The sequence below is a fragment of the Vulpes lagopus genome, chromosome 1, assembly GCF_018345385.1.
Source record: "Vulpes lagopus strain Blue_001 chromosome 1, ASM1834538v1, whole genome shotgun sequence".
Taxonomy (NCBI): domain Eukaryota; kingdom Metazoa; phylum Chordata; class Mammalia; order Carnivora; family Canidae; genus Vulpes; species Vulpes lagopus.
The window spans coordinates 55,745,631-55,889,809 of record NC_054824.1 but is presented as its reverse complement, the minus strand read 5'-3'; the positions used below and the strand labels follow the sequence as shown (position 1 = coordinate 55,889,809).

General features: G+C 36.6%; 4 protein-coding genes across 15 annotated transcripts; 2 read left to right on the top strand and 2 right to left on the bottom strand.

Moving 5' to 3' along the window:
* Positions 1 to 4,968: 4,968 nt before the first annotated feature.
* Positions 4,969 to 5,392, bottom strand: LOC121496096 (cytochrome b-c1 complex subunit 8). The gene has a single exon (XM_041764347.1). The coding sequence runs from the start codon at positions 5,303 to 5,305 to the stop codon at positions 5,057 to 5,059; it is 249 nt and encodes an 82-aa protein (XP_041620281.1). The 5' UTR covers positions 5,306 to 5,392; the 3' UTR covers positions 4,969 to 5,056.
* A 70,810-nt stretch (positions 5,393 to 76,202) lies between these two features.
* On the bottom strand, positions 76,203 to 108,107 carry MMUT (methylmalonyl-CoA mutase). 3 transcript variants are annotated; one of them, XM_041762784.1, is made up of 13 exons: positions 107,951 to 108,107; positions 105,554 to 105,980; positions 103,914 to 104,281; positions 100,090 to 100,247; positions 98,593 to 98,764; positions 97,354 to 97,602; positions 94,491 to 94,602; positions 93,343 to 93,458; positions 90,699 to 90,814; positions 87,398 to 87,529; positions 85,853 to 86,000; positions 82,046 to 82,213; positions 76,203 to 76,412 (listed from the first exon to the last, which is right to left on the bottom strand). In XM_041762784.1, the coding sequence occupies exons 2-13, from the start codon at positions 105,936 to 105,938 to the stop codon at positions 76,284 to 76,286; spliced, it is 2,253 nt and encodes a 750-aa protein (XP_041618718.1). In that variant the 5' UTR covers positions 105,939 to 105,980; positions 107,951 to 108,107; the 3' UTR covers positions 76,203 to 76,283. The 3 variants fall into 3 exon arrangements, with proteins under 3 accessions (XP_041618718.1, XP_041618736.1, XP_041618727.1); XM_041762802.1 differs by having other exon boundaries at positions 108,029 to 108,101; XM_041762793.1 differs by lacking the exon at positions 107,951 to 108,107 and adding an exon at positions 107,747 to 107,940.
* Positions 106,032 to 124,452, top strand: CENPQ (centromere protein Q). 10 transcript variants are annotated; one of them, XM_041762845.1, is made up of 11 exons: positions 106,033 to 107,781; positions 108,164 to 108,271; positions 108,523 to 108,619; positions 111,531 to 111,668; positions 112,640 to 112,688; positions 114,228 to 114,354; positions 115,163 to 115,231; positions 119,195 to 119,324; positions 121,618 to 121,737; positions 121,873 to 121,950; positions 123,041 to 124,452. In XM_041762845.1, the coding sequence occupies exons 4-11, from the start codon at positions 111,567 to 111,569 to the stop codon at positions 123,170 to 123,172; spliced, it is 807 nt and encodes a 268-aa protein (XP_041618779.1). In that variant the 5' UTR covers positions 106,033 to 107,781; positions 108,164 to 108,271; positions 108,523 to 108,619; positions 111,531 to 111,566; the 3' UTR covers positions 123,173 to 124,452. The 10 variants fall into 10 exon arrangements, with proteins under 10 accessions (XP_041618821.1, XP_041618831.1, XP_041618779.1 ...); XM_041762887.1 differs by lacking the exon at positions 108,523 to 108,619 and having other exon boundaries at positions 106,032 to 107,781; positions 111,561 to 111,668; XM_041762897.1 differs by lacking the exon at positions 108,523 to 108,619 and having other exon boundaries at positions 106,032 to 107,781; positions 108,164 to 108,299; positions 111,561 to 111,668.
* A 2,066-nt stretch (positions 124,453 to 126,518) lies between these two features.
* GLYATL3 (glycine-N-acyltransferase like 3) lies at positions 126,519 to 143,967 on the top strand. The gene is made up of 6 exons (XM_041727269.1): positions 126,519 to 127,671; positions 130,769 to 130,886; positions 135,226 to 135,333; positions 136,253 to 136,379; positions 140,494 to 140,620; positions 142,401 to 143,967. Exons 2-6 carry the CDS (start codon positions 130,809 to 130,811, stop codon positions 142,813 to 142,815), a joined length of 855 nt encoding a protein of 284 aa, XP_041583203.1. The 5' UTR covers positions 126,519 to 127,671; positions 130,769 to 130,808; the 3' UTR covers positions 142,816 to 143,967.
* The last annotated feature ends 212 nt before the right edge of the window (positions 143,968 to 144,179 follow it).

Here is a 144,179-nt window from a genome sequence, read left to right as displayed (position 1 = left end):
TGGTTACCATAATAGACAGGTCTGAATAATAACTGGCTGGTATGGTTATCACAGGGAATTTGTGACCTCAGCAAGCCCATAGTCTATGAGCCTACATCAGCCTGGGTCACACTGAGAGGAAAAGAGCCAGAGTTTAAAAGGACTCTGGAGCTGCAGGGTTGCTCTCTACCTCAAAAGGTCAAATTGGAACAGGTTCTGTCTCACAATGAGACTGTAAGTACAGTAGGCCTAGTGTTCTTAAGCCCACATGAGCCCTTATGGTGCTGGGACACAGAAAATAAGCCACAGTTTGCTTGTTTTTGTTTTGTCATTCATTCATTCATTCATTCATTCATTCATTCATTTATGGATGTATTTATAACACTTTTCTAATTTGTCTTGCCTTGTTTTATTTTCTTGTTTTGCTCTTTACCTTCTTTTTTTCTGTTTTTTTTTCCTTCTTTACTTTGTTTCTTTTTAAAGTTTTTGAATTGTTATTATTTTCTTCTTTCTGAAAAGAGCTATGGTTTAAAAGAGTAATGAGCATATATAGCAACAGCTCCAACCAGCCAGCAAAAGTCACCAAGCACATACAGTTTGCATAGGAGACACCATACACAAGACCACTCCTTCATGTTTAAGAGAAGTAGCCATTCTACCTAAACCATAAAACAAACACAGAGAGCCAAGAAAAATGAGGAGACAGAGGAATATACTTCAGGAGAAAAAAACAAGAAAAAATTCATAATAAAGAATATAAAGTAAAGATTGCAAAGATACTCATTGAACTGGAGAAATGATGGAAGACCTCAATGAGACCTTCACTAAAGAGATAGAATATATTAAGAAGAACCAATCAGAGTTGAAGAATATAATAACTGAAATAAGAAACAAACGAGGGAATAGTAGAGTAGAGGATGTAGAAGAACATATTAATGATCTGGAAGACATGGTAACAGAAAGAAAGTACACAAGCTGAACAGTGAAAAGAGAAAATAATTTTTAAAAATGAGTATATAAAACTCAACACCCCCAAAATAAATAATCCAATTAACAAACGGGTAGAACACATGAATAGACATTTTTTCCAAAGAAAACATGTAGATGACCAACAGACACATGAAAAGATGCTCAACATCACTCATCATCAGGGAAATATAAATCAGAACTAAAATGAGATATCACCTCACACCTGTCAGAATGGCTAAAATTCACAACACAGGAAACAACAGATGTTGGCGAGGATGGGGAAAAAAGAGTACCCTTTTACACTGTTGGCAGGTATGCAAACTGGTACAGCCACTCTGGGAAACAGTGTGGAAGTTCCTCAAAAAAGTTAAAAATAGAGCTATCTTATCCTAGCAATTGCACTACTAGGTATTTACCCAAAGGGAACAAAAACACTGATTCAAAGGGATACACATACCCCAATGTTTTTGGCAGCATTATCTGCAATAGGCAAATTATGGAAAGAGCTCAAATGTCCAAAAACTGATGAATAGATAAAGAAGATGTGGTATATAGAGAAACTAGGATATTAACCATAAAGAATGAAAATCTCACCATTTGCAGTGATGTGGATGGAGCTAGAGAGTATTATGCTAAACAAAGTAAGTCAGTTAGTTAAAGACAAATACTATATGATTTAATTCATATTCAGAATTTAAGAAACAAAACAAATGAACTTTAATGAGTGGGGGAAGAGAAAGAAACCAAGAAACAAACTCTTAACTATAGAGAACAAACTGATGGTTACTAGAGGAGAGTGGGGTGGCAGGATGAGTTAAATTGGTGAAGGCACTTTTGATGAGCACTTAGTGTTGTATGTTAGTGATGAATCACTAAATTCTACACCTGAAACTGATATTACATTGTGCATTAACTAGCTGGAACTTTTTAAAAAGATTTTATTTATTTATTTGAGAGAGAGAGTTAGAGAGAAAGCACAAATGGGGGAGGAGGGGCTGAGGGAGAGGAAGAAGCAGGATCCCCACCAAGCAGGGAGCCCAACAGGACTGGATCCCAGGACTCTGGGATGACCTGAGCTGAAAACAGATAGATACTTGACTGACTGAACCAGCCACGTGCCCCAACAATCTGGAATTTATTTATTTTATTTTTTTAACCTGGAATTTAAATAAAAACTTGGAAAAAGAAAAAAATGAGGCTAGATTAAGAAATCTCTTTGACAGCATTAAATAAACAAGCATTCACATTATAAGGGTCCCAGAAGAGAAAGAAAAATTTAGAAAACATATTTGAAGAAATAATGATTGAAAACCTCCTTAACCTAGGAGAGGAAATTGACCCTCATGTCCAAGAAACAGAATTCTAAACAAGATGAACTCAAAGAGGTCCACACCATGGCACATAATAATTAAAATTTCAATGGTTAAAGATAAAAAGAGAATCCCACAAGCAGTAAGAGAGAAACAAAAAGTCACCTACAATGAAAAACCTATATGGTTATCAGCTGATTTTTCAGCAGAAACATTATAAGGCAAAAGAGAATGACAAGATATATTCAAAGTTCTGAAAGGGAAAAAAAACCCTATAATCAAGAATATACTACTTAGCAAGGTTATCATTCAGATTGGAAGATGAGATAAATTATTTCCAAGGCAAACAAAAGATAAGATAAAGGAGTTTATCATCACTAGACCAGCCATGTGACAAATGTTATAGGGACTTCTTTAGGTGGAAAGGAAATAGCTATAATTAAAACCAAGAAAATTATAAATAAAAAGATGTAAAATATGACAAGATAATCATAAAATGTGGGAAACAGAGAGAAAAAGGAAAATCTTTTTTTTATTTTCTGTTTTTTTTTTTCCTTTTTCCTGAATAGGTTTGAACTTAAGTGACCATCAAACTAATATGGACTGATATTTACTTTAGAATGTTATAGATAATGTCACAGTAATCACAATCCCAAAACCTAGGATATATACACAAAAAAGAAAAAAGTCAAACATGATACTAAAAGCTCATCAATTACAAAGAAAGGGAGAAAGAGAAAAAGGAAGAAACAAAAAAAGAACTATACAAACAATAAGAAGATAAATTTTAAAATGGCAGTAAATACATACTTATCAATAATTACTTTAAGTGTATGTGGCTTAAATAAATACTCCAATCAGAAGACATAGGGTAGCAGAAAGGATAGGAAACCGAGACCCATATATATGCTGCCTACAAGACATTCACCTCAGAACTAAAGACACATACAGATTGAAAATGAAAGGATGGAAAAACACTCATCATGTAAATGGAAGGGGAAAAAAAATGAAGTAACAATACTTATATCAGACAAAATAGACTTTAAAACAAAGACTGTAGCAAGGGACAAAGAAGGACATCAATAATGATAAAGAGATCAATCCAACAAGAGGATGTAAGAATTGTAAATATCTCTGCGTGCAGCACCAAAGCACCTAAATACATAAAGCAAATATTAACAGACATAAAGAGAGAAACTGATGGTAATAAAGTGATAGTAGTAGTAGTAGTAGTCTAGGATAGTCAGGCTATCCAGGGTTTGCCAGGCGTTGAGCAGCAGGGAGCCTGACTACCCTAGGATAGTACTACTAGTAGTAGTTCGCGCCCTCCCATTGCAGCAAGGCTTGATCCATCTACACCTCGGCCCCCGGAGCGCCTGGGAAACGTGTGAATTGTCCTAGACTATCCTGAGTTGCATGACCTAAACACTGTGCTCGTATCCTATCGTCCGATACCATCCATTTGTGAGAAGTTTGCACCTCGCGACGAGATTTTACTTTTGTTAAAAAAGTTTCCTTAAAGGCGTAACCAGTTGGGAATTTTTTATAACTGGATCAGAAGGAAAAAACCAAACAAGAAACAAAAAAAGCGTTTTGAAACGTCACGTGTCCAAATTGTGATTTTTTTGAGAAGAGGTCGTTTCTGGCTGCCCAGTGGGTCCTAAGCACAAAAGGAAGGAAGGCCTCACCTTTTCAGATATTTTGTGCACCTGGCCTTCCCGGACCCGATCTCTACCTCTCATCCGCTGCACTGAGGCTTTCAGCCTTGAAGGTTTAAATCTCTCCTGTTGGCAGAGGAGGCCTCGGAGCTGAGATGTGTTAACCTGGCCTGAGACATCCCTAGGCACGTGCTTGCTCTGCTTTAGGGACAGAGGCGCAGCTCTAAACCCGGGGTATGGGAAGAGAGCAGGAAAGGACGAGAGGCTCGGGGACAGACCTTGATGACCCGGCTGGGGGCCCCACGGTTGACAGCACGGGGAGGCAGCGAGCGGCGGCCAGCCGGCTGGGTGGGAAGCGGTGCCTGGCTCGTTGCATATCCCCTCCCCGCGGACCAGCAGCGAGGCGTCCTGCCCAGTCTGCAGGTGGCTGCAGGCCCCCCTGACCCCCCATCCTCTGCCACTCAAGCGGGGGGAGCCCTGTTCTAGCTGGACCCACACACCCTAGTCTCTGAGTCTAAAACAGGATCCCTAACCTGGGCCAGGGCCTGGGAGCACGGGCACCCCTCCCGCCGGGGCACCGGGCCGCCGTGGGCCTTCTAGCAGGAGCACCCTCCACCTGGACCGGTGCTCCTCCCTCCACCTGGACTGGGTGCTCCTCCCTCCACCTGGACTGGGTGCTCCTCCCTTGCTCCTCTCAGCCTCCGAGGTGGGAGGAAGGCTCCGGGAGGCCAGGGCTCCTGCGGCGGCTGGCGGGGGGCCAGGGCGAGAACTTCTCCACTCAGGACCTTCACAGACGTCACTTTTGCCTCTTTTCAGCTCTTTGTGTTTTTTTTTAAATGCTGTTTCAAGCTGAACACACTGTTCATCAGCCCCCTCCCACCTTCCCTCTTTCCTCTCTCCGGGCTTCTCTCTCTCTCTCTCTCTCTCTCTCTCTCTGCTGATCAGTAGCTTCTCTCTCCGTAAAAAAAAAAAAAAAAAAAAAAAAAAAAGGTACTGAACACCCAGGTATCCAGGGTAGTACTATCTACTAGTAGATAGTAGTAGTTTTTTTTTTTTTTTTTTTTTTTTTTGCAGTCCATAATAAGTTTATTACTTCTTCAAGTCTTCCAGACACTGGGAACTACGATCCATATGAGTGGCTCATTTGTCATTTTCATAGGCAGCTGGATTCTTCCTCTTGGATTTCTCAAACTCCTGGGTTCCCCATGTGTAGACAAGGTAAAACGCTATGAACGGGGGCACGACGCGAAGGGCGCACGCCCGCGTACGGCGCAGCACGTTGGGGATGCCTTTGCTGAAGTAGTGCGGGAAGGCGCGCTGCTCGAAGGGCGACAAACTGTAGGTGATCACATGCCGCATCCGGGTCAGGTTCCCAAACTGGCGGCCCATGGTCGCGGCGGCGCCTCACTCCCGCACAGGGGTCACTTCGCCCTCCACCGTCGCGGGAACCGCCGGCGTCCGTCCGTCACTTCCGGGAGGCCGTGAAGTCACTTCCGGGGGATACCAGTTTCCGGCCGTCTCCGGGGGGAGGCGCCGTTGCTCCCCGTTCTGCAGAGAAGTGTTGTGCCCCGTGGCCCCGGGAGCGGGCGGGGCCGGCGCGGGACGCGGAGTACGGAGCGGGCTTTGGGGCCCGGGGGGCGCTTCCCCTCTGCCTCCTGCCCCCCTGGAAGCGGCCTTGGCCGAGGGGAACAAAGAGATGTAGTGACCTCCGGCCGCGACCTTCCGCGCTCCACTAACATCAATGGATAGATAATCCAGACAGAAAATCAATATGGAAACATGTCTTTGAATGACACATTAGACCAGAAGGGGATAACAAATGTATACAGGACATTCTACTAAAAAACAACAGAATACACATTCTTTTCAAGTGCATATGGAATTATCTCCAGACTAGATCACAGAGTAGGTCATAAAAGAAGTCCCAATAAATTTTAAAAGATTAAATTGATACCATTCATATTTTCTAATGATAACAGTATGAAACTAGAAATAAAGCACAAGGAAAAAACTGGGGAAAAAAACCCACAAACAAATGGAGAATAAATATGGTACTAAACAACAAATGGGTCAAGAAAGCAATCAAAGAGATAATAAATACATGAAGACAAGTGAAAATGAAAACACAACAGTCCAAAATCTTTGGTATATTGCAAAAGCAGTTTGAAAAGGGCTATCTCAAGAAACAAGAAAAAGATCAAATAAACAATCTAATGTTACACCTAAAGAAACTAGTAAAAGAAGAGCAAAGAAAGCCCAAGAATAGAAGAAAAGAAGTAAAAAAGATGAGACCAAAAATAAATTACATAGAAACTAAAAGAGAGAAAAAGAGAGAGAGAGAGATAGAGACTGAGAGATAATCAATGAAATGAAGAGCTAGGATTTTTGAAAAGAATAAAAAAAACCTGGCAAACCCTTACCCAGATTCATGGAGAAAAAAAGAGAAAAGACCCAAATAAATAAAATCAGAAATGAGAGAGAATAAAAGTTGAACCATAAAAATACAAAGTATTTTAAGAGAATACTATGAAACAATTTAAAAATCATATGCCAACAAGCTGAACAACCTAGAAGAAATGGATAAATTCTTAGAAACATACAATCTTATGAAACCGAACCAGGAAGAAGTAGAAAATCTGAACAGACCAATAAAAGTAACAAAATTGAATCAGAAATCAAAACTGCCAAAAGCCCAAGATGAAATGATTCACAGGGAAATTCTACCAGACTTTTAAAGAATTAATACCTATTCACCTCAAATTATTTCAAAACATAGAAAAAAAGGAAAGCTTCCAAATGCATTCTATGAGGCCAGCATTACCCTGATACCAAAATAAGACACACACACACACACACACACACACACACACACACTCCATGCCAAAATGCTTGATGAACATAGATGAAAAAATTCTCAACAAAATGTTAGCAAACCACATACAACAATACATTAAAAAATTCATTCACAATGATTAGGTGGCATTTATTCCAAGGATGCAAGGATAGTTTAAATTCACAAGCCAATCAACAACATATACCACACCAAAAAAAAAAAGGAATAAAAATTATATAATCATCTCAATAGACTAAAAAAAGCATTTGGCAAGATTCAACATCCACTTTTGATAAACATTCTCAATGAAGTGGGTCTAAAGGAAACACCTTAAAATAATAAAGGCCATATATGAAAATCTCATAGCTAACATCATATTCATTGGTGAAAAAAACCAAGCTTTCCCTCTTAGATCAGGAATTAGACAAAATATCCAGTCTTGTCACTTTTATTCAAAATGATTAGGCTAGAAGTCCTAGCCACAGCAATCAAACAAGAAAAAGAAATAAGAGGCATCCACATTAGTAAATAAGAAATTAAACTATCACTATATGCAGATGGCCTGATACTATATATTGAAAATCCTAGACTCCACCAAAAAACTACTAGAAGTAATGAACAAATTCAATAAAGTGGCAAGATATAAGATTAATACCCAGAAATTGGTAGCATTTTTATAGACTAATAACAAAGTAACTAAAAGAAAATTAAAAAAAACACATATAATTACACTAAAAAGGGACACCTAGGTGGCTCAGTGGTTGAGCACCTCCCTTCAACCCAGGGCATGGTCCTAGAGTCCTGGGATTGAGTCCCACATCGGGATCCCTGCATGGAGCCTGCTTCTCCCTCTGCCTGTGTCTCTGCCTCTCTGTGTCTCTCATGAATAAATATATAAAATCTTTTTTAAAAATTAAAAATAGTAATACTATATCATCCAATAATTCTACTACTATTTACCCAAAGAAAACAACAACACTAATTCAAAAAGATACATGCACCCCTATGTTGTTTATTGCAACATTATTTTCAATAACCAGATATGGAATTAACCTAAGTGTCCATCGATAGATAAATAGATAAAAATGTTATATATATATATATATATATATATGTAAGTATATATATACTTATATATATAATGCGATATTATGCAATCATAGGAAAGGATAAGAAGGTACCATTTGAGACAATATAGATAGATCTAGAGGATATTATGCTAAGTGAAATAAGTCAGACCGAGATAGAGAAGTATTACATGATTCTACTCATAAAAGGAATCTTAAAAAAATGAATAAACAAACAAAAAGGAAAATCAGACCTATAAATACAGAGAACAAACTGATTGTCAGATGGGAGGGAGGGTGATGAATTTGGCAAAATGGGTGAAGATAAGAGGAAAATAGGGACTTCCAGTTATGGAATAAATAAGTCACAGAAATAAAAGGTGCAGTTTAAGGAATACAGTCAATGATAATGTAATAATGCTGTAAGGGGACAGATGATTATGTTTACTTGTGTTGAACATAAAATAATTTAAAACTTGTCAAATCACTAAGTTGTACACCTGAAACTAAGATAACATTGTATGTCAACTATACTCAAATTAAGAAAATACTTTAAAAAGCAAAAAACAAAGCACAACAGCAACCACAGCCAGGGGGTAGCCTCCAGTTCAGAAAATATTCATGATGAGAGAATATACTCCCACTGAGCTTATTGATATAGCTGCCAAGTTCTAATTGAAAAGCAAGCAAAAGTATCCAGGCATGATTAATGCAGCTATGGGATAAAGGTGGTGATGCCACTTCTCTGACTGGGCAAGAAGCAGAGCAGCTCCTACATGGTGCTCAGGGATGGGGGACTGGTTAAAGTACTCATTCTCGGGCAGCCCGAGTGGCTCAGCGGTTTAGCGCCGCCTTTGGCCCAGGGCCTGATCCTGGAGACCCGGGATCGAGTTCCACATCAGGCTCCATGCAGGGATTCTCACTCTGCCTGTTTCTGCCTCTCTCTCTCTCTCTCATGAATAAATAAATAATAAACAAACCTTTAAAAAAATAAAATAAAAAATAAAGTACTCATTCCCTTATATACTGGAATATTCTAGTCTTCAAAGAGGCTTGGCCCAATGAAGGAGAACTTTCTGAACATGTGGAACCCTAAAAATCTATACAAGAAGTACCACAAATTCCTAGGAAACTGGATATGAGACAAGGAATCTAGGCTGCTGTCTTTAAAGTTTCTGACAGGCCACATTCACAGCAGAAATGAAAGCCAATGAAAGCCAAATGAAAGAGTATGCCATCCCTCTTGGTATAGGATGCTGAGATCTGTGCTGAGCGCAATGGTGGGAAGAGACACTTATGGTGTTGGGAAAACCATGGATTATATGGGAAAAACTGACAAATCCCAGGGACAGGGATAGACTATGGGAACGACCTGAGAAGGAGGAACCTGGAGAGCAAAAATGCTATCCCAATCAGCTATAAAGTGTTCAGGTAAATGTAACCTGGAAGCAAATGTAATTTGATCTCATTATTGTAGGGACTCCACCTAAACGTGTAGATTAACAACCCAAAGCTGTGTTGGTCAACCTGTGGAAAGCCGTAAAACCTGAACAACAGTTTAAATCTGCCCCCATCTGGGTCCTACTATCCTTGATGCTCCACCTTCTTCAGCAGAGGTCACAGGGATGCAGTCCTATTTGTGGTGGGTACTTCCCACACCCCAAGCACAGGATACTGTCCAATATTACCTCCAGGTGAAGGCCATTGGAGGTGATCAGACGTCTCATGTCAAGATCACTATTCACTGATCCTGCAGAAATAAAAAGGAGATAATAGCTCTGGTGGATTCTAGAGCTGAATATAACAGGGGAGGTCATCAAGATGTCACTGTTTATTGACCTGTGAGCTAGATCTTGGGCAATCCGAAGCTCTTCCTCCCTTCCACCACACTTGAAATGGACATTCTGTTTGTCTTCCCTACTCTGACAAGCTGCCTTAAAGACATAGACTTGGCACAGTAATGTGGTGTTGAGACCGTCTGGCTGATGTATGTGACTGGGCCCAGTTAAGGGCCTGGTATAAATTTTGATGATTCTGGTAAACAGGTGCTGAGGTCTAGAGACATCATGGTGAATTCCTTCATATAAATGAAAGATTCCTGAAGGGAAGGACAATACTTGCACAAGGTCTACTAGCTAAATACTGGCCATGGAATAAGAAGGTAAGTGTATTTGCCTGTCTAGACCTACACTCTGGGGCAGAGCTGGAAAAATGAGTTCAGTCTGCAGATTCCAACCCTGAGTAAGGAGGAGTAGGCACACTGATATCCTGTTTTTCACACTGAATGCAGCTACAAAACTCGGACAGAATGCATGGAGTCTGAAGAATAATAATTAGCAGTTGGATTGGAAAAGAAGCCCAGAATATGAAATATCACCAAACTGATGGTAAGTTTCTCCTTTTTGCCCTAAAGTATCACCCAACCTGGATGCAAAGCAGCCAAACACCAGTGTGCACAGAAGCAACAGAGAGAGTTTAAGAAACCATCAAGTTCAGTCTTGAAGAATGGGAATAGAGATTCCTAATACTCAGAGAAAGTGCTGAAGGGGGAATTTTCCCATTCTCTGTTCACTCATATCCCAGCCCCCAGGCAATCCCACTGCATTGGTACAAACAAGAGTGCCATGAGCAATAGCCAGGGCACATGGGTGTCTAAAGTCTGAAGAATGAGAACCTTTTTTTCTCCACTAGCAGTGATGGTCTTAAGATGATAGAGCAGGTAAGCCTCCTTGCTTTTCTCCTTTCTCTGACTTCCCAACACTTGGGCCCAGACACAGGCACAGTGACCAGAGGTGACAACACAGCAGGATAAGTAAAAGGCTCTAGGCCAAAAGGCTAAAAAGAGAAGTACCAGAGAATATTTTAGGAAAACTAAGAAATAAGGGAACTTCCTTAATCTGAGAAAGGAAATCTATGTTTAAAAAGAAAACGTATAAATAAAAATTAAAGAAAAAAAAAAGGGGGGATCCCTGGGTGGCGCAGCGGTTTGGCGCCTGCCTTTGGCCCAGGGCGCGATCCTGGAGACCCGGGATCGAATCCCACATCGGGCTCCCGGTGCATGGAGCCTGCTTCTCCCTCTGCCTGTGTCTCTGCCCCTCTCTCTCTCTCTCTGTGACTATCATAAATAAAAATTAAAAATAAAAAAAAAAAAAAAAGAAAACGTAGTTATAGCAAATGTCACAGAAAATTATAAAATGTTAAAGTGTTACATCTAAGTTTAAGAAGTCAGGTCTGTGGATATCATCACTTGCCTTTTTAAAACTTAATAGCTATGTTAGTGTTTGCCTTATTATTATTATTATTACTATATATATAGTGTGTGCATTGTATTTTGAACACTTTTATGCATATGATATATTTTAGCTTAAAAAGCCAAAAAAATACTTTAAAGCAAATAAAAAAGTGAGTATTCATTAACTGTATATAAAAAGTTCATGTTGTACCTAGGGAAATGATTTACATAGGAAATTTGAAATCAAGGTTTCTAGCCTCTACTGTCATTAACTGCAGGACTTGTATGAGTAATTTCACACTTCATAGTTTCAGTTTAGTTTTTCATAAGTTAACTGAGTTAGATTCAATATTCTTTAAGAATTTGTGACACATACTATGATTCTTTTAAACCAACTGATGATCATGCTCTAGGTTTTTATTACTTAACTTGAATATTTCCATGTGTTTATAGTTTTGCATTCTTGCCAAAAATCACAAAATAAAAATTATATGAAATTCAAACTTCAATGTCCACAAAAAATTTATTATTGAAACAGCAATGCTTGTTATTCATGCATTATTCATGGCTGCCTTTGTACTATGACAGCAGAGCTGAGTGCATGCATCAGAGACCATATGTGGTACTCATGCTACTTTTCACAGCAGGTCAGTGCACAAATCACAATAACATAATTATAACTTGACAGCTCTTATATGCCATACATATCACTATGTTAGGACTTTATTTTTTTTATTACCATTGCAAATTTATCATGTAAAAACAAAACAAAAAAAAAAAAGAAAAGCAGGCTTTGTACTTTTAAAGCACAGGTCAAGTGCACAATGTTTTAGGTCACTGAGAATTGTATTTATTATGCAATGACACTGTAGATGTGCTAAAAGATTACAATATATGTTGGCATTATCAAACTATACATTATTGATTGCAGCAGCAGAAGACATGTGTCAAGAGAAAATAAACTTCTTTGTAACTATTGGCCTTGCTGTAAGAACACTTGTTCAAAGAGTGGAAGACATTAGAAGAATCAAATAACACTTGTTCAAAGAGTGGAAGACATTAGAAGAATCAAATAGTCAATTTCTTAAGAAGGAGACATGTTGCCAATACTACTGAGTTGTTTAGGATGTCAATGTTGAGTTTAAAGTGGCTGAAAAATCAGCTTCTGTGAATAAACTGAGTTAAACCACTGCCAATGAGAATATTTTAAAAGAAGTTGAGAAAACACTAATTTAAAACAAACTGAAATGGAATCTGCTAAGATGTGTTGCAATTGATGGTAGTAAAAATATGTCTGGAGCCAAAAAAGCTTTTAGTTGGACAAATTTACAAAGCTTGTAAAAATGTAAAGTGTCAAAAAAATGTAAAGTGTTGAAATCTATGGTCATTAGTCATCAGCAAGTACTTTGCAGAACACCTTTGGATTAGTCATGTTACTGAACCAATAGGTCAACGGTAAACTTTACTCACTTTTTTCAATTTAACAATCATCAGTTCTATGAATTTTTGTCAGAAATAAAAGCTGAATATCATACAGTAATTTGATGGCCTAAAGTTTTATTGTATTTCTTTAAATTCAGGCCAAGATTAATTTGTTTTCTAAATGGGAACTAGCCTCAACCATTAATTATTATTGAACATTCAGTGGATTTGGAAATTAGCTGTTGCTATAGATTTGACCTTTTTCTTCATAAATTCAACTTAAAATTACAAGGAAAACAATATTTATATGCAAAGTTTATGCTGTAGTAAAATTGTTATAATGACACATAAAGTTTTTAGAATCACATATGTCAGGCTGTTTTATATACTTCTCATACTGTCAAAATCTAAAACAAAAAGTGAGATATCCATTTCCATACAAAGCGGCATTTGGTTTATTTTATGAGATCACAGTACAGTTGAGCAAATCAAAACCACAATAAGATATCACCTTATGCCTGTCAGGATGGCTAGAATCAAAAAGAGAAGAAATAACAAGTATTGGCAAGAACATGGATAAAAGAGTCCCTTGCACACTGTTGATGGGAATGGAAATTGGTGTCACCACTGTGGAAAACAGTATGGAGGTTGCTCAAAAAATTAAAAATAGAAATAATATATGATCCAATAATTCCACTACTATTTACCCAAAGAAAATGAAAACACTAATTCAGAAAGATAAATATATCCCTATTTACAGCATTATTTAAAATAACTAAGATATGGAAGCAATCTGTGTCCATAGATTCTGAATAAATAAAGATATCATAAACATAGACAAAGGAATATTGCTCAGTCATAAAAAAAGAATGAGATCTTTATATTTGCAACAGCATGGATACTCCTAGAGTGTATTATGCTAAATGGAATAAGTCAGATAGAGAAAGACAAATACCATATGATTTCATTTATATGTGGATCTGAAAAACAAAACAAACAAACAAAAACAGAAATAGACTCATAAATACAGAGAACAAACTGGCGATTGCCAGAAGGGAGAATGGCGGGGGGATGTGCAAAATAGGTGAAGAGGATTAAGAGGTACAAATTTCCAGTTATAAATAAATGTCATTTCAACAATTGAGATATTATGAAAATTTGTTTTCTTAATGTGTAACTACCTATCTAATATCCTTGATTTGATCTCTTGGCCTGCAAAGCCTAAAATATTTTGCTACCTGGTCTTTTATAGAAAAAAGAAAGAAAAAAAGAAAAGAAAGAAAAGAAAAGAAAAGAAAGAAAAGAAAAGAAAAGAAAAGAAAAGAAAAGAAAGAAAAGGAAAGAAAAGAAAAGAAAAGAAAAGAAAAGAAAAGAAAGAAAAGGAAAGAAAAAAGAAAAGAAAAGAAAGGAAGAAGAAAAGAGAAGAAAAGAAAAAGAAGAAGAGAAGAGAAGAAAGAGAAGAGAAGAGAAGAGAAGAGAAAAAAACAAAAAAGAAAAGAATCAATGTGAACAAAGAAAGGCCTGGTGTATGGGTTATTCAATATATTGTTATTGGGGCAGCCATCCATCAATTTTAAGGAAATAAATTCGATATCCAACTCATACCATACAGAAAAATTCCATAGAATTTGTGATACAAATGTAAAAAGTAAACTATAAAGGTATTTTAAGAAAATGTAAAATATTTGTATAACTTCTCTTTGGTTTTCTAAATGTTTGTTTTTTATAGCATCCTGTTTTTATTTCATGTTTACAACACCTTAGAACTCTGAGAATACTAAAAGTTTCTTTCTGCTAAAAAACAACAACAACAACAACAACAAAACACCTTTCACATAGCAAAGGAAGCAATCAACAAGACTAAAAGATAACCTACAGAATGGGAGAAGATATTTGCCAATGACATATCAGATAAAGTGTTAGTATCCAAAATCTACAATGAACTTATAAAACTCAACACCCAAAAAGCAAAAACTCCAATCAAGAAATGGGCAGGAGACAGGGACAGACATTTCTACACAGAAGACATACAAATGGCCAACAGACACATGAAAAAATGCTCAATATCATTTGGCATCAGGGAAATACAAATCAAAATCACAATAAGATACTATCTCACACATGTCAGAATGGTTAAAATTAACAACTCAGAACACAACAGATGTTGGTGAGTTTTCAGAGAAAGATGAACACTTTCACACTGCCTGGTGAGAATGCAAACTGGTGCAGCCACTCTGGAAAACAGCATGGAGGTTCCTCAAAAAGTTAAAAATAGAACTATCCTATCATCCAGCAACTGCACTTCTAGTTATTTATCCAAAGAATACAAATATAGTGACTGAAAGGGGCACCTGCACCCAATGTTTATAGCAGCAATGTCCACAATAGCCAAACTATGGAAAGAGCCTAGATGTCCATCAACAGATGAATGGATAAAGAAGATGTGATATATACATACAATGGAATATTATTCAGCCATCAAAAAGAATGAAATTTTGCCATTTTAATGACTTGGATGGAACTAGAAGGTATTATGTTAGGCAAAACAAGCCAGTCATAAAAAGATAATTATCATTTCATCTCTTATGTGGAATTTCAACAATACAGAGGAACACAGGAGAAGGGAAGGAAAAATTAAATAGGAGGAAAATAGAAAGGGAGGCAAACCATTAAGATACTCCTAATTGTAGGAAACAAACTGAGGGTTGCTGGAGGGGAGGTGGGTGGGGGGCTAGGGTAATTGGGTGATGGGCATGAAGGAGGGCACCTGACAGAATGAGCATTGGGTGTTATACGCAACTGATGAATCACTAAATTCTACCCTTGAAACTAGTAATAGACTATATGTTAACTAAATTGAATTTAAATTAAAAAAAATTTAAAGAGACTTCACTAGCTACTCCGTGAGGAGCATCTGTCAGTTGCTAAATATATTTATTCCTAGTATTAACTCGGAGGCTGATAAAAATAACCACAGAAAGATTTCCCAGGCACTAGGCCAACTGAGACATGGATTAGGATCCAAACTCTATTTACCTGAAAATCTTGATTTCCCCGCTCTAACTGGTAGTACTCATTAGAATTCTGAATCTGTTACTTTGGCAAAAAATGTTGTTAGAAATCGGTAAAGGTCTGGGTATATCACTTTATCCAATTCAACAGTACTTCAGTAAATGGCTGCAGATTTGTGAGAAGACAAGAGGAAAATTTGAAATATGTATATATAATGGACCCTCCTCAAGTGTACCCAGCTATTCTCCCAGTAGAGAGGTGAGAGTCTATGAACTAGCTCTCATTTTAGTTTAAGAAGAGACCATAATTCAATTCTGATTATTCAAGTTAGCTTAGAGTACTTTACTTTAAACAGGCCAAAATAGGAACTTTGTGGACTATCCCTCTTTTTCAGTCCTTGATACTGCATGATCAATTATTATCTCCAGAAGTCAGTGAAATTCAAGTCATTCTGATTCCTCAGATTATGCCCTCTTGGTATTAACCATGTCCATCTAGTCAGTAGAAGTTAAAGGTCCTTTAAATCAAGTAACTCATTTTACTGGCAGCATCTCTCACCTTTATCTGTCTTTCAAGGTCCAAGACAACCACTACAGAATTCTTCAGGGAAGATGGTGTCTTCCTAATCAATGTAATTCTAGATAATTTGGTAGAGAAAAAGTCTTCTGAGCCTTCTCTTCCTAAACATTTGGATTCCTTCCTCTACGTTATGTCAGTAATTTCTGGCATCTCAGACTTCATTAAATCTAGGCTTCCCTTTAATCTAGCTTTAGTTAAAAAATCAAGCTTCTCTCAACTGCTCAAACTAGGGCAAGGTCTCTTTTAAGACCCTTAGATTAATAAATCCAGCCTGATTTAAAATTACATTTCCCTCTTCCTGGTCTAGCACTCTCAGCATCTATTGCAACACAAACCTGCCAGATTTTAACATTTTTACAAATCTTCTCTTGTGTGAACCTTTCCTCTGAGGTTTGAATTTACAGTTGACCTTGTTCACTATAGGGATTGTTAGAAGAGGTCATCAAGTCAACAAGTCAACATGACTGGACATTGACCCTCAAACTGAATCCAGGAAATTAAGAGGCTCCTCAACTCCTCCCTTTTCCTTGGAAAATAGGCTCTGCCCACTGTCCCCACAACTGGAGCCGTTTTTAAGGACACAGTCTTGAGAAAGCAATGTGGTACTAAGATCATCTGGATGTTGATACATGACTCAGCCCTATTAGGACCTCTATGTAAAGTTTTAAGGTTCTGGTGGGCAAGTGTGGGGATTTACTTATCTTGAAGCTGCAAAGACAAGCCTTGTATGTTAAGTTCTTTGCTTATTAAACTTGCCACCTAACAATCTGGAATGACCTGACTCTTTCTTCAATCTCTCCTTGCTCTCTGTATGTGCACCAGTTTGCAAAAACAGGCATTTTGATTCTCATTATAGGAGAAGGCAATAAGGATTTGACTAGGACTGGAAATGTCAATTGGCATCTGTCTGCCTGATAACAAGCTCATGTGAGCCTAATACAAGGTCTTCAAGAAATGTAGACCAGGTGCTCAAACAGATGAGGAACAACTTTTACTGACATGGAAAGTCCTGTGAAATTTTGGAGTTTGAAGTACTCAGATGTATCTGAATCCTCTGAAATACCTCTTTCCATATCTCACTGTCCCACCTACCCAATAAATTTTAAGTTCCACAAGAGATATGTTGAGACTATAAAATTAATCTATGCTTAAATTTAGGAAATGACAGAATCAGATTCTGTCTGATTTCCTAAACCCTATGGTTATGTTTAAAGAGATTTTTTAGTGTCATCATAGAAAATCCCTGGTCTTTGATACTGCCTTGAGTGTAGAATTGAGAGCCCTGATTCTTTTTCTTTTTATTTTTTTTATTTAAATTCAGTTTGTCAACATATAGTATAACAACCCAGTGCTCATCCCATCAAGTGCCCTCCTTAGTGCCCATCACCCAGTGATTCCATCCCCCCATCCACCTCCCCTTCCACAACCCTTTGTTTCCCAGAGTTAGGAGTCACTCGTGGTTTATCTCCCTCTCTAATTTTTCCCCACTCTGTTTCCCCTTTCTCTTATAATATCTTTTACTATTTCTTATATTCCATTTATAAGTGAAACTATATGATGATTGTCTTTCTCCAATAGACTTATTTCACTCAACATAATACCTTCCAGTTCCATCCATGTGGAAGCAAATGATAGGTATTTGTCCTTTCTGATGAGAACCCTAATTCTATTGTTTCCTCTCTAGCAGAGTTTGCAGGAATTATCTCACTCCATAGGCCTCGTATATTTTATACTTCTCATAATATACTGTGGCAATAACTACTTTGCCTTTAATATTTTAATGATTGATGTCATAAATTAATATGTCATTCTCTAATGGTAAACTACTCCTGCCTGCCTCCAAATCCAACTGTGTCACACAATAAATTTCTACTTCTATTATTTGAGGTCTGTTAGGTTTTTTTTGTATATTTTTTTATTGGAGTTAGATTTGTCAACACATAGTATAACACCCAGTGCTCATCCCATCAACATCATCATTTATCATTGGACTCTTAAAAGCTCCTACTCAGTCACAGGTGCTTGCCATAGAAGGTCAGGAATTTGTCCAACATCTGCTACTGTATATGTGTGTGTGTATTAATTATCTCAAGTGCTATTTCAATTACTTACTTTCTTTTGACAATGAAATTTTACCTCTAGCAAAAAGTCTTAATTGGTAAGTTATTTTGATGCTCCCAACTAAAAGATCTATTGGATCACACAATGTATTAAATAGCTGTTCAGGGAGAGAGTAACTAAGGGGTTCATTTTATTTAATTCACCGTGTTAATTCTTAAGTGCCCAAGGATTTTATTAAGTTTTTCCTTTTTAAAAATGTTTCCAGCATCTATCCCCAAATATCAGCCTTTCTCCTCAGTTAAGTACACTGCTAGTCAATGTCAAGAAATGACTGTGAAAAAATAAAAAGCAATGTGAATTTAAATTGCTTATTAAGCATAAAGTAAATCAAAATTCAAAGCTATCTTTTTTCCTCTTTTTTCCTTTATCTCCTGCTTCATTTTCTTACCTCTACTATTCCTCCTTACTTTTAAATACCACTTTATTTAACAATAACAGCAAAACAACAATTCTAATGACTTTCTTTAAAAAAAAAACTATCAACATTGTAATCTTCTGCTAGAATGTCCATCGGGATACATCCAAAATTTTTCTACTTGATTAATAATAATAAACTAATTTTAAAATTATATTATTTCAGTTGCTACAACATTTTGCCCCTGGATTTTTTTTCCCTTTGGTAAATAATAAATCAATGAAAATCTTATTGTTGGACTTGAAAATACTATGAGCATCCATTTGACTTCTTTTTTCTTTTTTACATTTCCATATGACAGAAGTTGATGATGACAGTAAATAAATATTGAACTTCTTTTCAAGTTGTCTCCTTTCCAGAGGACTCTTTTTAAAGAAATTTAGCAATCTGGGAAGTTTGTCCTTTGTAGCTTTCCTCTTTAGGAAATTGAGCAAGGAATTAGCCATTAAAAAAATAAGTCATTCTATTGTTAATGAAACCACAGATATTTTTATAACTGAACTATAGGGTAGTTAAAATTGCCCAAATCAACCTGAGTATTATCAGATGAAAGAAAAATACATTTCATCTATTTTTAAAAATAGACGTATAATCATATATGGCAATGATGATTTCTCTGGTCCAAGGAAAAAATAATTTACATAGCATTGATCAAAAGGTGACCTTTCTAAATTAGTCAATCAGGGATCGTATTTAATACAACAATTTTCTTGGTAGTGAAATATTATTATATATTTGGCAGTACTATTATGGAGATAATTTGGCAACCTCTTCACTGAAAATGGCTCCTCTCATAAAAACTAATACCCGGAGAGATTTTTATGCATATTCTAATTCTACTTTATATGCAAAGAATTACTCTAGAGAAATATATCACTAACTCTTTAGTGTTTAAGTAGGCAGTGATATACATAAAAAAAAATCAAGCAATGGTGGACATAGTTTGGGGAAGAAAGATAAAATAACAGTGGAAACCCATTTTGTTAGAACCACCATTTGCCTACCTAATAACTATTCTCTCCTTCATTCTTACTCATGGACATTGTAGATACTGTCAATTTGCTAACTAAAATCAGCATTTTTCAGCCTCCCTTGCAGCAATGATAGCTATGAGATACATTTCTGGTCAATGAGAGATAAGCCATATTTTGGTAGGAGTTTCTAGAAATGCTTTGTATTACTGAAATAAACAGTTCCCCCACTCTTTCTTGTTCTTCCTCCTTTATGCCTAGAATATGATCCATATCTGAAGCAGCCATCATGAAACCATAAGTATGAGAGCCAACACAAAGAATGATAAGGCATAAGGCTATAGGAAGACTGAGACATGGGTTTTTTCAAGAGGCCCGGACCACTTGCCTCAATAATTTTTATATTATGCAAAAAATAATTTTTTTTTCGGCTAACGCACTGTAGGCAGATTTCTGTTACATCATGCCAAATGCAATCCCTAACTGAGAACCATCCTTAGTATAACTACTAAAAAAGTTACAACAAGCACCTCAAATGAGGACAGCTATTCATGTGGGCTTTAATCCTAGGTCTTAGGTCATATTAGTGGAATAAAAGATCATTCATAAGGAAATCATGAGCTTCTGCAATGGTTATTATTCTTCTCTGATTTTTGTGGAGAATGTTATAGAATCCATTATGTAATGAATAAATAGGATAAATTAATGTAAAATGACAATGCCTCCCAGAAGATGCCCAAGGTGCATTTGCTATAGTGCCAAAGAAATGAAGAGATGCCCTGATGCAGCATCTTAAGTGGTCATGACTTATATTTCTTCCAACCTTTTCCATAAAATGCTTCTTCAGCTGATTACATTATTCTCTCTCCATACATACGTGACAACCATCTGGATCTCAGCAGTTCTGAGAGTCAGTGCTAACCGTAATAATACAGGCACTTCTCAGAAGTCCTGGGAATGTTCATGGTAGGCAACGATAGTGAAAGGGCAACTAGCTCTACTTTCCAAATAGTCAGATGGATCTGTAGTGATCCCTATTTCTCAGCCAGATTGGAATCAGCAATTCTTACTGCACTTGCAACAACCTTATTTAAGCTTATTTAAAAACTTCTCTTGTTTATTTTGCCAACTTTGCAAAATTGATGCTTACAAACTATGTTGCAATTCATAAACAAAAGCTAATCATTTACAGGTAGACATATCTCTTTTGAACCACTAGATCAGTCTTACCCAAATCATAAGACCCATGTATCCATAGCCAGTCAAATTGCCAAATATATGTTATTTGCTAACTTGACATGAAATAATTAATGCAAATAAAGTAATAAACCTTTTAGGAAAAAAATTTGAATCATTTTAAATGAGGGAATTTTACATTGATAATTCTGAAGAAAGAAACTACTGTTTAAACAGAGGCCTGAGCAAATTCTACAGGGAACTATGTACCTGGGAACCTTCAAAGTTTTCCTAAATTGAGGTGAAGGGTGAGGCTTACTACTACATCTACTAGTCATCAAATGTGGTCTTCCCTGGAGAAGGAAATTATCTTTGCATCAGTCTGCTCCCATCGACTCAGGTAATTCTGAGAGAAGGAAGCGGCTGTGATCCATCAGCAGTCAACACTCTGAATAGTTGGAGGATTGAATGCCTTGACCTGAAGGAGGTCTGAGCAGTGCACCTCCAAAACCCTTCTTATCAGTTGAAGACTTCAGGGAGATATTCATATGAAATATAATCTCATCACATTCTGTACCCATGCTATATACCCCTCACCCAAACATCCTCACTGTCAATTTTGCAACCTTATTTTTCCCATGTCCTTGACCATTTGATCAACCTATTAGTCTCTACCCTTGAATCACTATAGATTTTTATTTCAAGCTGTCTTCCTACTTGGAGTAAATGACTGAAGGCACAACCCAAAGTGCTACCCATCTGAACGATTTCTTTCACTATTTTCAGCACCAACCGTGCTAACAGATTAATGCAGAAACTGTAAAAGCTAGACCCTACTTTTCCACAGTTAAAGGCAGAGGGAGAAGCAGTAGAAAAATAGTACAATGTGAGTCTGAATCACCTTTTTTTACTCTGCTATCTTCTGAATTTGCTCAGATCCAGTTCCATTACATTATTTCAATTTTATACTGAAATACTGTTGTGCATGTTGAGCTGTATGGTTTCTCAAACAGATAATCTCCAGTTCAATACAGACAAAATCACTTGACTATATACCAATCCAAGAGCTGCTTTTTAACTAGTTGGAGGGAATAGGAAGGAGAGAAAGGTTGGATTTACTCCAAACTTACAGGAGATGATGGTAATGATAATTGGTATCAAACAGTATGAAGAATGGTAATGATGATTGGTATCAAACAATATGAGGAATGAAAGTTTAGTCAAATGAGGCAATGTTGGATGGCAAGCATTGGGATAAGGTTACTTTGAATACAGTCTTCATGGATCTTTGACAGAAGACCATTTCTTTCTAAGAAGTCCATACTTTCAAAAAGCTACCAAGAAACAGAAGAGAAGGGAGAGGCAGCTGTAGTGATGGACAGAAAAACCACTCGACCGTGGTAATCCACAGAACACTATAATATTTACTGAGAAATGTGCTGGCCTGCTATTGGGGGCCCTACACACCGAACTTGCCAGATGCACACGACATACCAGTTTTAATTAATTGCCCAGCAATCACAAATAAATGACTGACATGAATTTGGAACACAGACCTATTAACTCTGAAGTTCACACTGCCCCTGCCATCTTACTTTCCATTCAATTTTGCTGACTTCACGGGGGGCTGAAATGCATTTCAATCATGCATTCTGTAAGAATTCTTATCATGCAGCTATTTAGGCAAACCTAGAATGTCTTAAGTCTAAGAGAGTCCTGGAGAGCTCATTAAAGTAGATATATGCTGAGTTGGAGAAAATTAAATTTTATCCTTGATTCCTCTAGCTAAGGAAAATTTCAAGGCTCATTGACATGAAAACACGAGGGTACAAGCCAGAAAAAATGTTCACTGATATCAGTAACTTGCCCAGCTGTTCTTCATATTCATGGCCTTCAGATATGTCAACATATGTCAACTATATAGTTCAGATTAGGTTTGGGAAAAGAGAGAAAATCTTCCAGGCTGAGAAACATTTGTGTATTGAAAACATTTTCTTTCCGATAAATCTACAAAACCTGTTCTACTTTTCAATGTTATGACTTCAATCAGTTCATAAATGAAAAACACTGTCATTTGAATCTTTACTAAATTATGTTTCTGTGAAACAAAAAGGATTAGAATTCTTTTTTAAAAACTTACTGGTTTCATAGAATTTTACTGTAAGGGTAATTAATTCCTAATTTTTAGCTAATATGTTGGATCTGTACAAAGCATGTAGTGTTATTGAAATGTTTTCTTCATTACTGTGCATGGAACTTAATAAAATCACAAGAAATTCTTTAAATATGTTATACATTTCTTCTATTATATTGACTGACCATGATGCATGGATGGCTGGTCCTCAGGAGTATGAAACAATTCATCACAACCTAACATGTCAGAGAGTGAGACTCCACCATCTCAATCCTAAACGAGGAAACTTCATATGTGTGTGTCTAAAAGCCTATCGAGAGACAAAGCCCACTTTATGATGATGTTATGGTGATGGTGTTGAATAAACAACCAATTGGAAAGATTGGAAGAACATTGGGGAGAATATCTTTCTACTGGAGACCCTTTATATTAGCAAGTTCAAGCTAGTGAATTCCACCTCAAACCTGTATTTACCCTGGCTGTCACAGTGTTTGATTTGAATTGAATGTCTTCATGCTCTCCACTTTGACACAATAGTGATAGCACTTAATATTGTCTTATATCCTGATACAAATGGTGTTATTACCCACTGCACTCTAAAAGCAATTGACTTTGTGTAGAAGATGATACTTCAAATTTCAAGAATTCTCTGCCAAAATTTTAAAGATTAATGAGATCTAGTTTTGGCAAATAAGGAGGAAAACAGCTACCTTTGTACATTTTAGCTAAAAGAAAGTCTTTTTGGAGAGTAATGCAATTTGGGTATAATAACTCAAATTTTAAAAATGTCTACCTTTGACTCTATAATTCTAAATCCAAGGAATTTTTTTCTAAAGAAATAAAGGTATAACTTTTATATACAAAAAGTGCTTGGTTACATTGTCCAAAGTAGCAAAATCTTAGAAACAATCTAGATGTGTATTTATAGGAGAATATAGAGATTAGGAAGTCATTATATAGTTATATCTCTCTATATATCATATATATCACATATATATGAATTTTATGCATATATACAATAAATGATATGTGTATTATGTGTACTGGCAAGGAAAGTCCTCCAGACATACTGTTAGGTGGGACACTTGGGTGGCTCAGTGGTTGAGCTTCTGCCTTCGGCTCAGGGCATGATCCCGGTATCCAGGATCCAGTCCCACATCGGGCTCCTCGCAAAGAGCCTGCTTCTCCTTCTGCCTGTATCTCTGCCTCTCTCTCTCTCTCTCTCTCTGTCTCTCATAAATAAATAAAATTATTAAATATGAAGACTCCTAATAGAACATGAAGACTCCTAACTCTGGGAAACAACTAGGGGTGGTGGAAGGGGAGGAGGGCGGGGGTGGGGGTAAATGGGTGACGGGCACTGAGGGGGGCACTTGACGGGATGAGCACTGGGTGTTATTCTGTATGTTGGCAAATTGAACACCAATAAAAAATGAATTTATTATTTAAAAAAAAAATAACTGAAAAAAAAGACATCCTATTAGGTAAAAAATGTAAGTTGCAGTTGAATGTGTATAGTATAAGCTCATTTCATAAAATGTAAAAGTAAAAAGCATGTATGCACATGTATAAAGCTTATGTATAAATTCATAAAATTCATTAATAATTACCATTGGGAAATGATTTAAACAAATTTAAATGTACATAATTCCTAAGTAGTACGAATCATTGATAATTAGAAAAATTTCATAGACCATTTGTATTATTATAATAATAAAGTCCTTGCTCCCAAAGGAGTTCTCTGTTCACATAAGGAAAATCCTTGAAAGAATACAATATTATTCATTAACAACCAGTATCTTAACATCTTCTCAGTTCATATTATTTGTTCCCTCTGCCTGAAATACTTATTGAGTGTTTACTATGCCATGTCTGCCCCCCATCAAGTTATTATCTACTAATTCTTCAGATCTCAGATCTCACTTATATGCCATCCTCTCATAAAAGACTCTCTAGCCAACCCATTCATATGTTCTCAAAGAAATCATATTCCTTTATAGTTCTTAACATGTATATAACTGTATGTTCATTTGGGAAATGATGTGTTTTATATTCATCTCTTTAACCTCTGAGGTCCATGAGGTCAAGAACAATATCTATTTTGCTCACCATTGTATATATCTAATACTAGGAACAATGCTAGGCATGAGATAAATACTCAAAAATATTTGTTGAATGAATAAATCATGAGTGAATTTATTATTTTTTTTAATAATTTAACCTTCTTTTTTTCAAATTTTTATTTATTTATGATAGTCACACAGAGAGAGAGAGAGAGAGGCAGAGACATAGGCAGAGGGAGAAGCAGGCTCCATGCACTGGGAGCCCGACGTGGGATTCGATCCTGGGTCTCCAGGATCGCGCCCTGGGGCAAAGGAGGCGCTAAACCACTGCGCCACCCAGGGATCCCTGAATTTATTATTTAATTGCTATTTTCTGAAATCTTAGTTTTTTAAAAAAGTCTGATTTTTTAAAAAGTCACATAAAATGGATGAGAAGAAAATCAGATTTGGGAAAAAAAAGATAGCTTAACAATTTCAAGAAGCTTGCAATTTCATGGGCCTTGATAAACTAATCCTTTTTTTTTTTTTTTAATTTTTTTTCTTTTTTTTTTTTTTTTATTTATGATAGTCACAGAGAGATAGAGAGAGAGGCAGAGACACAGGCAGAGGGAGAAGTAGGCTCCATGCACCGGGAGCCCGACGTGGGATTCGATCCTGGGTCTCCAGGATCGCGCCCCGGGCCAAAGGCAGGCTCCAAACCGCTGCGCCACCCAGGGATCCCGGTAAACTAATCCTTACAGATATTTAGAATTATTTCTGTGTATAGGGACTCGGCCATAATTCAATCATTCAGTTTATTTATTAATACTCGTTTGTTAGGCTTTCAGCCCTTTCAGAAAAAAATATTCAGACAGTTGTGGATTCAGTGTAGTGTTTCTTCTTTAGCTCATAATCAGCTACCTAAGAGGAAAATAAAAGTCTCTCTTTTCTTCAGCTTTTAAAACCATGCATTCCAGCTCTTATGAGCCTCATTCACATTTTCCTCTTAATGGGTTTTTCCACTAATAGCTCCACTCAATCCAAAAGGTGTTTTACTCAGCACATCTCCAATTTTATTTTCCCAATTTCATCCTTTTTACTGCTGTTTATTTCAAGATTTTATTTATCTATTTTCAAATTGGCTTTTTATTGCTGTTTTCCTGGCCTTGGGTGTATTTGAGGTTTTAAGATGGTTGTGTCATTAGGTAATAGTTAAATTCTTAGCAAGCTTTCTGTTCAATCTCAGAAAATCTTGTGCCATTTTATAATAAATATATCTCATGCCATTCAGGGCAGGTCAATGCATGAATTTCAGGTAAGGTCATTTGATTCTTTTGAGGCAGAAACCCTCCTCTTATTCACATCCATCTCCCGAGTGGAACTCATCCATATATCTGGAATGTTGAATAATTCTCTTTATTAAAGAAGGCGTGCCCCAAGAGACTTTTTTTTCACAATTTTTTTTTTTGCCCAGTGCTCTAAATTCTGTTATTTTTAATTTGTTAAAAACATGTTAAATGACAAATATTTATCTTCTATTACTTTTTAGGTAAATTACTTGGCAATAGTAATCTTTTCTTTTACAGGTTGCCAAACTGATAACAATGGTATCTCATATTTGCAAACCTCTTCATAATTTGCTTAACACTTTCACATCTCAATTGTGTCATAACTTTTCACCTCTGACTCTGGTTTGATAATTCAATCACATAAAGTAATTATATGATGAGGGACTCCTATGTTTATACATTATGCCAACTCTTGAGAGGCTAACAAGAATGAGATATTGTCTTTTCACTTCCAAACCCTGAGAAACTTGATAACTGATGCATTTGAAACAAGGAGAGACTGTTATTGAAATACAGGATACTACAACTTAGTGCAATGCAGCAAAATGATATTGATATTCAGTGCCAAAGATGATCAAAGATAGATTTATATTTGTCAAAGATTAATGGTAAAGGCTAGAGAAATGTAACTCTGACTGCCTTGTCTTTTGGCTATAGCCTCACTCTTCTTAAATTACGTTTGTGATTGCTATACTTAATTCTTGTCTAATATTCTCTTTATGCTTATACATACTCCCTAGCTAAGACCATAAGATCAGTTCTTAATATCTAACTTTAATACCTCAAACCCAACTTTCTCATTTGGCTCTTAATGTGTGTGATTACATAGTCAAGATTGCAATGCTGGTAATATTTTTTCAGGTCATAATTTTTACCAACACTTTTGTTGAGCCATTCCAAGATGCCCGGGATTCTGCTGGACCTCTAGGGTTATAGAGTTGACACTCTTAAGGAATTTAAAGTCAACTACAAGGGTTTGCAATCCAGACATACTTATTTAGAAATTATTTTCATCAACTAAGAAATATATTGGAACTTAAAAATAAATTGAGATTTTCCTGTTAAACTTTCTAACAATCTTTAGTACATAAAGGAAACAAATAATATTCCTTGTATTAGATCAAAACCTACCAAAGTACTACATTAGCCAGTTTATTAGGTATGTGATAAATAAAAAATACAAATAAAAGTATCTAATGATGACGATGAAGGAAAAATGAATTTGAAGTTATAGAAAGGTGAAAGTTTATCTGATAGAAAAGTAAAATACACCATAGATCAACCCTGAAAACAAACATTAATCAGTGCTAGCCACAACACTGTCTAAAGATTAATGTAATTGCTTCTCCAGTGGAGCAATAGGAATTCTCATTCAGTGCTGGTGGGAATGTATAACAAACTGTAATAAGCTAATATGCGTATTTTAACCCCTAGCACATTCATAAAACAAGAAACAATTAAGGAATTATAGTTAAAAAGCCAACATAGAAAAAAATAAGGAATAAAAATTTAACAACAATCCAGAACTGGAGAGTAAAAAAAGGAAAAGAAGAAAGAACAAATGTGACAAAGTGAAAACAAATAGCAAAATGCTAAACCTAAAAAATTGTCATATAAATAATTTAATTAAATTTAAAAGATCTGGGATCCCTGGGTGGCACAGCAGTTTGGCGCCTGCCTTTGGCCCAGGGTGCGATCCTGGAGACCTGGGATCGAATCCCACATCGGGCTCCTAGTGCATGGAGCCTGCTTCTTCCTCTGCCTATGTCTCTGCCTCTCTCTCTCTCTCTCTGTGACTACCATAAATAAATAAAAATTAAGAAAAAAAAATTTAAAAAAAAATTTAAAAGATCTAAATATTCCAATTAAAAGGAAGATATCATAAACTGGATAAAAAAGCAAGACCAAACCAAATTCTGTTTAAAAGGTATGTACTTTCAGTGTAAAGACAGAGATGAAATGCAAAAAATTTAAAAAATCAAAAAATATAGAAAATGTTACATCATATAAATATCAAACATCAAAATGTAGTAGCCATGGGATCCCTGGGTGGCGCAGCGGTTTGGCGCTTGCCTTTGGCCCAGGGCGCGATCCTGGAGACCTGGGATCGAATCCCACGTCGGGCTCCCGGTGCATGGAGCCTGCTTCTCCCTCTGGCTATGTCTCTGCCTGTGTCTCTGGCTCTGTCTCTCCTTCTATCTCTCAAGAATAAATAAATAAAATCTTTAAAAAAAAATAAAATAAAAAAAAACAAAATGTAGTAGCCATAGTATCAGGCTATGTAGACTTCAAGAGAAAGAATATTATCATATATAAAGAGAAATATTTCATAATAATAAAAGGTCAATTCACCAGCAACACACAGCAAGCCTAAATCAGCTATATATCTAATAATACAGGTTTAAAAATATAAAGTAATAATTACAAAACCAAAGAGAAAAATAAAAAATACACAATTATAGTTTGCAATTTTAATATTCCAGGCTTAGTAATTTATAGAACAAGTAAATATGAAATATGGAATATTAAAAAGCAAATTGTCCAAATTATTCTAGTCAACATTTATAGAACTCTACATCTAATAACTGCAGTGTGCACATTCTTCTTTTTTTTCTTAAAGATTTTATTTATTTATTCATGAGAGACACAGAGAGAGAGGTAGAGACATAGGCAGAGGGAGAAGCAGGCTCCATGCGGGGAGCCCAATGTGAGACTCGATCCCAGGACTCCAGGATCACGATCTCAGCCAAAGGCAGACGCTTAACCGCTGAGCCACCCAGGCACCCTGCACATTCTTCTCAAAAGCTGATGAAACAATCGCCAGAATGACTATTGATGTAATTTGATATTAATAATAAAAACATTAAGCAATACAATTCCAAATCACCATAAATGGCTCAAAAATCACAATGGAAATTTAAAAAATAATTACCAATAAATGATAATGAAACATATCAAACTTTGTGGGATACAGCTAAAACAGAGCTAAGAGGGAAAATGATAGAAGAAAACTAGTGTTAGAAAAGAAATATAATTTGAAACCAGCTATATAGCTATTTATTTTGAGTAGAAAAAAAAGAGAAAGATAAACACAAACTCAGTTGAAGAAAGAAAATAATAAAAGAATATAAATTTAATGAAAGAAAATAGACAAATATAGAGAAAAATTAATAGAACTAAATTTGGCTTTTGAAAAGATAAAATTTATGGTCCCTCTGCCTTAATATGTAAGAAAAAAGACAGAATGTACAAGTCTATCAATGTTACAAATGAGAGAGGAAACACTATTATATTTAGACAATAACAGTTTAAAAAGTAACAGAGAATTTTATTAAAAGCAGTAATCCAGGGCGCCTGGGTGGCTCAGTGGTTGAGCGTCTGCCTTTGGCTCAGGTCATGATTCCGGGTGTTGGGATCGAGTCCGACATCGGGCTCCCTTTGGGGAGCCTGCTTCTCCCTTTGCCTCTCTCTCTCTCTCTTTCTCTCTCTCTGTTTCATGAATAAATAAAATCTTCTAAAAAACAAAATAACTAAAATAAATAAAAGCAGTAATCCAAATTTAATAATCAGTAATGTTTATTCATTGGAAGACCTAAATTAGCTAAATTTATATAGGAAGAAATAGAAGAATGCCAACAGTCCCATATCTGTTAAAGAAATTGAATAATGTAAATAAATGCCTTCCCACAAAAATACTTCCAGCCCAGATACTTCACCAGTGAATTCTATCAAACATTTAGGGAAAAAAATTTTTTTAAACAAGTGCCTAACAGAAAGAGAGGAGAAAAAATATTTCCAAACTCATTTTTGTAAAACCAGAATAATCTTGATTCCAAAACCTGAAATGAATATTACAAGAAAAGAAAATGACCAGCACTATCCCTCATAGCAAATATTAACAGCAAAGTTTAGCAATATTTAAATCATGATCAAATAGGATTAACTCTAAGAAAGTATTGTTTTAACATTTGAAAACCAACCCATATAACACATCATAACAACAAAAAATAAAAATATTAACTTTGCCTCAAGAGATGCAAAAAAAAAGCTTTTTTTAAAAAAGAAGATTTTATGTATTTATGAGACACAGAGATAGAGAGAGAGAGAGAGAGAGAGAGAGAGAGGCAGAGAGAGAAGAAGGCTCCATGCAGGAAGCCCAATGCAGGACTCGATCCCAGGACTCCAGGATCATGCCCAAGGCAGGCGCTCAACCACTGAGCCACCCAGGCGTCCCGAAAGGCTTTTGACTATTCAAAATTAATTCAGGATTTTTAAAAGTTTGCTTTATACAGAGGTACTTTTATGAAGAATGAGAAAATTATTTACTTACTTTTTGAAATAAATCCTATAAATAATCTTATTATTACCAAAGTCCAAAGACCTCTTGCTATTATGTATATGTATCATCAGACATGCTGTTATGGGGTGAATTGTGTACTCCAAAAATTCGTATGTTGAAGTCCTAATCCCTAGTACCTCAAAACATGATGGTATTCGGAGATACGGTCTTTAAAGAGTCAGTTAAGTTAAAATGAGGTTTCAATCCAATATGGTTTATTAAAATATATATATATATATATTAGAACATATACAGAGGGAAAACCACCATTTGAACACACAGGGAGAAGACAGCTATCCATCCATAAGGCAAGAAGAGAGGCCTCAGAAGAAACCAATCTTGTTGACCCCTTGATCTTTGACTTCCAGTCTCCAGAACTGCAAGAAAGTTCATTTCTACTGTTCAACCCACCTAGTCTGGAGTACTTTGTTATGGCAGCCCCAGCATACTAACGCACATGACAAAACTGCAGGCACTACATTACATTATATTGCAGATCTCTAGCATTTATTCATCTTGCATAGCTGAAACTTTATATGTGGACTGATGAATGAAATATGGGGCTTTTGAATTTTTTTTTTTTTATTTTTAGGAAGCTTAAGCCAAAGATGTAAAGGGAAGGAAACACCACAGAATCATGATTTGCTTTTTGGATATAGAATATATCTCAACACATATAACTTATTAGGGATTCTGAATATGTAGCCCAAACTAGGAAAAGATTCTGAAGTTTGTTTATGAGTCAACACCCTTAATCTTTTGTTTTTTATTTGCATTCTTCTCTTGACAGATAGTAATATGCCTTAGCCTGTAAATAAAATACCTAGATTTCAGGGGAGAGAGGTGGGTAGACCTTGCATATTTGATCTTGCTATTTGTTATCTTCATTTATGATAAAAATAGTCCAAATTTCTTCTACAGTTAGTGGTAAGGAAGAAAAGCATTGGACAGAATCCTAGATGTTTCTCTGACAGTTGGGAATATCTAATGTGGCTCTGACTTCTGTGTGGGAATCAAAGAAGCTTCTGTGACTTTCCTTGTTTGCTATTTCTGGTCTTCAAAGGCCTTTTGAATTATGTACTATACAATAGAATATTCTCTTTGACATTGAAAGCTTTGGCCTGTCAGTCAGTATTTTCAACCAAAATATATTGAACCCTTTCTGTGTAAAGCACAGTCTGAGAAATGAAAAGTAATCAAAAGATCAGATCCAGGCTTCCAACAAAGCTCCTAATCTAAACACAGATAGGCCTAGGAAAACCCTTCATCAGTAAGATAATGGCAAGTCAAAAAGAACACCAAAAGAGAAGTTATGGAAATAGGAAGATCCTCTTCCATCTCTCACCACAGGAGAAAGAGAAAGAATAGCTGCATTTGACAATAAAAGGAAAAGTGTTGTAATGTTAAGGTCACTTAAGGAGGAAAGGACAGTTTGAAGCAACAGCTTGTCAACTACTGGAAAAGCTCTGTAAAAATAATTGAGCAAGTAAAATATTAGAAAGTAAGCTATTCAAATTTAGTATTTGAAATATCCCTATTAATCAAAGCCAGAAAGGGGAATCATCTTCCTTTAAATCCCACTACCCCCAAGTCTTTTTTTCTCTCTTCCTTCCTTCCTCCCTCCTTTCCTTCCTTCCTTCTTTCCTCCATTCCTTCCTTTCTTCTTTCCCTCCCTCCTTCCTCTCTCTCTCTCTCTCTCTCTCTCTCTCTTTCTCTCTCTCCTTCCTTCTCTCTTTCTTATTGTGGTAAGACCACTTAACATGAGATCTACCCACCTAACAAATACAGTATTCTTCACTGTAAGCACTACATGGCATTGCAGGATATCTAGAAGTTACTTATCTTGCATAGCTGAAACTTTATATCTCATTGAACAACACCCTGGGTCGTATAAATAAACCTAATGACTCAGATCTTGCTAGCATGTTTCACACTGAGCAGAACCTAAGGTGAACAGAAAGAATGGAAAAGAGAACCCTAATCCTTTGTCCCCATTGACCCCTCTGCTTTGTGCTGGACCTGCAAGAGAAGCACCCTCCAAAGCCTAGGAAAACTCCACTAAAGACCTTCACAAAGAAACTACATGCCCCTTTCTCCAGCCTGCTCTAAATGGAAATCAGAAAATGGGAATTCACTGAAAGTTAGACACATCAGATGGGAAGTTGAGGTGTCCAAAATGTATGTACTAGATAAATGATGTATCTAAATAATGTCACAAAAAAATAAAAATAATTTTCTTTTCAAGAATCTAAACTACTCACTACACCTGGGTGGCTCAGTGGTTAAGCATCTGCCTTCGGCTCCGGTAGTGATCCTGGGTTCCTGGGATCGAGTCCCACATGGGGCTCTTCGCAGGGAGCCTGCTTCTCCCTCTGCCTATGCCTCTGCCTCTCTTTCTGTGTCTCTCATGAATAAATAAATAAAATCTTAAAAAAAAAAAAAGAATATAAACCACTCTTTCTGGGCATGTTGGTAATGTCATTAATTTTCACTGTAAAAACTTTTGTCATAGACTCTGAAAAATAATATTTCAGCCCTGTTTCTGTCTGAATTAGTTCAGAAAATAAGTTAAGTGGGATCAGTTGATAAGATTTTTTAACACTGTAGATTAAAATGGGTTGCACAGCCAGCTGAGCATAGTCACAGTGGCACAGTCAGCTGATCACCCCACTCTTGGTTTCAACTCAGTGAGTGGTCTTAGGATTTCGATCTCAATGTCATGAGATTGAGCCCCAAGTTGGACTCCACACTAAGCACAGAGTCTGCTTAAGACTCTCTCCTTCTCTCTATGCCCCTCTCCACTTCTAAAATAAATAAATAAATAAATAAATAAAAATAAATAAATAAATAAATCTTTTTTAAAAACCCTGTAAAGAGGTTTCATGTCTGTCTGTTTGTTTGTTTGTTTTTCCACTGTGCTCTAAGAACTATGGTACTAAAAAGGGTGGGACCATGGGGAACGAAGAACAACCTTGTCCTTCTTTTTTTCTGGCAAGGGTCTACCAACAAGGCAGATGTTTTTTTTAAATATTTTTTTTTAATATTTTTTTTTATTTATTTATGATAGTCACACACAGAGAGAGAGAGAGAGGCAAAGACACAGGCAGAGGGAGAAGCAGGCCCCATGCACCGGGAGCCCGACGTGGGATTCGATCCCGGGTCTCCAGGATCGCGCCCTGGGCCAAAGGCAGGCGCCGAACCACTGCGCCACCCAGGGATCCCAACAAGGCAGATGTTAAAAGTGACATTTAGAGTTCTGGGAACCAAATTTTATGCTTTCAACCAAAACCTGGCAGGAATTACCTCTGTAAAGAGAACATTGAATTCCCCCTGGGATGCCTTGAAAAAGAAAACAGAAACACTTATAAAGGAGAGCATGAAATATCCAAACTGCAGTATTTTGTCTAAAAGAAAAGGGTATTTAAAAACTGTGGCTCTGGAAAGCAAATCAGAGTCCATTATTGAAAGACAAAATAAGGTCACAAAATGCAGTATTTAATGTAAGCCCCTTTATTTACAGAGTATAATATATGGATATAGATATATCTACAGAAATAAAACACACAAAAGAAAAATACCTGAAAATAAATATCACAAGATGTCAACAGTGCTTAGAGTGGAATTTTTTTCTCTCTTTTTGATTATTTTAATTTCTAAAATTCATGATATATAACTATATATAGAATTTTAAATTTTTTATAGTTTTATGTAGATAATTATGGATAGTCTGATGAACCATCATATGTTCATCGGGCTTTACTATGTATAGCTCTAGTAACAAACATACTAATCAACACTTGTCCCTCTTCTTCAGTAAATTCTGAGACACTTGAGGTCAGGGACAGGGTCAATTATACCACTGGATATCCAATTTTTTAAAAAAGAAAAGAGGTGTAGTTAACATGTAGGTACTTATCAAACTTAATTATTGTAACAACTCTGTAATCATTACGATCTTCAATTTTACAGACGAGAAATTAAAGCTTAGAGATATTAAGTTACAGAATGAACGTCCTTAAGTTGAGAAGTGCTGAGGCCAAGATTCAGGTGCACATCTGTCTGACCCCAAACTAATGTTGGTGTTAAATTTTGATGCCCAGTAAATGGAAGACAGGAAGGAAGAGCGGCAAGCCATGAAGACCTAGGAAAGGTTTAAAGTTATAATGTAAAGCAAATGAATAGAACATAAAATAAAATTCATAAGAAGCAATCATTTAAAATGAGCACAGAATATACACATCATGAGCAAGAATATTCTCCTGCACAGATATATGCACATGAGAGCTAAATTACTAGCACTTGAGATAATTGTAGTAGAGATTATTGTCATGAGAGGAAATGCTCCTAGGTGACACCGGGCCTTTCCAACTTGGTTCTCCTGTAATATCTTATTAGGGCCAGTCTCTTGATTTTTTTTTAATGGAGGCTCCAGGTGTTTTCAGGGACAGATTGTTTCTTTCCTATGACATCTTCTTTTATTTGGAAGCAATGCATTTCAGTGGTACATGAAGGAAACAGTATCAGAGGAAATTCAGTGAAAAATCTAGTGAATCATGAGAGAGAGGTCCTTTGTTGCAGTGCATTATCAAAATATCATGTATGTAAATGCAGTTTCACAGGTTTCATGGAGTTTTTTTAATAATTAAAGATTATACCATTAAGTAATATTTCTGGGGCCTTGTGCTTAACTTTTATGATGTCTTTAACTAAAAAAAAGATATACCCAGAGGTGAATCCTGAGTATACTGAGAAAGTAGGACAGACAAGCTCAGACTATCCAAAAGTAGAGATGAAGTAGTTGATTTCCTCTCTGGCACTTATATGTAGAATAAATTTGATTAAATCATTTACCAGGGACGCCTGGGTGGCTCAGTGGTTGAGTGGTTGAGTTTTAGGCTCAGGTCAGTGGTTGAGTGGTTGAGTGGTTGAGTTTTAGGCTCAGGTCATGACTCTTAACCTAGGAATAGAGTCCCGCATAGAGGTCTCCTACAGGGAGGCTGCTTCTCCTTCTGCCTAGGTCTCTGACTCTCTGTGTGTCTTGAGTAAATAAATAAAATCTTAAAAAAAAATTTACCAGTAACTCAAGAATGTGGATATCAATTAGAGAGCCCTAATAAATACTACAATTTAGAGCTACCTATTTTCTAAGTACTGAACAGGACTGTTTGCCCTGAATTTGAGGTAAGTCCTAAGGTCTAAGGTATGAAGCTTGCGATGAAAAATGGAAGAATCCAGGTTGCTTATTCTTTGAATGTTTTTCAGGTTCATCCAAAACTATTTCATCCAAATCTTGGATGATTGATCTTCTTTCCTACATCATGAGTCTTCAAGGCACAAATATTACAAGTACTACCTATAGTATTTAATACATGGAAATGTCATTATGTGCTGACTGTTAGTAAGTTTTGGTATTCCAGAGTAAAACAAATATCTTGTATTCTCATAACATGAATCCATAGAAAATAGTATATCTTTTCACCTATTTTTATTTTTTTACCTAATTTCTTATTTCTTATGTAGGTCCTCAAAGCCTTCAATCCTTACAAGTAGAATAAATATGTCTGGAAGAATCTAAGTCATCAAATTCAAAAAATTCTGCCAGATTGAAACAAGGAATGGTGATTTTTCTCCTGAGAAGTCTTTTTGGGAAAGAGTATTAGGGATTAACTATAAACAGATATTCCAGGCACTCTGGTGGGCTCAGAGTAGACAAAGAAGAATAAGTAGCTTCTGCTCCCAAAAACCTACTTTCTCTAGTAAATATAGACCTGTAAATAGACAATTATAAATTTTTTGAGATTGGTATGCTGATGGAGACATGCACATGTGTTAAATATGCACTGGGGAGGGACTCCTAACCTGGCCATAGGGGCAATTTGAGGGCTTCTTGAATATCTGCTTGAGCTCAGACCAAGCTGTGTAGGTGCTAACCAGGCAAATGGCTGGAGAGGTGATGTAGGGGAGGGAAGGGCAAGCCAGGCAAAAGTGGGAATATGAACAGAAGCAAAAAAGTGAGAAAATACAGTGGAGAAATATGAGTAGTTTGAAAATGACAGATTGTAAATTATAAAGCAGAGAATAACATGGAGTTAGGCAAGGGACAGACAAACCACAGATGAGAATATTTGCACATGGAGGAGTTTATCCTTGGGGAGTTACTGAAGGATTTAAAGTAGTCAAGTGGTATTATCAAACCCAAATTTTAAATGGATTCCTTTGATAGTCACGTGGACAATGTATGTGTAAACTAAGAGCTCTGGGTTGAGTGAGACACTTTGTGAAATAGAAAAAAAATTGATTCAAGAAGGAAAAGTCAGAGACATATTGAGAGAAACTACAGACTGTGGTGTTATGACTGTTAAGTAGAAAGTCATTTTGAAAAGTCAAGAGATTAACAGTAGCAAATGAAACAGGGCTACACAAGCAAGGCAATTATTGAAGAATGTCCAATAGAATTCTAATCAGGAAATCAGTAATGCCTTCAAGAAGAACAGTTCATTTGAGCAGGAAGGGCAGAAGCAGAGTGCCAGGGGTCACAAAGCAGATGAGTAGTGGGGACGAACTGGTTTCAGAGAGTGAATGAAGGGAAGAGAAAGGACCTCTTAGCAAAGGTATGCATGGATGCCAAGTTAGGAAAAATTGAAGATATAGAAAAGAAGTGTCTACAAAGGTAATGCCCCAGAAGAGATATGAGAAGATGAGGTTTTAAAAGGTAGAAGAATTGATGGAGCAAACCCTCAGAAATGCACCAAAGGAGCCACATGTTTATATCTTCAATGGGGAAAGAAGATTTTACCCTCAGTTTCTTAATAAAGAGGTGACATAAGTAAAAGGATTAACTTGATATCAAGACTTTAGTTTGTTTACATTATTTACTCTTTATAGAACAACATTAGACCGCCTCAAGAAAATTTTATTAACAGTTTAAAAGAACATCCAGATCATCCTCCTACCAATAACACAAGCACTCCTTCATGTGAAGGTCTGAATACGCACCTTCTCTTGGGAAATATACTCACCAAATTCTATACAAGTACATGGTCTTTATCACTAACTCTTTACAGATGCTCAAAACACCTGTGCAGTCATAGTCCATATTATGGATTTACATGCTGTTAGTAAGTCTGTGACAAAGGGTAATGCCATGTTTTCCCTTTTCAAGGGTAATACCCTAGAAAGAACAGCCTGTTCTTATTTAATTGGCATTGATTTTCTTGAAACTGACTGTTATTCTCAAGTTGTAATATTTTTAATTGCTTGAGATGAAAAAGCACTTCATTTGGTGAGTCTTATAAAAGGAGTACTCTTTCAAATTTCTTCTTTTAATTGAAGATTTTGCTACTTGTTTGTTTCTCATTCATTCTGTTTAGATCTGAACATTTTTCTCATTGTCAGAAAACTTTGATGACTGATAGCCTATTAAAAATAGGGTTGAGAGGGTAGTAGCATTATTAAAATCTGAAATTTCTCAAACCAGTAGACCAATATATCATGTTTCTTTTATTCCCCTAGCTTTAAAGAAAAAAAATCACATCCCTAGCACCATCCTATCCCTCCAGATATCTCAAACCTTCACTCTAAGATTAGTACCAAGTTTACCACAAAGGTTGCAGATTGTAAATGGATCTAAATCATATATGATGAAAAAGGCAATTTTTATTTTCAAACATTCTTTCCACAGATGTCTCACCCTCTCATTGCTCTATCTGTAGCTTATTGCTCTGGATACTGTTATATCTTTCTTAGGAAGACATGCAACTAAACTTTACTTCGGATGGCATTGGGTTCATTCTTGGGAGATCCTTAGGGAGGGTGAAGATTATTAGACTCTGAATTCTATACTCCCAAGAAGTTTAATAATAGGTAATTTCACATATTTTTCCTACCCCAAAATCACAACTTTGGGGAGATATATGGACTCATTTGAGATTTTTTTTTTCTGTGTTCTAAGGTATTGTCCTAAAGGATTTGTATATATTACTATATTCGATCCTCATAGCAGCTCTATGATCTATTTATTAGTCACGTTTTGCAGAAAACGAAACCAAGGAGGTTTAAAAATTTATTCAAGTATCTGTAACTAGTTAATGGCAAAGAAGGACCCAGGAAGTCTGAATGATCAGCTATTTAAAGGCAGAGCAAATATAAAACTCAAGTTCCTGACTTGCAGACTGGTGCCACCCAGTGGGCTCAAATAAATATCTAATCAAAGTCTCCAAAGAGCATTTCTATCATTGATTGAAACTGACATTTTCAATATTAAGAATGCTCTGTCTTTCTTCTCTGAAGACCGAATGCTCTGAAGTAGGAAAATGATCAACCAGAGAGCATGTCTGGCAAACCTGAGTGATTATGCCCCCAAATACACTATCCCAAGCTCCGTCACTGATAAATACCCATACTCACCCTGGTGACAAATATGTTTTCTTTCCTTTGTTTTCACTTCCAAAAGAGTTTCAGTAACCTCAGGGATGCTTCCATGTATAGACTAGAAGACACTTATGCCACAGCAGCTTTTGACTGTGACTTATATGATAACTTCCCTGGAGCATTGCCCCATGTTTCCTTCCTCATAGAACCAGGGCTATAGTCCCTCTGCTATTGCTACACTCATGCTTGCATTTCTTCTCAGGACCCAGCCACCTCCACAGCAATAATCTCTGACAATTGACCCCAGGCCACTTCTCTGGTTTCTTCTCTCTGCCTCAGTCTCTCTCCGTTTCTGCGTCCCCACCAGAGGGAATTTCATGGCAAACTTGAGGAGCCCTTAGTGAACAGGTTTCACCATCCACTTTTCTTCCCTTGTGGGTGTGGGTAGGAGGATGATGCACAAAGCACACGTCGGGGTTAGAGTGTTCTAGTAGAGTTTCATCAATCCTGAAAGCAGCATGTGCACACATGCCGGGCATTCTTTTCCCTTGTGGTGACTTTTATGGTGATTTTTTTTCTCATTTTCTCTGAAATTCACTCTTGTGCTATAGCTGAATTGGAGGCCCTTTCAAAGGGAGACTTCTAAATCTTTCAGGTGTAAATAACAAATAAACAAACAACTATATGTATGTGACAGCTTTAAACAAACAAAAAAGATGATGAATTTGCTCATGTCTGACATCTGACTTCAAGTACCCCAGCCTGATCTAAAATTCAAAAGACTTCTTCAGAATCTACCACATGTGCTCTTCCTCAGATTTGGCTCCATTCTAGGATTCTACTTTATGGCCCAAAAACTCCAAGTTCTTTCTCTTGTGGCTGTAGCACTTCTAAAATTCTATTCTCAATATAAGAATAATGTTATTCTCATCATTTCAAATAAGTTCCCAAGATTTACTCTAATGGTATCCTTTTGTTCTAATTGGATCCTTTAAACCACTTGTTCATCCATAACCCATTAGTATGACTGTGGAGAGGGCTATCTTGATTTGTTAGAACCACTCAGGATCTACTCTTAAAAATAGAAGTTTGAAGCCCAGCATTTTTGGGCAGAAATTGTTCTCCAAAAGAAATCTGAGATATTATCACCAAGAAGTAAGTAAGACACCACCATGGTGTCTGCTACAGAATTCCAATTGTCTTTAGGCATAATTCCACATATCAACCCCCTCAGCCCACCATCTAGTGGAATCCTAGCTTCAGCCCAGCAACCGTTCTTTTTTGCAATTCTAGTTCGAAAAATGAGATATGCATCTTGTCTCGCTGGTTGTTCCTGATATCCTATATCTGTATGATTCAGTCTGTGGTCAGTTAAATTCCTATATCTCTGATATCAACACTATTCTAGACTATCTCTATTATATGCTTATGCAAAGTTTGTAACTAGTAGTGATGAGATATCTTTCCATTTTGTAACCAACACTTTAAAATTTGTTAAAGGCATATGTATCTGGCCTGGAAAGAAATAAGGTTCAGAAGCTCATTTAACATGTGTTCCCTGGATATCACTGCCTCACTGATTAAACGAATACCAGCAGGGAGACAGGTCACTGCACTGAGAACATTTAAATAATGACTCACAGTCAATCCTCTCACTCTGTCTCCTGGCACCATAAAAATCCCTCACCCAAAGGAATGAACTGGCATGAGCAAATTACAGGGTTATTTTCCTCTGAATATTTCATCAACTGCTCATCAAAATTCTAGATCAAATCTAAGGAAGTTAATCTATTTATGAGGACAGCACATAATATCTAAACATATTTGCTCACCTCTGTCTGTGCACATTTCATTAGAGCTCACCAGCTTCAATTCATAGAGGAGATCTCACTTGAGACTAAATTAGTATGAATTGTACCTTTAAATTACCAACAAGTGCCTCCAGGTAAAATATGCATCTGAATCCAGTATCAGAGAAGCCACATGTTTCCTACTCAATTTATCAAATGGCATATCACACACCTCCTTTAATTCTATTCAGATAAATCTCAACCCCAATCAGCATTGGAGGTTGTGCCCAATTACAAGGAAGACAAATTGGTATAGTAGAAAGAAAGTAGACTTTAGCATCAGTCATACTGATGACTCATACTTAGTCTTCTGAATACCAAGTTGGTATTTTACATGCTAGAGGGGGAAAGCTTTTCAACTTCTCTATCAGTTTCCTCAGCTACAAAATAATGATAATTAAAACATAAGTCTTAAAGTGATTATGAACATTAAATAGATAATAAAGAAAGCAAGTAATAAATAAAACAGACCTAACTAATCACTCAATGAAAGTCAATTCCTTTGCAGTCCCCTCAAATGGGTACTTGCTGTCCTCAACAACAGTGATAAATCATGTTGATAGTACGTACCCTTGATATAATGTAATGAAAATGATACTTTACTTCTGCAGTATTCCTCCCAAAAACATATAACCCTAGTTTAATCTGATAAAAATATCAAATTCCAATTGAGAGACATTCTTCAAAATATCTGAGCAGTAGCCTTCAAAAGTGACAAGCTCATCAAAAACAAGGAAAATCTGGGAAATTATCAGAATCTAAAAGAACCAAAGGAGACATGACCAAGAATGTAATGTGGTATCAAGGATGGGATATCAGAAAATTTTGAAAAAGGCATTCAGTAAAAGCTAAGGAAATATGAATAAAATATAGATTTTAGCTAATAATCATCAATATTGGTTCAGGCATTGTAATGCATGGATCACAATAACAAAGAAAGGTGTTAAAAACAAAGAAAATATGAGACATCTCTGTACTATCATTTCAATTTTTCTATAAATTCATAACTGTTTTAAAATAAAAATATATATATAAAAGATATATTTAAATAAAGCACCTACAATTTTGAAACAAGGATGTTAAGCAATTCTTCTGAAGTCACCTTCTTTGTCTACCTGTTTTTTCCTTCTCCTTTCTCTTTCTTTCCTCAAATTTAATTCCTGGGGCTATTGTACCTTAGAAGCCATAAGATTAAAATGTGAGTTTCCTGATGCCCATGGAGAAGGAGCCATGAAGAAAAGGTATGCGCAGTTCAAACACAAGAAGAAGAACATCATTTAGGGAGGAATGGTTCCCAGCAAAGCTCTCAATAGTTACTATACAATGTGCTGGGTACTGTGCTAGATACTTGACATACATGATCTTGTTATATTTGTAGTCATAGCAACCATACTGATATAGATACTCATCTAAATTTGCACATTGGTTCAGTCAATCATAATCCCATGGCTCACAGGAACCAGACTGAAGTTCCACACTCCAAAGCCACACCCTTAACTACTGCACATACTGCCTCCCAAGGCCCCAGTAGGATGATCACTTTGCCTCCAGTGACTCCTACTCTCATTTTTATATACCTCTCTGACTTTAAGTGCCCAACAACACCTAATCCCTACTAAGCCATCCAGCTATGCCTCCTCTTTTATTCAGGAAGAAAAATTAGAACAAGGAAAGGAGGTAAAAGAGAAAGAAGAAAGAAAGAGAGCTAACATTTATTGAGGAGCTACTATATACCAAGACACCTAATAGGTACTTTACCCATATTCATTAATTAAGCCCTCATGATATCCTCATAAGAACATAATATCCTCATAAGAACATAATATCTATTTTTAGGCTCACTGTTCCTCAGTGATTTTACCTCACTGTTGTGAAGGGAGAAGTTCTTCCTTTTTTTTTAAGATTGATTGATTGATTGATTGATTGATTTATGATAGAGAGATAGAGAGAGAGAGAGAGAGGCAGAGACACAGGAGGAGGGAGAAGCAGGCTCCATGCCAGGAGCCGGACATGGGACTCGATCCCAGGACTCCAGGATTGTGCCCTGGGCCAAAGGCAGGTGCTAAACCACTGAGCCACCCAGGGATCCCCTTCCTTTTTTTTTTTTAATCACTTTCCACAATATTCCATATATACCACTCACTCCATCAGTACTTGCTTCTCTAGTCTTGATCATCTCCCACTTCATTTTGCCCTAATCTCTCCAACTTATACTCTATAATCAGCGAATGTGTCAAGAGAGTTTTTGTTCCTCTCTTTTTGTTTTTTTGTTCCCTCTGCTCTTCTCCTGGTCTTGGTCCAGGTAACTCCTCCTCAATATTGGAGCTTCACTTACATGTCACTTTGACAGAGAGTCCTTTCTCAACATAACAGGCTAACTGAGGCCATCTTATTACTCCTATGAAGAGCAGTTTATTTTCTTTATCTGGAGGTAACACACAAAGTGTAGCTATGTATGCAATGATGAACTCATATATTTAATTTCTATCCCCCATTTGGACTGCAAGCTCCATGAAGAAAGGGATTATGCCTATTTTTTCCACCTGTGCTTAGCACAGTGCCTAGCACATAGTATGGCTCAGTAAATATTTATTGAATAAAGTTTTTAAGTTAACAAATGGATATAAGACTACAGGAAATTTTTTCTCCTTTCTGATATCAATCTTCATTTTGTTCAAGGTATATGTCATTTTGTGCCTTACGTTAAAGTTATTTATGCACATGTGTTATTTTCTTAACTAGACTTTAACCTGTAAAGAAGAAAAGCTCTATAATTTGTCTATGTATCCTCTATCTCACATACATACATGACTGAGAAAATACTATGTGGATGGCACCAAATAATGTTGTATTAAATAAATGAGGGGGAAAAATGTTTAAAGTTAAATGGAGAAAAGCTAACTATGGTTTCACACATTTCTTTTCCCAGGAATATTTTAATTTTAAAAGAGCATTACTGAAGAGCATGCCTGAAATCCACAAAAAAAAAAATGGCTCTTAATGATGTTATTAGAATCATTAATAAAGAGTTAATGGGGTTTCACAGAGTTTAGAGGCCATTTTTTCACTTTTTTTTCAAATCTAAAACAAGGGACTTGGATTGACTCCTATTGGATTCCTCCTTTTGGCCCAAACATGAATCTGGCTCTGTTTGCAAAAACTGAAAATGACCATAAAAAGGTTTTTCACAATCTCCTACTTCCTTTTTCTTCACTTCAGGATGTGATGATGCCTATAAATCCCACCATCTGTCCCCAGAGGGTAAGTGTCTCAATCATCATCTCTCAGCTGCCCCTAGCAGCTTCCTGGTTGAGTCATGACCCTGTCCCGGTCCCCTATTCCATCTTGATGATGAAATTCTCATCTGATGTCCCTCCAGCAAGATTCAGAAGCATTTCCTATATCAAATAAACATGTATCTAATCATTTTTAAAATAATTTCCAAGAAAAAAAGGGCAGGATTTAATTTAAAATGTAAAAGTACATTTAGCTTGCATTCCTCTCTAATCAAAGAATGAGCTCATTCACTCTGAATATCACACTGGGAGACAGGCTAGTTGGTAAGTAACATCAGCCTGTCGTCAAGAGATACATGTGTTCAATTATCAGCAATGCCTTACCCTCAGTATAGTGTAAACTGAAGGTTAACCAAGGAGATCTCTTCTCAGAGATCTGGTAGTTCTGTGACCAAAATTCAAAAGAAATTCTGCCCCACACAATATGACAATGTCTTGCTGCCTCTTTAGTGCGATGGGAAGGCAGTACTGTGTTAAATCATGGACTGTAGATAATCAATTCACAAGCATGCACAGAACAGCTTGATTGATGATTTCTCACCGGGCTAGAGGGGCTTAGGATGGCACTTACCTACCTCTGGCTCCTCTTCCAAATCCCATGTCGGGGTTGCTCAGGGTCTCACACTTGCTCTACCAGTACACTTGGATGTGTGTACAGAGAAATAATTATACAGAAGCACAGGACTGAGTGGGGACCAGAGGGGACCTCTGACTTTCCCGAGGTAGGTTGTTACCATCTTCTCTTAGCAGCAGGCAATAGCTTTAAGATGAAAAGTAGAGGGAGAGCCTCTTCAGCGCTTGAAGTATATTTATTCCACCGAAAAGTAGCCCCAGGCTACCATGGGCATCTGTAATTTAGGTAGCAAACCTCTCCTCAGGCCTACACTGTTAGCCTAAAGGCACCGAAAAGCTGCACATCAAAGTGAAAATGCAAAACAATTCACCTTCTGAAACAAACAAAAAAAAAACCCCTGCCCCTTTCATGGTATTTTACACTGTATGCTTATAAGTATAAATATTAATTTATAACATAAAATAACAACTTCTAACATGTGGATGTTTATATGGAATGTTGTAATGAACATTTGTCATTTTTTGGATGGCTACTATGGAAAAAATTCATCAAAGTAGAAGTGGAGTTCTAGCTCCTGCTCCCTAAAAAAAAAAAAAAAAAAAGAGACAAAAACAAAAACAAACAAAAACAAAAAAAAAAATCAACCCTTGTCCTTCCCAGCTCTCTGGTAGACACATGAGTGTCAGGCATAGCACCAGCCGACAAACATTCCAAATGGGAATTTGAGCCTCTGAACCTTGAAAGAGTAATGCAAAATATTTCAGAGATTAGGACCTCAATAAAATCCTAGCAAATAAAATCCACAATAATAAAAGTATAAATAAATACCATAACTAAATAGTTTGACACATAAAAATAAATCAGCATAGGGGCAGCCGGGTGGCTTAGTGTTTGAGCGTCTGCCTTTGGCTCAGCTCATGATCTCTGGATCCTGGGATCAAGTTTCACATCAGACTCCCCGCAGGAACCTGCTTCTCCCTCTGCCTATGTTTCTGCCTCTCTCTGTGTCTCTCATGAATAAATAAGATCTTTTAAAAGAAATCAGTCAATATAATACACCAGAATCAGTAAAGGACAAAAGCCACATGATAATCTCAACAGATGGAGGGAGAAAAAAACAAAACAAAACAAACAAAAACAAACTACACATTTCACAAAATCCAGTACCTTTTTATGATTAAAAAAACAAACTCTCAACAAACCTGGAATAGTAGGAAACTTTCTCAAGCTGATAAATGGCATCTATGGAAAAACTAAGTTATTATCTAACTTAATGGTGAAAGACTTAATGCTTTTCCCCTAAGAACAGGAACAAAATGAGTATGTCTACTCTTGCCACTTATATTTAACATTGTATTGGAAGTTCTAGCCAAAATAGCTAGAAAGGAAAAAGGCAACCAGATTGGAAAGGAACAAGTAAAACTATCTCCAGATAACATTTCCAAATAACATGATCTTGCATACAGAAAATCCTAAGGAATCTACCCAAAATACAAATGAACTAAGAAATACATTAAGCAACCTTGCAAGGTACGAACAAGATCAATTTACAAAATCCATGTGTTTCTGCATACTAGCAATAAACAATCTGAAAATTAAATTAAGGAAACAATTCATTTACAATAGCATCATAAAAACACAGTACTTCAGAGTACATTTAACAGAAGTACAAAATATACACTCTAAAAACTACAGAAACATTGTTAAAAGCAATTAAAGAAAGAATTAGTGTTTACTCCGGGCAGCTGAGATGAAGTTTAGAGTCAAGTAAGGGCAGAGTGTCTAAGTCAAGTAAAAGTAGGCTGACTAGAAATGTTGGTGACAATAGGAACTGATGTCCTGGACACCAGTGTCCAGTGGCAGTGAAGCAAGAGATTGCTCCTATTTGCAGAATAAAATGTTGGTTGTGACATGCCTCCAAATTTTGATGCATTTTTCTGAGTCTATTTCATCAGCCCTCCCTTAAGTTCAGAGATTTATGTACTGTTCTTTCTATAAATTTCATTTAGCGAGAGCTGGTTTCTGTGTTTGTTGTTGTTGTTGTTGTTGTTGTTGTTTTTGTTTGTTTAGTTTTGTTTTGTGACCAGGAACTATGACTGTGTGAGTATTATTGCTGCTTTGCTTTTGTCCTCTTCTAATGATTTTGCTTAGGAAAGGACAAGTCTTTGTAATTCTTAGGCTGCATTTTTTAGCACTTTCTAAGTGCCATTTCTTTCCCAAGGTTTAGCTCATTTCTATAATAATCTTATAACTTAATAATAACAACCATATAAACTATATATATTATTAATCCTGCTTTTACATGTGAGAAAACTAGGTAAAATAGGTTACACAATTGTCTAAGAGAGGGTGGAGTATGGATGGAAATCCAAATCTGTTAAGCACAGATCCCAGGCCGTTTCTACTAATACTAGGTTTCTTCCTCCATTTTGTGTCCTCCAAAGCATGTTAGCTTGCTCCTCCCTAAGGAGGATGCCATTGAAGTCAAGCTGACCTCATGCTAAGCAATAGAAAAGCTCAATAATGGAGGAGTAGTTACATAAGTTACGTATATCCTGTTAATGGAATAGGGAGCAGTTGTTAACATTTATGTTTTCCAAAAGTATTTAATGGCATGACAAAGTAACATGGTATTGATTAGAAATTTTAGAATCAACACTGTTAGAAACAAATCTAATTGTGTTATATACAAACAAGTATGTGCTTATGTGTATCTTTGTCTTATATGTGTGTATACGTGTGTTCCAGAAGACATACATAAATACTATGTAAAGTATTAAAAACAGAAAGATGAGAAAGGAAAAGAGTATAAATTTTGAGGAGACACAGAAGTAGCAGGAAATAATTATAAGGAAAACAAATTTAACTAGTCTTGGGCCATGAAGGAAAAGACTGGGCTCACAGCAATCCTACCAGGTTGTACTTAACAAAGAAAATTATCTCATGCTCAAAACCATGAGAAAAAATTACACCTTTTAGTCCTGTGTCAAAGACCTATCACTTTTGAATTGAGCATGGCTACCACAGCTTTCACAAATAGCTGTGCTGTCTCATGTCTTCCTGAATGCTGACCTCTCCTGGCCACTTCTGCTACTGCAATTCTTCCAACCCAGACACAACATCAGGATAGCAGTCAACCTGTCCTTTTTTTAAATTATTATTATTATTTTTATTATTTTTTTAATTTATTCATGAGAGACACAGGGGGAGAGGCAGAGACATAAGCAGAGGGAGAAGCAGGCTCCCTGTGGGGAGCCCCACGCAGAACTTGATCCCAGGACCCTGCAATCATGACCTAAGCCAAAGGCAGATGTTCAACCACTGAGCCACCCAGGTGCCCCCAACCTGTTCTCTTCACTGTCACAGATGAGCTGAAATGACCAGAGGTGCCTGAAAGGCTACCACTACTGTGGACCCACTGCCAATAACACTAAATTTCTCTTACGTCAGCCTTTCCATTATCCAAATCCAAGTTCACAATGGTAGGAGTTCTCTCAAGTTCTCTCAAGAGTTCTCTCATCACTCAGCCCTAGGTACTGAAGATTGCTCTGTTGTGGGTACTTTTAGACTCATTGAGTTGACTTTCCTCACTTTCATCTATGTTCCCTGGTTTCACACCTTTCTGCTCACACCTGTGTCCTCTGTCCACCTAACTGAACAATTCAATAATTGTGAGTCTCCATGTTAGACAATAAAACAACTGAATTTGGCAGCAATACCAATTTTGAGAGAAGAAAGAAATCCTGGGCCCTTGGGGCACTGAAATTGCATCTATCACTTCTCGGAAAATTTCAGTGGAAGGGGTTCTGTCCTAATATCTGAAAAGAGGCTCCAGAGGTCTCCAGTTGTCATTAAAAACAGAACCTTCATTTTGGACACTTCTTATGGACCATCACTCCACTACTAAGCAATTTCACGGGTCATGAAACTGTTGTAGCCACTAATGACCAGTGGGCTCTTTTGCCAGACCGGTACAATCACTTGATAAGGGCATTTGTCAGTCATTCAAGCAATATTTCCTCGTCATGCTGAGAGTAAATCGCTGGCTAGGATAGAATTACAAAGCAAAGCTTTTAACGACGAAGGTTATCCAACTGGTAAAATGCATTTGATGCCATTTATATTATGGTTGCAGCCTGATAAACAATTTTAGATGGTTTATTTTAGGTGACATGGGTTTTCAATAATAGCTTTGGATTTCTCTAAAGGTAGTTCCTTTAGAAAGTATATTTACAATTTTGAGTGTTTCTGAGCATATTTGCAGTCAGCCTTTCTTCAGTTAAATTATTATATATCTCATTAAATTACATAAGTTTGATACACTGGCCCCAGGAATGAGAAAGAAGGGAAGGGAGAAGTAAAGAAAGACCAAGCAATGAAGCAGGTGTGGGGGCTCTTTGAGCTAAACGTTCTGAAATTTTGTGTTGCTAGTCCTCAGAGCCACAGTTGGTAGCACTGTCCTTGATCATTGTTTTCATTTTCAGTGAATCTTTGTTTCTTGCCTATAGCACGTCTGCTTTCAATTTAAGCCTCATTTATTTCAGGCCTTGGGCTTGTGGAGTCCTGCTAATAATGTGGTCAGATAATCTGAACAATCTGTCTTTGTGTTCCTGGGGTGCAATTTCTTTGCCTTTGCAAGGAGTCTAAGAACCTCAGTTCATTAGAACACCTTATTTCACAAAAACATGCAATTGAGATAAATATAATTATAATCAAACAGGGAGTATTTAAGAACCTGAACTTGGTCTTGACACTGTGAAGGATACAAAAGAAGTATGTATTAGTTAGAATGCATTGGGAACAAGGAACAGAGTATGCAGCTCAAACTGGTTTAATTAAGAATAAGAATTATTCTATCCCATAGCAGAAGTCCTGGAGGTAAGGCAGTGTAGGAGGCAAGGTTTGTGTAGTTACTCAACAATGGAATCAGACTCATGTTTCTAACCACTCTCCACTCTGCCATCCTTAGATAACTGGCTCTCATTTTTGGCTTTTCTCCTTGCCACCATAGTATATATATAGTCATCATAGCTCCCAGCAACCACAGTAAGGTAAGGCAGAAAACAAGATTTTATTTTCAAAGCTTTAAGAAAAAAAAAAAATCAAGGAATTGGGAAGCCTGGGAGGCTCAGCAATTGAGTGTCTGCCCTTGGTCTGGGGCATGATCCTGGGGTTCCAGGATCGAGTCCCACATCGGGCCTCCTGCATGGAGCCTGCTTCTCCCTCTGCCTGTGTCTCTGCCTTCTCTCTGTGTCTCTCATGAATAAATTAATAAACTCTTTTTAAAAAAATCAAGGAATTCAACATTTCCCAGAAATCACAGAGGTGACTTCCATTCAGATATTTTGGCTGAAATTGAGTCCACTACCCAAGTCCGAGCTGCCAGAAATGTGGCAGAGAGAATATTTAAGCATTTTCAACCTCTACAGCAGAATAAGAATTCTGCTGGCAAGGAAACACAAAGGAGCTTTTAGGGTGTAGAAAGCTGCTGGATGAGCAGTCAACAGAATCCACCATAAAGCCATATTAGGTAATTTTACTCTCAAAGAGCTTACAATTAACTACTACTAATAATAACATCAGTCTGTATGCTGACTGACCATTCACAAAACACTCAAATATATGACCTCACTTATCTTCTCATTACCTAGTAGAGTAAATTAAACTACTCTTTCCATATTTTTAATGAAGAAAGTGATTCTCAGTATGGAAAAAGACTAGTCATATAACACAAATTAAGCATCCTTAAACTTGGCAAATGTAGTAGTATACAGACTTAGAAATCATGGACATCAATTAGAACTGGAATGGAGACGTTAAAACTAGAGACTGAGTCAGGGAAACTAGGTGCTTCATAGTTAGATCACTACCAAAGATTAGCTCATGGTCTAGAAGAGGAAATTAGCAAACAAGAAAAATTAGCACACAATAAATGGGTAAATTCTAAGACAAGGATCAAACGTTAAGATCAGCTGAGAAGTCTAATTCCACAGTACTTACTGGACACCTACTTTCTGTGCAAATTTTAGACTATGGAGAAAATCAATTTGAATTACACTTAGTCTCTACACTGTAAGAGCAGAGTCTAATATAATACCAATTAGTAAATGCTCCAATAGCATATGATGTCAGTATTCCAGCTCAATGTCCATGAGTAGGTAGGGAAAGATGCAAGAATATCGGCATGCTTCAGAGAGGAAGCAGCATCTTTGTGTGACAATGAAGAAACAATAGAGATCAGGAGAACAGGTATGATAGGTAGAGGCAACATTATTAGTACAGAAATAATAAAAAGAATAGAGCATATGAAAGAATAGAAAAGGGAGCCTAAGAGAACAGATAAACTAGACAGGTAAAAATGATGAGTGAGAGACGTTGGGGAATGGCATCTTTGCCATTGGTGTGTGCCACCATGAACATCAGGTAACGTTCTGTGGTCACAATGTTCTGGTCACAATTAAGTGACCCAGACAAACAGGCAAGCCCTCTGGCTGAGGGAGGCAATTCCATAGAACACAATATACAAAAAAGGCAGCCAACAGGAGTGGGGCATTAACTGTACCTAACTCTGAGGTCCCTGGAAGCTGGTGCTGAGGATTTGGACTCTGCTTGGACTGCAGTCAATTCTGCCCTACAGCATTCTGTAATCCACTTAGATAGTGAATCTCTCCCCTTGCATTTACTCTCTGATTAATGCCTCTGACTAGAATTTGGGTGTCCCTTATGAAATCAAATTTCTAGCACAAGCTCAAATTATCATGAGTAAATCATCTTAATATTTTGAGAAACTTTGGACCAAATATCAGGAATACTAGACTCCCTTGTTTTTGTCAGTCTTGTTGTTTTACTGATTCTTTCCATAAGGCAGAGAATGAAAGTTGCAGAACTCCAAAAAACAAACACCTGACCAAAGTGGTTCCCAAAAAAATTCCTTTTTGCTCCCAACTCAAGGTAATATTAAATAATACTCGTATTTGGCTTGCACTGGTTTTCTGATTTTTTAGACCTCCATAAGTGAAGTATCTTGCACTTCCAAGGTCTGGGCAGTAAAGACTCCAACTGTCTTAGGAGAGGTGGGCACAGATAAAGCCATCTGAAAGAAAGCTCCAAGCATATGACCCAGCCACTGCTCACCTGCGGCAAGGCCACCTCACCCCCTCTTCTATGACCAAGATGAATGACCATGCTAGCATACTATTACAGCTTTTCCTTTCAAATTTAAAGCACTGAGAGGAGGCTTCTATTATTTAGTAGAAGAATGAATATTAATGCTGAAAAGCATTGAACCAACAATTGCAGTCCTGGAACTCAATTTCAGATAAACATTAAGATTGGTGCTCATATTGCAACAACCCAAATGCTCACCCATTGAAGAGTTGTTCCACAACTACAGTTCTGAAATGCCATGGCCAATTAACAAAAATGGAGTAGATCCATGCACACTGACAAAGGAGATAATACATTTTTATGAAAAGCAATTCATAAAACCATAGTTTAGAATTGTCCCACTTATAAAATATAAAACATACATAAGTCATACACATAAAAAACTTTTTAGCAAGTACATCTAGAGACTGGAATGAAGTAGGTTTTTCACATTTTCCACACACTTACATATTGTTTGCATTTTATAGTGTATAATCATCTGTCTTCCTGTGTGGCTTGAGAAAGGTTCTGTGTCTGTATGTAAGTGGTGGTTTTGCAAGACTGACCCAGAAGGGCCAGACCCAGGAGTCTGGCTTGTCTGAACTCAGGTGGTAGAGCCTAAACTGGCATATTAGGGAGAGGGTGTAAGGGGAACAAGGTAGAATTTCCTAGGATGAACAGAAGACACTGAGGTGAATGAATTCTTGCCCACTGCCAAGTAAAGACTGGCAATGATTTGTCCTGTGTTACATCATCAGCTGAGGGTCTCAGAGAGCTGAGGGGCTAATCATTATTTCACAACTAGAATATGAAACTTGCAGGAAGTTACTTTACCTTTCTAAGTGTCAGTTTTCCCATCTGTGTGGAAAGGGGAAAGGATCAACTATGAGTGAATGTCATCTACCTTGGTAAAGTTGAATTCTAGGGAGCTGTGCTTATTCATTTCAGCTGTGTTGTTCGATCTGACTTCGCAGTACCAATCCACAGCTTCCTGAACAAACAAATAGACTTTCTTTTCTTCTAAGGATATTCAGGGTATCCTGGGCCTTCTTCACTGTGTTTTAGTCAATTATTTATATCTTCTGGACTATACCCCTGTTGGGGGAGGTCATTGAGAAGACATGACTACCAGTTGAGCCATAAAATGAGCCCAGGCAATCAGATGCTCCTCCCTCACTCTCTTGTCCTTGGAATGTACATTTCATCCACTATTCCCATACTAGGAATCACTTCAAGGATTAATCCTTGAGAAAGTCATATGTTAGCGAGACCATCTGGATTGTGTATGTGACTGAATCCCATTAAGGTTTCTATATAAACTCTTGGATGGCAGATAGTGGAAATCTACTAGTCTTGCAGACACCCAAGATAAACCCTGGAGCTCCCAAGGCTGCTAACAAATATCCACCTTCCCCTAATTCCTGACGGACAAGACCCAATTTCATTTTGTCAATTGAATCAGTGACAAATGCTTTTTTCCCCCTCTAAACAGACAATAATTTTTAGTTTTGGATAAGATGTTTTTGGTACAAGGGCCATCTAGAGCAGGGAACAAGAGAACATGGTAAATGAGGGAGGACAGTCTCTATATACTGAGGGCAAATGGGAGGCAAATCTCAATTGAATAGTTAAGTGAAGATAGTGAAAAGCCAAGTGTCTCTGGCTCCAGCTGAAATAGCTTGGCTGAGTAGTCCTGAATGGTTCTGCAGGAAAGAGGAGGAGGATGGGAATAACATGGAGAACAGAGCAACAGTCTCTGGAAACAGAGTGGACTTTGGTGTTGCCACTGGTTTCAATGCTTGATTCCACCGCTTGACTAAAAAGCTATTTAAGCACCCTGGGCTCCATTTCTTATCTGTATTTGAGGATCATAGCACATCCTTCTCAGAGTGATCACGATCATTGAATGTAAAGTGGCCAGCAGAACAAATACCATTGGTTCTACCTCTGCTCCAGTTCTTCCTCTCAGTCTCCTTCATGTTTTTTCTCTCTAATTGAGGGCTTCATATTTACAGGATACCCACAGCCTTTTATTCAATTGTCTTTTCCTTCCACATGGGATGTTCATTATTAATGAGTGTTTATTCTCATATTATAGAAATATTTTTGGTTACTGGATCATTTGATAACTAATGCTAATTTGATAACTAACTGCTAATATCAATCAGCATAGATATTGGTCAGTATGCTATACTCTTAATCACCAAATTGCAAAAGTTGAGAGAGCCACATCCCATGGTCTCATGTAGGTCCCTTGGAGGATTGAATGAGCTAGTCAGAAGAATACTTGGCCTGCATTTCATTGGGTACATTGTTCCTGATGATCTTTAATTTCTCCTATTTAGATCAAGGGCTTACCATAACCTGGCTTTCACATCCTCAATAATCGTGAGATCAATATTGTCAGGACCTAGTTTCTATCAAAATTTTACCAAAAATATGTATCCTAACTCCTCTTTTTCATCTTTTTATTTTTCTCCTTTAAATCTGTACCACTGGGAAACTCTGAATGAATTTGCTCTAAGTAGATACTTAATAGAAATTGTGCAACTAAAAATGTAGAAAGGTGCTGGAAAATGGCAGAAAAGCTCATGGGAAGTACAGAAAGATTTTCTGTAAGCTAATGTAGAGTGAAACTAGGAGTTTCCTTTGCCCCTGGTATTCTTAATAAAATTAACTTGATCTGCTATTACAAAGAAACTTCTAGTTTTAAACAATTGGGACATGCTTACTGAATAAAGTCTCAATAATTTTTTTCCAATTTAAAATTCTTATGAGATACATCTCACTCAATGGAACTCTCATAAGAAAGGTCAAAATCAGAAATAATTTAAAACACACCCACACACAAATGAACAAAAAGGCATGTAATGACATTGTCTGTTGGGTGACGGTGTGAAGAAGACATGACTGCCAATTGACTTGAGAGTTGGAGCTGGGTAATCTGAGACTCCTCACCCCTCCTCTGTCCTTGGAATGGACATATGCTTATCTTTCCCATAGCCAGAGACATTTCAAGGACATAGCCTTGAGATTACAATGTTGTTGAGTCTATCTGGATTAAATTCATGACTGAACCCTCTTAAGGCCTCTATACAAACTTTTTTAAGATTCTGGCAAGCAGGTGTGGAGATCAACTCGTCATCCAACCACCACCAAAACAAGATTCACAGGTAAGTTCCCTTGCTTATTAAAACTACCATCTACCAATCTGAAGTGGTCTGCCTATTCTTCAGTCTCTCCCTGCCCTCCAAGTATAGAGGCCAATTTCATATTTCATCTGGGAAGCTCCTGAGATTGCAAACCAACACTATCTGACTTTCAAGAAAAGAGAACAAATCCAGATTTGTGGTCATATGAACTATGCCATGCACATGGCACTTCAAAATATATTTCGAGGACAGGTCCTCCATGTGTCATTTAGTGTCTCATGCAACAATGCTTATTGCATATAAAGCTGAAAATTGTTCCTGCGGTGTGTACAGTTGATGCAGAATAGAAGCAGCCTTCTCAGTAGCTAATAAAAGGCCATCTGGAGATAGCCTTCAACACTGATGTTACATTTCATTTTTTTTAATGCACTAGAGATTGCATGGAAAATTAGGTTTTGTGAAAGCTAGCAAAGTGGCATGTCGCCTTTCCTTGGGACTGTGTCATTTATATTTATGATATTGTTTATAAACTGACAAGGTGACTCAAATCCATTTATAGAACTTACTTTGGATGTGCTGCTGCAGATTTCTATATATCACAAATCCACACCTTGGAAACAAACTAAATATCACATCTTATGTACTAGTGTCCTCTGATATCTATATTAAGGTAAAATTGAAAATCTGATTTTTTCAGGGGTGGGGGACGGCGGGGCAAGCTAGTGGAGGAGCAGGGTCCTCACCTCACCCAGCCCCACCAACTCACTAGGTAATTTCCAAACCATCCTGAACAACTACAGTTGGACCTGAGATTTAAAGAGAGAAGCTGGAACGCTACAGAGACAAGGGTTTGCGCTTCTAACAAGGTGGGAAGGTAGAAAAATAAAAAAGAATCCAGTGGGGGAGGGGCCCCGCGAGGAGCCAGGCTAAGGGGGGCAGGGAGCCCCAGGACAGGAGAGCCCGACCCGGGAAGCGGGAACTTTAACAATCCGCATCGGACTCCTCCCGGAGGGAAAGGCTCAGCGGGGAACCTGGGCAGGACCGCAGGAGGGCGGTGGGGCCCCCAGCCTCCCGGGGTCACTAACAGAGGAGGTGCCCGGGGGGAGCACCCCACACCCCAGGGCCCAGCGCGGTAAAGGGCTGGAGCGCCCGGCGGGGCCTCGGGGAGAAGCTGGGAGTCGGGGGGCCTCCGGGCGGAGGGGGCTGCGCCCTGCTGCCTTCAGGGTCCACCGCTCCAGAAGCGATGCCCACGGCACAGGCCCCGGACCCAGGGTGCTAGGGACACAGCGGGGATCCTGCGCTCCCCACAGGACAGGCGGAGGCGGGGAGGGCCCAGGACAGCGGGGAGGTTCCTGCCCCAGGCACCCCCGAGCTGTGCAGGTCAGCATCCCCGCCCCAGAGCATCCGGACCCCTGTGGACTGGGAGCTGCAGTGGTTACTGCAGGAGCTGACTCCAGGGCTGGAGGGCTGGCCGCCGCCAGTGGGGTTGTTCCTCCTGGTGTCACCCTGTGAGGGGGAGGGGAGGGCACCAGGGGAAAAGGGCCTCATGGGGTAACCAGCTCCCACTGAGCCTGGCACCTGGCAGAGGGCAGGGCAGCTCTCCCAGGTGCACACACCTGAGAGTCAGCACAGCAGCCCCTCCCCCAGAAGACCAGCTGGAAGGAGGAAAGAAGAGCAAGTTCTGGACCCAGCAGTGCTGGAAAGCTCCAGGGGAAGTCGAGGGATTTACAGTATATAGAACTAGAGGGTACCCCTCCTTTTTTTCCCTTCCTTTTTCCAGTACAACTTGTTTTTATATCAGACTATAAATTTCCAATTTTTTTCTCTTTTCCCACCTTAACTACAATATTTTACTACCTCTTCATTTTTAACTTTCTTCCTTTTTGACTTTCGTATTTCTACAATTACAAGTCCTAGATATATTTTCCACTTCTACATTCCCTTCAACATACTCAATTTAATTTTGAGAGTATACAAGATAGGTTTTTGTTTTGTTTTGTGTTTTTTGTTTTCTCTGCCTCCTTTTGTTCTAAAATGCAGAAGTTAATATCTTCTAAAACATGACCAGCATGTACCCAGAACCAAGTGGTATACCGTGCTGGTTCATTCTGTAAGATTATATTCTCTCTTCATTCCCATTCTGTCCCCCTCTTTTATCTCATTTAGGTTTTGGTGGTCAATGTTGGGGCTTTCTACAAGTATTTCTGGTTTATACACATTTGGGACTGAGCATCTTCTAACATACAGAACTTAATACACTCAGAACCAAGAGGATTACCCTGTAGAACCTCTCAGGTAGACTACATTCTCCCTCCACTACAACTTCACCACCACCATCTCCCACTCCCCCTGCTCTTTTTTAATTTTTTTTTCCTCTTTAGTTTTGCTTCTCTTCTTCTTTTTCTCTTTTCTTTGTTTCTTCTCCTTTGAGATTCCTGGCCTTTTATTTTTTACCACTTTGTTTGTTTTTAACTTTAGTGGTCCTTTTGTTTTATTTCATTCTAATCTTAGTTTTCAATTTCTGGTCTCTGTCCTTGTCAGAATCATTTAGGGTGAAATTTACTTAGGTCATGGTTGATATTCTTGACTCAGCCCACTCATACAACCACTCTGCACTGAGCAAAAACATTAGAAGGAAGAACTCACCCAAAAGAAAGAATCAGAAACAGCACTCTCTGCCACAGAGTTACAGAATTTGGATTACAATTTGATGTCAGAAAGCCAATTCAGAAGCACAGTTAAAAAGCTATTGGTGGCTCTGGAAAAAAAGCATAAAGGATTCAAGAGACTTCATGACCGAAGAATTTAAATCTAATCAGGCCTAAATTAAAAATCAATTAAATGAGATGCAATCTAAACTGAAGGTCCTAACGACAAGGGTTAATGAGGTGGAAGAAAGAGTGAGCAACAAAGAAGACAAGTTGATGGCTAGGAAGGAAGCTGAGGAAAAAAGATAAAAACAATTAAAAGACCATGAAGAAAGGTTAAGAGAAATAAATGATAGCCTCAGACAGAAAATCTACATATAATTGGGGTTCCAAAGAGTGCCAAGAGGGACAGATGGCCAGAAACCATATTTGAACAAATCATAGGTGAGAATTTACCTAATTTGGGGAGGGAAACAGGCATTCAGATCCAGGAGATAGAGAGGTCCCCACCTAAATCAGTAAAAACCGTTCAACACCTCAACATTTAATAGTGAAACCTGCAAATCCAAAGATAAAAAGAAAATCCTTAAAGCAGCAAGAGACAAGAGATCCCTAACTTATATGGGGAGAAATATCAGATTAACAGCAGTCCTCTTCCACAGACACCTGGCAGGCCAGAAAGGGCTGGCAGGATATATTGAGGGTCCTAAATGAGAAGAACATACAGCCAAGAATACTTTATCCAGCAAGGCTCTCATTCAGAATAGAAGGAGAGATAAAGAGCTTCCAGGATAGGCAGAAACTGAAAGAATACGTAACCACCAAACAAGCTCTGCAAGAAATTTTTTTTTTAATTTTTCTTTACTTATTATAGTCACAGAGAGAGAGAGAGAGAGAGAGGCAGAGACACAGGCAGAGGGAGAAGCAGGCTCCATGCACCGGGAGCCCGATGTGGGATTTGATCCCGGGTCTCCAGGATCGCGCCCTGGGCCAAAGGCAGGCGCCAAACCGCTGTGCCACCCAGGGGTCCCCTCTGCAAGAAATATTAAGGGGGACCCTGTAAAATAAAAAGGAAGTCCAAAGAAACAATCCACAAAAACAGGGACTGTTTTATTGATAACACTAGGTATTATCATAACCTACTATTTAGGTTAGTAGGTTTTATGATAACACTAGGTATTATGATAACACTAAATTCATATATTTCAATAGTAACTCTGAATGTGAATGGGCTAAATTATCCCATTAAAAGATGCAGGGTTTCAGACTTGATAAAAAAGCAAGACCCATCTATTTGCTGTCTACAAGAAATTCATTTTAAACTTAAAGACACCTCCAACCTGAAAATGAAAGGTTGGAGAAACATATACCATTCAAATGGTCCTCAAAAGAAAGCAAGGGTAGTAATCCTCATATCATATAAATTAAAACTTATCCCAAAGACTGTAGTAAGAGATAAAAAGGGACACTATATCATACTTAAAGGGTCTATCCAACAAGAAGACCTAACAATCATGAATACTTGTGTCTCTAATGTGGGAGCTGCCAAGTATATCATTAATATCCAAAGTAAAGAGATACTTGGATCCCTGGGTAGCTCAGGGGTTTGACACCTGCCTTTGGCGCAGGGCGCGATCCTGGAGTCCCTGGATCGAGTCCCACATTGGGCTCCCGGCATGGAGCCTGCTTCTCCTTCTGCCTGTGTTTCTGCCTCTCTCTCTCTCTCTCTCTCTCTGTGTGTGTGTGTGTGTGTCTATCATAAATAAACAAATAAATCTTTAAAAAAAAAAACAAAGTAAAGAGATACTTAGATAATAATACATATTAGTAGGAGACTTCCACATGGCACTTTCTGCAAATGACATATCTTCTCAGCATAACATCACCAAAGAAACAAGTGCTTTAAATGATACACTGGACCAGATGGGTTTCACAGATATATACAGAACTTTGCATCCGAACACAAATGAATACACATTCTTCTCAAGTGCACATGGAACTTTCTCCAGAAAAGACCACATACTGGGTCACAAATCAGATCTAAACTGATACCAAAAAATTGGGATTGTCCCCTGCATATTTTCAGACCACAATGCTTTGAAACTGGAACTCAATCACAAGAAGAAATTTGGAAGAAACACAAACACCTGGAGGTTAAAGAGCATCCCACTAAAAGATGAATCGGTCAACCAGGAAATTAGAGAAGAATTAAAAAGATTCATGGAAACTAATGAAAATGAAGATACAACTGTTCAAAATCTTTGGGATACAGCAAAAGCAGTCCTAGGAGGGAAATACATTGCAATACAAGCATCCCTCAAAAAATTGGAAAAAACTCAAATACACAAGCTAACCTTGCACCTAAAAGAACTGGAGAAAGAACAGCAAATATAACCTACACCATGAAGAGAGTTAATAAAGATTTGAGAAGAACTCAATGAAAAAGGACTAGAAGAACTATAGAATGGGGGGGGGAGGGGCAAGACGGCAGAAGAGTAGGGTCTCCAAATCACCTGTCCTCAACAAATTACCTAGAAAACCTTCCAACCATCCTGAAAATCTACGAATTCGGCCTGAGATTTAAAGAGAGACCAGCTGGAACACTACAGTGAGAAGAGTTGGCGCTTCTATCAAGGTAGGAAGACGGGGAAAAAGAAATAAAGACACAAAAGGCCTCCAAGGGGGAGGGGCCCCGCGAGGAGCCCGGGCTGAGGCCGGGGCGAGTGTCCCCAGGACAGGAGAGCCCCGTCCCGGAGGACCAGGAGCTGCACCAACCTTCTCTGCGGAAAGGCCTCCCGGGGAATTGGAGCAGGATCCCCAGAAAGGCGGGGATGCCCTCGGGCTCCCTGGGACAGTAACAGAGGAACTGTGCCCCGGGAGATGCGCCGAGCTCCCTAAGGGCTGCAGCGCTCGGCGGGACCCGGAGCAGCGCGGAGGGGCTCGGGCGGCGGCTCTGTGGAGTGGGCTGTGGGGCGGGAGCGCAAATCCAACAGCGCAGGCTCCGGAGCACAGGGCGCCAGGACACAGCCCAGGATCCAGCCTCCCCCCAGGACAGGCAGAGGCCGGGAGGGCCCAGGACAGCAAGGACGCTCCTGCCTGGAGCTGAGCAGATCAGCGGCCCCGCCCGGGAGCCCCCAGGCCCTACAGACAGAGAGCCCCGGAGCTACTGCGGGGGCTGACTCCAGGGTCCCTAGAGCTGCCCCCGCCACTGTGGCTTCCTCCCGGGGCCTCACGGGGTGAACAACCGCCACTGAGCCCTGCACCAGGCAGGGGCAGAGCAGCTCCCCCAAGTGCTAACACCTGAAAATCAGCACAAAAGGCCCCTCCCCCAGAAGACCAGCGAGACGGACCAGTTCCAAGGGAAGTCAAGGGACTTAAAGTATACGGAATCGGAAGATACTCCCCCGTGTTTTTTGTTTGTTTTTGTTTTGGGCTTTTTTTTTTCTTTCTTTCTTCTTAATTTCTGATTGCTTCCCCCACCCCACCCTACCCTTTTTCTTTTTTTCTCCTTTCTTTCTTTTCTTTCTCTTTTTCTTCTCTTTCCCCCCCCCTTTTTTCTTCTTTCTCTTTTTTCTTTTTCTCTTTTCTTTCCTTCTCTCTCTTTTTCTCCTTTTCCCAATACAACTTGTTTTTGGCCACTCTGCACTGAGCAAAATGACTAGAAGGAAAACCTCACCTCAAAAAAAAGATTCAGAAACAGCCCTCTCTCCCACAGAGTTACAAAACCTAGATTACAATTCAATGTCAGAAAGCCAATTCAGAAGCACTATTATACAGCTACTGGTGGCTCTAGAAAAAACCATAAAGGACTCAAGAGACTTCATGACTGCAGAATTTAGATCCAATCAGGCAGAAATTAAAAATCAATTAAATGAGATGCAATCCAAGCTAGAAGTCCTAACGACGAGGCTTAACGAGGTGGAAGAACGAGTGAGTGACATAGAAGACAAGTTGATGGCAAAGAGGGAAACTGAGGAAAAAAGAGACAGGCAATTAAAAGACCATGAAGATAGATTAAGGGAAATAAATGACAGCCTGAGGAAGAAGAACGTACGTTTAATTGGGGTTCCCGAGGGCCCCGAAAGGGACAGAGGGCCAGAATATGTATTTGAACAAATCCTAGCTGAAAACTTTCCGAATCTGGGAAGGGAAACAGGCATTCAGATCCAGGAAATAGAGAGATCCCCCCCTAAAATCAACAAAAAACGTTCAACACCTCAACATTTAATAGTGAAGCTTGCAAATTCCAAAGATAAGGAGAAGATCCTTAAAGCAGCAAGAGAAAAAAAGTCCCTGACTTTTATGGGGAGGAATATTAGGGTAACAGCAGACCTCTCCACAGAGACCTGGCAGGCCAGAAAGGGCTGGCAGGATATCTTCAGGGTCCTAAATGAAAAGAACATGCAACCAAGAAAACTTTATCCAGCAAGGCTCTCATTCAAAATGGAAGGAGAGATAAAGAGCTTCCAAGACAGGCAGGAACTGAAACAATATGTAACCTCCAAACCAGCTTTGCAAGAAATTTTAAGGGGGACTCTTAATATTCCCCTTTAAGAAGAAGTTCAGTGGAACAATCCACAAAAACAAGGACTGAATAGATATGATGACACTAAACTCATATCTCTCAATAGTAACTCTGAACGTGAACGGGCTTAATGACCCCATCAAAAGACGCAGGGTTTCAGACTGGATAAAAAAGCAGGACCCATCTATTTGCTGTCTACAAGAGACTCATTTTAGACAGAAGGACACCTGCAACCTGAAAATAAAAGGTTGGAGAACCATTTACCATTCAAATGGTCCTCAAAAGAAAGCAGGGGTTGCCATCCTTATATCAGATAAATTAAAATTTACCCCGAAGACTATAGTGAGAGATGAAGAGGGACACTATCTCATACTCAAAGGATCTATCCAACAAGAGGACTTAACAATCCTCAATATATATGCCCCGAATGTGGGAGCTGCCAAATACTAAACCAATTAATAACCAAACTGAATAAATACTTTGATAATAATACACTTATACTTGGTGACTTCAATCTAGCTCTCTCTATACTAGATAGGTCTTCTAAGCACAACATATCCAAAGAAACGAGAGCTTTAAATGATACACTGGACCAGATGGACAGATATCTACAGAACTTTACATCCAAACTCAACTGAATACACATTCTTCTCAAGTGCACATGGAACTTTCTCCAGAATAGACCACATACTGGGTCACAAATCGGGTCTGAACCGATACCAAAAGATCGGGATAGTCCCCTGTATATTCTCAGACCATAATGCCTTGAAATTAGAACTTAATCACAACAAGAAGTTTGGAAGGTCCACAAACACGTGGAGGTTAAGGATAATCCTGCTAAAAGATGAAAAGGTCAACCAGGAAATTAAGGAAGAATTAAAAAGATTCATGGAAACTAATGAGAATGAAGATACAACCGTTCAAAATCTTTGGGATGCAGCAAAAGCAGTCCTGAGGGGGAAATATATCGCAATACAAGCATCCATTCAAAAACTGGAAAGAACTCAAATACAAAAGCTCACCTTACACATAAAGGAACTAGAGAAAAAGCAACAAATGGACCCCACGCCCAGCAAAAGAAGACAGTTAATTAAAATTCGAGCAGAACTAAATGAAATCGAGACTTAAAGAACTGTGGAACAGATCAACAGATCCAGGAGTTGGTTCTTTGAACGAATTAATAAGATAGATAAACCATTAGCCAACCTTATTAAAAAGAAGAGAGAGAAGACTCAAATTAATAAAATCATGAATGAGAAAGGAGAGATCACTACCAACACCAAGGAAATACAAACGATTTTAAAAACATATTATGAACAGCTGTACGCCAATAAATTAGGAAATCTAGAAGAAATGGACGCATTCCTGGAAAGCCACAAACTACCAAAACTGGAGCAGGAAGAAATAGAAAACCTGAACAGGCCAATAACCAGGGAGGAAATTGAAGCAGTCATCACAAACCTCCCAAGACACAAGAGTCCAGGGCCAGATGGCTTCCCAGGGGAATTCTATCAAACGTTTAAAGAAGAAATCGTACCTATTCTACTAAAGCTGTTTGGAAAGATAGAAAGAGATGGAGTACTTCCAAATTTGTTCTATGAGGCCAGCATCACCTTAATTCCAAAACCAGACAAAGACCCCACCAAAAAGGAGAATTACAGACCAATATCCCTGATGAACATGGACGCAAAAATTCTCAACAAGATACTAGCCAATAGGATCCAACAACACATTAAGAAAATTATTCACCATGACCAAGTAGGATTTATCCCTGGGACACAAGGCTGGTTCAACACTCGTAAAACCATCAATGTGATTCATCATATCAGCAAGAGAAAAACCAAGAACCATATGATCCTCTCATTAGATGCAGAGAAAGCATTTGACAAAATACAGCATCCATTCCTGATCAAAACCCTTCAGAGTGTTGGGATAGAGGGAACTTTCCTCGACATCTTAAAAGCCATCTACGAAAAGCCCACAGCAAATATCATTCTCAATGGGGAAGCACTGGGAGCCTTTCCCCTAAGATCAGGAACAAGACAGGGATGTCCACTCTCACCATTGCTGTTCAACATAGTTCTGGAAGTCCTCGCCTCAGCAATCAGACAACAAAAAGACATTAAAGGCATTCAAATTGGCAAAGAAGAAGTCAAACTCTCCCTCTTCGCCAATGACATGATACTCTACAGAGAAAACACAAAAGCCTCCACCCCAAGATTGCTAGAACTCATACAGCAATTTGGGAGCATGGCAGGATACAAAATCAATGCCCAGAAATCAATGGCATTTCTATACACTAACAGTGAGACTGAAGAAAGAGAAATTAAGGAGTCAATCCCATTTACATTTGCACCCAAAAGCATAAGATACCTAGGAATAAACCTAACCAAAGAGGTAAAAGATCTATACCCTAAAAACTATAGAACACTTCTGAAAGAAATTGAGGAAGACACAAAGAGATGGAAAAATATTCCATGCTCATGGATTGGCAGAATTAATATTGTGAAAATGTCAATGTTACCCAGGGCAATTTACACGTTTAATGCAATCCCTATCAAAATACCATGGACTTTCTTCAGAGAGTTAGAACAAAGTATTTTAAGATTTGTGTGGAACCAGAAAAGACCCCGAATAGCCAGGGGAATTTTAAAAAAGAAAACCATAGCTGGGGGCATCACAATGCCAGATTTCAGGTTGTACTACAAAGCTGTGGTCATCAAGACAGTGTGGTACTGGCACAAAAACAGACACATAGATCAGTGGAACAGAATAGAGAACCCAGAAGTGGACCCTGAAATGTATGGTCATCTAATATTCGATAAAGGAGGAAAGACTATCCATTGGAAGAAAGACAGTCTCTTCAATAAATGGTGCTGGGAAAATTGGACATCCACATGCAGAAGAATGAAACTGGACCACTCTCTTTCACCATACACAAAGATAAACTCAAAATGGATGAGAGATCTAAATGTGAGACAAGAGTCCATAAAAATCATAGAAGAGAACACAGGCAACACCCTTTTTGAACTCGGCCACAGTAACTTCTTGCAAGATACATCCACAAAGGCAAAAGAAACAAAAGCAAAAATGAACTATTGGGACTTCATCAAGATAAGAAGCTTTTGCACAGCAAAGGATACAGTCAACAAAACTAAAAGACAACCTACAGAATGGGAGACGATATTTGTAAATGACATATCAGATAAAGGGCTAGTTTCCAAAATCTATAAAGAACTTATTAAACTCAACACCAAAGAAACAAACAATCCAGTCATGAAATGGGCAAAAGACATGAAGAGAAATCTCACAGAGGAAGACATGGACATGGCCAACATGCACATGAGAAAATGCTCTGCATCACTTGCCATCAGGGAAATACAAATCAAAACCACAATGAGATACCACCTCACATCAGTGAGAATGGGGAAAATTAACACGCAGGAAACAACAAATGTTGGAGAGGATGCGGAGAAAAGGGAACCCTCTTACACTGTTGGTGGGAATGTGAACTGGTGCAGCCACTCTGGAGAACTGTGTGGAGGTTCCTCAAAGAGTTAAAAATAGACCTGCCCTACGACCCAGCAATTGCACTGTTGGGGATTTACCCCCAAGATTCAGATGCAATGAAACGTCGGGACACCTGGACCCCAATGTTTCTAGCAGCAATGGCCACAATAGCCAAACTGTGGAGGGAGCCTCGGTGTCCATTGAAAGATGAATGGATAAAGAAGATGTGGTTTATGTATACAATGGAATATTACTCAGCAATTAGAAACGACAAATACCTACCATTTGCTTCAACGTGGATGGACTGGAGGGTATTATGCTGAGTGAAATAAGTCAATCAGAGAAGGACAAACAGTGTATGTTCTCATTCATTTGGGGAATATGAATAATAGTGAAAGGGAATATAAAGGAAGGGAAAAGAAATGTTGGGAAATATCAGGAAGGGAGACGGAACATAAAGACTCCTAACTTGGGGAAATGAACTAGGGGTGGTGGAAGGGGAGGAGGGCGGGTGTTGGAGGGGAATGGGTGACAGGCACTGAGGTGGACACTTGACGGGATGAGCACTGGGTGTTTTTCTGTATGTTGGTAAATTGAACACCAATAAAAATTAATTTTAAAAAATGGAAAAAAAAAAGAACTATAGAATGGATCAACAAAACTAGGAGCTGGTTCTTTGAAAGAATAAGATAGATAAACCATTAGCCAGCCTTATTAAAAAGAAAAAAGTCTCAAATTAATAACAAAAAAAAAAAGAGTTGGAACAAATAATCTCAAGATTCCTGTGGAATCAGAAAAGACCCTGGATAGCCAGGGGAATATTGAAAAAGAAAACCAGAGTCAGGGGCATCACAATACTGGATTTCAAGTTGTACTACAAAGCTGTGATCATCAAGACAGTGTGGTACACGAATGTATCTCACTCTCATTCTCTGTGTTAGAGACAACTAGAGTTGGTGACCATGACTACTTTCTACATACTAGTGATACATTGTATCTAAAAAATAACTGTGCACTATAAGGGAGTAGGCTGTATTTTCTTTTTTATCTGTAATTTAACTGCATATAGATGATTACCCGGGATGTGTGGCACATTCTTTTCAGCTTGTTTCTACACTGTTTGTAATGTACAGTTTTGTAACCACACGACTGGAAAATAAAAAAAGAAAAAAAGAAAAGAAGGCAGGATTAGGCCAGTCAACAGACCCAATTGATAAAAATTAATAATGACCAAACAAATTCCTGCTTTCATAAATATAGTTGGACAAGATTTCCCTGAAAATTCTATGAGGATCAGTCTCTAAGATTCTAGTCTCTGATGTATAAATGCACATGTCACTGAATAGGAGAATTATACCTAACAAGTTGCCATTTCAGACAATCATAGGTCTGTCCCACAAAATAGTCTTAAGCTGTATTTCTTATTATTAGGAAGAATGTGCTTTTACATCTAAAATACCAAAACATCAATCAATAGTTTTTTGTGGCATTATGAGTTTAAACAGTCTCACTAGACCTAGACAAGACTTAGTTAATCAATCAACAACACATCTACTGCTTGAATCCATACCACGCTATTGGTTCTAGTTAATCTGATGAAAAGGAAGGGAAGCACCAGATGAAACAAATCTGATTCCACATCTGTACTTCCAAGAAAACTACTGTCAGAGCATGACCTTAATCCATTTTCTAAACTGTTTTCACGTGTTGCAGATTGTAATTATTCTTGTCGCCTGCAGTTTTTGTCATATTGTGTGATCTCTGATTAAATTATATATGCTGAGTATCCTGGTGTCTACTTTGCATACTTCTTGGAGTTTCTTTCTATGTAGGACTGTCCATTTCCACCAAAGGTATCTGCTGCCTCTGAACATATTTTTTTCTAGCTATGACAACTCTATTTTTTTACTACATAATTAAATTTTAATGTAAATTTCATAGCACCCTGATTGTTGAATGTTCCATCAATAATTTTGCATATTCTGTGAATTCTGTATATTTCATTTTGAGATCAGCATTCAAGACAGCTCTATTTCTATCTGCATATAGTTTCAAATGAGTTAAAAAGGACATCTGAAGAGAAATACTAATGTAATCATTCAACTTATTTAGCAAGGGAAATTCTAAAACATTCTTTTGACCTACATCCAAGTCAGTTTCCTAGATTTGTAGTTAGAACATCCTATGCTGGTTACACTTGACATGGAATGGGTGGTAATTTGATTCTTTGTGAAGCAAAAAGCTAAGAGATATGTGTCGGTATGAAATTTATAGTTACCCCCAAAGAATTAATGGCTCTGGGTCAATTTGGATGTCCCCAATTCTATAGATTCAGAACTATGTCTTCTTCAATTTATAGAAATCACAAAGGAAAAGTAAGGTATCTCTTTACCCCAAGGATGAACAAAAAAGAGACTTGCCAAAAAACAAAATTTATCAAATGATGTGTTAGATTGGCTTTGCTTCTAGTGTGTAAATGGAAGCACTGACTTAGGTAGAATTTAACAACTAAGAATAAATAAAGAGGAAAATAACTCTAAAAAAAAAAAAAAAGACAGTGTGGTACTGGCATAAAAACAGACACATAAAAAAAAAAAAGACACATAGATCAATGGAACAGAATAGAGAACCCAGAAATGGGCCTTCAACATTATGGTCAACTAATATTCAACAAAGCAGGAAAGAATATCCACTAGGAAAAGGACAGTCTCTTCGATAAATGGTGCTGGGAAGGAAGTGCATGTGCATGTGCAGAAGGATGAAACTAGACCATTCTCTCACACCATACACAAAGATAAACTCAAAATGGATGAAAGATCTAAATGTGAGACAAGAATCCATCAAAATCCTAGAGGAGAACACAGGTAACACCTTTTTTAACTTGGCCACAGTAACTTATTGCATGATACATCTATGAAAACAAGGAAAACAAAAGAAAAAATGAACTATTGGGACTTAAGATAAAAAGCTCTTTCACAGAAAAGAAACAGTCAACAAAACTAAAAGACAACCTACAGAATGGGAAAAAATATTTGCAAATGACATGTCAGATAAAGAGCTAGTATCCAAGATCTATAAAGAACTTATCAAACTCAACAGCAAAGAAACAAACAATTCAATGATGAAATGGGCAAAAAGACACGGACAGAAATCTCAACAAAGACATAGACATGGCCAACAAGCACATGCCCCGTATCACTTGCCATCAGGGAAATACAAATCAAAACCATAAGGAGATACCACCTCACAACAGTAAGAATGGGGAAAATTAACAAGACAGGAAACAACAAATGTTGGAGAAGATGTGGAGAAAGGGGGACCCTCTTGCACTGTTGGTGGGAATGTGAACTGGTACAGCTACTCTGGAAAACTGTGTGGAGGTTCCTACAAGAGTTAAAAATAGAGCTACCCTATGACCTAGCAATTGCACTGCTGGGGATTTACCCCAAAGATACCGATGTAGTGAAAGACTGAGACACCTGTACTCCAATGTTTATAGCAGCAATGTCCACGATAGCCAAACTGTGGAAGGAGCCTCAGTGTCCATCGAAAGATGAATGGATAAAGAAGATGTGGTCTATATATACAATGGAATATTACTCAGCCATTAGAAATGACAAATACCCACCATTTGCTACAACATGGATGGAACTAGAGGGTATTATGCTGAGTGAAGTACATCAATCAGAGAAGGACAAACATTATATGGTTTCATTAATATGGGGAACATAAAAAATAGTGAAAAGGATCATAGGGGAAAGGAGAGAAAATGAGTAGGAAAAATCAGAGAGGGTGACAAAACATGAGAGACTTCTAGCTCTGGGAAACGAACAAGGGGTAGTGGAAGGGGAGGTGGGTGTGGGGATGGGCTGACTGGGTGATGAGCACTGAGGGCGGCACTTGATGGGATGAGCACTGCCAACTATATGTTGGCAAATCAAACTCCCATAAAAAAAATATACAAAAAAAAAAAAAAGAAAATCTGATTTTTTCCCTTCTAGTCTTAACTGAGTGAAAAATTTGTCCATTATCTTATTGGATAACCCACACATTTGTTTTTTTTCTCTCTCTGTCTCCAAGGGAAATAAAATCAACACTCTTCAGTGTTTGTCTGAGACACAAGTTCATATAAAAACACTCAAGAAGAGTATGAAAGTATTAAGAAAACTGAGGCTCATTAGGACAAGTAGACAGCTTGCCCAGAATCCAATAGGTAGAAGATGCTGACCTAGCACCTAGGTAGGTCTAATGCCCAAGTACATGCTTTTGCACATCTCCATATAATTCACTGAGCCTGAGATGAGCTACTACATCTTGTGAACATGACCATAAAAGTCTGCAGAGGAAGCTTGGTAGATGGGACAGAAAGTGAAAAAGGAAAAGGCAAGTGTATTTCAGGACAACATCTTCAGAGTCATAGTAGTTATTTCTTCTCTTGGTTCACAAATGTATTGTTCAATTGGATAGCAGCTTTCATGACAGACAGAAATTCTGAATGAGTAAAATGTCATTTTTTTTATTGAGTAAATCATGGAAATCCAAATTAGCCATATCCTCAGGAAAAATATCTCACTGAGAAATTTTTACTCCAGTGAAGAGTGATTCATACCCCATAAATTTGCTAAAGAACACTTTAAGGAACTCTTAGCTGAGTTCTTAGCAAATGTAAGCCTAGAAATATTTCAAATGTCTTCTATAATAAGAGCTAGCATTTTGTAGGACAGAAAGGATATTTTGACTCGTAAGACCAAAAAAAAAAAAAAATCCTTTCTATTCCTGGTTGTCTCATAACCAAAATAAATATTCTAGTCAAAAAGCCTGGGTTTGGGGGGAAGAACTGTCTTCCCGTTTGGATAAGCCAAAATAAGAAGTGATTAACTCGTCTCACCTGAAAAGGCAGGAAACACAGTTTGTCTTAATTCTTTAGGCCTATTGTAGACACCATCTCTCTCTGAATCATTTTATTTAAATGATGCTGCCAATATCCGTATATATACCACCACATATCTGAAAGTTTTGCTTTCTCCCCCAAGCTATGGAATGATTTGCCAGTGATGCCAGATTCCTTTGTGACACATATTTAATACAATGACCCTGGGTTTGAGTGTGTGAGGTTTACAAACTGGATTGAAACTAAGGGGTCAGTAGATCATGAGCTAAACCTCATTTTTAGCGAGAAATTAAGGATTCCAAAACAAGACTATGTCCCTAATCACAGCAGCCTTGGTCAATCCTAGGCAAAAAGGGAAATGCAAAATGTCTCCTTGCCTCCTATCCCATTGGCATTTGAAAAAGCTATTATCTATTATTTGAAAAAGAGGAAAAATGCTTATAGCTCAGATAAAGAGAAAAAACATAAAATTTTGTGGCTGCTTCAGTAATATACAAATATCTTCTACTGAAATCAGTGAGCTACCTGGAGGAAGTCAATTTTTAAAAAAGATTTCACAGTAAGATGTTAATAAATGATAAAATCCATATCCTATCTGTAACCTTATCATGAATTGCATGCTTCAACCACATTGACTGTCCCCAACTCCCTGAATAAGCTCTGTTTCCACATACCTGTTTTACATACTCACACTTCTGCCCACTTAACCTCTTTCCTTGTTTCAAACTCCAGATGTTGTTACCTCTTTGAAGCTTTCATTTCTCCCACAGGAGAAAATCAACAAGTCTTCTTGTGTTCTCACAGCACTCTCTCACCTCCACAGCAGGTGGAGACCTTCTTTACAACCCTAGTCACAATCTCCTTGAGTTTATCTGCTGCAAACTGGCTACCAGCTCCTTGAGAATAAGAATTATGTCAAATGAATATATTATTTTTATTTCCAAAGGCTAGAAGTGATGCTAGCAAAAAGTATGATAATAATAATTACTATATGAGACACTTATTGGTGGTTTACTGTCTGCCTAATAGTTCAAAGCAGGTTTCATGCATTATATCATTTAATCCTTAAAACAAATATTTGATGTGGGTTCTATCATCATCCCTTTTGTAAGACTGAAAATCACAGCAGAATACATGCAGGACTATGACAGCACAAGACTTACCAAGTAATTGGCTCCCCCTGGAGTCTGGCAGTGCACAAGCTGTGCACAACTAGCAAGCTCTTTCAATGTTTTTAGAATCTAATTTAAATGTTTAATATTAGGTTTTTACCAGATAAATTTGTAATTTAAAAAAATATTTTTGGAGGTCTTGGACGCTTTAAACTAAATATGTTAGACTCATCTACCTTGTGTCCTTTTAAACTTATTATCTAAATAACCACTTATTCTGACAGAAGATTGTCACCAAATTGCTCTGATGACCATATGGGTTAATAAAATGACAAAACTAAAGGAGGCAATAGGATAGACAGTTTGAAGTTCAGTAAAAACAGTCCAGAAAACCTGAGAATGTCATTGCTGTTATTCTACTCTTCTATCCTCCCACCCCCCCAACACATACATACAAGTTCTAGATTAAGCTTTTCATTCATAGAAAGAATTAGACAGCAAAAGTGTCTTTTTGCTATGGACATATGTAATGCTTACTGGCCATGTGCAGCTCTGCTAAAACACAATAAAATTTTGTATGTTTTTATTTTCCAAAAGTAATAGCATATTAGAATTTAACAAATGGTAACCAATGAAAGTACATATTACATAAATTCATGACATTTATCTTAATTATATTTTGCCCATGATCTCAGAAGCAAAAAGGTGTTATTAAATAATCCTGAAAGAAGTTATTAAATTCTGCATTGTTCTTTTTTTAAGGGATTTCAGGGAAATTTGTATTTTGTGTTGTGTGTAAATACTCTTAGTATGCCCTGATGGCATGTTAAGTGGTAAGAGGAGGTCAGTATAACAAGGGATTTGAATGCAGAGGGAGGAAATAGGCCATGAAGAATCAGTAACTTAAAATAAGTTAATGTCAATTAGAGATATTTACTAAAGAGAATTCAATAATAATCTCATATCCAAGGTCATATTCTAGCTTCACTGCTAATGAACAAATCATTTTAGCACAAATGCAGCATAGTTCATGAACAATTATCAACATGTAGTTGTACTGACCACAAATCACAATCACAAAGGATGACATTAAGTACATCTAAGCAGATTATGAAAAAGATGTGCTTTTCCTGAAGTGATTACAGAGCCTATGGGTCTCTGGATCTCTAAGATGGACATCATTTCAAATATTTTTTCAAGGAAACAGAATAATCCTGAACTTAGAGAGACACCTACAGGTACAACAGGAAAAATAAAAGGAAGATCTGAGAAACAGAGAACAGTAGCATTATGCTTATTCAGGAAAACCAAAATGATTTTTCTTCAAAAATATTTTTGAATGTCAAGACGATTTTCATAATGTTAGGCACAAATTTTCATCTAATGACCTAAAGGATGGTTCATAATTCTTCGGAAATGGAGTCAGGGTTTGCCTATTGATAGAAATGACATTATTTGTTAACATCATCAGCATCATTTTTACTATGTCTACCAAATAGCAGTAAAAATATTTACATATTCATCACTGTGCTAAGTCTTTTTTCCTCTCATTTAAAATAAAAATATACCTGGTAAAATAAACCTATTCTGCATTAGCAGACATTTGTGTCTTACCATAAATGGTTTTATTAGATCCTCCTTTTTTTGTAAAGGAAAAGTTTTTGAGTAGTATGAAATGAATAGGCATTTAAAGATGCTAGAGGAGGGTGGTGGAGACCCCTGGCATAACCTTGTCTCTGGGTAAATAGGTTTAGAGCTGTTTAACAATGCCCTCAGCTCTCCCCTCCATTGTATTAATCCCCACTCCCTGAAATGGAAATCAGAGGAAGAAATCATCCGGTTTCTTTAACTCTTCTATTTCTAGGCAGGTTTTGTTCAGAAATGTTGCCCCTTCAAAGCTCCCCTCCATCTCCTGTACTATGATAATATTTATATAACACTGACGTTTCCATTAAGTTGTAGGGAAAGGATTTTGATGTCTTCATAGTACCCTTAAGATGTCATTCTAGGGTGCTTCCAAAGCCAGAAAAATTCTAGTATTGACAGAAAGACTACTGGAAAACAAATTCCATTATTTGTACCTTTTCCTGATTTTGACATTATGCCAGTATATCCAGTCTCAAAATCGCTGCACATCAAAAACAGCCCACAAAGGAACAACCAAAATAGGCGAGAGGATATAGCAGATTCCACACAGTGAATATTCAAGGATCAAGAGCCCCCCCTTTTTTTAAGATAAAAGAGAGATTCTATCAATTCAATCTCCCAAAATAAGATCTTACCCTCTCCATGTTTGTCATCTCTGAGCAGCACCCGAGCAGATAAGTTTCGATACTGGAAATGCCTCTAATACATTATTCTAACAGTCTTCTCTCATTGTCAGTCTTGCCCCCATCAAAAGGCATCTTCCACACCACTGGTGTGCTAAACACAAACCGTATCAGATTATTTCCAGAGAAAACCCTTTTATGATTCTGTCTTTATCTTCAGGATAAAGTCCAAATCCCTTAACTTGCCTCTGTACATAATCTGGCTCCTGTCTACCTTCCCAGTTTCCTGCCTTACCATTCACTTTTTTTCAACAATAGTAATAATACAATAAAAATACCAATAGCATTTATAAAACAAACATGTCAGAACTATCCTAAATACTTTTATTGTGGTAAAATGCATGTTTCATGACATTTACCTTATTCACTATTTTTAACTGTGCAGTTCTGCAGCTTTAAGTTCATTCACATTGCTGTACAACCATTACCATCACCCAATCTCTAGAACGTTTTTATCTTCCCCAATTGAAACTCTGTAACCATTCAATACCTTAATTTCACATTCCCTTTCCTCAGGCCCTGGCAACCACCATTCTTTCTGTCTCTATGAATTTGACTATTCTAGAAATCTCATATAAGTGAAATCATATCTGTCCTTTTGTGACTGGCTGACTTCACTTAGCATATTGTCTTCAATACTTTACCTATGTTGGGATCCCTGGGTGGCGCAGCGGTTTGGCGCCTGCCTTTGGCCCAGGGCGCGATCCTGGAGACCCGGGATCGAATCCCACATCAGGCTCCCGGTGCATGGAGCCTGCTTCTCCCTCTGCCTGTATCTCTGCCTCTCTCTCTCTGTGTGTGTGTGACTATCATAAATAATAAAAAAAAAAAAAAAAAAAAAAAAAAAAAATACTTTACCTATGTTGATGCATGTGTCAGAACTCCCTTCTTTTTTTAAGGTTGAATAGTATTTTATTTATCCATTCATCTATCAGAGGACACTTGGGTTGCTTCTACCTCTTGGCTATTGTGAATAAAGCTGCTATGAACATGGATGCACAAATATCTATAGGAGACCCCGCTTGCAGTTCTTTTGGATATATATCTAGGAGTGAAATTGAAATTACTGGGCCATTTGATAACTGTTCAATTTTTTTTTTTTTTTTTGAGGAATCATACATTTTCCCCAGCAGCAGCAGCAGCAACAGCAGCATTATACGTTCCCACCAGCAATGTACAAGGGTTCTGTGATAACTTTAGGTAATAGGTACCTAGAATAGGTAATCAACTTGAGTGGCCATGGGATGCCCTGATTACATATTATATCTGGGTGTGTCTGTTAGGGTACTTCTAGATAAGATTAGCATTTGAATCAGTGGATTTAGTAAAGTAGATTGCCCTCTCCAGTGTGTGAGCATCACTGGTTGAGGGTCTGAATGGAACAAAAGGCAGAGAGGAAAGAGGAATCCACCCGTTTTATTTCCTGCCTAACTGATCTGGGACACATCATATTATCTTTTCCGGTCCCTAAGCTGTGATTTACACTATGGGCTCTTGATTCTCAGGCCCTTAGACTTGGACTGAGTTATACCAACTAACTCTTCCAGCTATCATACTCCTTCTACATTCCCAGTTTACATCATCATTCTGAAGAAAGCCATATTAACAACTTAAGCACCTTCATTTTAGGGAATATTCATAAATATCCACTCTCCTGGGGCTTGACCATGCCCAGCAATAACAGGGTCACATGTTCATGCCCAGGAAAAAAGTAAAGTCAGATTTGAAGAAACATTCTGCCATTTCCTCCCTGTTCCAACCTTCAGGTCTGATTTAACATTCTTACTGAAGTGATTCCAGTAGAAGTTGGCTGAAGATTGTAACCATATTATATTTCTCTATATAAATACTTTTCCTTATTTTTTCCAAGATAAGTATCATTTTGTTCATACATGGATTTTATTTTCTGGTGCTCAAGTCAATACAATACTAAATCAAAGAATGGGACTAGTCAGATATTTTTTAGGTAAAGTTTAATTTTTAATGAAATACTTCAAATAAATATCATGACTTTAAAATAATATCATTGTCTAGAGTTTCTGATGATGAATTAAACATATGGAGTTTTTAAGGATATATATGTTTTTTTGATTTTTAAAGAAACTGTATACACTTAGAGCATCACAAAATTCTTACAAGTCAGGTATTTTAATGTAAAGCTTTCAGGAAAGCACATATCAAATGTTGAAATAAATTGAAGACATGGTTTTATTCTCTGATCATCATTGAAAGTCTATTTTAGAAAGAAAGTTAACACAAAAAAACAGGATGTTACATAGATTGCTGCTTCTTTTCCAAACACTTCTCAATATCATCAAGCACTTGAACGGCAGCCTTTGGAATTCGAGTCCCAGGACCAAATACATTGGAAACTCCAACTTCAAATAGAAACTCATAATCCTGTTGAAAGAATTTATTTAATTAAAGAAGAGACAATATTTTTAATTTCAAGGAAATGAAACTAGGGCAGTAATTACTGATGCCCCCAGCTTTCTCAACTGGTATACTATTCATATTTGAAGCTAAAAAATTTTTCCTTCCCTGGAAGTGCTAGTAATAACCACTTGTACCCATTTTCCAAATACCCCAGTGTTTGATATGTGGTAGGAAACATGGCCCACTGAGCAAGAAGTTCTATGCCCCAAATCATATAATTTTCTTTTGCCTTGATTTTCACTACTTGTAATTATTTGTGTTAAATTTAGTATCACATTATAGGTTTGCATTACAAGGCTATTTATTTCCTCTAAGATATTTTGTCTACAGCTAGTGAATGCTAATACTTTTGGGGGGTGTTTTAATTTTTTTTTTTTTTTTGCATATAGTTGACATACAGTGTTACATGATTTCAGGTGTACAACACAGTGATTCAAGTTTATACATTATGTTTTGCTCACCACAAGTAGAGCTACCATCTGTCCTGTTACATTGCTATCACAAGATCATTGACTATATTTCTTATGCTGTCTTTTATTTGCATGACTTTTTCATTCCTTAACTAAAAGCCTGTCTTTGCCACTCCCTTTTACACCCTCCCCTCTGGCAACCATCCGTTTGTTTTGTATTTATAGGTCTGATTCTGTTTTTTGTTTATTCCCTTATTTTTTAAAATTCCACTTATATCTGAAATCATATGGTATTTGTCTTTCTCAGTCTGACTTACTCCACTTAGCATAACATCCTCTAGGTCCATCCATGTTGTCACAAATGGCACAATCTAATCTTTTTTACGGCTGTGTAATAGTCCATGTTACACACACACACACACACACACACACACAATCTTCTTTATCATTTGGTCTACAGACTGACACTTAGGTTGCTTCCATATCTTGGCTATTATAAATGATGTTGCAATAAACAGAGAAGTGCACATATTTTTTTGAATTTGTGGGGTTTTTTTCTTTGGGTGAATAGTGGTACTTTGAATTTTGCTTCATGATGAAATTAGATTTTCTGTAAATGAAGATTAGTTCATTAAAAAAAAAAAAAAATTCTCTGTTGTTTCCGCTGCTGTTTGTCAGTTTATTTTAAACACAAAGTTTGAGTGAGAAGATTCCCAGGACACAAATACTGCTCCAGGATGTATTCGGTTTAACAATGACAGTACCTGTAGCTATAATATTAAGTTTTAAGACAGGCTGTAAATCCCTGATCCTTATCGACTAGGGTGATCATATGGTTTTGTGGTTATTATTATAGCACCCTCTTTATTTTTATGAGTCTTTCTTTTTTCTATTGATGTATAATTGACATTTAACACATTAGCTCTAGGTATACAACATAATGATTTGATATTTGTATATATATTGAAAAATGATCACCACAGTAAGTCCAGTTAACATCCATCAAAAAGTTACAAAACTTAAAAAAAAAAAAGTTACAAAACTCGTGTATCTGTGTTGAGAACTTTTAAGATTTACTCTTAGTAAGTATCAAATATATGATGCAGCACTATTAACTACAGTGTAACATTATATTCCTATGACTTATTTATTTTCATAACTGAAAGTTTGTACCTTTTGACTACCTTCATTTGTTTTGCCCATCCCCTGCCTCCTGCCTCTGGTAAGCACCAATTTGTTCCCTGTATATGAGTTTGGGTTTCTGTGAGAGTTGTTTTTAAGATTCTACATATAAGTGAGATCACATGGTATTTATTTTTCTCGGTCTGACTTATTTCACTTAGCATAATGCCCTCAAGTTCCATCCATATAGTCACAAATGGCAAAATTTCGTACTTTTTTATGACCAAATAATATTCCATTGTGTATATATACCTATCTTCTTTATCAATTCATCCATTACTGGACACTTAGGTTGTTTCCACTTCTTGGCTATTGTAACTAATACATGAACAAACATAGGGGTGCATATTATCTTTTTGAGTCAGCGATTTCATTTTCTTCAGATAAATACCCAGAAGTAGAATTGCTGGATCACATGGAGTTCTATTTTTAATTTGAGAAACCTCTGTACTGTTTTCCATAGTGGCTGCATCAGTTTAGATTCCCACCAATAGTACACAAAGGTTCCCTTTTTCCACATCATCACTAATACTTGTTATCTCTTGCCTTTTTGATAACAGCTATTCTAATAGGTGTGAAATAACAGCTCATTGTGGTTTTTTTTCATTGTGGTTTTGATGTGCATTTCCCTAATGCATCTTTTCATGTACCTGCCAGCATCTGTATATGTTCTTTGGAAAATGTCTATTCAGGTCCTCTGCCCATTTTTTAGACTTTTTCAAAGCCTTTTTAAAAGCCCTATATTTATTCTTGAAGTCACATTTAGATGATGAATTATGTGGTCATGCCAATTATCCTCCAACTACTTTTTTTCCTGTCTTTAATATTTCCTTGTAATATTCTTGTAAATACTATATCCTGGCAATGACACTTAACACATCTTACTGAACTTTTCTCCTAAGTCTGAACTTATTTTTTTTTTTAAGATTTTTTTTATTTTGCGGTGCCCGGGTAGCTAAGTTAGTTAAGTGTCTGCCTTTGGCTAGGTCATGATTCTGGAAGCCTGGGATTAAGCCCTATGTCAGGCTCCCTATTCACCCTTCTCCCTCTCCCTCTGCCCCTTCCCCTGCTCATGCTCTGTCTCTCTCCTATTCACTTTCTAATAAATAAAATCTTAAAAAAAAAAAAAAAACACCTGATTCTTTTTGTAAGTAATCTCTACACCTAACGTGGAGTTCAAACTCACAACTCTGAGATCAAGAATCACATGCTCTACCACTACCTGAGCCAGCCAGGCATCCCCTAAGTCTGAACTTCTAAAGTCAGAGAACATTTCTAATCATTTTTCTAACCTCAACATTTGACACATTAAAAACACCTCAAGCATGTCATTATTCCTGGACAGGTGCTATAGATTTAAGATTTCATAAGAAAACAATAAAATAATAAATTGGGTATGGTCAAATTGATAGGTTATCTCTTCTATCTTTCCTAATAATTCTATATATCATTTGCTCTGATCCCTCACTTACGGATTTGAAACAGAGGACTCATCTGGGAGAGGATGGAAATTTTGCAAATGGAGAAAGGGTTCTTGATCTACCTAAGCCTTGACATAAGCCTTATAAAATGTACTTTAGTGAGCAGATAAAATGTTGGAAACAAGTAACTCTAAATAAAGGATATATAGGTATTCTTTGTACTATTTTCATTTTGTATCTTACTATTAGTTTGAAATTATTTTCAAATAAAAAGTTATTTCAAAACATCGTCTACTGAGCTGGCCAGGCATATAATCATAGTGTCTACTACATAAAATAAGTAAGCATCATGGGGCTGCTAACCTTTTCGAAAATATTTGGAAACCACTGCGTTGAAGAAGGTCAGAAGTTCCAGACTGTAGTTAACACACACTGGTGAGGACAGATCATATTTATTTAATTGAGCGGCAGAATCTCTAAGCTCCACGATGGCAGTGGCAAAATCTGTTTTGATTAACCACCATATATTAGTGATTCCTAATTTGAAATCTAAATGACTTTCAGCTGAGTAATAGTGCTATTTTATATACTTACTGCAAACAAATAATGGGAAAAATGCATAGGTGGTGACTGCTACAATTATAAAGGACACTCATATTAACACACAAGTGTGTCATTACTGAAAATAATCTTTAGTCTTTAAACTCACAGGGAAAAAAATATGGAAAACATTTAGAGATGCTTTGAGTAATTAAAATATCCAGAGGGTTAATACAACTTGTGTGATATGTGTTTCTTGAAAATGTCAGCTCATTTAGATAACAAGCCTGTGTTTTTTCTCAACTCATATTTCAATTCCAATATTTTGTGCAGCGTAATTACTTTAGTTCTTAAATTTTAACATGTCTAAGAGCTTAGACAGTATAGATTCTAAAACTGCAATACAAATAAAAGTTTCCATAGACAGACAATAAAGAATAAAAGCCCTTTCAAAAGCCCATATAGTAAAGTATATTTGTGAAAATAATAAGCAAATATGTTAACAAAAGCAGTTTTCTGTTGACTATATCACCATAAGTAGTATTATGTTGCTAGAAAAAATAAATAATATAATTTGGTTGCTAGCCCCACATTATTATCAACCTCACAATTTCATACATATATTTTCTGATTTCCTAAGTAGTATATAAGTCACTATTTTATATTCTGAATGGTATAAAAGAAAAAATTGTACACTTAGATATAAGATCACATTTCAATGATAGGTTCCTACTATAGGGGAGAGGTCTTAGCATCCATCAATCTCATTTAGAGCAATCTCATATATACTTCTACTTTTTCTATTCTCAGTAGAAAAAGAAAACTTGATATAATTGAAAACTGGATTGGAAATAGAACAAATTTGTATCTTAACTAATTATTTTAAATGACAGGTAAGGTAATATGTGGAAGGTATCATCCCATCCCATCAATAAATTAACTGATATCACTGATCGTCAACTAGCATTCATTTCTCCTTTTCTAAGAGGATCCATATTTTTATTCAAGAATCCACCTCTTCTCCAATCAGGGAAAATTCAAACTTTTCAGGACTGGCTGATTCCATTTCTGGATTACGATATTTTTAGCTCTAAGAAAACTATACCCCAATCAAATTAGTTTTAATGAAGAAGATATTCTGCAAAACCATGTAACTGAAACAGCTCTGAGTTAGGGCAACATCCATGGATGGAAACATGGAAGAAATGAACAAGGTAAGCTACTCTAAACCAACAGAAGCATGTGCTGCTGACTGGTTAACCAAAGGACTCACTTCATTACCAAGACAAAGAGTGTTCCTATATCTGTGGTTGAGGGTTGATACATGCACTGGTGTGTTCATCATTCTTCTCTCTTCTAGCTGTAAGATTTTATTACTTTTATCCTGTTCCTTTTCCATCATTCTTTATTGAATATGAAGAAAGTATATATCTAGGTTACTAATTTGCAAAGAGGTAATTCCCTCATAAAAGCTTTATAATTTGTTAAATTAAATTATATATAATGAATTATAATATAGCTTGAATAGAAAACAACATCCCGATCAAATCAAATGTGGGAATTCTCTAAGCACAGAGCCCTGAACTCTACATAGCACACTACATAGCTTGCCCATGAAGCAGGCTCTGTTTTGTAGTTAGCTTTCCAATCACAGGTGCTCACTAACAGGCCCAAAGGCAGAGTAGGAAACAAGCATCTTGCCCAAGAGCATCCCTGGCTAGAGGAATGCAACTTTCTCTCCAACATATGCCTCTCACATCCATCTTTGCCCCAGTTCTTTGAGACATCTTATGTAATTGGGAAACACTTGGGAGGTTTTCCTAGAATAAAGAAAAAATAAAAAAGAAAAGAAAGAAAACAACATCCCCCACATTTTAGTAAAATTTACTTTGTAAAATCACCAGGAAATAATTTAGATCAAAATCTATATCAAATTTATCTTTAGTAAACATATACAGTAAATTAGAACTAAAGATAAACTAATATTACTCAGAATTCCCATTACAGTACTAGAAAAATACAGAATACAGGAGATGAACAATACCTGTGGTGGTATCACCCCTCCACACATGACAAGAATATCTGGCCGTCCAAGGGAGTTAAGTTCTTTGATGAGTTCAGGAACAAGGGTTTTATGACCAGCAGCGAGTGTGCTCACACCCACAGCATGAACATCTGCATCCACAGCCTGCTGGGCCACTTCACGGGGAGTCTAAAATAATCAGAAGGTCAAGAAACAAATCATCATTTATTCCAAAATGTATTTTAAGACTGTAACCTACTTAACTGGCATTCCAAGGTTTTCCTCATTAAAAATCTTGAAGTGAATATAACCTCAAATTTCATCATTCTCAAATCATAAATACCAATTCATCCAATTGATAAAATAAACACTAGTGCTGTATTTGCTTCTAGCCCTAGAATTTATCAATTAGATTTAAGTTACACCAAAATATAGTTCCCAAAAAACCTTAGATAAGAAATATAGAAAAAATATATTATCTTTCCATGTTACAATTTTTGAAAACTACATCTGTTGTCTTATCAACATTTATTGAATGGTTGAGCAGTACAAGACAACACATTATACTATCTATGAAGTAAAAGACTAAACATAAAATTCAATATGAAAAGTGAATCTTCAGTTTTAAAATAGAATGGGAAAGAGTTATGCTAGCAAGATGGCACACTAGGAAGCTCCAGGACCTTGGTCTCCCATGAAGACACTGAACAACGTATGAATCAAAATAACATGAGAACTCTAGAAACCAGTGAAGGGGCTACAACATCTTGGCAAATACACAAACAAGAAAGGAATGGTGCCAGTATGATTGTTCTTCATTATTAACTGGATTTAACCAGTATGAAATACAGAATCATAAAGGATATTTTCAAGTATTCAATTATGTACTGAGTTACCCAGAATCATATTCATTCTCTGGAATGAGTCTATACCATTTGCTTTGATCATGTGCATGTATTCAAATCACTTCATATAAAAGATACCTACAAGCTTCTCATTGTAAATATACTGTAAACTGAGAAACTTGGAAAGGAAAAGGTTATCTCAAAAATCACTGAACAATCATAAGCTCAAAAAATTATCAAAATCTGAAAATTTCCTTAATTTGGGAGTATTTTAAGGCTCATAATTTCAGTGTGAAAACAAAAGATTCTATGTTCTCAGTAATGGAGCCACATTTAAGATATCTAGGTAAATCACACAGCGTATTGGTAAAACCTTCAGTCTGTGAAAAATATAACCTATGAAATTAAAACCTTTAAGAAAATGTGCATATTCTTGGTATTAAGAAATTTAATTGTTATATGCATGATTGGTCATTCACATCATCTATGTTATAAAATTTATTAGATTAAAATTCCATTTAAGCAATTCAGTTCCATGCTTTATGCTTATACACATTAAATTGAATTTTGTGTTCAAATGTTGAAAATCTTAAAACTTCAAATTTAATTTTAATTAAATCAGACACAGAACTGTAAGAAAGTACCTTCACCCACAGATAAGTTTTCTTTTTTTTAAGGACAAAGTATTATGTTAACAAAGTTGGTAGTACTAAAAGGCAAATTATATTTTTATAGATGGCATTTAATAGGGAAATGAACCTACAGCTCTTTGAAAAATTCTTGCAAATGCCAATGGATGACAATTGTTTTTAATTACTTTTATTTTATATAAAAAAAATATTTCCCAAAAGCTACTGACTAAATATCAGGAATTATTATATTTGGTCATTATTTAAAACAAAGGAGCACCTAGGTGGCTTAGTCAGTTAAGTGTTGGAGTCTTGATTTCAGCTCAGCTCATGATCTCAGGGTCCTGGGATCAAGACCCATGTTGGGCTCCCACTGAGTGAGGCACCTGCTTGTCTCCCTCTCCCTCTGCCCTTCCCTCCTGTCTCTCTCCCCCTCCCTAAAACAAACAAATAGGCAAACAAAAAGCTAACATAAAAGGGTGGTAGAATAGAAGTAAAAAACTAGAATGGGAAAGTATTCAACTCAAAGGAAGAGTGAAAGCAATCTATTTATTTAGTCTAAAATATATTTGAGATTCTTAACAAAATCTAGCTTAAATGCATTTATGAATTTACCTACCAACACAGCTCAAGGATGTATCTCCTGAAGTTCAGGCTAACTCTTCATAGTAAAAACTTCTTCTAGACTCTCTAATAGTAGTATTTAAAAATTCAAAAGGGAAATCTCACAAATTCTACAAAGGCCCGCCCTCTTCAGGAAAGTTTACTTCTTTGCTGGTGAAAAGTCTTCACCTTAGTTGACCCATCTGCAGTGTGGAATAACAGACTTTCCTTTTCGTTGAAACTCTCTTTCTTCCTCAGTTTTTTATCTCACTCCTCACTCCATTCCCTTTCCCTTCTTTGCTGCCTCCTTTTCTTTTTCCTTTTAATGTTCAAGTTCTCATCTCATATACATTCTTAATGGGAAGTTAAATCAGTTTCCATGGCTTTAAGTACCATTTACACATTGATAAGTCTGAAAATCTTATTTATTATGGAGGCCTCTCTTTTATGCTCCAGACATGCATATAAAACTCACATGGTCATCTTCACCTTAGTGTTCTGGAAGCCAGTTCTCTTAAGCCTGCCTCCTTACCTGTAAACAGCCCTCTCTTTAAATTTTCTTCACAATCTTAGCTGACTTCTGCTAACCCTGACACTGCTTCAGTTAAGGCCTGCCTTGCTTCTCACTCAGATTACTGAACAACTTAACTGGATTCTTTGCACCTAGTCATGGCTCTTCTCAATCCACTTCAGAAAGTGATTTTCCTGGAAAGTGAGCTTTCTAAAGTATACATTTGATTGTCACTCTGACTAAACACCTTTGGGATAATGTTCAAACTTCTCAGAATGGCATATAAGGCTCTTCATCTTAATCTACATACCATCCCAAGCTCTGTATTCTAACTGTACTAAACTTCTTACAGTTTCCTGAAGACATCATGCCTTCATGGTTCTGTACCTCTGCTCAAGCCAACTCTTCTTCTTAGCATGCCCTTCCCTGCCTTGCTCTCCAGGCTTCTGAAGGGCACAGCTCACCTATAAGTTCCAGGACACTTGGACAAGTTCCTTGTTCAAACTTCAATTACAGTGATTATTATTCTGCTATGATTACTGATAAGTAAATCTCTTTCTGTTCAGAGTCTGTAACCTCCCTGAAGACAAAAATCATATCTTACTCAACTCTGAACCTAGCATTTGGTAGATGATCAATAGGTATATAGTGGATAAAGCTTTTTAATATAAAAGTTATTACAGTGTACTCAACCAAAGATATTTTGTAAAGAATGACTGTTGTATCACTCTATAGAGAATTTCAGCTTCATTTACTTCCAAAAAATTAACTTGCTGAATCAAATATTTTGTGATTAAATAAACTACTACTAGAGAATAACAAGAATAGAAATCTAATTATGAATTCCGCTCTCACTCTGATGCTTGATTTCCCTTTCAAAACACTTTCTACCAATCCATTAGCTATCTTTCCCATAAATTATTAGTCAAATCTCAATAAATGATACAATAAGACCTCTGAAAATAACCTTCAGTTTCAGAAGCCTAGTAACAATTTTAGTTACTGATACTGATTTCACAAAGTTTGAGAAACAAGTACATTAACATAAATTACATTACTTTCCTATTTCTGCCATAATTAACTGGATTATATGCATTTAAAAATAGATTGGGGAATTTTGTTGGACTCATCTTCTTTTATAACTTGAAAAATATTGTCACGGTTTATCATCTTAATATTATTTTTTCTGAATTTAAGTGATTTATGACACTCTTTTTGAAACTCCAACAATTTTCAGTACCTGAAAAAGAGGACCTATGTCCACATCAAAACCAAGATCAGCAAATCCTGTAGCAATAACTTTTGCTCCTCTGTCATGTCCATCTTGTCCCATTTTTGCCACAAGAAGACGAGGTCTGCGGCCTTCGCGTTCCATAAATTTATTAACCCTAAGAACATTTTAAAATAGAACAGCTACTAAAAAGTAGTAATAATAAAATACAATGGTTATATAGCAATTGTCCAAAGGTAAGACATAAAAACTATAATTTATTAACAGCAAATCTTTCAAGTTTATTTAAAAACACCTTTTTACATCTGTTTACTCATATTTTGTGAATATCTCTATTTCAAATTGAGAATTCCATTAAGGCCTGGATATGCTTACCACCTTTCCCTTAAACCAAAGTCTGAAAGATGGCACAGCCAATAAGCCCATAACAATTGAGAAAATCACGGTGAAACACGATGAGGAAATGACAACTTTTCACCTTCGTAAGCCAGTCTCCAGAGTATAAGATACATAAATATTTAAATATAAACTAAAAGGTGCCTTTCAGAGTTATTTATAAAAATGTGACTCACTAGTTGTTTTGAACTGTCCGTATCTCACTTACCCATCACAAGTGTGAACTCCTCCAAGCTGAAAGCAATGTGGTGCCTTCTAATAACAGTTAATCAGAATATCTGCTAGCTTAAATCAATAAATTTACACCCCATGTGAAAAAGTACTACATTTGTTTTTTTAAGAGAAAAAAATTTCCATTTTGATGACTTTCACCTTGGATGTTTTGATATTATCTTATAACTAGTGACATAAAAAGAGGGAAATTTATTACAAAGGTTGAGAAGAACAATCATCAGAAAGCTACATACCTGGGAAGTATGAAAAATTTATATTAATTTTAATGTCCTAATCATGTTTGACAGTGTTACCTACTATCAGTCAAGAGAGTCTGATTTTAATTTATGTATAGATGGCAACAAAATACTTATTTTCAAACAGGAAAATTATCTTATAATTATTTTAGCAATTAAACAATTTGAATAAACTTAGGAAATATGAAAGTATACTGTAGTAAGGAAACTGAAATATAAGTACCCAGGGGATATGAAGCAGTATCAATGTTAATTAGACAAACATTTGTTTTATTTATATATATATATTATTATTATTATTATTATTTATTTATTTACTTTTTACATTTTATTTATTTATTTGCAAGAGAGAGAGCTCACAGAGGGAAAGGAAGAAACAGACTCTTAGCTGACCAGAGGGCCCCACTTGAGCCTAGATCTCAGGACCTTGTGATCATGATCTGAGCAGAAGGCAGATGTTTAACCAACTGAGCCACCCAGGTGCCCACAAACATTTGTTTTAAATGAGAAATTCCTAAAGGGAACTATGGTGAAAATTCAAAATATTACATTAGTAAAGCTACAGACTAGCAGGACAGTCAATTCAAATATTTTCCAAATGGTGTGTGAGAAAATTAAGCCTGTAGCTGACTCATGGGTATTATGTTAATAAAAAAGACATTCTGGTTAAAGAAATCTCACATATTACCTCTTGATAGCAAATGTTATTTCTTTACTTTCTCCAAATTCCTGGCGATAGGCTCCACTCACCATACGATCATTAGCTTTATGTTCACCAAACACCTTTTTCATAGCATCTGTGATTTCTCCAACTGTACATCTAAAATATTAAAATAATAAAGGTACTATTAACATCATCATTGAGACAAAAGTACTTACTTTAATACTTAATATAATTAGACATATTTTATTACCTAAGTAAAAAACAGGCTATCAAAAATCTTATGCTATTTGTCTTTCTCCTACTGACTTATTTCGCTTAAATAAGAATGCTTTTTTACTGCATTGATAAAAGTCTCTCTCCTCAGAATACTTATGAAAAATAATTCTGGAAGCCTCTATACACAGCATTATCTTTTTAACAACTGTTAACTAAAAAATGACTAAATGATTTAAAAACTGTAAGTAGATAAGCATGTAAAGGTTACTGAATAATTCACCACTTAGCAATGCAAATAGGCAAAGAAAGCAAGATTCCCACTGATACTTTTTTTTTTTTTTTTGAGAGAGAGAGAGAGAGAGCATGAGCAAGGGGAGGGGCAGAGGGGGAGAGAGGATCCTAAACAGGCTCCAGATAGGTCAGCTGAAATCAAGAGCTGGACACTTAACCACCTGAGCCACCCAGACACCCCTCCTGCTGATACATTTTGATAGGAAGTAGGTCTTTTAGCATATTCCACCCATTTGTTTATTCATTCAACATTGATTGAATGCCGAATATGGGCCAACCAAGTTAAGTGCTAGACATATGGTGATAAATGAGACTGGGGTTGATCTTATAGAACTTCTCTTTTAATCAGGGGACACAGATAATACACAGGCACACAAATGAATTAATAAGAATTTCACATGATAATAAGCACTTTGAACACACTGAAACAGGTGAAAGAGGGTCTCTGGGGAAGCTATCCTAAAGATAATGAAGATATTAAGATAAAACTTTTCAACTAAGACCTAAATGATTTGAGAAGGAGAAACTCAAGGGAACATAAGGGGGAAAACTATTTGAAAAAGAAAGCACTAAATGCAAAAGTTCTGAGAGGTAGAAAAACATGTTCTTTGCTCTAAAACTAGAAAGAAGGACACTGGGCACACAGCATCATGAAGGAAATAGAATAAGATGAAGTCACAGATACAGGTCAGAATCATATCTCACACAATCTTGCAGGCCGTGGGAAGATTAGATTTTAATTTATTTTATTTTATTTATTTATTTATTTATTTAAGATTTTAATTCAAAAGCCATGGGTGACCATTGCAGGACTTTAGCAGAGAAGTCTTATTTCTTTTAAGAAATTAAAACTGGGGGATTCCCTGGGTGGCGCAGCGGTTTGGCGCCTGCCTTTGGCCCAGGGCGCGATCCTGGAGACCCGGGATCGAATCCCACGTCGGGCTCCCGGTGCATGGAGCCTGCTTCTCCCTCTGCCTGTGTCTCTGCCTCTCTCTCTCTCTCTCTCTCTCTCTCTCTCTGTGTGGCTATCATAAATAAAATTAAAAAAAAAAAAAAAAGAAAAAAAAAAAGAAATTAAAACTGGAAAAAAAAAATACACACACACAAACCCAACCCATATACTATGTATTTACTCTATCCCTTAAGCATTCAAAACAACATGTTAAAAAAAAAAGTTCATTATATTAGGCAATACGTAACAAAAGCAAAAATAATTCATTTAGTGACATCATATACTGGAAGAAATTTTTCTGTGGTTTGCTTGCTTTTCTGCATGTCCTATCAGGCAAAGCATTGACTGCCCTTTATTTTCGACTATCTGTTCAAAGATAAACTACACAGTGAAAAGCTTTGGAAGACAGAGAAACCTTGTCTACCTCTGAAAAGAGAGTAGGTTTACTGTTAAAAATAAAAATGTCTCCCTATACTTGAAAGTACATCAAACTTCTCAATCTACAAATGAGTGACATGAATTCATTACAATAGTTTCAAATATCCTGGGCCATGGGGAACTACACAAGTATTAATATACTTCACCCACTCTGGTGAGTAGATGGTAAAGGAGGCTTAGCTGCCTCTGAAGGGCTTCAGTGAGTTTTTTTGTTTTCACTTGCTGCAACTCTTAAAAGGCTGGTTCATCTTTTCTCATCTTTGAATACTTTTGACCCTTTCCCAAACCTTGTTAGAAAGCTTTAGTAACTAGTGGCTAAACAAAATTTAGCTGGTTGCACAGATCTGTTAATGAACTCAAACACAGAATCTGTTCACTGATTTTAAATACACCTTCAATAGCTCCACGTGCATACAGAATAGCTCCACATGCTTACAGAAGAGTGGACCCTAGAGTATCATGAATACTGCTCAATCTGCTCAAACCCTGGTAATGGCCAAGTATTGTAAATGCATAAAATGTCTTCAGGAACCCCACTGTTTGGCTAGCTGGCCACCTGGCTGCACTGTCCTGCAGCACACTGTAGCACATGGATTCCTGGGGTGCTCAGCATGCTACCTTTCATCCATGAAGGAAATGGGAGAGCTTAAGCATCTTTCTTGCTCAGAAAGGTTTCATGATACCCCTGGAACCTACATGAATTCACTTATAATTTGTTACCATCAAGCTGCTAAAATGACCAAGCCCCAGCTTTTTCCTAGAGATGGGAAATGAGCACATGCACCTGAACAGTTCTCACTACCTTATTTTGCCAGTAACTGAAAATGACAAAATCAATCACTTTTGCCCTGTTTTATTCATTCATTTGTAGAAATGTTTAGATCTAAATTAGCTAGTTAATAATGATCTGAAGGTATTTTCCTTTGTAAGATGGGCTTTCTCAAAACCTGAGGACTGCATGCTTGCATATTTTAAATGTTAATGTTTCATTTTTAAATTTTATTTAAGAGGATTAAATCCTCTTAATGTTTACATGTTTAAAAAAAATATGAATTCTGTAAGTGCACAGATATTTAAAGAAAATAAGAACTAACTTCATTTGAGTTTCCAATACTTTCTTTTAGACTCACATGGTTTTTATAATCAACTTTTTTTAAGTAACTACACTTTAAAAAGCTAAACTGGTCAACTTCTATTATTTGGAAATCTCCAAATTTCTTTTTTCTTTTAAAATTTTATCTATTTATTCATGAGAGACATAAAGAGAGAGAGGCAGAGACACAGGCAGAGGGAGAAGTAGGCTCCATGCAGGGAGCCTGACGTGGAACTTGATTCCGAGTCTCCAGGATCATGCCCTGGGCTGAAGGCAACGCTAAACCGCTGAGCCACCCAGGCTGCCTGGAAATCTCCAAATTTCAATATCCTCACCTTGCACGAGCTGCATCCACTGCAAGAGCCAGAATATTCCCATCTCCACTGGCAGCACATTCAGTCAGTGCAGCAAGACATCGTTCAGCCAAATCTTGATCTCTGCTGGCTTTGACCTTATGAAAAAGTCAAGAAAAGGGACAATTTATGTGAATACCTAATAAAACAGAGATCAGGAAATTAGACATTGATATATATCACATAGAAATTGTTCCATAATCCTAAAACTCAAAAACAAAAGGAAGGACAAGGAGAGAATAAATGTATCCTAGGTCGGATACTCATTCAATTTATTCATTCATTCATTAAATAAACATTAAAGGGCTTCCTAAAATAATACTTAATTCTGGATAATTCTGATAAGTCAGAAACAAGCAGGGCAATAATAAAAAATAGTTATGGTGACTCTCCCAAATAGTACATGCTACTTAGGCTTTACTAAGGTAACAGGACATTGAAAACAAGTAGATCTTTTATATGCATAATTTCAAAGGCACACTAAAGAATAAGAGTGACAAGGAAGAAAAAATAATAATAACATGTTATAATTTAGAAAATATTTCAGTTACATGTTGTTTTCCTTAAGTAATTAACAATATATTGGTAATAATATATGCGTGTATTGCTTTTCTTTATTCAAAAATAACCCAAAAAGGGGCACCTGGGGGTAGCTAAGTCAGTTATGTATCAGCCTTGTGATCTCAGCTCAGGTCTTCATCTCTGAGTTTTGAGTTTAAGCCCTGTATTGGGTCTAAAAAATAATAAAGAAAGAAATCCAGAAGAGACAAGAGACAATGAAAAATACTGCAACAGAGTCAAAAAGACAATGAAAAGCATGGTCAAAAACTTTTCCTGTCAGGTCCTAGCTCTACTCTGCTTTACCAATAACCTGCCTAAACAAAGTTACATAAAATCCAATTTCTTACAAGTTTGCATCACCTATAAAAGACTAAAATATGATACTACTCAAGATGCTACTAAAATCTTGTATCTATAAGCAGAAGTGGACCAGAAATCTTATATTAAGGGCAAGGAAAAACCCAACTCCATTATCATTATTGAATTTTTCTCTTGCTTGAAATAAAGTTTAACATCATTTATGGCAAATGAAACCCCTCAAATTATGAGGGTGCAGAGTTAACAAAAGCCTAAAGTATAAGAGAGGAGAAAAGGAGTTTTCCTAACATAATAAATATTCAGACTTTTGTGATGACTGAAAATAAAATGCTACATCCTAAATAGGACCTTTTAAAAAATGACAAAAATGTAAAGGGGGGGTCACTGTCTCCTGATTGAGGGTGAAAATGGAAATAATGTCATTAAACATCTGCCATTACTGGGCGCTATATTTTATGTTGGCAAATTGAATTTAAATTTTAAAAAATTAAATAAAAAAATAAATAACTGCAATTAGCTATAATAGAAAAAAATAGAAGATGATAGTTGTGCATTCAGTCTCACTGAACAACCTCTATTAGATTCCTAAAGAATATCTAAACTGAGGAGTGGAAAAAGAAGTCAGATCTTAAATTTTCATAGGGAAATTAAACTGAGGAAAACCATTAAAGATCACTAAAGAATGTCAAGTCTCTTGCCTTAGAAATAAAAGTAAGTATAAAAGATAAAGAGCCCACCATAGCTTCATACAATAGAAATATATAGGTTGTTAACTCTAAGACCATGTTTTATCTTAGTATTTCATATACTTTGATTCATCTTGGCAAGAAATTGGAACTAAAGTAAGACAGAACTCTAGTTTCAATCAAAATAAATATATTTCATTTATAAACTGTATCTTACTTACAGCACCATCAAATATATTTGAATTAAAAAGAAACAGAAAGCAAATGATTCTTTCAGAGTAGTATCAGAAACCAGGGTCTGATCAGAAACAAATTATAGTGAGAAGTCCTGGGTTCAGATACTCTGAACTTAATTTGTTTTTGATTTTGAGTGAGTTACATAATCATTTAAGCCTTTGTTTTAATCTGTAAATTATGGGAGGCATTATTATTATTATAGCAGTTTTTAATAGCAATATGTAAGTTTCACAGAGTCAGCTGTCAAGATTTAAAACATGAGTGTTACAAATACACCATGAAGTTCCAACAAATAAACCATGAAGTTCCAATTTTTCTAAAATAAATAAATAAATAAATAAATAAATAAATAAATAAATAAATAAATAAAACATGAGTGTTTAGAGTCAACAGACTTACATTTGAGTCTTGGTTGTTCAATTATTTATTCTGGTCAAGTTTCTCAAACTCAAATTTATCTTTAGTTTCCTTAACTTTTTTTTTTTTTTTTAAGATTTCATTTATTTATTTGACAGAGAGAGAGAAAGCACAAGCAAGGGGTAGCACCAAGAAGAGGGAAAGAGAGAAGCAGACATCCCACCAAGCAGGGAGCCCAACAGGGGGCTCAATTCCAGGACACTGGGATCATGATCTGAGCCAAAGGCAGATGCTTAACCTATTGAGCCACCCAGGTGCCTTTAACTTTAAATTTCTTTAACTTTAAAATGTTGGGAAATAATGCCCACCTCATGTAGTTGTTATGAGGCTTAATAAGCACAACAATGTAGGTGCTTATACAGTGCCGAGAATATAGAAAGCACTCAAAAAACGATAGCTGTTATTACCTTCTTGAGTTTTTCAATTTGTTTGTTACGCACTGAAGTATTATCAATCGCCAGAACTTCCACAGATTCTTCTTTTTCCAATTGGTACTTATTTACTCCAACAATTATTTCAGAACCTATTAATTTCCCAGAGGAAAATAATATGTAGATAGTAATGCTCTGATCATCACTTACTTTCCCTATAAGCTTAATATTTTTACATAGGATTCTTAAATCCTAATAAAACTTCAATATAGATCAGCAAAGTATATCCCAATAAAATGAGAAGAGAGGGGAAAGAAAAGTTATGTATCAGAATCTCTGTAAGGGATTTTTGTTTTATTATTGTTATTTTATTATTCTCCCAAACTATATGCTTCCCAGAGTTTCTGATAAACACTTCTAACACTACAAAATTAAAATAATAATAGCAGCAACATCAAGATTTATAAGGGAGAAGATTAACATCCAATAGCATTTCTAACATATTCTTGAATTCTCTTATAACCCAATCACTTTTAACAAAAAGTACTCTTAAAATTTAAAAGCAGTAAAACAGAATCATAAAGATGTTTAGATGTTTCCTGAACCTAGTAAGAATATATTTTGCCTCAAACTACCAGATTATTACTGTATCTAAAGACATCCTGCCACCCACCACTTCTCCTTATTTCCTTTATAGAATTCATCACAATCTATAATTATTTTATTTGTTTACTTGGTCTTTTTCTCTTACTAAAATGTAAGCTCTAAGCGTGCAGAGAGCATGTCTAACCTGTTCACAGGTGTATGCCCAGACATGGCATAGTGCCTCAAATACTAAATACTAAAAAAGTGTTGTCTGACTGAATAAATTAATACTCCAATGCAAGCATAATGACAGTATCTTTAAAACGCTGAAGATATCCACCTATACACTACACACACACACACACACACACACACACACACACAATGGCATACCTCCACTCATACTCTACATATGCTTACCCATGTGCATCCATGCAAAAATACAAAGAGACAGAGAGATAACAGAGATGAAACATTTTATTCAAGTTTCATTTTTCCATTATTTTTGTCTTATTAACTACATATACTATCTTCAAACAGAAATTAATATCTCTTTTTAAATACTAGATTCACATATAAATGTTTTCATTTTCTCTTACCAGAGTCTATCCTTGCCTGCCTTCGGGCAGCACATTCTTCAATTCGAAGTTTAGGTATTCCTTCTGCTACAGCTTTGGCCATTCCACCCATCTCTTCAATTTCATCAATGAGCTAATATGAAAACAGATTAGTAAAACTGGAAAAGAATATAAAGATATTTCTATAAACGATACAATAGTTACACTATATAATTACTGATATTAATAAAGTCAAACTATTTTAGTGGCAAGTTTAATGTTTCATAAGAAAAGAATTAAGTTAACATCAAGAGCACTGATTAGAAGTTCTACAGAGTTAAGGGTGCCTGGCTGCCTTATTTGGAGGGAGCATCCAACTCCTGATCTTAGGTTGGTGAGTTTGAGGCCCAAGCTGGGTGTAGAGATTACTTAAATGAATAAATAGAAACTATAAAAAACAAAAAGAAAGAAAAAGAAATTCTATACAGTTAACAATACACTATTGTGTATTTGAAAGTTGCTAAGATAGTAGATCTTAAAAGTTCTTATCACAGGAAAAAATTTTATATAACTGTGAAGTATGGATATTAATGAAACTTATTCTGGTACTCACTTCACAATTCATATATATATATATATATATATATATATACATATATATATATCAAATCCTCACGTTGCATATCTTAACCTAACACAACATTATATGTCAATTATATCTCAACTAAAAGAAGAAATTATGTACTTAAAGTTACTGAATAACAGAAAAACTAGGACGTAGAATATAGGAAACAGTCTTGTTAGTCTTGAGAGAAAACTAACATTAATTCTGTAATCTTATTTTTAGTTATACAAGTAAAACATTCATGATCACATAAATAAATACTCTTTAAAAATATATTCCAAAATGCAGTTTTATTTTTGATTTGAGCAGCAGAGTAATGATATTACTCCATCTTTACCGATACTAGAAAATACCTAAACCTTTAATCACCGCCTCATATATACACAAGAAAGTGGGAAAATAAATGCTGGAAGGGTATATGAGTTAGCAGAAAGGAACAAAGTTAAATTTGTTTTTTTCCTGAAGAATTCAAGAAATAAGAATTTGTGTTGGGTTCAAAAGAAGCCAAAGCTAAGATAGGAAGCTAAAAAGAGGGGAATACTTTAGAATTTGCAACTACCCCTTTCCCATTCTGTCAAGAGAAAATGCCTTGACGAAGTTTACTACCCGCAGAAAATGGACCAAAATTTACTTCTGCAGAAAAGTAATGGGCTATTAAACACCAAGTACAGAAAGAGGCAAGGATAAGATGTCTTGTTGAAATAAAAAGCTGCATTCTGAATAATAAGACTAAAGACAAAAGGCACATAGAAGAAAAAGACAATACGGGATACAGAAGAAAACTTTAAAAAATATAGTTACTATCCTCAGAAAAGAAGATTAGGTTCTGTATTAAAGAAACAAGTAGTATTAATATACAAGGGAGAAATTCAGAAAACAAAAATGGGCTTTTGAAAATTAAAAAAATGATATATGAATTTTAATATATAAGTAGAAATTTAAAGTTGATGACTCTTCAAGAACACAAAACAGAATCTCACGGATGAGTTATATAACAGATAAGAACATCAGAGTATCTTTTAAGAAGGTCCTTATCCAATAACTAGGAGTTCCAGAAAGAGAAACCACAGAAAAATGGGAGGGAGGAAATTATCAAAAAAAGTAATACAAGACAATTTCCCAGAGCTATGAGAACACGAAAGTGGGCGAGATTAAAAAATGCCCACTGGAAAAAAAAAAAAAATGCCCACTGAAGGTCCAGTGCAATGTAGGAAAAAAATACATACACCAAAGTCCAGCAACTCAAAAAATAAAGAGATCCTAAAACTGTTAGAAATTTCCTGAGAGTGAAAATAGCCTGAGATTTCAAACAGAAATAGTTGGAAGTTAGAATAAAAAGCTAGGATAAAAAGTAGATCAATGCTTATACACTACCAAATGAAAATAATTTCAAACACAGTCAGACTATCTATCAAATCCTGAGTAGAGGGATCCCTGGGTGGCACAGCGGTTTGGCGCCTGCCTTTGGCCCAGGGCGCGATCCTGGAGACCCGGGATCAAATCCCACGTCGGGCTCCCGGTGCATGGAGCCTGCTTCTCCCTCTGCCTATGTCTCTGCCTCTTTCTCTCTCTCTCTGTGTGTGTGACTATCATAAATAAATAAAAATTAAAAAAAAAAAATCCTGAGTAGAGTGAAGACATTTTCAAACATTCAAAGTTTCATAGACGTCATCTCCCAGTTACCACTTTTAAAGGAGGTTCCTATGAAGTGTGCTTCAAAATAACAAGGGATAAATCAACAGAGGTAGACACAAGATTCTAGATACAAATTCAACATAGCGGACGTAAAAATAATTCCCAAGATAATGTCAAAGGGAAGCAGGTCTAGAAACTAGAGAAAAAAATCAAAGGAGAGCATTGGAGGACTTCAGAAGGATATATACATACTATTGAGATATAATTGTATTGGTAGTATTATAAGACAAGAGAAAGCAGAGGTAAGAATCAGCTAAAATACTACACTACCATACTACAAAGCAATAGATAATGATGGACTTAGACATAATACATACGTGTAATTTTAAAATATGGAGATAAAAACAAACAAAATGATGTATTTGATTCAAGGAAGCAGGAAAAAAGTAAGTAGAAGACAAAGGACTACTTTTTTATGTTCCAGCCTTTTAACACTAGTAGGCTTTTCTATTCTTTGAACAAAATACTTTAATATGAATACACATGTATTTTTAAATTATGTTTCCACTTGTATACTATTAAAGTTGAATCTGAAATTCTTTTTCTCTCATTTTATAAATCTTGATATAAATAAGAGAAACTGACCTTCAAGGCAGCATCATAAACATCATTTGTGAGAGATTCCATCATATAGGAACCTCCCCACGGATCAGCCACTTTGGGAATCCCAGATTCTTCTTGAATAATGATTTGTGTATTCCTGGCAATTCGAGCACTTTTCACAGTTGGCAAACCCAAGGCTTCATCAAAAGAATTTGTGTGCAAAGACTGAGTGCCTCCAAACACTGCTGCCATTGCTTCTATTGTGGTACGAATAATGTTATTATAAGGATCCTAAAACATTTAGGATGAAAAGCAAAAAGGCAAAACAAAACAACTGATAAACGATGCTATGATTAAGCAGTGGCTGCTGCATACTTATCCTGCCAATGTCTATACTAGGCTTCAGAATATCCAATAAATTAGTAGACGCCAGACTTAACAGGCACTCAGCAAATGATTTATTAATAAATGATAAATGAAGCGGATAAACAACGTACTATGAGATAAAAAATCTGGATTTATTCTGTTCCTGACTGTGATCGGCAAATCACTGGACTTTTCTGAACTTTAGTTTCCTTAACCATAAAAATGAGGAGGTTAAGACAAATGATTATTAAGGTTTCTTCTAACCCTGAAACTGTATTTCTCCATTTATAAGTACCTGAAGTCATATTTAATATGGATATATTAGTTTTTATTCACTTTTAAATGTATAAGAGCAATATAACTCTAAAGTTATGAATTATTTTTAATGTATCAAAATAATTTATATAAAGAAAATGCATGAAAAAAGATCACCACACGATTTTCTAATAGAACGAAATTAAAACACTCACATGACAATAGCCTTTAAATGGGTCTGTGTGCATGCATACTTACTTAAACATAACTAAAATATTTTATGTGTACAAAATTTTAATTAGGCAATTTTATGTTATGAATTTTAACTCTTAAAATTACTTAAGACAATATTAACTAAGTCATGATTTTTACTTCTTCCGTATCATCACATTTTTTTTTTTTTTTTTGATTTTTAAAAAGGTAAAACAGCACTACAGGTAAGTGGATTTATATGATTTTATATTGTTAACCACTAGAGGGAGCCAGCTTTATTTATTATAATATGTGTAAAAAATCTAAATGTGCATTATATTTCAGAATGATAATTTTCAAATATTAACACAGCTGGTTTCTTAAATCTACTTCCTGATTGTGCTATGTTGCTTATAAGACAATATATGACTAAAACTCTACACTTTATGTGTATATATATATATATACCTGCTCAGTAAGTGACCATCCTGATGTCTGACAATGTGCTCTTAGAAGAAGAGATTTAGAGTTTTTAGGCTGAAACATTTTCTCTATTAAGTGAGCCCAGAGTCTTCTCCCAGCTCTCATTTTTGCTATTTCCATATAAAAGTTCATCCCAATTCCCCAGAAGAAAGACAACCTAAAATAGTAATGTTAAGTCCATTATTTGATTATACTTAACAACATAAAATGGAAAATAAAACTAATTGTATCACACACTAAAGAAAATAGTGTCCAGATTTTAATTTCAAACAATTTAATTTGAATTAGAATCAAAGAATATATATTAAAGTAGCTTTAAACCTAACAAAGTACAGTTTTAGGCACACAGAAGAAAGGGCTGTGATTATTTGCCTCACTAAGAAATTATTCACTTTACAATTGGTTTTCTTTATAAAAGAAGTTCCTCTTGCACCCTTAAATAAAGAATGAATAGTTATCCAAAAATAAAATAATTCAAGAATACCCAATATGTAATTCAGGGGTCACCTACACAGGGAATCAAACAAACTTGTTTTCTTCGGATAGCAAGAAGTTTTCCTGTTTTTTTTTTTTTTTTTTTAAGACTTTATTTATTTGAGAGAGAGAGATAGTGAGAGAGATCGTTAAGAGAGAGCATGAGCAGGAAGGAGAGCACTAGTGGGGAGAAGAGGGAGAAGCAGACTACCCCTGAGCAGGGAGCCCGAGGCCAGGATTCCCAGGACCCCTAGATCATGATCTCAGCCAAAGGCTGACGCTTAACCAATGGAGTTACCCAAGAGCCCGTGTTTTGTTTTGTTTTTAAAGAATAATGATATATTTGGTCTAGGCATACATTTCTCCAATTGCCCCCAAGCCCACTACTTTTTATTTTATATTCTGCACCTAGTTACACATTTGGTTTACTTGTCTGTGCCTAAAGGCACAAAGGCTGTGTTTCTTTCTATAAAACAAGGTGAGTCTGAAATAAAGAAATTAAAAACTGATAAAAATTCTTGATACGCCTTTTGCTGTTCTCAGATATTTGTCTCAGGATACCTTTTCATTCTTAAAAATTACTGAAGATCCCCAAGAAATCTTTATTAGGATAATTTCTATCAATGTTTTATATATTAATTCATTTAGAAACAAGAAACATAGGACATAAGTAACATAAATAATATTTTTATGAAAAATAATTATAGTTCATTAAAAAATTGTAATAAATCAGTCATTGTTTTACATTTTTGCAAATCTAATGTGTGGCTTCAGGGAAGACAGCTAGAATCAATATCTGTTACCAGAAAGAAGTCAAATTTAATTCTGAAATTTAATTATACACAGTATTGGCTTATTCTCTAATTAGTACTCCAATAAAACATAAGAGAATCTAGTGTGACATTTGTATATACAAGTTAATTTTATCAATAGGTCTACTGTACACTCATAAATTTGTCCTAAAAACTTTCCTAATATTGAGACAATCTCTGTGGTCAATTTACTCACCTTGGTGCAAATTCATCAATTGTCAGACCAGCTTGGAGTCCAGTTCTACAGTATTCCAACCCATCAGCTATAGTATAGGCCAGTTCCAGGATGGCATCAGCCCCTGCTTCCTGCATATGGTATCCACTGATTGAAATTGAATTAAATTTTGGCATGTGCTATAAAAATAATAAAAAATATAGCAGTGAATAAAAATTTTTAAAGTTTCTATTAAACCCATTTTCTAAAAGACTATTATTTTTAAATGATGTTCAACTCAGATATACTAAGTATACTCTTTAATATTAACTGAAAATATTTAATGCTTACTTTGTTACATTTAATTCACTCAATTTAAGTGGTGATTCAATGAACCATCATAAAAACTGCACCTGTTTTATTTTCCTAGTGAAAAAGAATTTTCACTAACCATTCTTTAGAGTCAAAGTTTAAAAATAAATTAGTTGAGGTTAGACATGCAACCAACCCTTAGTCTGAGAATTAAATAAGACATCTTTAATTCCAAAGCAACGACTATGACCTCTTACAAGGTTCTGAGATCTTATAACTTTGGGCTAATTTGCTGAAGATATATAAGTTTAAGTTTTACTAATTATCAATTTTATTATTTGAATGAAGTCATTAAACATGAACAAGTACATGGTAGGGGAGGAAAGAGAAAATGACTCAATCCTTAGTACTATATATTAAAACACAACAGGATAAATACATGGTTTAAAAATCAAAGATTTCAATTTGACTTACTGTGACATTTAATGCTAAGCATACCCAACACAGGTTCTTTCTAGCAAAATCACTACGAGAATGGCATTCATTTCAGAGGGCACCTAGCTGGCTCAGTGGGTGGAACATGTGACTCTTGTGGGGTCATGAGTTTGAGCCCCACATTGGGTGCTGGGATTACTTTTAAAAATAAATAAATAAAAAGATTAAAAAAAGAAAAGGGCATTTCTACCATTCCCCTAAAACTTTATATTAGGGAGGGTACATATCATACATATTCTGTAAAGCCTCCAAATTATTATCCTTCCCAAGAATTGGCCAAACATAAAATAATAAAAATTTAATCACTGAAACTCACTATGATAATTAAGAACATGGGCTCTAGAGTCAGAATGCTCAAAGTCTAGCTATGTTACTTAACTAGCCGTAAGACTTTAGGCAAGTTTCTCACCCTTGTTATTCCCTAGTTTCCTAAAGCATTAAATAGAGGTAATAATTATGCCTCCCTCATGTAATTGTTATAGGATTAAATGAAATGATTCATCTAAACCATTTAGCATTATGCCAGTATGCAATAAGCATGCAAAAAGTGTTACTTGTTGCTGCTGTATGCTATTGATCTGCAACTTACCTTTTTTTTGTTTTTAAAGATTTTGTTTATTTATTCATGAGACACAGAGAAAGAGGCAGAGACACAGGCAGAGGGAGAAGCAGGCTCCATGCAGGAAGCCTGATGTGGGACTCGATCCCGGGACTCCAGGATCACACCCTGGGCTGAAGGCAGGCACTAAACCACTGAGCCACCCAGGGATTCCCTGCAACTTACATTTCTTAATATTTTATTTTTAATTAACCAAAAGCAATTGAAAAATGTTCCATTGCAAAAACAGTAAGAGGACTGAATTACATGGAATTGAGATTGCCCAAATATATAGTTTATAAATAAGAAGCAATAAAACAAATAAGTTCTTCTCTACAAAGAGGAGTTTAGTAGCAGAATTTCTTTAAAAACAATAGAAATACTGGGATATTAGAATATTATTCAGCCTTAAAAAAGGTGGTTAATTCTCATACATGCTACAACAGAGATGAACCTTGAGGACACTGTGCTAAGTGAAATAATCCAGTCACAAAAAGACAAATAGTATATGATTACATTTCTAGGAGGTAGCTAGAGTAGTCAAATTCACAGAGATAGGAAATGGAAGGATAGTTTCCAAGAGCTAGAGGAAAAAGAGGATGGGGAATTACTATTTAATAGGTACAGAGTTTTAGTTCTCCAAGATGCAAAAAGTTCTGGAGATGGATGGTGGTGATGGTTGCATAACAGTGTGAATGTACTTAATGCCACTTAACTGTACACTTCAAAACAGTGAAGATGGTAAATTCTATGTCATGTGAATTTTGCTACAATTAAACTATTTTTTTAAATCAAGAAGTTGAGTTTTCAACGGACTTCAATATAGCATTATTATGTCAGTATATGCAACCAGCACTTTCATCACTTATGTGAAGGATTATATAAAGCAATTTTGTTTTTATTTTTTTTTTAATTTTTATTTATTTATGATAGTCACAGAGAGAGAGAGAGGTAGAGACACAGGCAGAGGGAGAAGCAGGCTCCATGCACCGGGAGCCCGATGTGGGATTCGATCCCGGGTCTCCAGGATCGCGCCCTGGGCCAAAGGCAGGCGCCAAACCGCTGCGCCACCCAGGGATCCCTATAAAGCAATTTTGAACTTGAAGAGGATACTAGGAGCTTTACAAAGGTAAAATGCCCAACAACATAACAGCATAAACTGTACAAACTGCTACTAACTATTCATTTCTCCACTCTCCTCCTATAATACCTGAACCATAAATGCAGAATGCCAATTTACAAGAACTGTACTTCCAATCTTCTCTCATTACTGTGGGTATCCACTGGGATAAACGTGGTTGCACTGGCCAGGAAGTGAGTCCACTGGTATAAAAGTGGAACTGGGGATTCTTCCTTCTGGAAATTTACCTTAAATCAGAGGAGCTGAGTCTATCCCACCTCCTCAACCATGAGTGGCATAGTAACAAAAGAGGACAAGCAAGATTAAAGGAGACTGGAACCCTGGTGACTGTGGAGCTCCCATACAACCAAGCTCTTGACAGCCTACTTTCCAATTTCTTTCAGACAGAGGGTCGACTTCTATTTAGTTTAAGCTACTACTATTTGGGTGTGTATGTCTGTCATATGCTGCTAAATGTATTCCTGTGCATGTTCTTGAAATTGAAAAGGGGGATAGAAATATACAGTTCTATACAACACAGTTCACATGGGCAGAGATCTATGAAAAGAAATAAAATTGCCAAGCGTAAAGGCTAAATACTGATGAGACAAGGCAATGCTTGCAGGAGTTCTTAGACAACAGCAATTATAAGAAATAAAAAAGATTTAAAAAAAGTTTAATGGTGGAGGGGAGATGGGCCCTTTGCCATGAAATAATATAATCTAACCTTAACGTAGACTAAGAGAGCATTGCCAGCAAGAAGCAAAGTGTGAGTGATGGCAAAACTACTTATTAATTACTCAGAGGAAGATGAAAAAGCTTTATGTTTCCCTTAGAGAGATTGCTACAAACACAGAACACTGTAAAACCCTTCTTTTCCCACCACTCTGATGATGAAGACAACCTAATTCAGAGGTGAAATACCAGGAAACTCATTCTAGATGCAGATATAAGCAATATCTTATAAAGCTGTTATTTTGATAGCCAAATGTCTGACCCCAGTGTATACTTCAAAACTGAATATGAACTCTGGAAAGAAATAAAGAAGTGTAAATTATGAGCCCTCCTTGATTCTAAAAATTATCAGACAATAACAATTTTAATAAAGAAAATACGGTATGCATCTAATGCTCAGATTCCTATAGATAATAACAGACTATAAGATGAGTACATTAAAAGCAAAACATACAAATTAACAACACACATATACATAAAACTCATACTCTGACTTTACACTAAAACTATTATTTTGACTCACTTATAAATTCAAATTAGGTGATATTTTATAAAAAGTCTTACATCCAAAGAAGTAAAGCAAATCTCATAAGTAGCAGGAAATACCTGTGCTGTATATTGGAAGATGTCAGCAATAATTCTCATGGATGGTTCTGGAGGAAAAATGTAAGTATTTCTGACCATAAACTCCTTTAGTATATCATTCTGGATTGTACCAGTAAGTTTCTCTTTAGGTACGCCTTGCTCTTCTCCAGTTACTATAAAAGTTGCAAGAACTGGAATAACTGCTCCATTCATGGTCATGGAAACCGACATTTTTTCTAAAGGAATTCCATCAAAAAGAATTTTGGTATCTTCCACAGTGTCAATAGCAACTCCAGCCATTCCAACATCACCACGAACTCGAGGGTTGTCTGAATCATATCCACGATGTGTTGCCAGATCAAAGGCAACTGATAATCCCTGCTGACCAGCTGAGTACATAAAGAAAAACAATGTAGGATTTAAGGAGTCTGGCACCAAAGTAAACTCATTTACATTAACACTACTAAAGGAGTTGATTCATCTCATCATAATATATATTTTTTAACATTTTTATGCTCATACATGTCAAAACAAATTTAAATATAGTTCATTTCCTAAGTTGTTTCCCATGTGGTACAATGCACAAATTGAGTTGCAGAACGGAAAGAATAAAACATCTCACCTCATGTCTGAGGATCTTTTTTATCTTAGCACTTTTTTAAAAATAACTGAAAGTATGTACCTCTTAATGTCCTTCACCTAGTTTGCCTTTATCTTAACAATTTCAGACAGAAATATTTTTTACGGTACACAAGAAGACCTATTTATAAATAGTTAACATAATTTAGTATCTGTATGCTTATGTAATTTAGTTCTTGTATTTAATAGGGTAGTAAACAAGATGTCCTGGTTATTCAAATATTCTGGAAAACAGAATTATGAACACTATGCAAAAAACAAAAAGTGTACACTAAATATAAGATCAGTCCTCTATGTGTAATATAAATTTACAAATCCTCAAATTTAGCATTCAAATATGATTTTAATACAGGTCAAATAGAAAAAATAGTAGTTAATATAATTTTCAGAGACATGAATGCCAGACTGCACTAAATATATTTGTACATTATCATTGGCTTATTACTTTACCTGGGCATCTTTTAAATTGTTTTCCCCTTCAGTTCCCATCTTGACAATGTTAATTAAAAGCTTTTCAAAGAGAAAGCCAATGTCTCCTTTCATCATACAATTTCACCTAATTTGTTTTACATAAAGTGCATGGTTTGTTTTTGGTTTTGTTTTTTTTAAGATTTATTTATTTATCTAAGGGGCAGGAGCCACAGAAGAACAAGGAGAGTCTTCTTTAAGTAGACTCTGTGCTGAGTGCAGAGCCTGACCCAGAGCTCGATCTCAAGACCCTGAGATCATGACCTGAGATGAAACCAAGAGTCAGATGCTCAACTAACAGCACCACCCAGGTGTCCCCATAATATGCATGTTAACTGTTGTTGGCATTCAAGAATTTAGCAGTTTAATTTGGCTCACCTATCCTTTGGCTATGGACGTTGAAAACATCCATCTTTTTCAGAGTATAGTCTTAACTACAAAATTATAAAGTGACTATCATCTTTACCAAGATTAACCAGTGTCCCTTCTAAAGAAGCCAAGAACAGGAAACCTATGTTTGATTATGAATATGATGTGCTGCATTAAAATCTCACCCTTAATATTGTCTTTATAGAACTTATTGCTTTCTTCCACAGTACTAAAACCAGCATACTGGCGGATGGTCCAGGGCCTAAAGGTGTACATGGTGGGATATGGTCCACGTGTGAATGGCTTCACTCCTGGAAGTTCTTCAGCTAAGTCCTTGGTATCCCTGCTGGAATATAAAGGCTTTATGGAGATCCCTTCTGGAGTGTGCCATATTAAGTCTTCTGGGTTTTTGCCTTTCAATTGCTTTTTAGCCAGGGCAGCCCATTCTGGGTGAAGGGGTTGTTGCTGATGCAGAAGTCGACGCCATATAAGCCTGGATCCTGGTGACTCTTTGAGCTGCTTCAGATGGTGCGGTGAAAGCAAAAGAAGCCGAGTCTTAGCCCTCAACATGATGGAGCATGAAAAATACTCAAAAAAACCCCAAGAACTGGCCTAGAAAAAGAAGCAGAGTATACATGTATTCACAAAAGGCAAAATGGGAACTATAGGTGAAAAGAGAACGAAGGCAGCATTTTAGTATTATTTCAGCTCTTCTCCTTTTCTGGTTCCAATACTTTACATTTTGTTAACTTTGGCCCCTCTTCTCCACAACTACTATCATTGTTCTAGTCTTCTTCCTCAATACTTTCTTAGCTGGTTTTACTGGCCAGTCTTAGCCCCTCTAATCCATTCTACAAACTGACACCAATGCAACTATGATTATGTCAGACTTCACTTAAGATTTCTCAAAGGTTCGGCATCATGTAGAGGATAAAATACAGCCTCCTAATTTTTTCACTGAAAATATTTTTACAGCTACTTTATGACAGGCATTGTGTTGGGTGCTGGAAAAAAAAAAAGTGGTGAATAAGACAAATAAGACAAATTCAAGGCCTCTATGACCTGCTCTCTGCACACCTCTCAGACTCATCACTGCTTTTGTCCTCTACACCTTTTGTTCTAGAAATATTGGATAACCTACAGCTCACTGCATATATCAAAGTTCTGTGACTTTCTCTTGCTCTTTCATCTACCTAGAATGTTCTTTGGCTAATGTGGCTAAGGCATCCCAATACGTAGGGCTTTCTATGTGCCAGGCACTGCTGTAAGAACTTTATAAGGAGTAGCAATTTTAATCCTTTATAAAGAGTAGCAACACCAAGACAGGTACTAATAATATCCCCATTTTACAGATGAGGAAACTAAGGCACAGAAGAGCCAACATTTAAACCGTAGGCAGCACTAGGTTTAAAAGTCCTTGTATTTAAATAATACTCACAGCCTCTCCCTGAACTCAAAAGCTGGACTAAATGAGCTCTTAGGTAACTGTTTCTGTTACACACCAATCATCTTCCATAGCATATTAGAACACTTTTTTGTGTGTTTATATAAAATATATTTAAGATGTATTTCATATTTATACAAATACATATATAAAATAAATAAATACGTATAGCGTCAACATACAGAACCTAATATTCTAAAAGGCTTTGAGTGCAAAGTTTATTAATATATTCATCATGCCATATGATGTATAAGGCAACAAGTAAAGTGAGCTTAAAATCATATTTTCCATACCGTCTCCTGTCAATTTAATGAGGCTTACAGAAAAGTAAGAATACCCAACATTTGTCAGGGGGCTGTGAAGCAAAGGGCAGTTCTGAATGAAACATGTTTTCAAATAATGTGCTTTCACATTAATACGGCAGGAAAGGCTAGCTACCTCCAACGTTCAGCTAATTTGGGTTGGAGATGACAACATACAGCATGCAAATGACATTTAATACTAGTATCAACCTATCATTAAATATAAGAAATTGTTGGGAGAAAAATCACCAAGTGATTTCAAGCTTTACACAAAAACACGTTTATCCAAGGTCGCGAGCTCTGAAAAAACGCTCTCTTTCAGGGTAAAAGAGAACAAGTGAATAATTTACAGTTTTCTGTCAACGTAGGTCTGTCTTTCCTAGTTCACCTCTTACCCTTCCCTCCACCTGTACACACAAAGTCACTTTCAGTCCTATCACCTCGTATCCAAAAAACCTCAGAGGAACAAGAGCCGCAGCCTAGAGGGGAGGCAGCTGTGGAGGCAGCTCACCCTCCCCCCCCCCATAATCCTGCAAGCGCCCCCTGCCTAGCGGAGTCTCGGGGTGCTGGGGTGGCCAGGGAGGATGACGCCGCGCCTCGGGGGCGAACAAGCACCTTCTCTGCAGCATTACCTCCTCATTCCCACGTGCGACGCTGGCAGTGAGAGGTCGGTCGGGAATCTAGAGCCAAGGAGAAGTAGAGGAGGGCGGGGTGCCGTCGCCGTGGGAAGAGGAAAGGGACAGGCTCGGGGGACAGAGGGACGTGGGGAGAGAGGAGCCAGAGGAAAGGAGGGAGCTGAAAGGCTGACGCATCTCGAGGCGCACAGTCTTACTCACTGGCTGGCCTGTCTCGGACCTCGGCTGTGAGAAGGGGCGGCTGGACTTCGAGAACACACAGCCGAGCTCCTCACTGACCTTGCGCAAAAGCCCGCTGCAGGGGTCAGGGGGCGTAGGCCGACACCGCCCTCCCTGCCGCCAATCTCCTCGCGCTTCCGTGGGCGCGCTTCTGATGACGTTGAGCTGTGACCCGAGGCCCGCCTCTCCCGACAGGCGCTTCCGGTTTCTGCCCGCCCACTTCCGGGCTTCGTCGGTTTTTGAAAGGTTTGGGCGCGAGTTGCTGTGACGTTGACTCGCTGGAGGGTTGAAGAGGCTTCTTTGGTGAGTGGTGGAAGCTCTTAACCTGCTGGTGAGTCCAGCTCGCGGCTAGCGCGATGGTGACCGACTCCGCGGTTTGTTTCTCAGGAGCGTGGGGGTGAGACTCCAGTGGCTTTTCCATATCTGCCTTTGCTTGGGGCCAAGGACTGAAGCATTTTTATTCTCAAAGATGGAGTGAAGGGACGCCTGGTTCCTCGGTTCTTCCCTCCATCCCCCAGTTCATCCTCGTCCTCGTTTTTTTTTTTTTTTTTAAGTCTCCCGCGGCCCAAGTGGGGCGAAGTGCAGCCTTGGAGATTAGCGTCTTTAGGCATCGAGGACACTAGCGTCGCATCCCGAGGCTTTTGTCAGGAGGTAAACATAGCCTGGTTGTGTTTTGCCAGACTTGGCGCTAGACCTAGGTTGAGAGACTTGGTTTCCACGAATTTCACCAAGGACAGCAGGAGGATCTAGGATGCCTCCCTGTTTCCTACAGCGAACTCTACCGCAGCATGTAGTCCGGCCGCAGACTCCCGCTCCAGCCTCCTTTCTATTCCATCCATACACCGGCAAGTCTGGCCGAATTTTCCGTGTCCCCCAGCAGACCAGTTTCTTTTAACCTGTTCTGCGCTCAGACTTTTGCTGCTTTCTTTCAAATACTTTATTCCTTGTCTTTCTGGCCAAATATTTCGAAATGTAATTCACATATTACTTTTTTTTCTGGCCGCCGCCAGCACACGCACACACATCAATTTGAGATAGCCGTTGACTCCTTTGTCTTTTATAACTTTTGTCGCATGGTGTGTACTTTTATATAGTGGTTGTTTTTATATCGGCGTCTACCCACTGTCACTGAGCTGTGGTTTCCTGTGGATCTAAAACAGGGCAAAGTTTCTGTTCCTTTTACGTTTACATTAAAATGTCTATTCTCGTTCCTGGACAACCAGCCCAATAGAAAAGTATGACTTTTGTGTATCGAACTGTTACCGTGTCCCATACGTCATTCTAGGCACTTTACATATTCTGTACGAAGTTTTAGCTTCACAAAAGCCTTTAATGTTAGTGCTTTTAAACTTTAACCCATTTTGTCAGGGGGGACATTGAACAAATTTACGTGCCTAAGCTTGCACCGCTAGTTAAATGCCAGAACCAGGATTTGGAACCAAGCTATTTATCTATTTATCCTTATCCCTGACTTGCTCTTGGCAGTGTTTCTCAGGCTGAGGTGTCTTCATACCAGGGGACATTTGATAATGTCAGGGGACAGTTTCGGTTGTCACACCTTGGGGGTGGTTAGGAGGAATGGAGAGCAGGTGGCTCTTGCCCTGGGGAGGTGGGCAGAGACAGGAGAGCAGCTCAGGTGGAGGGCATAGTGCATGCCTCACTCAGTGTGTACTCAAAATCATCAAATCTAGCTAGAGAGAGAGTCTTATAAGGAATAGTGGGAGAGAAGTACAGAAAACTAGACCAGGCTAGACGGTTAAGAACTGTAAGTGGCATGGTAAAGCGTTGGATGTTGTGTAGTAGGTATTGGGGAAGGACTTTTTTTATTTTATTTTATTTTTAATTTAAGAAAGTCATTTATTTTGTTCCAGAATTTGTGATCAGGAACAACTTGGTAGAGCTGACTCCTGTCTTTTCCATTCAGGGTCAGCTGCAGCATATTAGCTTAGGTACATGTGCCAGGCTGGTAAGATGGCACTGGGTATTCTGGGAGTTCAGCTGGGCTTTTGCTTGGGCCTTTCACTTCCTCTCCATGTTGGCCTTCCTCAGAGCATGGTCTCTGGGTTCCAAGAGCAAATATTCCAAACATGAGGACGTTGCAGCTATGAGTCTCTTCATGTTTAGGCCAGTAAACTGGGACAGAATCATTTCCACCATATTCTGCTGCTCAAACAGCTACAGAGTCTGCCAAGATTTAAGATAAAGGGACATAGACTCCATCTTTAAATAATAGGAGTAAGAAGGAATTTGCACCATTTTTTAATCCACCAAATGGGGTAAGGACTGAGTCTCAGCCCTCACTTGCTCCCTCACCTTCTTCTTGAACAACCTGTACTCTATGTAAGGTAGCCCTTCCAGGGGAGGTCCTCAAGTGAAACTGTCATGTGGATTGGTTTTGAAGTAGGGGAAATATAAAGGCATGGATGTCACATTGAGGGAATTAGGCATCTCAGGAATGTAACATAGACTAGGTATGAAGTCGGGTAAAGAGCAGGGTAAAGTATAATTTAGCTTCCACTGTTTTTTGTAACTGATCTTACATGTACTCCCTAAGTGTAGTTTGTGATCTTTCAATTAATTATTTCTCACTATTTCTGTTAATCTTACTGAAAAAAGTTTCTTACTGAAACTTTACCTTTTAAATTTCAAAGAAATAGATTTATCCAAAGTACCTCCTTTATTATCTATCTCAATCCACCTATATAAACTGTTAATATAATTAACTCTGAATTTTTAGAAGAGGAATGGTGACTGATTTGTATTGTTATGAAAGGACAGAATAATCAGTATTCTTCTGTGCTTTTTAAAAATGCAAATAGCCCACACGGAGTAGTAGCTTAAATCCTATGAGTGACTTTTCTGCTTGAATTTCCACAGCATAGTTTCATAGTATGGTCTTAAAAATTATTTCCTTTCATCTCTGGCATAAGTTCTGAGAATACATTAGGCTTAAAATAAAAAGACCTGAATATTACTATGTTACTATTCCAATTAATATTGTCTGTGACAGGGTAATACAATTTAATACATTATTATTTCCATTTTCTTGGCTCTAAACATGGAAATAATGTTATTGTATGGGGGAGTATAAAGGAAAGATGCAAGAGCATTTTCACATGATTTTTTAAAGCCATAAAAGTGGAAGAAATTTCCAGGAATGAAATTGAATCAGATACACTTACTTTAATAGTAATCAGTGTTACTTGTTTTTTTTTTTTTTTTTTTTTTTTTTTTTTTTTTTTTTTTATTTATGATAGTCACAGAGAGCGAGAGAGAGGCAGAGACACAGGCAGAGGGAGAAGCAGGCTCCATGCACCGGGAGCCCGATGTGGGATTCGATCCCGGGTCTCCAGGATCGCGCCCTGGGCCAAAGGCAGGCGCCAAACCACTGCGCCACCCAGGGATCCCTGTTACTTGTTTTAAAGTATGTTCAAATGTTCTGAAAACACTATCCCAAACCTTTCATTATTTTTTAAGGCAAACTTGGAACATTTATAGGTAGTACTTTTTAACAAAATGTATGTAGGATTAAGCTTATTTTTGTGTCCTTTTTATTTTACAGATTTTTTGAAGTACTAATTGTTCTGTTTAGATCAGGATGTCTAGCAAAGCAAGTGCTTCCAAGAAAAGATCTCAACAATTAAAAAGAAACCCAAAAAGAAAAATTGATGATGAAGATGTGGAGTTGCCAAAGAAAAAGGTAATAAAAATAATTGAGTTTATCATTCTGAACTTTTTGAGTAAAAATGTAATTTGTTCCATATAAAGGAATATATAAAGACTAAAGGTCAATTTTACTACAAATTAAAGTAATTCATATCATTATGTGGAAGCTGTTGCAACATAATTGGTAAAGGTTCTCAGATAAAAATTGTTTCAGTTTCTAAAGATACTGACCAGAAAATTCTTTGTTGAGGAGGGGGTCATAGGGCGTTTTTAAGGTGTTTGAATGTAAAGACTAGGAATAAAGTATATACAGATTCTATGGTTAAAGATAGGAAAATCTGTCAGTTAGTGGGAAGAGATTTTTATTAACATAGAGAAAAATTACTTTGGGAGGAATTATCTTCTTTCTACCATAATTTTGCCCATTTCTTAAAAAAGAATATGTATAAAATTTTTTAAGAATTTGCGTGTTTTATCCTATAAGAGGCACTGCCTATGTTTTTTGCAGGTAAAGTATGTACCACTATTTCACAGTCAAAATGACTAATGATTTCTTTAACATATTCTTTGATACGGGGCGCCTGGGTGGCTCAGTTGGTTAAGCATTCTATTCTTATTTTTGGCTCAAGTCATGATCTTGTGAGTCATGGGATCAAGTCCCAAGCAGGGCTCTGCACTCAACGGCGAGTCTGCTTGAAAAATTCTCTCTTCCCTCTGCCCCTCCCCCACTGGCAAGTTAACTCTCTAAAATAAAAATAAGTCTTAAAAAAATTATTTGACACTCTATGGAATTCTATTATACATTATCACTATTGTCCAGGAATTGCTGTAGTATATCCTGTGCCTGGGATAAATACACACCCTTTCTCTGCACAAGCGGCAGTATGTTTTTTCTGTCTAGCCAGAAGATACATATATACTCTTCAACATACATGACAAATATATTGCAAAGGTGGTATCTTTTATCTGATGTTTAATTACGTGTGTATGTGTTTTTCTCTCTAGGTTAGAAACACTGCAAAAAATAAAAATCCAAAGCATCTGCCTTCCAAAGGTATTTATTTTCTGTATCTTGTTTAACTTGTCCGTCTCAAGCTGTGTGTATTCATGAAAAACTTCTCAGCATCTTGTTTATGAGTTGTACAAAAGCAAAAGATAGTAGGGGCTCCTGGCTGGCATAGTCCTTTGAGCAACTGACTCTAGGTTTCTTCGGCTTAGGTCATGTGATCTCAGGTTCATGAGATCAAGCCCCATGTCAGGCTCTGCGCTCAGTGAGGAATGTGCTTAGAATTATCCCTCTCCCTCTTCCCCTCCTTCCTCACCCACACATGTTCTCTCTCTCTCTCTCTCTCTCTCTCTCTCTCTCAAATAAGTAAATCTTTTTTTATAGAAACAAAAGACAGTAATAAACAGCAGCATTCTCATTTTTGCAAGAATAAATTGTACTGGTTAGTCTGTTATTTTGGTCAACTGAAATTTTACTTGCTGCCTCTAGCACATATTGTGGAAGGTTCTAAATTGATAGGAACTAGAGAAAATCAAAGTTTCCCACAATCTGAATTATTGCTGATCTGTGATCTATAGACGCACCTACTGATTTTTCTTTAAAACAGATATATTTCTGTCCTACCACCATTGCATAGATTAGTTTGGGACTACTGTCTAACTTTGTTTGGAGTAAACTAATTTGGAGTAGTCATCTTTACTTAGGCATCACTTCATCTAAAAATTCCTACTTTCAGGGGAATCCCTGGGTGGCTCAGAGGTTTAGCGCCTGCCTTCAGCTCAGGGCGTGATCTTGGAGTCCTGGAATCAAGTCCACATTGGGCTCCCTGCATGGAGTCTGCTTCTCCCCTGCCTGTGTCTCTGCCTCTCTCTCTCTCTCTCTCTCTCTCTTTTCTCTCTTTCTCTCTTTCTCTCTTTCTCTCTTTCTCTCTTTCTCTGTGTGTGTGTGTGTGTCTCATGAATAAATAAATAAAATCTTTAAGAAAAATAAAAATAAAAATTCCTACTTACTCCTCACCAAGACCAAGCAAAGTCCGTGGTTTTGTACTTCCATAATACACAGTACTTTTGTAAGGCTTTGCATACTTGTATTTATACTAAATAATTAGTCTCCCTTCTCTCTAAAACTAATCATCATATGAGCCAATAGTATTATCTTCTTTGTTTATCCTTTATAAATAGAATACCAACAACAAGACCCTGAATATTTTGTTCCAGTTGCCATTTAATATTTGGGAGAAATAGCTTTCTAGTCTTCTCAGTGAAACTCTTTAATTTAGGTCATTTCTGAGAACCAGACTTTTATACTGAATCCTAATAAAGTGTAGCCTGCTTTTTCATTGAGAATTGTCTTGGGTTTTTATCTGCAGTTTCAGCTAATAGTATTTTAATTAACATAATAGCATAATCATATTCAACACCTGGCATATTATGGCTGTGCAATAAAAAGGAAATTAAACAGTTTATGCAGCTTTATCATATTTTGGTTCTCATGATTCTGTTAGCTTTTTAAAATAAATGTATACTTAAATCAGTTTTTAGGTAAAAATGTAAAACTTTGAGATTGACCAGTCTCGTCTTTCACCAGTAACAGGACAAACAGAACATACTAATCTAAAACAGATTAAGATAGCATCCAACAAGAGGAAAACCTGGCAGCCTCTTTCAGAGAGTATCAGAGAGCATTTGCAAATTATGATGGACTCAGTTATAATGTAAGTATGAAATCTTTCCATTTCATTCTTGATCTCTGCTTACATGTTCCCCGTAGAAACATATTTCCTGAGACGCCTGGGTGGCTCAGTGGTTGAGCATCTGGCTTTGGCTCAGGATGTAATCCTGGATTCCCAGGATCGAGTCCCACATCGGGCTCCCTGCATGGAGCCTGCTTCTCCCTCTGCCTGTGTCTCTGCCTCTCTCTCTCTCTCTCTCTCTCTCTCTCTGTCTCTCATGAATAAATAAATAAAATCTTTAAAAAAAAGAAAAGAAACATATTTCCTTAGAAACATTTCCTTTTAAATGTCATTTTTTAAAAATTTTATAATGATAGGATGTTTTTCAGAACAAGACATATGTAATGTCTTTTGATGCTGTTAGCTTTAAGCAAGAAGTCTTTGTTAATTTCAGAAACTTAAAATTCCCTGGTGAAAGAAAAGAAGTCTATGTGGCATGACCTGCTATTTGTGAACTTTAAACGTGTTCTATCACTAGGGATACTTAAGAAGATGTTGAGTTCAAATTGACACTTTATATGTAAGCTAACATGTTAGAGGGGATACAAAGAAAGTAAGACAGTATTCTGAATCAAGAAGCTGAACTCATCGAAATTAATGACAATAATAGAATGTAGTAAGAATTTTGATTATATCTATGCTTAAAATGTATTTGGTATAAAATAAAAAGTGGTTGATTCTGCCTAGCTAGTGAGGAGGGGCACTTGAAAGAAAGCAGGGAGAACAAGTAAGTGCATTATATTAGTTGTGTTTCAAATTGTTACCTATTTAATCTCTTTTTCTTTTCTAGAGCAATTTTGAGTAACAAGATTAGAAAAAATGATCAAGTTCAGTATCATCTTAACTACCTGAAGAAAAGGTAATATGGTTATGTAATAGAACATTTTTTTAAATATAATTAGTAAAAATCTAACTTCTTCCTGTGTTACCAGAACAGACATTTGTGGGGTATAAAAGTTTTTCTTTCATTTTGTTTTTTTTGTTATTGTTTTTATTGTTTTAAGATGAACAACTTGGAAATGTATATTCTAAACTGCTGCACAGTTATGAAGTAAGAGAATCTATTTAAAAAGAGAGTCTGAAAATCATAAAATGCCAACTTCTACAATTTATTTTTTGTATTAAGATTTGAAAAAATATTTTGTCAACCTTAACTCCATCTTCATTTTGAGCAATTTGAAGTTAATGGTTTACCATTCTTAGATTTATTCCATTGCTATTTTCTCTTCACTTCAGATATTGTATTACATTATTTTCATAAGCAGCAAGTGTGATTTTCCTGGGTATTACTGCTCTTCATCTTTTGGCAAATCCCAAATGGAAATTTCTTTTCAAATGCTCTTAAAAGTCACACCACTGCCAATGATTTTCTAACTACTATTTGCACAATTTTATCTTTTTCTTTAAAGATTTTATTTATTTATTTATTTATTAGAGAGAGAGAGAGAGAGAGAGAGAGCATGAGCAGCGGGAGGAGCAGAGGTAGAGGGAGAAGCAGACTCCTCAATGAGCAGGCAGCCTGATGCAGGGCTCGATCTCAGGACCCTGGGATCATGACCTGAGCCAACAGCAGCTACTTAACCGACTTAGCCACCCAGGCACCCAACTTTTTATTTTCAAGAAAAATGTTCTGTATCTTAGTTTCGGGTTTGCTTGGAAATGTTTGTGAGCTAGTACTTTATTCTTGGGAAGGCTGAGCAGAAATTCTGTTTACTTCAAGTATAATTTCAACAATAGTAGCAAAACGGAAAGGGTGGATGGGGCTAGTTTATAAAAAGGTTGAAGAGATTGAAGAAGGTTTACTAGAAGCAGACCTGCAACCTGCTTACAAGAATGAATTAAAGGAGGAGGAATATACAAGAATCTAGTATATAAGCCAACGCATAAAAAGTGTAGCTATTTATTCCCTTTTAATGTAGAACAAATAAGTCATATGTGCTGTATAAAGAATATTCTAGTACATAGTAACTGCTATTCACAGTGATCACTGTGGGTCATTAGTTTCTGTTCAACATTTAGGCTTTCTTTATCCTGTAGCGGCCTTGGAGATACTTCAAAGACTGCCTATTGTCTCAATTTTGCTTTCACAACTCAGTCTTTTGGCTTCCAAGTAACAATATTCAAGATAGTTTTCCTTCTGCTGATATAGCAGAGTACTGCCATAGCAAATTGATTCTTTGGATCTCTGAATAAACTTTCCTGTAGCAGTATTTGGAGTACCTGTTCTTTTTTTTTTTTTTTTTTCATAAACACAGAGAGAGAGGCAGAGACACAGGCAGAGGGAGAAGCAGGCTCCATGCAGGGAGCCCGATGTGGGACTCGATCCCGGGTCTCCAGGATCATACCTCAGGCTGCAGGCAGCACCAAACCGCTGCGCCACCAGGGCTGCCCTGGAGTACCTGTTCTTAAAGACACTCTGTGAATAAAAGTGATATATAGTGAATTATGTTTGGGTATATTAACATAAAAGTCCTACAATGAACAAATATTTTTCATTTTTTTAACCTAACATCTTCAAAATTGGTATTTACCACAAGAATTCTTTATTTCATAGTCTCAACTCTGCCTCTGGCTTGTTTGTGGGCTTCATTCTTTTAGACAAGTTGTCCTCACTACCTTAGAATTGTAGATATAAATAGTTCCCTGTTTATCTCTTCAGCCTTGTGAAGAGGAGAAATAGAATTCATGTCCTCTTAGCTTCAGTTAGAAAGTTCTGGGAAATGGGCTCTGATTGGCCCAGATTAGGTGCTACACGTATCTTTAGACTGATTTTGTGGCAAGAGCTGTTAGGATTCATACAGACCGGGTCGTGTGCCTGTCTCTGTGATCAGACAGACAAAACAGGGTTGCTAGTCAAACAAAATGGGTTAGCCACTGCAGTTTCTAGAGGAACATACTTAGGAAAAGTTTACCCTATAGAAAAATAGTATAAATGATGATTAGGTGTTGTTGACATAGTAGGGTGTACTCATGTTATGCTTTTGGTTATTTTAGTTAAGAAATCAAGAACTTATTCCTTTAGGAATACTTAAACACACCGGTTTATATATATATATATATATATATATATATATATATATATATATATATATATATATACATATATATATATTTCTTTTTTTAAGATTTATTTATTTTAGAGAGCAAGAGATCAAGCACTAGCAAGTGGGGGGAGGAGCAAAGGGAGAGACACCCATGCAGACTCCAGGCTGAGTGCAGAGCCAGATGTGTGGCTTGATTCTACAACCCAGGGATCATGAGCAGAACCAAAATCCAGAGTCAGACACCTATCCAACTGAGCCACCTAGGTACTCCACACATTTTTATTCTTAAATGTGATGTCTTAATGATTATTAACTTAATGATAGTCAAGTTAATCCCAACAGTTTAACGAAAATTATGACTGGTGTATTTTTATATTGCCTACGTTTTTCTTTACAAAAATTAATATTTTGGGACACCTGGGTGGCTCAGCGGTTGAGCGTCTGCCTTTAGCTCAGGGTGTGATCCTGGAGTCCCACATCAAGTTCCTCAAAGGGAGCCTGCATTTCCCTCTGCCTGTGTCTCTGCCTCTCTCTCTCTCTCTCTCATGAATAAATAAAATCTTAGGAAAAAAAAGTAATGTTTTGAGTAAGATCCTAGGAAGATGAATTTTAGTTTCCACTATTTAAATTGCCTGCAAATCTTAAGTAGTATGGTTTTTGAATACCTCAAAATGCTGCTATTAGGTAGAAGCAACCAAATTTAGATTTTCCTCCTTAATTTCTTCCTCTTAGAATCCAAGAATCCAAGCTTTTAGGAAAGCTGTATTACTCCCTGCTACCAGTGAGGGTAATAATAGGATAGTTTCCATTGGTGATCTAATAAACTTGGTTTGAAGGAGGTTTTCTTAATCTTGTTAGGTTTTGTTAACTTTTCTGCTTTTAATTTTTTTCTTCTATTCTTTCCTTTTTTTTACATATTTAGAGAGGATTTTTTTTTTTTGAGATTTTATTTATTTATCCATGAGAGACATAGAGAGAGAAAGGCAGAGACACAGGCAGAGGGAGAAGCAGGCTCCATGCAGGAAGCCTGATGTGGGACTCGATCCTGGGACTCCAGTGTCACGCCCTAGGCCAAAGGCAGGCACTAAACCACTGAGCCACCCAGGGATCCCCTAGAGAGAATTTCTTAACTTTAATACTGCACAGTATTCATGATGATTGTACTTTTAAACAAAGTAATTTAATCTTAATGTTTTATTTGCCTTAAACTCTATGAGACTTTACTATCTTTAAAACCACTGTTAGAGTAACTGATACAGAGAATCTCTTTCACTGGTCACATTGTCCAGGACAACTGAACTATAGAATCTAGGGCCATAATTATGTCTTCCAAAGAAGTATTTCATCTCTTACCCAGCTGTTCACAATAAATGATGTAATTATGTGCTATAATAGTCTAGGAAACACATTCAGAAGATATAAGGAAAGTTTTATTTTAAAATGTGCATAAATGAAATTGTGTAAATAAATATATATAATAAAATTGATTAATAGTGTAAAGTAGAAATTTTTCCTTTCATTAAACAATTTAAGTGCCCCATGATTTGAGGTAAATCTTAATAAATCAAAAGGCTAAAAGATGACGTGTCACAGCTTTTTATGGGTGAGTCATTGCTAATGTTAGCTACTGTTAATAAAAGAATAGTAGAGCCCTTGGGAATATGAGGGCAGAAAAAAGATGACAGCAGTATTTCTAACACAACAAAACAAAACAAAAAAACATAAAAATAATGGTAGTAAAAAGGTAAACATAATTACATTTTTATTTTATCCCTAAGATTGCTACAACTGTGTGAAACCCTTAAAGTCCCTCCCAAAAAGCTGAAAAATTTAACTAACGTGTCAAGTCTACTGAAAATGGAAAGGGCACAGCACAGAGCTAACGAAGAAGGTCTGGCATTATTACAGGTATGAAATTTGTACAGGGACTCCATAATTAGGAGAAAGGAGAAGAGAATAAGACATTTTTTAATTATCATGATAGTCTCTGATATTCTCTGAAAAATAAATACTAGATCTTAGAACAGTTGAACAGTTTTCATTAAATTCTTCTCTTTTTTTCTTTTTTTTAGTCAGCAAAAACTTTGCCTAAACTTTGAGCCTCTGAAGTTGAAAGTATTTCTAATATATTAGTGATTAAGTACTACTATTTTTTTTTCATCTGACTTTAACTGAACTATTTTTGATTATCAAACTACAGGAACTCATCACTAAATGTAGAGTTATTCTTGGTGGTGACTTTCCAAAACCTGTGTCAGCTAATAAGTAACAGAAGTTGTATTCATTCAACAGTGTATTCATTGAGCTCTCTCACTCAGTGATAGTGCTATAGAAAAGGTGGTAGTGAGCAAAGTCTCTGTGACTGAGAAGATGGGATAGGAACTGCTGGGGCTTAGTTTTTTAATCTCTGTGGACCTCTGAATAAGAACAGAGCCATAGAATTTCACAATCAGAGTTAGCGTAAGAAAATATAAAAATAAGGACAAACAATAGCAATCCACAGATAATGAAAGCACGCCGAAAACAAGAGTGCACAAAACATGAACACTATCTAATTCTTAAGCAAACAAGTGATTCAGAAAAACAGGAGGTATAGAAAAAAATTATAAATCAGTATTAGAAATACTAAAAACTGAAGCTACAGAATTCAGGAAAAAATTAGAAGTAAAAAAAACCTTTTCAGATGCAGATTAAATTAGGAGAATTAAAGGAAATGCAAGGATAAATGCTTACAATGAGTAGTAAAATAAGGAGAAAAGGTTAATAAAAAAGAAACATGTTTTTAAAGGTATTGAGAACAAATGACAAATGTAAAAGCTCAGCAAAGAAGATATGGCATGGTAGGAATGGTAGGAATACCCAAAGAAGATAACCAAAGCAATGGAACAAAATAATTTTTTTTTTAACTACAATGGAATTTTTTAGTCCTTATTATAATAACTGTTTCCTTTTTTCATGCTGTTACTCATTCCCTCTCTAGTGGGTTGAATAGTGGCCCCAAAAATAATATGCGCAAGTCCTAACCCTAAGAGCTGTGAATGTGACCTTATTTGGAAAGAGAGTCTTTCCAGGTATAATTAAAGATCTCAAGATGAGATCATCCTGAATTATCTTAATAGGTCCTAAGTCCAAAGACTAGTGTCATTAAAGAACCAAAAAAAAAAAAAATGTCCTTATAAGAGTTGGAGACATGGAGGAAAGGGCTATGTGAAAAATGCAGAAATTGGAGGGATGCAGCCACAGGAATGCTGATACCATCAGAAGCTGGAAGAGATGAGAGGGGATAATTGGAGTGGAAAACTATAGATGAAAGGAGACTTAATATGCACCTACTAGAATGGCCAAAATCTAAAACATGGACACCAACAAATGCAGATGAGGATGTAGAGCAACAAGAATTCTCATGGCTGATGGGAATGCTAAATGGTACAAACACTTTAGAATACAGTTTGGCAGGAACTTACAAAATGAAACATACTCTTACTACATGATACACAAATCATGCTCCTTGGTTTATTGTAGATGGATATTTGAATATTGCACGTGGATATTTGTGGCAGCTTTCTTCATAATTGCCAAAAGTTGGAAACCCAAGATGTCCTTCTTAGGTGAATGGATAAATAAATATGGTACATCAAACAATGGAATATTATTCACCACTAAAAAGAAATGAGCTATTAGACCCTAAAGAGATATGGAGGAACCATAAGTGCACATTATGAATCCTAAGTGAAAGAAGCCAAACTAAAAAGGCTCCATTACTATAGGATATGCAACTATATGATATGCTAGAAAAGGCAAAATGAGAATGAAAAGACCAGTGGTTGCCAGGGGTATGTGGTAGGGATAGAGATGGATAGGCAAAGGACAGGAGATTTTTAGGCCATCAATCCTTTGGCTCTGCTAGGTTCACATAGGTCTTCCAGGATCTCTGATTGTAGCAGTTTCAATGAGTTTTTGAGGAAATATTCTTGTACATGGGTTATATCTCCTTGTTCCATGGAAATTAAATTTCCTTATAAGGAATTATTCTGGTAAATTAATTTCTTGGAAGTCTGTTTTTTGAAAGAAGAAATTTACCAGTTTCTTGCAAAAATGTTTCAGTATATGAGGTATTTTTAAAAATGTATATTAATACCTATTTGGGTTTCATTTAATAATATATTTAATTTAAAACATTAACTTTCTCTTTCTGACTCAGGAAGAAATAGATAAAATAGTCCAGACCATATTGTCAATGACTGGGAATATTGAGAGCTTAAAGAACAGAATTCAAGTTCTGAAAAGTGAGGTGGAAGAAGAGGAGGAGAAAATAAAACAGGTAATTGTTTAATAATGTGTTCCTAGAGCCTGGATCAATTTTTTAATGCTTACCTCCCACCAAGACAACTTTTGAATATAAGAAGAGAAAAATTGGACTTTTGAAATAATCTATATCTTTCTTTTTCTACTTTAGATGTTTCAAATAGATAGTAGTGGGGTACTCTCTCTTCCAGAACTTTCTCAGAAGAGTCTCAAAGCTCCCATACTTCAGGTAAATGTCAGTTTACCATATCAACTATATCATCAGTTATGAATTGCATATATAAAATCATAGTATCCTTCTCCTTTGTTAAAACAAATGAAATCCATGATAAAAGTTCTTAGGCAACATTTTTCTCACCTGACAGAATAGTTTGAACATCTTTCCTTGTGAGCATCTTGCATGTAGATTTCTCATTCTTATCAATAGCTGTATAACATTCCATTGTATGAATGTACCATACTATAACTTGTGAATTACTGATAGAAATAAATAATTTTTGCAATTACAGATAATGCTCAATACACCCTTTTATATATAGCTTTACATATTTGTGTGGTCATAACTGTGGGATAGATTTGTGGAGGTAAATTCCAATAATTGAGTTTGGTTATGCTTCTAACAATGACTTATATCTCTTCACGAAATAATGTTGTGTTACTTGTACCAGACTATATACTGGTATCTGTTTTCACAGGTTCTAATATAGTGTAAATACTTATAGTGGTAGAAAGTCTTCAAGGTTTCTCAAAAATAATTTAAAGTAGTCCTATCTGTAATCCATTTAGGTCGAAAGGAAAGGGACTGGGCAAAAAATAAAACAGTAATACAAATTTGAAAAAACAGGACTGAGTTGATTACTGAAGTTGGTTGATGAGTATATGAGGTTTGAACCATCCTCTCTAACATATGTTTGGTATTTCTCATGATAAGAAGTTAAAAACTATTTATGTGGGTCAATGTGGTCAAAAAATACAAACTTCCATTTATAAAATCAAAGTCATGGAGATGTAATGTAGAACAGAGTGACGGTAGTCAATAGCACTGTCATATATTTCCCAGTTGTCAAGGAAGTAGATTTTAAAAGTTCACATCACAAGAAGAATTTGTAACTATGTATGTAAATTTGTATGCTACATATTTTTGGGCGGGGGGGGGGGGGGGTTGGTGCTACATATTAACTAGACTTGTCCTGGTGGTCATTTTGCAATGTACACAAATATCTCATCATTGTGTTATGTACCTGAAGCTAATATGATGTTATATGTCAATCATATCCGTTTTGAAAAATTTTAAACTAATTGTACCATCATACCTACAGACAGAAATTTTGACATTAATTCCAAACCATAACGCTCTTCTGAAGGACTTGGATGTTCTCCATAATTCATCCCAGATGAAGAATATGTTAACTTTCATTGAAGAAGCATATAAGAGACTGGATGCCTCTTAAAGAGTTTTTTTTAGATTGTTCTATATTAATTTAATGTTTATGAGTTTGTAAAAACTGTTGGCCTATGATGATGCTGCAGAGGCTGAGACTTCTTTGGGATTTATTTTCAATATGCACTTAAAATTAGCCTCTGTAGATCTATTAGCATCTAATGTAGCCCTGAAAACTGTTTTTAGTAGTTGCCAAATTGAGCTCACATTTCTGTTGCTATGTCTTGTTGTTTGCCTAAGCTGCAATCTAATTATTTATAATGGCTGAATAGAGCTCATTTATTGGTTAGTGCAGAGGAACTATGATACTATGATATAATGTATGTAAAGTGTGTGGAATGCCCGGGACAAAAGAACATAATCGTTTGCAATTATTATTGTTCTTTAGTTCGTGACATGGATTTTCTGTCTGGTCATCTGGAACTTGAAAAATCCCCAAATGCTTTTATTCTTTTACATAACCCTCTAGACCTTTTGTGACATAATTAAGATTTGCCAAGTGTCTTTACCTTTGGGAGTAGCATGAACATTTTATTTCTTTGGTTGGTTTATTGACTAGGTGTTGAATATTTTCCACTATCATTAAAGCATACTTTTATTTAAAGGAACATGAGCACATCTATTCCCTTAAAAGAAAAATCAAACAAACAAACAAAAAAACCCTTTCTATAAACTTTTTCGCGTCGTCTGAATGTTAGGAGTTTGTTGGACAGTTAGGTAGTCAGGGCTGGAGTCCTCAACAAGAGAACATAGAGTCAGGACAGCTAAGACAAAACAGTACTGATGTCCTGTTTTGCAGCTTAAGCAAGACTGCACTAGCATTTTGTTCTGCAGCCTTTGTAGAAATGACTTCTGCAAAATGTTGTAAAACAAAACATTTGTCATTATCATGAGCTGAGGCAGTTAAGACCTAAGTCCCCAGATGTCAGCCCCAAAAGACCATCAGCACATAGCTGTTAACCTAATAGGTAGACAAATGTGTGATCAAAGCCCTGATTTACATGCCTTAGTACACCCCGGTTGTTTAAGATAGTACTCCAAAAGAGTTCATAAAAACCTCTAGACTTAGAAACTCCAGTGGCAATCCTCTCGGGTCCCCTCCCTCTTCAGGAACTTTGTACTATTGCTCATTCTTTATCCAGTCTATCTATTCCTTCTTCCAAGCAGCATGACCAAGACCTGCAGCACTAAAGGAAAAGAAATCCTGAAACAAATATATACATGTGAATAAATTACCACTTAAATATATTAAAAATCTTCTCTAGTCACTACAATATATTGTCTGGTTTGCTTTTATTTCTAAAATAAAATAACTGCAATTTCTAATTATTTTTCCTCTAGCCTAGAATATCTGATCAGTTAGGTAGAAGGTGCCATAATTCTGTTGGTACCCTCCAGGCAGAAACCACCAGCTTTAGTTAAATACAGTGTAATGCTCATTGCAGTGAGGGAGGTCACATTGTCATGTGGAATCTGAGAGAGCTTAGTAAAAGGGTCAAAAGCAATATCCTCTTAGGAAATAATGGTTATGGAGAACATTAATGGATTCTAGAGGAAAAGTCTTCAAGAAAGGAAACCTATAGCGCAGCACTTAAAACATTTTTGTGTACTTTGGACTGCCTGCTATATGCCAGGCAAAGCAACTAAAAGTAAAAGAATAAAACAAAATCTCTATAAAACCCCTCACTTGCAAACTTAGAACTTCTTGCTTTTAGAGTGATGAATAGAGCCCCAGCTCACTGATTTTTATTGTTAATCATGATGTTTATTTTTTTTCATTTTTTTTTTTATTTTTTATTTATTTATGATAGTCACAGAGAGAGAGAGAGAGGCAGAGACATAGGCGGAGGGAGAAGCAGGCTCCATGCACCGGGAGCCCGACGTGGGATTCGATCCCGGGTCTCCAGGATCGCGCCCTGGGCCAAAGGCAGGCGCCAAACCGCTGCGCCACCCAGGGATCCCCAATCATGATGTTTATAATAGCTTTTGATGTAGGGGGGATTAATAGAAAGTCTGCTATTTCTCTTAGAATATCCACTCAGTGGGTTATTGATACAGCTGGAATTTTTAAGTTTTGCAGAGTGATAGTGCTTTACCATGCATGACTGGTCATATTGCTTTCTTGCAGTTTTGAAAAGTACGTGACCTGATTTTGAAAGATCTACCATATCTTCTGGCAGATAGTGGGCAATCCAAAACATACACAATATTTTCTTCAAAGGCTAAGTTTGTTATACTCTTTGTGAAGAATTTAAGAGTTAATTACAGACCCAAATAAAATTAAAATTCAACTGCACATGATCCCAACAATTCAGATGGCTATCCTCCTATGTAGTAGCTTCACTCACCTATGTTCTCATACAAGTCATGCCAACTATAGTATAACTTCTCACCACAACAAGTGGAGAGTGCCACTTGCCACAAACTTTCAAGTCTAAAACATACAAATTTTGGAAGATATATAGTATAAGTACATAGTGTAAAAGAAAGAAGGTAAGTTATGACTTGGGAGGCAAATAGGTGTCTTGTACAGACAAATGGAAGAACTTAGTGTGCTGTCAGTATTTGAAATTCTTATTTTATAGGAACCCTTCCATTTTCCCCAATTTTAATTTGGGCATGTGTTTAACAAAACAGGTTTTGCTTAAATATTAGACACCTAAACTGGAACCTAAAATTAAAGAATTTACTTTCCTTTATTTGTTTGGATAGAATTTCCTGGCATTCTCCACCAAAACTAAATGCAGGTGCGCCTTTCAAACTTATTATGTAAATCAGGTTGGCTTAGTTTACAAACATAAGTCTTCTAAATCCTCTCATGTTTCATTCATTGTCAAGAAATACTTCACTTTGAGGAAGGGAGAAGAAAGAAGCAAAGGCAGAGAGAAATTTAGAATAAATAAAATTTTAAAAAAATAAGATTTGCTGCCACAGAATGTATTTCTTTGCTACTAAACCCCACCTTGAAGTTGGCTTTGAGATTCTCTCTGCCCCTCCCCCCACTCACTCTCAAATAAATAAATTTCTGCCAGGCAGATTTTATTTATTTATTTATTTAAATAAAACAGATTAATTAAATAAAACATAAAAAAATAATTAAATAATAATAATTATATAATAATTAAAATAATAATAATTAAAAATAAAAAATTAATTAAATAAAAAAATAAAAATTAATTAAATAAATAATTAATTAAATAAAACAGATTTTATTTATTTATTTATTTAAATAAATAAATATTTATTTATTCATTCCTGAGAAACAGGCAGAGACATAGAGGGAGAAGCAGGCTCCCCAAAGGGAGCCTAATGCGGGACTCCATATCAGGACTCTGGGATCACGACTTGAACCAAAGGCAGATAGTCAACCACTGAGCCACCCAGGTGCCCCTAAATAAATTATTTTTTAATTATCAATATACTAGGATCAAAAAAACCAGTCTGCTTTTGACATTCAGTAATTGGCATCTAATACCTTTTCTCCAGTCACTTTCAGCTATCAGCTACCCACTGTGTTACTTAAACAAGCACCTTCAAGTAAAGAATACCCCAGGGACACCTGGGTGGCTCAGTTGATTAAGGATCAGACTACTGATTTCAACTCCGGTCATAATCTCAGGGTCATGAGTTCAAGCCCAGCCTGGGCTCTGCCTTCAGCAGGGATTCTGCTTGAGGTTCTCTCCTGTCCCTCCCCTACTGCCCCCCCTCAAATAAATAAATATTTTTAAAAGGGGGGGAATGCATTGAGTTTCCCCATCATTCGATCTTGACTTTAAGAGACATAAAGATGACAAACAGTATCCTCCCATGTGACCACATTCAAATTGAAGCACTCTTCATATGTCATTGAGACATTCATACTGTTTATTATCCCAAAGTTCAGGTATTGTGTTGGGGGCCAAGATGCCTATGTAAGTGTTGGCTTATCGTTTAAAATTGCAGCCATTTGAGGGAAGCAAATAAACTGATGTTACATTTAAAAGAATAGAGTAAGAGAATTAAAATGATCAAAAATACTCTCAATTCCACAAGTATACTTTATTTTTTAGACATTACCCCTTTGTCAGCTTTGGAAATTTAGGATAGCAAAATCATTTCCTTCAAAATAGATAAAAAAGATATAAGAAGTCAGTACCTCTTTGTCATTTCTTTATTGTACCCCATCCACCTGTGTCCCATTCCTTTCTGTTCTCTTTCATGAGATCTTAACAGATAGTTGGTTTGGGGTCCAGAAAATGTCCATCTTTAAATCAAGGTTAGTATTCACTGTTTTTTACACCATAAGTCTAAATGTGATAGAAAGAAGAGGTGGAGTGAAAATACTAGTGCTGTATGTATGATGATTTTCACCTGACACCATAAACTCCTCCCTACTACAGGTGTGGACACTTTTTTTTCCCCTTTCCTCTTTCCACTAAGGACTAATTAGGGACGTAGGCTTGAAGAATAAAGTCACCATTTATGAAGAAGGAACCACTACCCTGATACAAACTGAACTTTCAACAGCAGGTAAGCATTTATTCATTAAAATAACATTTCAAATCATTGATTATAATTGCAAGAAAAAATGAGAGAAATAGGGGAGATGAATTTCAGTATTACACAGGAAGAATATATCATCAGGTTTATAGGAAAAGATGTTTGCTTTTTGTTTTACTGTTTTAAATTTTAATATGAGGAAAAGAAGCATTACAGAATATAAAATTATTTGCACTGATAGGGGCACAACTAGAGAAACAGATAAAAGAGGCGTCTCTAAAGAGAAAGCCTATCAGCTGAAAAATAATTACTAGCATTGGATCAGAGGTGCTTTAAAAAACTCGATTTCCTCATTAACAAATGTTCACCATTGTACTGTAAGTGCTATATTATCTTTATAAAAACAGAGATTTTATACTTTATTTATTTATAAGAAAGGCCTCCCAGGAGAGTGTTGTTTTCACTGTCCAATTAATGTTAAAATATTTTAGGTGCCTGTTGTGTGCTGAGGGACATTTCAGTGCCCCAAATAAACTTAATCCCTAAAACTTAAATGAGTATAATTACATTCTTTGACAAAGATTTCAGTTAGTCTGTTGTTGATAACAGTTGAGCCAGAGGAATTACAAGTCTTCACCTTCCAATTCTAGAACAGATATGAATTATAGGGAATTTATAATTGATTGGTGGTATTATGACCCTCTGATCTTATAGCTTTCAGAATTAATGGTTGTCATTAAGACTTTTTAATGTAATTCAAAAATCTGTAAAATATATTTTCTGTCTCTATGAGAATTCCTGCATTCTGTTTTGTGGCCTTCAAAAAATATATATTTCATAAAAGAAAGGTCCTTATGAAATTCATCATTGTTTACTGAAAGATCATTGTCCAATGGTGTTCATTAATTATAATGCCCTCTCTGTTTGAACCCATGGGAGAAATGATTCTCTGATTTTAATGTCATCAGTGTTTGTCTCCTTGCATAATTCGTGAATTGAAAGAGCTTCTTAATCTAGAAAGGAATATTGAAGCCAGATCAAGGAGGGTTTTGATTATTTAGAAGTTAGAGAATTTCATTTAGCGATAGTACAAGTGAAAAGTCAAGCAAATGCTATATGGTAAAGAGCATAAGAATAATGTTTTAAAGATTTATTTATTGTACTTAAAAACATTTTTTTAAGATTTTATTTATTTCTGACAGAGTGAGAGAGAGCACGAGCAGAGGGGGCGTGAGGGTGGTGGAGTGGGAGAAGCAGACTCCCAGCTGAGTTGGGAGCTGGACATGGGGGTCCATCCCAGGACCCTGAGATCATGACCTAAGCCGAAATCAAGAGCCGTGCCCCAAGAGCATAAGACTAATTGTATGGACAAGCTGAACCATGTAACTAATCATGTTTGTTTCTCTTGTTGTTGGCTGCTAGAAAGCTTATAGTACAAAATGTGCTCTACCTACTGCTAATACACTTGATTCTCATTGTGGTAGTTATGTTGCATAATGCCACAGGGATCACCGTTGGTAGGGAAAACATAAGATTAGGTTTCTGCAAGTCTTTAATCACAACATTTTTATCAGAATATCAACACATAACCTTGTTTATGTGTATTTCTGTTTAAAGACACATTATTTAATACATACTGTTGATTTTTTTATCATTGAATTCAGAGGCAAGGGCATTATAATTCACATTTGAAGGAAGTTTATGTAACACATGTATCTTCTTGGTAAGACACATCACAGTCTGCACATAAGAACACTAGACAGCTGTTGAGTACTATGCTTGGGGCCATTTTAAAATAGTGAAATCACCAACAGAAAGCAAATAAATATTTAGAGTACAAGAGCTGGAACAGGAAGTCAGCTTCTGCAACTTCAATTGATAATGTTGGCACTGGAGATTCACATACATCCGTAAATAACTGTGAAAGCACTGTGAGTATTGATTTAAAGGGCTCCAGGTAAATTTTAGCACGTAGGTGAATTCACAAATATGGAATCCACAAATAAAGAGTATTAACTTGGGCAGCCCAGGTGGCTCAGCAATTTAGCACCGCCGTCAGCCCAGGGCGTGATCCTGGAGACCCGGCATGGAGTCGCACATCAGGCTCCCTGCATGGAGCCTGCTTCTCCCTCTGCCTGTGTCTCTGCTTCTCTCTTTCTCTCTCTCTGTCTCTCATGAATACATAAATAAATCTTTAAAAAAATAAAGAGTATTAACTTTATATGTAAGACTATAGTCCATTTGCTTTACCTGCTGGCATGTACGTTTATTTCTACCTTGCCTGAATTTTAATTTAAACTTAATTTTTCTTAATATATTTTACCCTGTTGCAAATATAGAGGGAAAAAATATGTTTTAAATCAGTCAAGACTTGATTGGAACTTTGGGGGAAAAATGCTTTCTTAGGGACAAAAAGCAGGAGATACGTAGCCCCCAAATCTAGAAAATATAATTATATATCAACGGTTGAATTATATACATTGTATTAAGTCCCTTTTTCATTCCTTGGTTTTATCTAACTAAAATGAGCCTCAGCCTTTGCTCACATCTGATTTTTCATCTTCAATCTAGGTGTTTCTCTGCAAGTTGTTCACCTGACCCACTCACGTCGTTTTCTGGTCTTTGCCCCACATTGTGAAAAGGAGTATCTCTACTTAACCCTAAGACTCTTACTCTGAGTTTCCTATCATCCATTCAGCAACTACTTAGAATGCCTTTTACTATGTGCCAGGCCCTGTAGATGCTGGGGATACAGTGGAGCACAAAGCAGATGTATCCTTCCTTCTTTTACCTCCCAGTCTGAGACATACTTAATGAAAACACAAATAAATGTGTCATTACAACTACTACTATGTCCTAAAGGAAGAGTTTAGCGTACAGTGAATGTGTATCATAGAAAGACTTAACCCAGTATGGATACTCACTTCTATCCAGGATTCGGTCATTAACATTTCCTATTTCCACCTGTTCTCTGCTTTACCCACTCCAGTGCCTCTCTTCTTCCTTCTTCTCCCCTCTTCAGAGGGAGCAGCTGCATTTCAAATTACATCCAGTGAAAACAGGACTTCAAGGATATTCCTCAGGAGATTCAAATGTTAACAAGCAAAAACTAAACATATACCTTCAGGTTTTTAATTAGGTGTGGAATTGCTAGAGCTCTGGAGAAGATGCAAGTGCTAAACTGTTCTACCAAATTACTGATACTGGAAAAAATGTTGAAGAGTCACTTTCCTGAATCACTCAAGGTATTCTACATTTAAGAGCTTTCTTTAATTTCTTTCTTTTATTAATCTATGAAGTAATATTAGACTTGTGGCTGTTTCCCAATTTTTTTCGATGTCAGGACTTTCTTGGAGCACTTATTAAACAGTTTCCCAGTCCCCTCCTGCTAGACTGATTCCATCCATGCATTGTAGATACAGCCCTGATTTTTTGTCACTTTAAATTACTTTTAGGAAAACTTGGGTGGTGATGGACTAGATTATTTCTAAGGTAAACTCGAGTTTTAAAATTTTTTTAATGGCAGAAGGGTATGGATTAAGTGTCATTGCTCATAAGAACATAACCTAGGTTTATGATGGAGCTGAGGTTCAGGGGTCATTATAAAATTTTTCTGACTATTTTCAACATCTTAATTATTGAAGTTTTTTTCAATGGTTTTGTTGGTCATTAAGCCTCTATCTGTCGAAGTTGGCTCAATGTCCATGAGGGCCTGCTGACAACTCAGAGCTACTGTGGAAGAGGAAACTGATCAGAGATTACAAATTAATGTGAGATTAAAAATATTTTAAGCACTTGGAGAAAAAATGCAGAATGCAAAGAAATTGTCTTTGAAGGCTGAGATTCTTGATCAAAGAGATAGCCGTACAAATATGAGTGGCAGGTCGAAAATAGCTCAGTATTAAGAGTATTTGACTGCAAATGTGAGTGGCCTGCTATTAATCCAGAAGAGATATAATGAATCATAATTGCTAAAGACAGAGACCAGAAACCTGTGTTTTTGGCACACACCCTGCATAATCTTTGTTTACACTAAACTTTAACAAGTGATCTAGAGCACTGTACTGGGTTGATTAAATCTAATCATCTTGCCTTATGGATCATGTTTAACCTATGTGTGCTAGAGAAAAACTGATTGATAATCTGGAATTGTATGGCTAAAAGAATACCAAATGGACAATCTGACTGGAAATTTCCCATTTTGAATGCATACACTGTGGCAAATCAATGTTTGGCCCACTCTTTTGCCAGAAAGAACTAAAAAGCTTTTGGTGACCTTCACAGGTAACCTTCTAAGATATAATCATCAAGACAAATGATGGGCACCTACATTATAAATATTATATTTGGATAGTAATTTAGCAGACAGATAATTTTAATTTGTTTTATCCTTCCAACAACTTTGTAAGATGTCCATTAACCCATTTTAGAAATGAATAAGTTGGAATCCAAAAAAGATAAAAGCAAGTAAAGAATTGGTTAAATCTCAGTTTCTTTGTTTTCATATTTACTACTTTTCACATAACAGCTTAGCTACCAGATGCCCAGGTGTAGATATTGACTTTTTTTTGACACCTCCCATACTGTTTGCCGTGGGGCTTTGCTCATAATAATTCTCAATAAACTGTTGTTGGTCACTGGCAATGTTATAAAATAATTACTTATTAACCCTCACCTGTTCCAATCTTATTTTTTAAGGATCTCTGAATTCAAATTAGTTGAGTTGATCCAAATAGTATGTATCATTTTTTTAAAAATATCTTTCACATTATCTCAGTGAGCTTTATATATTTTATTTTATTTCACATTATCTCAGTTGAGCTTTATAAAACCTATTAATCCCTGTGTAATATTAATACCTCTAAATAGGCAGGTATTAACATAATTTTACGGGTGATATTACTAAATCTCTTCCTGTATGTAAGTGCAAGAGTTCAGATTTAAATCCAAGTTATCAGATTACAAACTGCGTGGTTGTTTGTTTGGTTTTTTTTGTTTGGTTTTGTTTTTTTAAAGGTTTGCTTCTCATAACACTATTTGAAATAAGAGATAAATAAACGTGAAGGCTAGGCACAAATGAATGGCTTACTTGTATAATCTTCTCTTTAATAGCTGCTTAGCTTATCTTTAAGTCTCTTTGTCTTACTTCAATTATTGCATTGTTGTATAATGCCTAGCTTGGGTTCTCTGACCATACTTTCAAAATTCCTCTTCTATTTACACTATGCCCTTTAGAGAATAAAAACGATAAAGAATAAAATGTTTTGATGGTCACACTGCCTCCATTTTTTGAGGCTATGGGTATGTATTTTATCTTTTTTTTTCTTTTTTAAAATTTTTAAATTCCAGTTAACTTACAATGTAATATTAGTTTCAGGTATACAATTCAGTGATTCAACACTTCCATACAACACCCGGTGCTCATTACAAGTGCACTCCTTAATCCCCATCACCTATTTCACCATCCCCCCACCTACCTCATGTTAGTATTTCAGTAATTAAATATCTCTCCAAATTTCTTTCACAAACTCCAACTGCTCATTCCTCCAGCAAGCATCCTTACTTCCCCTAGCTACTTCCCATCTCCTCACAGCACTCACCTTTTGAATAAATAGCTGTCAAAAGCATTTGTTTTGTTATTCTCAACTAATGCCAAATCTTTCAGTCAGCTGAAAATCTCTTACAAACAGGTCATGTTTTTTTTTTTTTCTTTCACAATCTGAATATTGGAAAGAACATTTTTTTTTAATTTTTTTATTTATTTATGATAGTCACGGAGAGAGAGAGAGAGAAAGGCAGAGACACAGGCAGAGGGAGAAGCAGGCTCCATGCACCGGGAGCCCAACGTGGGATTCGATCCCGGGTCTCCAGGATCATGCCCTGGGCCAAAGACAGGCGCCAAACCACTGCGCCACCCAGGGATCCCCTCTAAACATTTTTAAACCTCTAAACATTCCACTCATATACTAAGCTCCATCTTTGAAAAGAGATATATGGTTTCTTCATGGGAATAAACATTTTAATAAACTTATGATTATGTATAATTAAGATTGGCAGCCCCAGAATTTAAAGAGAAAAAGCATGATCCTTCCATGTTAATTTGATTCTCAGATTTTCACTAAGTATTAGCCCAACTAAATTTGAAAAGATACATTCTATGAAAGATTTGAGTGAGGTCCCAGACTGGGCCAGACAGAAGAGAGTTGAATAATGTTCTAGGTATTGAGGTAAGTGATTTGAATCAAGATGTGATAAAAGAGGTAAGATGTAGGTTCCAATGCCCTTATAATTTAGTTTTCACTGAAGTATAACACATTCTAAAGGTGCACACAACGTAATTATGTAAGTCTCTGAATTTTCATAGAGTAAATATCTGTACAACCTGCAATCCAATAAAGAAAGCATTACTTCAGACGTGGTTTCTCCCTATCCCACCCCCCAGTGCCCTTTTCCAAACATTATCTTTCCTTGCTCCCCAAAAGTAACCACCATCCTGACTTCTAAAGCCATAATTTGGTTTTATCTGTTTCTTAATAAAATATAAATTGGAGCACATAGGATATCTTTTTGTATCTACATTCTTTTGCTCAACATTAAGTTTCTGTTTTATAATCCATAGTATGAATATACTGCAATGTATTCATTTTGTCCCCTGCTTATGGAGACTTACACTGTTTTCACTTTCTATTTATTATGAAAATACTGCTAGGAACACTAGCCTGGAGCTCATCTCTCCTTGTTACAACCACAATTATCTCTTCTATGTAAGCACCCATAGCATATGAAAGTGGTTTTGTAGGGCAAGCATCTATGATTCTTAGTGGAGAAAAATATGAAAAAAATATGAAAGGCCACAGAACAGAATTCTATTTTTTTTAAAGATTTTTGTTCATTTATTCATGAGAGACACACAGAGAGAGGCAGAGACAGGCAGAGGGAGAAATAGGCTCCCTGCAGGGGAGTCCCATGCGGGATTCAACTCAAGGACCCTGGGATCACACCCTGAGCTGAAGGCAGATGCTTAACCACTGAGCCACCCAGGTGTTCCCAGAATCCTAACATTCAGTATTGTTTAGTCAACAACCAGTTGATCCACTGTGTCACACTCCATGTATGTAATAATGAATAAGACATAATTACAACCCTCAGGGAATGCTTATAGAGCCTCACTCCATGAAATCTGAAAAGCAGGGGGCTTTTTTGGGAAGGGGGATTACCCTCAATGATTATTAGCCCTAAATCCATATATCAGATTCTGATTCATTTTGTAAGTATGTATTATTGATCTGTGTGCCATTTACTCAGCATGTTGTTTCGGTACCTCTCGCTGTACAGTAAAAACCTAAGTTTGGGGAGAGTTTTCTTAGGCTTTCCTAGACTTTTACAGTTTTCATGTATAGTAATGAAAAAGCAAGAGAAAGGTTTGTATGTGTGCATGTTGTATATATAGGTGTATATATAGGTGTATATAATTTCCCCTCTCATGGCCACAATTATACCATAGAAGAAGAAGTGGAAACGGTAACATGAAACTGAAAGAATTAGTAATGTGATTGGCTTGTCTCTCTGGGTTCTCTGGCTCAGGTTTATGGAGCAGTGATGAACATAAATCGTGGGAATCCCTTTCAAAAAGAAGTGGTAGTGGATTCATGGCCAGACTTCAAAGCTGTTATCACCCGGCGTCAGAAAGAGGTACAGGTTTAAAAGGCTAAAACAAAAACAAACCCCCAAAACCGGAGTTGACATCAACTAAAAAGAAAAGATTAGGTAAAGGCAATATTACAATCGTCACAGCCATATATATTAGCATAAGGAGCTACATATTTCACCATTAGTTCTTTTTTAAGACTTTATTTGAGAGAGAGAACGTGTTCACAAACAGTGGGAAGGGGCAGACGGAGAAGCAGACTCCTCGTTGAGTAGGGAGCCTGATGTGGGGCTTGATTTCAGGACCCTGAGATCATGATCTGAGCCAAAAACATGCTTAACCACTAAGCCACCTAGGTGCCCTTCACCATTAGTTTCTAATTTGATTGTCTTTGGAGTATCAGGCATATGAAAAATGTGTTCAATAGTGTTTCTTCAGTGTTTCACAATTTCTAGAAGAATGAAGCATACATACTTCTGCATACTCATTTTTCCTCTGGTTTGATGATTGCTGAGGACCAATGACTTTGGTCATGTGGGTAAATACATAAGAAGATTGAAAAGGATGACATCTACCCCATTCTTTGAGGACAAGGGGAAGCTCACATGATCAAATGTGCTACACTGACCACATAGGAAAGTTCTGAGAGTTATATTTAAGGTGTCTCCATTAAGTTATACACTTTTCATTTTTATAAATAAATAAAATACCAGAAAAATATGAAATACATATCTTAAAATTTCCCAAATACCAGAAATATAATCAAGCAAAAGTTCCAAAATTTCTGTTCTTTCCCTCACTATAGTATATTAGCCACATTCCCATTTAGCCATTGTTAATAGATGGCTAATTTTGGTAACAGGAATTATCTAGACATATGTAGTCAATGGTATCTAATCTATCTGGGATTTGAGTTACCTAGAGAATATATGTATGTTTTTATGATTATGTCTTCTGTCCCAGGCTGAGACAGACAACCTGGACCATTATACTAATGCCTATGCTGTGTTCTACAAGGATGTCAGGGCTTACCAACAGCTATTGGAAGAACGTGATGTTATCAACTGGGATCAAGTTTTTCAAATACAAGGTGACATCAAGTGCAAGACATTAGGCAGTCTTTTTTTTTCTTCTCATTTTTGTTATACATGTCAGATAGATATATTTCACATATATGATAATATATATGATAATGTCCACATAAGTGGACAAATTCATATATATACATTTTATGTACTTAAAATTTACACATTATGTTTTGTAAGAACACTTGTTTTACTCCTAATGAGGCTTGGCCTTTCGGGTAAGTAGAGGACGTTTAAATGGGGCTGCTTTCAAGTGATATTTCCCCCCACTGTTACTGTAATATGGATATCACTAAGTATCACAGCATATGTTTCTTTATTACTCTTAATCATTTCCTGTCACAATCTTTTAAAGTGACTCTAACTTAACTATAAGCCAATAGGTAGGTCTTTTCTTCTTTCTGAAGCAGGTGATTCTGGAAAGAGATAATTAACTGATTTGCATATGATATCTGACATGATTTAGTAAGATAAGAGTATATTTGAGATCCAAGGAGATAATTGCATGGAAGTCAATGCTAGTGGAAGAATTTTGGCCAAGTCCAAATTAGATTTAGAGTTTCTGATAGTGTGCATGGACAATTTCAGCTTCAGTGTATCACTTTTTCAACTTTTCATAACAATTGGGGGATGATACAGTCAATGAAGTTACTGTGTTTAACTTTTCCTTTGAAAGTGAATTCCTTGATCATTTGGTAGCAAGGGAGGATTCCTCGTGCTAGAAATACAAAGTCTGATAATTTTTTTCAGCAGCAAACAACTGAGGCCCTCTCACAAGGAAAAAGTTCCTACCTACCTGCAAATAATGACCAATGCATATTCATAACCTAAAGATTTGGGGTGTTTTATCACATCCATTTGGAAATGCTCAAAAAGGTGTTATAGTAGAAGTTCTAAACTATCTCTCACTTTTACATATTTACCTCAGTTACACTAGTTAGACATGAGACATGGTTCTACCACTCATTTAGCCAAACTAGGAAAATGTTTTCACCATTATTACTTTAATGTGGAAATGAGTATATCTTTTCCTTGGTGTGAAAAATCATGGCAGTAATCGGATAGATGGTGGTGCTATAGGCCCACTCTCCTCAAATCACCTGCAGCCATCATTAGGAAGAGAACATCTCTATAATTGCCAGTATTTTTTCCCCCAGCAGGCTGAGCTGCTAGTCATGAGTCAGGTATCGTCATTTAAATTGACACAGTCATCCTTCCTGAAGTTTAGTGGGGACAGATGTAAGTTAATAGCACCTAAAATAGCTGGAGTGTTAAAGTCCTCTCATTTAGCATGTAATCAGTGTAGGGCATTACCTTTGGCCACTGATGTGGCCTCTTGGCTATTGGCTTCTATGGTAAGAACTACAGTTTCCTTGAAATACTGAGTAGCTTCAAAGAAATCATCAGTATCTTCACTATTTTTAACCAGAGCACCTAAAGAGTGCTATTTCCAAAACATACCCAAATCATGAACAACTCCAAAGACCTACTACTGCCATAGAAATGGCCAATCTTTTATCTTGCGCCACAGAGCTACTGGTTGGGCTGCCTGGATAGATTAAAAATTAGGCAATGGAGGGGCATGTGGGTGGCTCAGTGGTTGAGCATCTGCCTTTGGCTCAGGTCATGATCCTGGAGCTCTGGGATCGAGTCCCGCATCAAGCTCCAGGGAGCCTGCTTCTCCTTCTGTCTATGTCTCTGCCTTTCTCTGTGTGACTCTCATGAAAAAGTAAGTAAAATCTTAAAAAAAAAAAAAAAAAAAAAAAGGCAATGGAGCAACTTCAGTGCCTGGTGTTCAGAGTAACAGCACACTCTACACAGGAATACCTTTGTCATTTTTAATCTAAGAGCCACCCATAAACAATATTAAATCAGGGTTAACCCACTGAGTCAAACTCTTTGTGTTGGCCATGGGAGAATAGGTAATGAAAAAGTATACAGTTACCCAGACAGGCCAGGCTCTTTTGTTCACTAGTAGTTGCATGGACATAAGAGAGCTCATTTACATGAGCACTAAACTAAAAGTTTCAGAAGCCTGCTTGCTGGTACTATGGTCCAATAAACTATGATTCAGTAAATGGCCTGAGTTCTGTCTTTTCCAATTAGTAAGTCTTTCCTGTCTGAGGAGGTAGGGTAGACAAAGACAGGACAGTCGATGCAAGTTCCTTCTGTGAGCAAGGAGAAAATAATTTGTTAAAATGGTAATCTACACAAAGGACAGAAGGACATGGTCAGCAACACCATGGAGAGATAATCAGCAAAATCCAAACTATGGAAATTCTACCAACAAACTGGATTCTTCAACAAATAAATTGAAAGGATTTTTAAAGAGGGGTGGGGAGAAGATACAGATATTGAAAGAAAACCTGTAGATGAAAAGATTTACCAGACAAAAAGTGGACAAAATCTAATAATAGTGCTTATGGACTCACACTTGCAAAATAAAACTTAAAACAAGGACGTTATTTAGAGGACAGTGAGAGAATTGTGATTGGGAGAATGATAAGTAGAACGTGGTTAGTACATTAATAAGGGCACGTAATGTCATGAGCACATGTGTTATATAAGACTGTTGAGTCACTGAATTCTACCTCTGAAGCTAATAATACACTTTATGTTAAGTAATTTAATTTAAAGTTTAAAAAAAAGATGATTAATGAACTTTTATTTTGTGGCCTTAGTAGTAGTTAAAATATATAATAATTAAGTTATGAATTTGTCTTATGCAGTTTTCTCTGCTACATCTTATAATTTTAAAAAGTTTTATTAAAGAAATGTTAGTCTGGGCAGCCCAGGTGGCTCAGCAGTTTAGCGCCTGCCTTCATCCCAGGGCGTGACCCTGGAGACCCGGGATTGAGTCCCACGTCGGGCTCCCTGCATGGAGCCTGCTTCTCCCTCCGCCTGTGCCTCTACCTCTCTCTTTGTCTCCTCTCTGTGTATTCCCATGAATAAATAATAAAATCTTTAAAAAAAAAAAAAAAAAAGAAATGTTAGTCTGACTTTTAGAAAAAATTATTTCAGTCTAATTTAGAAAAAAGAAATTTTATTTGAACTACTATCCATACCCTTGGTTAGGATGAACTATATTTTCTCATAGTCTCTTGAATTACTTCAATGTAATTCCAGGTTATAATGTGGAATTCTAGCCACAACATCTATAATTTTTAATAGCAATAACTTGAATACCTACTTATCTCTTCGTAGATTTAACTCCCTGAGGGAGGAACCAAAGTTTAAATATCAGATTGTGTTCAACATGTCTTCCTATTCATGTAGTCCTGTATTCTTCAAGAGGATGTGACTTACTGGAAGGAGGAAAAAAGCCTTTAGATATGGATGGAAGTTGGAAAGTCAATTTCCAGAGGATAAAATTAATCAGGACCCAGAATGGAAAAGATAGAGCTGATAAGATTTTGGAGAAGCAGAGCAAGGCAGTTCTAAGTAACAGAAGCTAACATGCCAAGCAGTGAGCTCTATCAGAACAGAGACTGTAATTCTTGTGTTTCACTGTGATGCATTGCCCAGCATAGTGCTTTACATGCAAGTACTGAATGAAAATTTATACATAACATAGTATAGCTATGATAAATAAGTAGGATCCAAGTGAGTTAAGTTTAGGATAAATCTCACCAACTAAATTTATACCTTGATATTTCTGTAATGGACATCTAGGCAAGAGGCTGGAAGACTCTAAGTCAGAATGCCATGCCAAATAAATCTGAGTTCTTTTATGCTTCTAGCTATATGGTAGATTATAGACTTTTAGAGTTATAAAATTTCTCTTACCTTTAGGAGTTTAAGATCAGTCTGAGAAGTCAGAAAAATCAAGAAAATCCCACAAGCAATTCCAAATTCCTAAGGGATATTCCCATCAGAAAGGTTCATGGAAGATCACGATTATGTGAAACAACATGATGGGGATTTGAAAATCCCACACACTGTTTGAAAATCAGGCAGAGAGTAGCTGTAATAATTTATATATAAATATGTAATGGTTAGGATAATACAAGGTGGCAAACTGGTGGTATTGATGATACTTAGCATAAAAATACTGCAATGAATTTCCTTTTTTGTGTTTTCAAATAAAGTATATTTTTCATTATATCTTTCCATGTACAGGGCTGCAGAGTGAATTATATGATGTTTCCAAAGCTGTTGCCAACTCAAAGCAGTTAGGTGTAAAGCTTACTTCCTTCAAAGCTGTTCATTTTTCTCCTCATTCAACTCTGCCGGACACCAGTTCTCTGTATGTAGATCAAGTTTCTACGTGTGGGATGGGACTTAACTATATAGAAGTACAAATAGCAGTACCTGAAATACTTAGTATTATTAAGGAATATTTGGGTACCCTGGAGTAGGGACACGTAGTCTAGATATGTCTGTGTGTCTATATGTCTCTGGGTCTGTGTGTCTGTTTTTTTCTGCTGTGCTTAGCTGCTCATAAGTTCTTGAAATAATCAAATCAGCATCTTTGTGAGTAATGATGAATGAATCCAGGAGTCCTATATTTTCACTCTATACACAGAAAAATTATTGCTTGGTATGCTTCTCCTCCAAATAATTCCAAATAACCTCTGTTGTCTGAGCCCAAAGTGTTTATTGTTTTTTTCATGGTTCAGGGATAAGGATAAGTAACTGACTTATATGGGTCTATTCTATGCCAAGCACTGAATGCTTTAAATATATTACCTCTCGAACTCTTTTCATAACCCCATAAAGTATGGTATAATTCCCTTTTTGAACAGTCATTTCCCAAATTTGTATACTCTTTATTTTGGATACCCTGCCCTTCAGGTACAAGGTCATAGTCACTGATATAACTACTCCTGAAATACAGGTCTTAGCAATATTCTTATTTGCAGTGACATTTCTACCAGAGGCTTCTTTGCCTCAGGCTTCTCAGCCTTGTTTTAAGTTCATTTTCAAAAATTAAATTAAAACTTCTTCTAAGCCAGTAATTGCTTATATTTATTTATTGTTTACCCCTGCTTAGTGATTAGATTATTGGTCCAATGCCAGAGCCCATAGTATGCCTAGAATGTGAGCTAACACTGCTGAACCACTTACAAAAAGAAAACACAGGGGGACCTGGGTGGCTCAGTGGTTGAGCATCAGCCTTCGGTTCAGGGCGTGTCCCAGAGTCCTGGAATCAAGTCCCACATTGGGCTTCCTGCAGGGAGTCTGCGTCTCCCTTCTGCCTATGTCTCTGCCTCTGTGTGTGTGTGTGTGTGTGTGTGTGTGTCTCATGAATAAATAAATAAAATCTTAAGAAAAGAAAACACAAACTGTTACTTTATAAAGACCGTAGCACAAATGGCATTAGAAGTCATGGGAGATGGTCTTATGACATGGATCATTTCAAGAATAAAAGCAAATTCTGAAGCAAAACCAGTACCATAGGTTTTTAAGTAATCCATCTCAGGTCTTAGAAATTGCAGCAATTCCTATCTTTGTCTTTATCTCAATACTATGAGCTTTTAGACCTGTTTCCAGACCTTTAGGGGAAGGCCTAGAAAGATTAGTATTACTTGAGCATCTCTATATGCCTAGAAATGTTAAGCAATTTGTATTTCTTTTCTGACCATGGATGCATACAAATAGAAGTTCTATTCTAATACTTTTTTTTTTTTTTTTTTTTACCCAAGGAGAAGATTAGTGACCCAAGAATCTGGACTTACTCAAGGCTTCAGAGAGGGTGTCAACAGGCTTAGACTTAACAAGTCTGAGAACTGTTTTACAGAAAAATGAAATACCCTAATCTATATGAAGGCAATAAGAAATGGGGGTAAAATTAGAAGGAAAGATTTAAATCCCATATAATGAGTATTTTGTCCTATCAGAAATGAAACCCTGAGAGATGTTCATAAGTGGGAAGTGATAGATTCTAATCCATTGAAAAAATTTTGGTATTTGATAAGTACATCTCTGGGATTGTTTTTCAGTTTGAATCAGTATAAAAAGACAAGTAGCTGTTTGTAGTCATATGATCCCAAGTTTACATTTCTTCTCATTTTGTTTTCTTCTAGAATGAGTTCTCCCCCACGGCTAACATACCTGAGCGTTACTGATGCTGATCTACTCAACAGGACTTGGTCACGAGGAGGCAATGAACAGTGTCTCCAGTACATCAAAAACCTCATCTCTTGCTTCCCCAGTGTATGTGTCCGTGATGACAAGGGAAACCCAGTCTCTTGGTCTCTCACAGACCAGTTTGCCACTATGTGCCATGGCTATACCCTGCCAGAGTATCGCAGGAAAGGTTATAGCCGGCTGGTGGCCCTCACGCTGGCCAGGAAGTTGCAAAGCCGGGGATTCCCCTCTCAGGGCAATGTCCTGGATGACAACCTGGCATCCATAAGCCTCCTGAAGAGTGTCCATGCTGAGTTCTTGCCCTGTCGTTTTCACAGACTTATTCTTACCCCTGCAGCTTTCTCTGGCTAAGTTTAGCTCTAGCCTATTGAAACTTCAGGCATTTTCTTCCTTTCCCTGATGATACATATACTCCTTAACTGGCAACGAGGAGAATATTCAAACTGGAGTCAGAAGAATCTCAGGTTGCTGAAAGCAGCCTGGAAAAGACATGCAGGATCAGCCTGAGAAGCCTTCGCTCTCTGTGTGTCAGGTTTCTATGGTAAATAACTAGAGGTCAGAGATATCAGTGGCTGAGAAGAAGATAATTATCTTCCTTTGGGATCCACCGCAAGAAAAAGGTTCCAAATCCAGCAGTTCTCAGCAAAGTTATAGAAATGAAAGCCTGAAAACAGTGACTTAAAAGAAGCATGTGGCTACTGCTTTATTTTTGCTGCTTGGGCTTAGCTCTGTATTTTCACAACCACAGCTACTCCCCACTACCATACATACACTCCCCTGTGCCTGCTGTTGCTACGTCTCTCTAAACTCTTCCTACCACTTTTGATCCAGGTGCTCTGTAGAATAATCCTCCTTTTTTCCCCTTTAATTATTGGTTTTCCATTTCTGCTTACAACTCTAGCCTATAGTTCTTTTCTGGGAATGTTCAAATGCAGTGGTTCTCACATTTTAGGGTACTTCTAAACCACCTGGAGGGCAGATCTGCAACACAGTGGTGAAGCCTCTTCCCCACAATCCCTGATTCAGTAAGTCTTAGGGCCTGAGAATTTGCATTTTTATATAATTCCCACTGCTCGGTGGTCTTGAATGGAGGAATGAAGATATGGGCATTTTAAAAGCTAGAAACAGATGATACCAGCATAGGACTGGACCTTACCTATCACCTATTCCAGTTCCTTGTTTATAATCTGCTTTCTCATAAGAAATTATGTACATGTGAATGTGTGGTATGCAGATGCACATATAAATGTGCTTTCATAGATACACAAATATAAATACATTCCTTTTGTATTTTATATATGCATATTATAAACTCATAGAATTTTGATAACATAATAAACTTTAATTCTTTGTATATGAAAAATTTAAGGATCAGGGAGAATAAATGATTTTTTAAGACAATATAGATAATTGCTGTTAGATGTCAAGCCAGAATGCTGTCATTTTTATTTCAATCTATTTTTTTTTCACTAAATCATCTATCTTTTTTGTAAATTTAAATGCTTAAATGATTAAATACTTTCATCAGTCTTATATCATGAGGGTTTTTTGTGTTTTGTTTTTGTTTTTTTTTTTTTAGTTTGGGTTTCAATTGCTTTTGTGTGCATATTTATCTTTCAAGGACTGCAAAGGAAGAGGAGATAAGCATCACAAGCTGTGTTCCTCATTTGCAATAAAAGCAGGCACAAACACAATGGTCAGATTTGTCTAGTTTG

Bases quoted from the DNA above. Each gene is read 5' to 3' on its own strand.
- MMUT (XM_041762784.1), bottom strand. From the start codon at position 105,938: ATGTTGAGGGCTAAGACTCGGCTTCTTTTGCTTTCACCGCACCATCTG. The intron at 93,459-94,490 runs GTAAGAGAAAAT...GGAAATTAATAG, and splicing joins GCAGGCAAGGATAGACTCTG to GTTCTGAAATAATTGTTGGA. The intron at 90,815-93,342 runs GTAATAACAGCT...CTTTTTCATAAG, and splicing joins AAATTGAAAAACTCAAGAAG to GTCAAAGCCAGCAGAGATCA.
- CENPQ (XM_041762887.1), top strand. From the start codon at position 111,567: ATGTCTAGCAAAGCAAGTGCTTCCAAGAAAAGATCTCAACAATTAAAA. The intron at 115,232-119,194 runs GTAATATGGTTA...TTTATCCCTAAG, and splicing joins CTTAACTACCTGAAGAAAAG to ATTGCTACAACTGTGTGAAA. The intron at 121,738-121,872 runs GTAATTGTTTAA...TTTCTACTTTAG, and splicing joins AGGAGGAGAAAATAAAACAG to ATGTTTCAAATAGATAGTAG.
- GLYATL3 (XM_041727269.1), top strand. From the start codon at position 130,809: ATGCAAGTGCTAAACTGTTCTACCAAATTACTGATACTGGAAAAAATG. The intron at 135,334-136,252 runs GTACAGGTTTAA...CTTCTGTCCCAG, and splicing joins TCACCCGGCGTCAGAAAGAG to GCTGAGACAGACAACCTGGA. The intron at 140,621-142,400 runs GTATGTAGATCA...GTTTTCTTCTAG, and splicing joins CTGCCGGACACCAGTTCTCT to AATGAGTTCTCCCCCACGGC.
- LOC121496096 (XM_041764347.1), bottom strand. From the start codon at position 5,305: ATGGGCCGCCAGTTTGGGAACCTGACCCGGATGCGGCATGTGATCACC.